This window comes from Pavona decussata, unplaced genomic scaffold (genome assembly GCF_977016875.1).
Source record: "Pavona decussata unplaced genomic scaffold, jaPavDecu1.1 SCAFFOLD_602, whole genome shotgun sequence".
In the NCBI taxonomy this organism is placed as follows: Eukaryota; Metazoa; Cnidaria; class Anthozoa; order Scleractinia; family Agariciidae; genus Pavona; species Pavona decussata.
The window spans coordinates 1,821,804-1,934,673 of NW_028145860.1; the positions used below are offsets into that span (position 1 = coordinate 1,821,804).

At 38.4% G+C, this 112,870-nt stretch overlaps 8 protein-coding genes across 13 annotated transcripts in view; 5 read left to right on the top strand and 3 right to left on the bottom strand.

Moving 5' to 3' along the window:
- LOC146449313 (glycine receptor subunit alphaZ1-like) overlaps positions 1 to 10,353 on the top strand; it is a 20,774-nt gene extending 10,421 nt beyond the window's left edge. For 5 of the 6 annotated variants that reach the window (XM_085101125.1, XM_085101128.1, XM_085101126.1 and 2 more), the window contains 7 exons: positions 1,810 to 1,901; positions 3,148 to 3,215; positions 3,796 to 4,013; positions 5,122 to 5,204; positions 6,209 to 6,364; positions 7,132 to 7,565; positions 8,423 to 10,353. In XM_085101125.1, the coding sequence (XP_084957251.1) occupies positions 1,810 to 1,901; positions 3,148 to 3,215; positions 3,796 to 4,013; positions 5,122 to 5,204; positions 6,209 to 6,364; positions 7,132 to 7,565; positions 8,423 to 8,704 (1,333 nt within the window). In that variant the 3' untranslated portion in view covers positions 8,705 to 10,353. The remainder of the gene's footprint in view (positions 1 to 1,809; positions 1,902 to 3,147; positions 3,216 to 3,795; positions 4,014 to 5,121; positions 5,205 to 6,208; positions 6,365 to 7,131; positions 7,566 to 8,422) is intronic. The other variant, XR_014860555.1, reaches the window with a different exon arrangement.
- A 189-nt stretch (positions 10,354 to 10,542) lies between these two features.
- LOC146449314 (uncharacterized protein CXorf65 homolog) lies at positions 10,543 to 15,183 on the bottom strand. Its single transcript, XM_085101143.1, has 5 exons — positions 14,173 to 15,183; positions 13,960 to 14,046; positions 13,756 to 13,872; positions 11,961 to 12,035; positions 10,543 to 11,506 (listed from the first exon to the last, which is right to left on the bottom strand). The coding sequence occupies exons 1-5, from the start codon at positions 14,195 to 14,197 to the stop codon at positions 11,307 to 11,309; spliced, it is 504 nt and encodes a 167-aa protein (XP_084957269.1). The 5' UTR covers positions 14,198 to 15,183; the 3' UTR covers positions 10,543 to 11,306.
- Positions 15,184 to 16,426: 1,243 nt separating this feature from the next.
- LOC146449315 (uncharacterized) lies at positions 16,427 to 30,129 on the bottom strand. The gene is made up of 16 exons (XM_085101821.1): positions 29,795 to 30,129; positions 29,634 to 29,670; positions 29,418 to 29,489; positions 28,562 to 28,670; positions 28,398 to 28,461; positions 28,073 to 28,166; positions 27,876 to 27,932; positions 26,473 to 26,515; positions 26,233 to 26,309; positions 25,218 to 25,445; positions 24,737 to 24,924; positions 23,271 to 24,070; positions 20,584 to 20,847; positions 19,557 to 19,744; positions 17,984 to 18,192; positions 16,427 to 17,290 (listed from the first exon to the last, which is right to left on the bottom strand). The coding sequence occupies exons 1-16, from the start codon at positions 29,923 to 29,925 to the stop codon at positions 16,810 to 16,812; spliced, it is 3,042 nt and encodes a 1,013-aa protein (XP_084957947.1). The 5' UTR covers positions 29,926 to 30,129; the 3' UTR covers positions 16,427 to 16,809.
- Positions 30,130 to 35,264: 5,135 nt separating this feature from the next.
- Positions 35,265 to 36,432, top strand: LOC146449316 (uncharacterized). Its single transcript, XM_085101912.1, has 2 exons — positions 35,265 to 35,447; positions 36,262 to 36,432. Exons 1-2 carry the CDS (start codon positions 35,265 to 35,267, stop codon positions 36,430 to 36,432), a joined length of 354 nt encoding a protein of 117 aa, XP_084958038.1.
- A 4,684-nt stretch (positions 36,433 to 41,116) lies between these two features.
- Positions 41,117 to 47,900, top strand: LOC146449317 (activating signal cointegrator 1 complex subunit 1-like). The gene is made up of 8 exons (XM_085101639.1): positions 41,117 to 41,323; positions 42,933 to 43,133; positions 44,081 to 44,259; positions 45,347 to 45,436; positions 45,537 to 45,583; positions 46,218 to 46,337; positions 46,885 to 47,095; positions 47,715 to 47,900. Exons 1-8 carry the CDS (start codon positions 41,203 to 41,205, stop codon positions 47,829 to 47,831), a joined length of 1,086 nt encoding a protein of 361 aa, XP_084957765.1. The 5' UTR covers positions 41,117 to 41,202; the 3' UTR covers positions 47,832 to 47,900.
- Positions 47,901 to 52,249: 4,349 nt separating this feature from the next.
- Positions 52,250 to 55,818, top strand: LOC146449318 (uncharacterized). The gene has a single exon (XM_085101823.1). It carries the CDS (start codon positions 52,628 to 52,630, stop codon positions 53,432 to 53,434), a length of 807 nt encoding a protein of 268 aa, XP_084957949.1. The 5' UTR covers positions 52,250 to 52,627; the 3' UTR covers positions 53,435 to 55,818.
- Positions 55,819 to 55,912: 94 nt separating this feature from the next.
- Positions 55,913 to 66,696, bottom strand: LOC146449319 (retinoic acid receptor RXR-alpha-B-like). Its single transcript, XM_085101822.1, has 3 exons — positions 66,224 to 66,696; positions 62,147 to 62,767; positions 55,913 to 59,880 (listed from the first exon to the last, which is right to left on the bottom strand). The coding sequence occupies exons 1-3, from the start codon at positions 66,690 to 66,692 to the stop codon at positions 59,645 to 59,647; spliced, it is 1,326 nt and encodes a 441-aa protein (XP_084957948.1). The 5' UTR covers positions 66,693 to 66,696; the 3' UTR covers positions 55,913 to 59,644.
- Positions 66,697 to 92,330: 25,634 nt separating this feature from the next.
- LOC146449320 (putative ATP-dependent RNA helicase ddx6) lies at positions 92,331 to 110,697 on the top strand. The gene is made up of 10 exons (XM_085101145.1): positions 92,331 to 92,595; positions 92,697 to 92,763; positions 95,296 to 95,530; positions 96,530 to 96,673; positions 99,834 to 99,928; positions 100,577 to 100,699; positions 100,838 to 100,906; positions 101,310 to 101,369; positions 102,012 to 102,192; positions 102,778 to 110,697. Exons 1-10 carry the CDS (start codon positions 92,543 to 92,545, stop codon positions 103,044 to 103,046), a joined length of 1,296 nt encoding a protein of 431 aa, XP_084957271.1. The 5' UTR covers positions 92,331 to 92,542; the 3' UTR covers positions 103,047 to 110,697.
- The last annotated feature ends 2,173 nt before the right edge of the window (positions 110,698 to 112,870 follow it).

Here is a 112,870-nt window from a genome sequence, read left to right on the forward strand (position 1 = left end):
TACGTAACCGAGCTCTCGTTTCGCCCACGCACAAACCCTCTTTTGCCAAGAAAACAGTATAAAGGCAAATATCTTGTTTATATAAAATATACTACAATGAAAAAAAATCGCTATTTCTACTACATTTGCGCGTGTATCTATTTAAATGCAACAGAGATCTATTTTTCAGACGTGGCCTAGTAATGTTGAATATCACTCGGTTTGCAAACTTGTGGTTTGCGTATCATATTGAGCAACATCGTAAAACCTCACCAACTGGGAGCCCTTGCATCAAAGACCACCTTACGACCTCATCTGTAATATGGGTGGTTTATTGAACTGACCTCATCAAATTTTCATGTCACTCCCTGCGGGACATGTTTACTTCACCGAGCGCCTACGTTTGAACATGAGGTGTTTCGGTTGAGCATGTTCTCAGAATGATACAAAACCTAACATTTGGAGTTTACCAATGGAGTTTTCTCCATAAAATTCTTTAAATATGAAATTAAAATAAGGTCAAGTAGCGAAAAAAACTATTTAAGAAAAGAAATTTCTGGCATCATTTTAGAATTTTTGTGACGTATTTACCCTTTCTGGCACTAAACTATGTTGATGTAATGAGCTGTACGTCAACATGGCAAACGCTCGCAAAGTTCTCTACTAAGCTAAGTAAAAAAAAAGTTTATTTCCATTTCGCCAAGAACGTTGCCATGAGCGATTATCTGGTTCTCCAAATTTTGCCAACTTATTTTATTTGACTTATCCTCTGATCTCCACTAATTAGTTTGAACCAAAGGTGCTTTTAATACAAATAAAACTTTTCATTACGTCTTTGAAACCATGCACCTGCGCTGCGCAGAGTCGCTCGTCATTAATTTAAGCCGGGTGTAACCAGTACTGACATTCGTTGAACAAAATTGGCAAACGGCACATGTATAGTAGCTATTTAGTGCACTAGTTTAGTATAGCACAATTTATAGTGTAATTTAAGTTTAGTATAGTACAATTTAACACTAGCACGTTATTTCAAAGTTTTCGCTTATACAAATTTGAAAGTGATACTTGCTCTATAGAGCCTAACAAAATCATTGTTACAAGTCTGCACATCCAAAAAAGTCGTGAATAATCTAATTAAGTCAATAACCAGAGATCTAAATGTTGTCAAATAGAGCAATCTTCATACTGAAACCAATTTCGCGAACGTATTGGTTTTCTTCATAACACGCTGTAATTGGTAAAAAAAAAATCGTGCCATTTTCTTAACCAGTTAGAAGTGACCAAAACCAATCGTGACATGCGCGCTTTTACTCGTCATTTCATGTACTCAGTCGTCGAGTTTTGATTGGTTCATTAGGATGTTTGCGTTTGCTGAGATCCATTAGTGAGTGGTCACTTTGGTTTTGTTTTTATTATATTGAACTAATTAAACTCTAAACTGACTGTAATGATGATTTTCACTCAGGTTATCGAACCGTCAGCATTTTTCATGGCACTCTTACCAGGAAAGACCATTTAGACAGTCTACTAATACCCCTGGGTTCAAACAATTCACTAAACAACAACCTTCTTTAATGCGCGTTCTGCAAAACAAAAGAGTTGTCTTTGAGAAGTTGATGAGGAATATGAACAACTGTTGTGAGTTCACAGAAACCAACACTAAGTTTGTATCAGCCAATACGAGTCCCTCGAGTCGAGAAATCGGTCACTTTAGCCAGTTCCCACTTCTATCAGGGACATCGAATGATCTTTGCTAGTATTTACCAGCATGCGCGCACCAGTTGCTATAATTAAAACCCTTTACTGAGTCATCGCTCTCATTTGTCCAAGTTATCCGTGGAGTGGCAGGAATGCGTCGGAGGTATTGCGCATGCTTCTTGACGGAAAGCACTATGACAAACGCTTCAGACCAGAATTTGAAGGTAAGCTGTTGTTCCAAGACATTTGTTGTTGTTGTTGTTGTTTTTTATTGAACAAATGAACTGAAAATGCTAGCTGCAGAATATTTAATTAGAACACAACCCAAAATCTTGGTTATAAGCCCTCCGCTGAGGGGTGTTACTCCGAGTGCATTCACTGCTGTCGTTAACTTAATTTCTCTCCCTAAATTTACGTTAAAATATTGTAATAAGATTTCTTTAGAACAGCCAGGTTACCAACGAATTATAGCTCAGTACTAAGTTTGTTATGGTCATTAGTATGTTGCACTCTGTTGTTGTTTTTTTTTATAAGAACGTCTAATTTTGGAGCTGAGGCTGAACGTTCTTATATTTTTTTGCGATTTGAGGCTGAAAACGTTGTTAAGATGTTCTTAAATTACATGGTATACACTACATATATTTCAGTAAATCATTGAGGACGTGAACAGTAAACCTATCAAAGTGCATTGTCTGCTGAGATATGGTATCAAGAACTGCTGATTATGACAAACTGAGATGTGTGTCACCATTGTTAATGTTATACAAAACATGCCCTTGAGTATTTTGGTTAATTTTTATTTGTTACATTGATTTTAAACACAGATTAACAAAATAAAAACGTTCTTAATCGTCTCTCAGCCTGAGGAATGTTCTTAATACGTTCTTAAAATTTTGGTTAATCTCAGCCTCGACGTTCTTATAAAAAATGTTCTTATTAAAAAAACAGAGTGTACCCAGATCATCTGACCGGATAGAGTGGTTTTCATTTGAGTGTCGAAAGTAATTTCGCGTTTGATTTGGCTTTGCATTACTACGCTCTGTGATTGGTTAACAAAATTCGCGCCACTTTCTCAACCAATGGGAATCCAAACCAAAACCAATCGTGTTTTCGCCGCACGCGTTATTTCCCGCGCTTGGCGCCAGTTACAAGTATTTGCTTCGAATTCTGATTGGCTCGTCGTTGTGTTATTTAGATCTGTTGCCATTGGCCGGAGTAATTACTTTGGTTTTGGTTTTACGACGCTCAATTGGAAACCGCTTTAAAACCGCCCCTAATCATAAGCACCCTCTTCCCCATTTCTTACCTTATTGAGGGGGGGGAGGAGGTGATTGTCTAGCTTCTCTTTATTGATGTTTAATGAAATGCTGCGCACAACTCAGTCGTGAGTAGCCAAAACTCAACAAATTTAGTTGGCGTTTTGCCTTCTCTTAGTTTAAATCAGTGAACGCATTCATTTTGTTTTCACAGGAAAAGCTGCTAAAGTTTTAGTCACCTTGTTTATTACATCATTGGGTGGACTCGATGAAAGAGAAATGGTACGAAAGCAATTGTCTTTACATAACTTTAGAATTTCATCTACAGATTCAAAAGCTGAAAAAAAAAAAGCACCTCGGGGAAGTGCTGCTCTGTAGCTTTCATTTGAATGGTCACACGTTATAATTTAATCCACAGACTCAAAAGTTAGAACTACCTTGTACAGCATAATAAACAGCACCACAGGAAAGTACTGCTCAGTAACTTTCACTTGAATAATCACACTGGGACTACCTTGTATGGTGTAAGCATAGACTAGTCATTTATATTAAAATTTGCATCTTCTATAACATTTGCATTGAAGAAAGCAGAACTTGCTGCCGAAACATGTCTGTAAAATTGAAAAATCGTCGCTTTATATCTAAAGCTTCTTTTAGTATTTAATTATGCATCCACTATAATTGGTTAAGCTGTTGTGCTCTCCCTGTCTACAAGCCAGTTGTTATTTTCTTTTTTCCTGTGTCTGTAGGCGAAGCAACTAAAATAAAATAATTCGGCCAAATAAAACCAGATTGAGCCAGAGCAAGAATGTTGCTGGATGGTGAGCAAATAACTGCGTTCTTTTTCTTCCTTTCGTTAAAGCAATTTGAAAGTACATTCTTTATGCGACAAACGTGGTATGATGAACGTCTTCGGTTTGGAGAATATTACTCCGAGAGAAACCTGACGCTGAATGGAGATATCATGCAACAAATATGGATACCAGACACGTATATAAACAATGAAAAATCCAAAATGGAGCCCAAAGCGGAATTCCTTCTCACCATTAATACAGATGGCAAAGTTGTCTACAGTAAACGGTAATATTCCCATTCAGCTAATTATGTTATAATTAAAAATATTTTCCGTTTCTACGCGATGGCAATAAGAAATCACTTCTTGCATGAATCCCAATGTGACCGACCGTTGTGGGTGTTGTTCATCCTGGATAACATTTGGTCTCAGTTGTTCAAAGCCTGATTAAGCTAATGCTGTGTTAACGTGAACTTTGATTCGAGTATATTTACTAATCCATAAGGATTCATCCAAAAGATTTTTGTCCCTAAGTTTTGCCTTAGACTTTTCTTTACCATTAGCTTAAAATGGGCCTTCAAAATCAAAATCAATCGGTGTGAAGCTGTGGAATGAGTTACCAACAAAGCTCCGGATATTACCCAAATCGCTATTCAAAAAGAAAATCAAAATTGTACTATTTAACATCCTAGAATGTGAAGACTTGTTTGACGATTTTGAATCTGTATAACAAAATTCAAATCACAACTGACATAGTTGTATATTACCGTTTTGTCATTCCTTTCCTTCCTACCTGGCTATTTCATGTTTTCCTTGTCTTTTCTCTTGTGTTGCCTTTAAAGAAGCTCAAAAAAGGCTGTTCATTATTTTAGTCCTCCCAAAAACCTTTCCTTATTCTTGTATCTTTGATATTATAGCTCAGTCTGCCTTCTTACTTAGCAGTTAAAGTCATATTTTCTTTTTGTCATCCTGGCCCGCCTAGATTAACTTTGCTACCCGCGGTGCCAAAAAATCGTACGCGTAAATTTATGCAAACACCTAATAAAGTTGAAAGTTGAAGTTTTTAATGAGCGATACGAATACCTCGGTTAACTTTTAATCGTGGATTAGCCTTAATCGCCTTTCGAACAACCCGGCCTTGAAGAACACTAGAAACTAGCTAGCACCTACTAAAAGACCGTCGACCGGCATCGGTATGCGATACCAAATACTCGATACCATTGACACTTAGTTTGGAATGCAGTCGATACTCAGTATTTGTTGTTTCGATACCCGTGCCACACTAGCCACGTGACTTCGCCTTTGCTCGCATCGCGTGCCTATATTTCTGCACACACTTATCTAAGTACCCTGGTTATTTGTCAGATATTAAACTTTCTTTTAAATTTCTTTTAGAATGACTGTGATCGCAGCTTGTAAAATGGATCTGCGAAACTATCCCATGGATAAACAAAACTGCAGTCTACTTCTTGAGAGCTGTAAGTAGATTGTAATGCGGTAAAAATATCTCTCGTTAGTACGTTATTTTACTGCCTTCAAATCAGGTATGAACCTGCATAGGAAGTGCTTGAGCCTTGACTAATTATATAGTGTAATTTCCTTGCCACCTCCCTCTTGCCTCGCGTAGCGTCTCACGCAGGCGCTCCGAAGTACACAGTGTTAGGAAAGGTTATCGCTTACGAGCAATCGTGATGGTTGCTTATGGCAAGATTCATATGGAGACTGAGTACAATTAAAATGAAATATATAAATCGTGTAAAAATGGGGTTGACAGACCTGCACGACTCCCACTGTGTGTCCGTTGTGTTGATAAAAGCCTTTTCAGTTTAGCTCTTACAAGCATGTCTTAAAGCGATTTTCCTTTTGGATAGGAGATTCTAGTTTCTTCCCTTTTGATCAACATGTGATGCGCCCGCTCTGCTTAATGGTATTTATCTTGATCGTGAGGGGGGAATTCTCAAATATACTAAATGGAGGGTTCAGTACAACTGATCATTCTGAGCCGTTTGGATTAATTTTTGATATGCCATTAACCAGGGCAGATATAAAAGCTGCTGGCAATAAAATACAGTGCAATGTTAGGTGAAAAACAGCGACATTGAAATGACATATACATGGACTCTGAATCGAATTGAAATTTAGCTGATCCATATTTGGCATGAAGGAACCAGTGTTCAGAAGAATCCCTGCATCACCAATAAAAATTGCTTTGTTTATTAAGTGTCAATGAATTTAGCGCAGAGCACTAAATGGGTACACTCTCTAGATCGAACTGAATTTAGAAGTGTTGGTTTTTGAGGGGAGGGAAGAACCGGAGCACTCGGGGAAAAACCTCTCGGAGCAAGGACGAGAACCAACAACAAACTCAACCCACATTTGACGCCGAGTCTGGGAATTGAACCCGGACCACATTGGTGGGAAGTGAGTGCTCTCACCACTGCGCCATCCCTGCTCCCTGAAAAATTATTGATGTCTGTTTCAGATGGTATGACCGCCGACGATTTGTACTTCAAGTGGGATCACAAAGGTGATCCGGACAATCTTAAATCTGCGGTGGCTATAGGAGATGAGCTGATCATGTCACAGTTTGCAGTTGATGATTTTACTGTCGACGAAATTACTGCTTCTTATGTTACAGGTATTTAGTCAAAGTTCATTTTTCTTACACTCAATAAACACACATTATACACTTCTCGATTTTGTACACATCGGTCTATTTCACAAGCTCATTCTGGGTATTACCTCCCCCGCATGCGCAGTCAAGCAATTCCTAGCCTTCCCTCATCGATCCTTTCTCGGCTGGGGGCTACTAAAGCTATTTTTTCTCAAACTCATTAATAATTCATCAAGCCAAAACAAAGCAAATCACTACCGTGAAGGAGGTTTAGAAATGTGATCTTAATTATCATAAAATTTTGTGAACTTTTGCTTCGAATTTCTCCAAGAATTATCAATAGTTTGAGAAGCTACATCAAACACTCGAAAGAGTGTTTCCTCCTATTTCCAAACACCTCGAAGTTGGTTGAAAAAAACTCGGCTGCCCCTCGTTTTTCCAACCTACTTGTCGGTGTTTCGAAATCGGAGGAAACACTCTTCCTCGTGTTTGATCTGTTACTTGCAAAACTTTGCAAGCTAACAGAGAAATCGTTTTAAAATAATGAGCCGATTTTCTTTGAAATTGCTATAATAATAAATTGTTCCTGCTCATAGCCAGGTTGGAAATGAGTTGCAACTTGATACGTTGTGCCAACGTTACATTTTCAAATTCTTGCCTTGTGTCTTGGTAAAAAAGTAAAAATTATTATATTTTGTTGTATCTTAAGGAATTCGCTTGATATTTTCTGCTTGAATTTTCCATGTAATTTAAAGGATATCAAATGCTCAATACGCTCTCTCCTCTTTCAGGGACATTCTCTATGCTAAGGCTAACCTTTCATATCAGACGAAAGAAATTCTACTATGTCGTTTCCATTTACATTCCAACAATCCTTATCACCATTCTCAGCTGGGTGTCGTTTTGGATTCCACGAAGCTCGCCACCTGCTCGGGTCGCGCTCGGAATCACGACGGTCCTCGCACTCACGACTTTAATCTTCGGAATACAAGCTTCGATGCCGAAGGTCAGCTATGTGAAAGCCATTGACTGGTTTCTCTGTGTTTCGTTTCTGTACGTGTTCGCTGCCTTGGTGGAATATCCGAGTTCTACTTTCGTGAAGTCACAAGCGAAGAAGCTGACACGAAAGGGAACAGACATCTTGCGAAAGGTCAAAGGACTGAAGGATGATCCTGAAGATTTTCCGCTCTCTGGGGCCAGATATGGTAGCACAGACAAACCAAGGGTAAGTAAAACATAATCATGAACTGAAATGTTTAACAGATGAAAGATCATCGCAGTTACGTACGCAACTTCTTATTTCTTCTTCCCCCTTCTCGATTAGTGAGCTACATGCAAGTGGAAGAATTTCTGTATAAATTTATTTGCTTGTGATGTAATAAGTGTTGTTGTTGTTGTTAACTTAAACAGTTTGCAAAAAGAAAGCCTCAAAAAAATTCAGGTTTGAACGGGATTCAGACCATGACCCCCACCTATTGGACGTTCCACCCAGTGAGCTACAGAGAAACTCGTAGCCAACTGGCTGATTTACTACATAAGTCCTGTTTACTGTTGAAAGAGTCTAGTGCGAATAAGGAGGTATGGGCGAGTGATGTAACAAGTAAAAGATTAGTAAATGGTATCCAGTTTGTCACATGCCTGGGAATACAAAGGAAAAAATTCGAAAGCCTCTGAGTCCACGACGAAAATCAAGCCACACATCAGTTGTATGTTTAGCCACTGAGCTTCAGCGAGACTAATCGCATTGTGATTGGTCGTTAAAAAGGCTCGAAAACAGGGGCGCGGGGCGTTATGGAAAAAAAACGCGTCTACAATCCCACAACTCCATGCGCACCGCGTTCAATCAAATAGCGACGCTTGAAGACGAGGCCAGTCATGCAGTCCCTATCCCAACAGGCGCCGCGGGCTAAATGGAACAAAAGTAGGGCAAGTTGCAATGGGACGAGAATGCTGATAAGTAAGCATCCAAACTCGTCCCAGGACCATCTCTGCTTTTACATAGAATGTCGAGAGGATCCTGGGTACAAGTTTGTTAAATTTAAAAAATAAATCCTGAGAAGAATATTATATCTGTTTCCCTAGGAGGAAAATTCCGATCTTCGAAAACTTGCCAGGAGTAGAAATGGAGAAACAAACAACAGCTACGAGCATTCAATGGTGGAAAACAGCATGGATAGCGACAATGGACACCAGAACCCGAGACGAGCACACTTTCAGCAGCTTTCAGTCGACGAAGACGGAGATTTTGTGAATAATTTTCGCGATGTAGGCGTTAATGCTGTAGATAAATACGCAAGAATCGGATTTCCTTTGTCTTATTTACTATTCAATATCTGTTACTGGATTATTTATTTATCAACGTGATAAAATGACTTACAGTAACAGTAATCAAAATAATCGTATAGCTCGTTTTAAATTAAGCTCTCAACGGTTACCAACTTGCACGGAAGGCCATTTCCGAGTCGGTTTCAACCTCATTATGAAAACGAGGCTTCGTGCGCAGGTTTTTTATATGAAAATTAGTTCTCATTCGTGTGTAAACAAAACAAGTTTTCACATTAAAAGCTTTGCACTTAGCCTCGCTTTCGTAACGAGGCTCACAGCAACTCAGATGAAACATTAACTGTGGAATCAAAAAAATGTGTAAATTGCGAAAACGAAACCATGTTATTATTTCACGGATTTTCTGCTAATTGCAAGCAAAACCAACAGCTTATGAGCGTTTGCCCTCGCTTTACACCGTCATTAACTCGCGAGCTCCAATTGTTTTATTGCTTTGTGTCTGCTGTTATTGGCGAGACACATATTCGCACATAGATTCAAATTTTACACAGTTTTACTGTTCAACTAATTCACGAACTTTTCTTTTTCTTTTACATTTAATATAAACGACCCCCACAAGCTTTGTAGCTTTGAAACTTACCCTGTCAGTATAAAAGTAATCTATCTCGTTCGATTTCTATAGTTTTAGTATTTAAGACAGTGATAAGGAAGTAGTTTAGCCTGCATGTTCATCAACTCCAGTAACAATCTCACAAATCTTCCTGTTGTTGTTGTATTGGTTGTCCTGGCGACCATCTACTGACCATATAGGGAGTCATTAATCTCGTACCCAGATCTCATTCGGTTCGGGAATGTCGACCGTGGGAGATCTGGGTACGAGATTAGGGAGTCATATTCGACTCGTTTCGGTGCTTGTCAGTGGGTTTATCTTACTACGTTCAGAATTAATGGCAATGTGAAGTTGAGAAAAATTAATAATAAAACAGTTATTAGCAAACAAATAAAATTGACCGAAAACTCTACTTTGAACTGGCCGAAGTTGTTTAAAATTTTCAAAATTCTCCGCTTTCACTAGGATGGTGTTCCTTTTTCGAAGGTGTACTTTTCAATGAACCGAGGCATTTCAAGAAGTACATGTTTTCACATTAAAAACGACAAGTGTAGATAGGGCTATAGGCCGGCTTGTCACAGTGTTCCGTTTACCCTGCATTAATGCCGTTTGTAAATAAACGGTGCTATCATTTTGACGTAACGAAACTGTTTCTAGGGGAAATCCGCAGTTACCCAAAAGCAGGTCATTGCATTGCAGTGTTAAAGTTATTTATTTATTTATTTACCCGATAGAGCTGTTTTCAATTGAGTATGTGAAAGTATTTTCATGTTTGCTTTGGTTTTGCATTGCTACGCTCTGTGATAGGTTAACAAAACTTGCACCACTCTCTCAACCAATGGGAATCCAAACCAAAACCAATCGTGTTTTCGCCGCACGCATTTTCCCGCGCTTGACGCCAGTTACATGTATTTGCTTCGAATTCTGATTGGCTCGTTGTGTTATTTACAGCTGTTGTGATTGGCCAGGGTAATTACTTTGGTTTTGGTTTTACGACACTCAATTGGAAACCGCTCTAAGTCCCATATTCTAGGAGTATTATCGACCATTAACTCACAAACTCCCATAAAATGGATGAAAAAAGCCCAAGATAATAAACTATTCTGACGCCACAATGTAACACGTCTGTAACGCGTCATAATGTAACGCCTGCTGTTCATAAAGTAAAATAAATTATCACAAATAAACGTGAAACGCTATTGCAACAGCGAAAGGAACATTCTAAATTATCACCATTTTCACGCACGTTTTGACGAGAGTGCATCCTACGTCAGTGGTTCGAGTCAGGTATCCTCCATTTGGTTTTCCTTACACAAGAAACTTATCATGGCTAGTCTTCATCGTCCCTCTCCACCCAGGTGCATGAATAGGTACCAGTCGTTTGGGACAAACGTGTTGCCAGGGCCTCTCCTGTTCCCGTCCCCTGGAGGGTCCCCGTCCCGCTCGCAGTCGTTCCAGGGGACGGGAACAAGAGAGAAAATTGACGTTTGAGAAAGTTGAAAACTATAATGCTGGAGAAAACTTGAGATGCACTGGCTGAACTTCAGTTCGTTTCTTGTTATTTCGTTTGGAGGCGATGTAGTCAGGCGGTTATCACTTGGATCGTACTCTGGATCTAAAATGGTCCGTACCGTCGCGTTTCGTAAGAGAGAAACTTTGTTCTACAATTTCTCTTAGTAGCCAGTTGTATTAGCACCTAACGGCAACTCGTTAGGGAAACTTGAGGAAAAATTATCGGGGTAACCTTTGGGATGGACCAGCATAGGAGAAGTAACAATGATAATTCCTTAAAGCCATAGAAACCAGGTTATGCTCTTGCCTTGCAGGTATCCTGTGGCCTAAGTGTCCACGGTTCGACCCAATTCGTACAAAATGCATCGTTTGTGGTATGGGCTTCTTGTATCCAAGTGCGTCCTTTGCCAGCAGCGATGCATTCCCTACAAGACGCATGCGCACTATGTGGCATTTACTGATCCACTAAAGTAGAACAATAGCCTAACATTTTCGTTCTTCTAATTTGTTAAAACTAACATCTGGAAATCTCTTAAATATTCTTCTTCTTTGTTCCAATAATCATCTGCTTTCTCTGTTTCGCTTCTGTCCAGGTGTTTTTTCTCGGGAAATTTTATTCCTGGCTGAGGTTGACCCCAGACCGGAGTTCTTGGCTTTTAATCCGGTCTGTTTCCTTTGCAGGGAACCACTGTTCACTCTAACAGGTTTCACAGCAGAGTGCTTAGCGTTTAAACTGTCGCTCTCGCATCTAGAAAGACGCTCTGTAAAGAAAACAAATGGGGGATGTTCAGAAGATTATAGACTTTAGTGGTAGTCCTGTACAATCAGTCCCTTCTGGGGTTGAGTCATTAGACTGGGGTGTATTGGATTGTTTGGTAATCTCTCACATCCCCACTACCCTATCTCTCACTTAACAAGATTCCACAAAAACATCCACAATATCTATAAATCCTGTTCAGTCACAAACACAAGTGCAAGCATAAGAGTGCTTATCTCCCCTTGAAAACTTCCTCGACCCAAGCATAAGCACAAGCACAAGGATCAAAAATTTTCCTTTTCTTGTGCTGGCGCTTGTGCTTGCGTCGTGTTCGTTTTCACTTGACATAAATAGAACGAAAAAGCAAGACAACTCCAAACGTTTTTCACACCATGTTTTAACTGTGTGACAGTAAGTTTCGTTGACGTTTAACACCAATAAAACCTTTATCTCCTTACCTAAAAACTCTGGAGTTACTGTTATCCCATCATTTAGCATCGGTGTGTAGCTGTCACCCTCGGTTTCACCTCGTTCTATAAATCATCGGATACAAAATAATTAATGGCGGTAGTTAGGGGCTGGTTTAGAACTTCTTTCAAATGAATGTTGTTCACCGAACATAAGTCAACAAATCTGACCAATGATTAACCAATCAGAACTCTATACAAAAAACATGCAACAAGTGCCAAGTGCGGGAAAACACGTAACACGTGCCAGGCGCGGGAAACACAAAGCCGTTATCAAGCGCGGGAAAACACCTGACGTATGCTAGACGCAGAAAAGCGCGCGCAAAATCAGGCCACGTTTGTTTTTATTTTGATTTGGCTCCTGATTGGTTAAAATGTTCAGCAAATTTGTTCTGATTGGTCAAAGCAAATAAGGCAATGTTCTTTTCCTGAACACATAGAGGAGAAACTTTTTTCCGATTGGTTTAGTAAGGAAGAAGTTTGCTTTAGTCAACACAGCAGTTTGTTGGAACAATGATTACTAACACATTCAAATATCAAGAAAAATGGTGACAAGACAGACAGACATTACTGGGTAAAAGGTTTTCCGTAGTAGACAGATTATTCATTGTGATAAAAACAGTTGAACTTGCGTTGTCTCCAAAAACTAATAATAAGAATTTTTGTAAGTTATCCATATGAAAATTATTTACATAATGCCTAAAACTTGCACCAAATAAATATGTAAAGTTCAATTCTGTAACATTCTATCTGACACTCTATGAAAAAAAATCTTTTGTAATCAAGTTTCGTAGTCGAAAGACAAGGAGCAAGTTAGAGAAAGCGAGTACCTTAACTGAAAAAGGAAATTAAATTCTACTGCTTTCTTGTATTGTTTTCGGGCCTGAAAGATATATTTGAGAAAATATCAATACTTGATCTGTTTAGATACTTCAGCTTAACTTTTAAATGGAGGAGAATACTAAGAACATATTTATTCGACCACGACAAAAAGCATCAGTTTGGTTTCTATGTTACGAACGTTTGAGGTGAGATTTCACCCCGGCGCTAAAAAAAACTCTATTTTCCAGTATGAAAAAATAATTAAAAAAACTTAATTATCCTCTCCCCTTAAAGGGCTCTTTAGAAATATTGACACAAACACAACAAGAAACAAATATTGCAGAGAGAACATATTAAATTAAAATACCCAACTGGCGGAAATCTAACCAGTTGGCTCTTTACAAGCGTATCCCAGGATTTGAATATGATCCTACCATGAAACAAATCCAGCAGATCAGAGAAGAGCTCCCGGGACCTCGTATTAAGGATTTTTAGATAGATGTTGCAGCGAAAGGATCCACTGAATTCGAGTTGGGCGCACATATTTTTGTATGTTATTGATTTTCAAGCAACATGAAAAAAATTGTGAAAATTTAAAACCATCAAATCGAAGACTCTGCCGAAATATTCCGGCAGAGACCAACGAAATAGCGCTGAAGTTTGTTTTCGAAATTAACAGTTGAGAATTTAATGTAGTTCATGGAATGGCAAGTAAATTTTGAGAGCCGGACGAACAAGCCAATATTTCAACTGCAAACGGGCGTAAGGAAGCGAGAAGCAGTGTGCTGTTTTTCTTACTCACAGCTACGCTTTTCTATAATAATTTTCGTGCTTTGTCGCCAAAACCACCTGCCACAACACAAGCTGTAAACCTCTAGAATCCTCCAAATTTTCAATGCAAAGAATATAAAACAGCGGGAGGGCATAACATCAGTACAATATTTTAAAATAAACTTAAGCTTACTTTCAACCCTTATCAGCACGAAAGATTCTCGCGCCTTCAGAAGTTCTGTGGCGTATCTCAGGGGGTGGTTCACCAGATATTTAAGGTTTCCTGCTTCATCTGATAAATCTACAGTGGCTACAGACAAAGGAATATTGATTTGAAGTGAGTTCAGACAATAACACTGAAAGTGAGAGATCGAAGAAAACTTCTCAAAGAATGTACCGTCTTTGGTGCAGTTGCATCGCCTCTTGATGTCATCCAACAGTATGTCAGTGCGACAGTTTGGGTTAAAAATCGATTCTTCGCCGTCTGAAAGACACAGAACATACCACCACAATTAAATTCTTTCATTTTACAGGTCGTGAAATTCAAAACAAGGCTGATAATCAATGCTTTAAGCCACTTCGAAGTACATACAAATCAGCCTCGACTTACCCCCAAACCGCACCGTAATAAACATCCTCCAAAATGCGTCTTTTGAGTGGTTGTAGAATTTAGCTTCACTCTGTTCTCGAAGTTATCATGCATACATAAATTTGACTAACTCGATGACGGCGAAACTGAAATTGGAAGTTTGACCCGAAAACCAAACACAATAGCGTCTCTGTAGATACCATTAAAAACAAGTGGAGCGCGGAGTCCAATCAAATGGCAGATGTACTTCACAAAAGCGAAAACTAATTATCGTGGATTTACACCTCTTGCTAATTGTTTGCATTACGATTTAGCGTCTCAGACAAACTAATTTGTGGATGTATAGAGCTAATTTTTAGACCCTCATAAAAGATTCTCAAATTAAAAATTTGACCATCGAAGTATCTTCTTCGTATTCCCCCTTTGGGGAATTTGAAAACTATCTGCACAATAGTAATGTTCAGTGAGCAGCTTTCTACCGAGGTATAATTATTATTTAAATCAGTTTATTAACTCCAAACAAGGAGTTTAAGTTCCTTTCGAGAGATTCAGTTTTAACTTCTTGTACACTGACTCCAGATTGGGGGTTGAAAAAATTCCAATCGTTAGTCAGCTTTCTTACTATTCATGTAGTCACCGGTACAAAGTCAAGGCCAATTAGCTATTTTAAGAGTTTGAGTTTATAATAACTCTAAACATAGTAACAGCATCGTAAGCACTCCAGGAGCTATTTAACATTTTTAATGTTACTTCACAGTTATGTGGTGTAACCTCTTCGGTAAGGAGATGCTCACTAGGCTTTTAAATCGCAAAGAAGAAGGCGTGATATATTGAGCTTTTACAAGATGGATGCGAGGGCTGCCATTCCAATCCTAGCAGTATGCAGGATGTTTGTCCTATGAACCTAGTTTAATGGCCTTAGCTCCCACGAGTCTCCTGTAGCTCAGTGGTAGAGCATCCGAACTAGTAATCAGAAGGTCTTTGGGTCGACTCCTGATAGGAGCACTCGGATTTTTTCCGAGTATGCCTGTGTCATTTACTGATTTCTCAGACATTGAGACATTTACGTAAGCTTTTTACATAATTTTTAAATTACTTGGTTATCTCGTAGTCACTTAATTGTTAGTTAGGCATCCCCTATTAGCGCAGGGATCTCTCTCTGCTAGATACTTTTAGACACGTTAAAAATGTTCATTCATTTTCATTTTTAAATGGGATTTCATCAGTAGCAATGCACACTTAGAAGATAGAGGTATCTTGTACATAATAGCTCTAAAGGCAAGTACTGCTCAGTCGCTTTCAATTCGATTTTGAGAGGTCAGAGTTTAGGACTGTTACTCAAAGATTCAAACATTATAACGACTGTTTGACTCTGGAGGAAAACTGGTTAAGAATCATTAATGTACATTGAAGCCCCGCTCCAAAATAGTTAAAAGTTTCCCGTGCAAGACTTTACAGTCACTTTAAGATGAACAGTTTGAAAATGACACAACTGAGAGTAAACAGTGTTTACAAAGGGTGAAGTAGCGTTGACAGAGGTGACAGCTGTTTACTTAATGTGGCATTAAGAATTTAATCAAGCGAACAAGGGAGACACAACAAACGATCTACAAAGTTGTAAAAAGCATTCCGAAGTCGTCAAAATCAACAGATTTTCTCCGTGCGTAGAATAACCAACCGGAGAGCAATATTATGAACTTTTATTGTAGTTCCTTGCAAAACCGTTGTGATAAAGACGTAGGTTGTTGTGTGGGTGTTGTAGTGACGTACTAAATGCCTTATCCAGCATTCAGACACGGAACAAAACAGTTAAACACAAGTACTGTCGCCACCGTGCCAGCCCTGTTCCCCATAGTCTCCTAACGCAGCCCTTGTTAGGGTCGTCACGCAAGCATCTTCCCACCAATGGGGAGAAACGTTGCGTGACGACCCTAATGACGGCTGCGCTAGGAGACTATGTTCCCCACCGAAGTCGAATTTTTTTGACATTTTCTAATAAAATTTTGAGGTAAAGACACAGTGTGTCAGTCTAAAGTGTTAGCCATTTGCCAGTTAATCTTCAGCTTCAATACCAACATGTAAATTCTCCCCACCGATTGCTCTTCATATACCTCCTAATTGTTGGGAGAATTTGTTTAAAATCAGTACATTTTATCTTTGGTGATCACTTCCTTTATTCCCAAGTGGTGAAAATGAGAGAAGAATTTTTCAAGCTGGTCACTGTTGAGGCCAAAGAGGTTGGCCAGAAAAAAAACATTAATCGTTTACTAAGGGATTAAACGTAGAAAAATATTTATTCTATTTATATTTTTGTCCAAGAGACATTTATATACAAAAGCTCACCACACGTTACGATTTACAAGTACATTAGCTTAGTGGTTCTGTACATTCAGTTATCCATCCGTGTTCTTCCCTTACTGTTTTTTTTTTTTTTTTCTATCCGTTCTTCTCGTTTCCCCCATTTGAACACAAAAGCTTCTAAACGCTTTATTCCTTCATTTATCACTAAAAGCTCTTGCTTCCCTTCCCACCCTTCCCTCTTCATGACATTATCATTCATCGTCAAGTTAATCTGACATTCGTTTTCAAAATCCTCTTTTCCTTCGTTCTCCCCTCCTTTAATTCTCTAGTTTCCAACATCATATCCACCTCATTTTCTTAGTCCACCGTCTGCTTTCTACCACTTCTTCTCTCCATCCTCCCCTCTGTTCTTTCAGCCTTTCCACAATCTGCAGACCCCTTCTGTCCAATCCGTTGTCCCTCTTTACCCACCTCAATCCCATCTGCACCCATCTCCTGACTACTCCGTCCTCCCTCCTTTCTTCCCATCCTACCTACCTCACCTTGACCATCTACAGTTACCTCCTGCCTACTGCTCCTTCCATCGGTCTCCCCCTTAGCTTCCTCCATCCCCTTCCAATTTGTCTCCTTCCCCTGCCTACTCCTTCTCCCCTCCTTCGCCACTATATTCTCAACCCTGGCAGCCTCCTCCTTCCTTCTCTCTGCCTCCTCCTCCTCCTGTTCCTCGTGAAGCTGCTTCCTCCATTGATCCTCAATCACCAGCATCAGGTCGTGGTTCGTCCGGCTGCGGTAGTCAGGTTGAGGTTCCCTGGCAGCCGTGGCTAGGAGTATCTCTTGCCTAGGAGAGACATTGAAACGAGACGGGTTAGCTTCCCTCCAACCTTCAAGGCATGGACACAGTGCGACATTATGCTGAAATTCTAAATTCAGTTTCACCGTTTGTCCACCCTACACAGCGCTGTTGCACGAGGCATTTTTTCTATAATTTGCAACGCAGTGTGTACGAGAACATTGCATTACAAGTTGCAGGAAACTCGTTTAATCCTGCAACGTGTCTCGCAACGTTGTACGCTGCGTACAGGGTACGCAACTTGTCTCACAACGGTGTTGCGTTGCATGTTAAAGGAAAAATTCCCCGGTGCAAACAGCACCTTAAACTTGGGGGGCACAAGAATTTGAAATTGCAATTATGGAGCAGTATCTTCGTCGAAAAGAGTGTGCCCGCAAGTATGCCTTTTCGTTAGAAAACGCATATTTTGTTTCCATATGTGTTTCCAACTGCCTACCATAAAAGTAAACGCACGAAAACGCTAATGAAGATGGAGACTTTCAAAACACGTCCAAGCAGAGGAAAATCGCATCGCTTTGAAGTGTGACAGAGTAAAATAGGATTTTGAAAATACTGACAGTGTTATCAATCATTTGAAGGTAAACAATCGGTGAGAACTTATAACGAAGTATGCATAAAAGCAGACGAAATCAAAACGATAGGGAAAGGCTAGCCTGGTCGAAAATATTTTGCTTCGTTTACCTCAAGGATGGACGCTTGGGTCCCTTCTTGACTGCAGGCGCAGGCTTGGACTGCGGAGTCGCACGTGCTCGGGGCCTGGAACGACTACTGAGTGGTACGACAGGAGGAAGTGGAGGTAGTAATACCGCTGACAATTTGCTTGCAGCCCAAGAAGGAAACGAGATTACATCATCGAGCAATGAATGCTTGTTCTCGAGATCTGACTCAATCTAAAGCAAAAAGGAGAAATGGGACGATGAATGAAGACGAATTTGCTTTGCAGGTGCAATTACTGGAGTGGGACACCCTCAAAGAGAGAAGGAAAAGGAACAGGCTGTCCATTTTTTACAAAATCCACAATAGACAAACTGGGATTAAAATTATAAAACATCTAACCCTCCTGGGGCGTATTAGTCGCCATATAAATGAGAAAGCTTACGAGGTCCCGTTTGCACATACAGACTACTTCAAATTCTCATATTTTCCTAGGACAATTAGACAGTGGAATGTCTTATCATCTGAAGCGGTTAATGCCCTCTCCCTCATGGCATTTGTAAACTACCTTTAAATTGATGGTTCTTACTTATCTGTGGTTCACTACCGCTGACCGATTTGCAAGAATCATCGTTTTTGATGGAGGTAAATTAATGGCAGATAGAGTGATCATCATGATCCTAAGAGATCTGCACTGTTCGACTTTTTAGTCGCCAAGGTTCTTCATGGAATAAGGGGGTTAGTTCTAAAGAAACTGCGGTGTACTGAGGAGTAGAAACGAGTGGAGTCGCTCTGACGAAGGGCTAACGCTCAAATGGTCAGCGCTTGAATCTCTTTACCCCAGCGATGGCCACTTTACCTTAAGTAATCAACTCTGTTGATAAACCAAACGTTCCTGATGGACTACCTTTAGCTAATTGTATTTCCTCGACAAGGGGACTATGTCAACTATTTGGTGTAACACTTTGGAAATCCAAACATCACATCTAAACTAATCGAAACCTAAAAACATAGTTCAGTTTTGTTAAACGTTTTTCCTATACATAAACCGACCAATGTTTTGACCATAAGTATTTCTTTTATGTTTTCAAACGTGGGAAAGAGAGGAAAGGAAAACTGAAGGGGGGGTGCTTAAGGACGGTGCCTACTATTGTTACTGCGCATACGTTCTGCGCATGATACTCGCGTTTCCTGTGGGTGGTGCCTACTAATACAGGGATATTTTTGCGCCGTTCAAAACCATGCGTGGAAAGCAGAACTTAGCAAGTGCTCTTGGTATTTTAAAAGAAAATTGGCGGTAACCATGTATTTTTCAGAGATAATAAAGCTTCAATTTAGAAAAAAAACGCCACACATTCCTTTATATTTTACAGCTTTTTAGAACAATGGCTGCTTAATTATCTCTAAAATATTCGTGGTTACCCCAATTTTCTTTTTTGATTCCAATACCCCTTGCTAAGATTGGCTTTTCCTGCATAGTCATAAACCGCGCAAAAATACTTCGGTATTAGTAGGCACCGTCCTTAATAGAGCTTTTACGGTACATGTGTGACCAACATACTCTCTTATCCTGTGCATGCGCAAAGAAAAGAAGACCCACCTGGGCTAGTTTCCAGGCCTCTAAGACACGAACATCTCTCTCTAACGAGTGATGTCTCATGAGTTGGTTCCAGGCCACTCCGCACATTCCATCTCTTGTGTTGTCACTGCTGCAGTGACGACAAATTCGCACCAGTCCCTGCACGGCCGCAAACCTGACTCTCCAACTCCAGTCTTTCTGCTCTTTGCCTTTAAAAAGAGTTGACAGAGCGAAGTCAAATGCCAAAATTGAGAGTGAAAAGAGAAGCTATCAACCGATCAACCTATAATTCATTCATTCATTCATTCATTCAATCAATCATTTATACCATGCAGTTTCCATAAAATTCTTCGACTGGGAAAGTTTTCAAAAACTCGAAAATCGACAGTATGGTAATTAAAATTTGACAATATTACAACATGAACAACATAAGAAAAGTAAAGTAACTACATTGTACTACTCTCAAGAACTTAAAGGTGAAGTATCACGACAATTTGATGTCATTTCAAAAACCAAAAATGTTTGTCTGACAACAGAAACAAAAAATATAATTGTCTTGTTTTGTTATAAATTATCACCCCAGTACAATAAAACTGTCGATTGGTGCCCCTGGCCAGAGGCAGAGTAGGTCGGAATGGATTGTAACTTGAAAATGATATGCTAATGTTTATCAAGATTTCGTATTTTTGTTTCCAAAATGCGATAGAACAGAGTACGAGTTGTTCCCATCAAGAATTGAGTTGATTTCTCTCCTCTCGTTGACTAGAGTTATTTTGTAGCAACATGAAGGTCTTATTTCACCATTTTTAACAAAAGAGGTCAAAAACCCCATGATACTTCCCTTTTTATAAAACAGGGGACTTTTCTTTACTGTTATATTACTTTATTAATTACATCTTAAAATTGAAACTGAAGACTACCAAAACCTTAGAAACACTCTAATCACTATTACTTATGACTGATACTGCGATTTTTAGCTACAATATTAAACTGGCGACTATCTAGTCTTATGAGCGCCGCCTTTCGACCGTAATTCTTACATTCATACCTTCCTCTAAGGGAAACTTGATTTTTAACAAGTCCAAAAGTCCCAGGCCCTCACTTGACATGGCATTCCTCTTCCCAAATATGGTAACCTTGCGGTTGGCCTCGCTCCCAAGCAGAGCAGTTTTCTGGATTGCTGATGTCTGTCCGTTCATACACACTGACGTCATACAGTCGGTGTAGAGGTATGCTAGTTCCCAGCGCCAACCGGTCAGCCCGGCTACATTCGAGAACTGGGAAGTCCCTGTTTTAACGCTGCATTTGTCATCTGCAAAGAACGATTTCAACTATAAACTTATGACCATCTCGAAAACTTTTTAACTGTAACTGTCGCTATTCTTTACAGTGCGACTCGCCTTACCGTGGCCTCCAACAAACTTTTTTTTCCAAGTTAGCCATAAAATACAAAACGACATGTTTTCAATAATTCATTGTTGCGTCACTTGCCTGTTGGACTTTGCAAGGAGGCGTGACCGTTAATCAAATTCGCGTATCCTGATTGGCTAACTTCTAAAAAAAGTTTGTTGGGTGGCCACGGTAAGGCGCGTCGCACTGTAATGTGCCAAAGATTATAAGGCCCGGTTCATACGTCGAACTTTACATGAGCCGAACCTAATCATTTGGTTCGGCGCATGTAAAGATCGACGTATGAATCAGTTAGGATCGACAGATTTGTATTTGGGTCGACCCGCCGTTCTATTCGACTGCGCCAGTCGAATAGAACGGCAAAAGATCGACTTCGATTCATACGTCGAACTTTACATGTGCCGAACCAAATGCATACATTACGTATAAATTATATAAATTATATCTATCCCAGAGGTCTGCGCGTTCCATCGACTTGGCATGCGCAAAGGACTTCATTCTGAACAAGATGGCGGGAAAAGAGGAACGTGCTTGTTCTTTTTGTTTAGAAACAACTAAATATACTTGTCTGAGATGCGAAAGATTTTAAAAAAAGAATATATTTTTTATGTGCACACGCACTTCAAACCGACAGAAACTTTCCAATACAGGCTATATCAAAGGCGAAGCGTCAAGACTTCTCAGAACAAAATCTTCAAAAACAATATTTGAAGAAAACATTACTCTATTCAAACAGAGATTACGCTACAGAGGTTAACTCGATAACCTTATAGATAAAACTCTCTCAGAAGTCAATTTCAGCGAGAGAATGTCAGCACTGCAAAACAAACAAAAAACGCGCAAAAACATTTTGTCGTTTGTTACGGAATATCGCCCTTCTGCGCCTAACCTAAAACCATTCAGATGAGTAAACGGTACTTGATAGAAAATCAGCCTCTACTAAGAGAGATCTATAAAGACCCTTCCCTACTTTCGTACAGAAAAGGGAGACGTACTCGTAAGAGCAAATTAGTATTGAAGGTCATATTCTTCCTGTCTCGACCAATAGAAGCCGTGTTTGGCCTGTCTTCATTATTTTAATGATGATGATAATAATAATAATAATAATAATAATAATAATAATAATAATAATAATAATAATAATCTATAATTTTAACATTAACTCAAAAGCGCTTTACATGAATTTAAAAATTTTATATAAAAATAAAATAACTATAAAGAATTATAAGAAATATCAATAAAAACTAATACTAAAATAAACTATTGACCACCCCCAATTCAATTTTACCAAACAAGCTTTTCCATGTCAGAACTCATCTTTCCCGCCATTTTGAATCTTGTTGAGAAAAAACAACAGCCGCTGACCACGAAAATCTACTTTCTCACTTGAGCTTTAATTAAGTTCGACTTCAGTTAGGTTCGACGTCTGAATCAACTGCCGAACTTAATTATTTGGGTCGACCTTAATAGGTATTAGGTTCGGCTCATGTAAAGTTCGACGTATGAACCGGGCCTTAGAGAAACGTTGCTTTGACTTACAAGCGCAAAACCTGAGGAAAAGACTTTACCTAGTAAAATGCAAAACACGGGAAAACTGGAAAGTGAAGCAAACAATAGACTAAGCGATTTAGAATCGCGTTTAAGGCAAACGGCAAACGTGAGATTCGCGTTTATGTTTTCGTGAAAAAATAAGTACATAGATGAGAATAGTGCAAAATAATTCTAGCCTTTGATGCTAAAGAAAAACCACTCAATTTTACTGAGAAACTGAAAACAGCGAGCGGTAAATGTAAGATGAAGATGGTCACGTGGTCATTTCTACCGTTTGCCGTAAAAGTGACTGTAAATCTCTCTAATGTTTTCTAAAAATATAAAACTGAAAACGAAATGTTCAAAAACGGGTCAAATTGAAAACTGTACTGACGATACCAAAGCTAAAGGAAAACTACAAATGTTAAGTGACATTTGACATTTATTTGCCTTTTTCCCCAATATATTGACAATTTATCCATAGTTTAATGTATGGCGAGGTGACCTCTGGAAACCACCAGGTTTATAGTTGAGGCAACCTCGTACGTAACAATACATGCTTACATAGATAGTGCTACAAGTGTGCGGCTTTGCCAATTCAGTAATAATTTTACTAAAAACTCTAGCAGTTTTTTCTTAAAGTTGGGAAAACTTGACAGAGAAGTGATTGTAACAGGAAGGGAATTCCAGATCTTTGGACCTGGTAAAGAATTGTAAATTTTTTCAGATTAGTTCGGCAATGATGCACGCGATAATTTGTGCACTGACCGAAGACTAGTTTAGCGTTTAGCTTACCTTCATCTCCTAGTGGGATAGTGACAGAGCTACCCCGAGTATGAGCACTGTTAAGACTATCTTTTGTTAGTGATCTTTCCATCTGTGCCCTGGGGACTCCACCCTCGGCATTCACATCGTCGGGTTCTTGAACGTTAAATCGCACTCCTGTTCCAGCGCGACCGCGAACAGATTTCTCAACGTCCTTCTTTACCGTATCTGTTTGTTTTAAGGGTTTTGTTTCCGTCTTAGATGGTTTTTCTATTTCGTCTTCCGAATCGGAAGATAGTTCGTCTTTCCTGGCGACGGTTCTTCGCGTTTTCTTGTACGTTTTTGACACGCTGCTCCCGGACCTCTCGTTCACGTCACCTGACCTTCCGCGGCGCCCGCTTTCCACGCTACTTACATCAGCAAAACTAGCTTCAGAAGACGCGTCACTGCCTGTATCGCGTGACGCCACGCTCTCTGCGTCATCCTCGGGGTATCTAACCTCATTATCTTTAAGGCCAAGGTCAGCGAAGTCACGCAATCCTCGAACAAAGCTTGGCGTCTGACCCATGGATATAAGACCTGAGGCCGTTGCAATTTTCTCTTGGTTGAAGTTCAAATCATCATCGGGAAAGCCTTTAACGTTGTACGACTGGTGTCCAGTTATAGTTGAGAGACAGTTATTGCACAGGTGAATATGACGCGCATGCGCTTCTGATATTTCCGCTGGCCTGGTGAACATACCGGCGGCTAGGGCTTGAAAAGTGCGCAGAACGCCTATCTCCTGCTTAGACACCTCAGTAAGTACTTGAAAAGCACAGCACACATCTAACCTGGACCATGAAAGGGGGAAAACGTGTGAGGTTATATAAACTCACTACTCGCTTCACGGAAAATCACGGTTCATGGCTACACTCAGGGGGGTGAGGGAGGGGTAGTGGGAGTACACCTCGGAGCTTTTGTTGGGGAGGAGGGGGGGGTGGCTCGGTTCTCCAAACCCTGACACAATTTGTGACCAAAACATGTCATTTTCCAGTACCGTTTTTCAGACCAGGGCCAAGTTCTTCAAAGCCCGATTAAGCTAATCCTGGATTAACGCAAACTTTGACTCGAGTTTAATTGCTAATCAACAAAGATTCTTCCAAAAGATTTTTGACCCTCAGCTTTTACTTAGACTTTTCTTTACCTTTAGCTCGAAGGCAGCCTCTAAAACCATTTTTAACGAGGGACGATGAAAGCCTCGATTATCTTCTAATCGTGGATTAGCATTAACCGGCTTTCGAACAACCGGCCCAGGCCTGTAAAATTCATACCCATTTTCAAAGTCCGATTAAGCTAATCCTGGATTAATGTGAACTTTAATTCGAGTTTAATTACTATTCAATGACGGATTCTTCTAAAATTTACTACCTTTACTGACAAATTAAAGAGAGCTAGATGGCTTTCAGGGTTATAACATTCTAAATTAAGCCTATCTATAGCACAAGCTGGGTCCTTACCATAACTCAGTCATCAAGCCTGTTCCACACGTGCTCAGTCCCTCCAGAGCGTGTCTCAGCCCAGTCCCCCTGTGCATGACACTCCGCCACACATCTAGAGAATGCCAGAGAGTTGGTGACAAGTCATGAATACTGCTGGCAGCAGCAGGGCTGTGAGGTAAACTCAGGCTGATAGCTTCATTGAAACCCTAAAAACAATGCAAATTCATGTATAGTGGAGTCATTCTCTCAAACCTCAAACATTTTAGGTACTAGCATTATGCTTTGCTGTTTAGAGGCGCAGACTGTGGTGTAGTGGTAAGCGTGTTGCACTCTGTAGTTCTCCCCCAATCCCCCACCTCTCCCCCCATCCCATACACACTTTTCCTAGTCCCCAAAAGGTTTACGAGAAAGGCAAGGGAAACTTCCCTCTATAAGCTGTAGTGACCAAGAGATTTTCATTTACAGAGATTCATCTGTAGGTATAAACAGTCATCCATACCAGATCTCCACTTTCTTGAACATGCTCTTCTTCCTCTTCTTCCTCTTCAAGTAACAGTGGTAACCCCATCCTCCCTGCCTCAGTAGCATCCACAACTGGTGCCCCTTCCACTGGTTGGTCCTGGGCTACTGGCTCTGGTACCTTGTCAGCAGCTGTCTCAGTTGGAGGCTCTGTGAGGGCAGAGTCTTCCTGGTTTAGTTCACCACACCCAGTACAGATAAGATGGCCCTAGACAGTCAAAAAAGAAGAAAGAGATAACAAGATTTTCAAGCTGAAGAGAGGGAACTAACAACATTCTGTAACTTCAATTTGATCTTAAATTAGGGTACCAAATGATCCCTTAAACATTTTAGAGTCTCGTAAAATTCAGGCAAAGTCTTTGAATCTGGAACAAATGTAGACTGGGTCTTGACTTTATTTAAGTGTCAAGGTATTTAGCGCAGTGCACTAACTGGGGACACTATCCAGATAGAATTGGAATTTTCCAAGCTTGCTAGCTACATTTACAGCAAATGACATCTATTAGGCTGCTGTTTAAATAGTCTTGGTCTTGGCTTTTGAAACCCAGCTCTCAGCATTTTGGCAAGTCTTGAATTTGCAGTTTGACACTCCCTTAATTGGCAGTTCCAGAAAAAATCCATACCCACCCCATGGAAAGTCATTGGAAATTCCGAGGGGGAGAGGGGTCTAAAAAGTCAAAATTTTAGAAGCAAAGAATGAAGCTAAACTGGAATTTCCTGGGGGGAGGGGGGTAGAAAAAAACCTTCTGTAGGGGGAGTATGGATATTTTCTGGAGCTGCACAATGTTAACTCCTAAAGACGTCTTTGTTATTATTATCATTACTTTATGTAGTGCTGTGACTGACTGATGTTAACAATATGCAGTCACATCTCTTTTTCGTGACCAGATCAAGTGACTGAGTTTCTGATCCAGTTGCCAAATATAATTCTAACATACATTAATTTTTTTTTTTTTTATCACAATAAAGATGTTAGTTAGCTGACAGTCACTCACCACTTCTTTAATGTATCTGACTGCCAATAACGCCCCTGGAAAGCACTTGTAGGCCTCTTCTTGTTCATCTGGAAGCCCTGAAAATTGAAGGAAATAGAACACCTTTGTACTGTACCTTATAATATATTTTCTTGTTACTGAGAACTGTGGGACATTCCATGAAAGGCTACACAGTGTACTGTACTAAAAATAACTCAAGCAAATAGTACCAAAATTTTATAATGAATTTAACTTTATTACCTGCAAGGTACTGCAGCAGTGAACGCTTTTCATCTAGATAACCCTGAAGAATCAACAGTGGCATATGTTACAGACAATGCAAATTTTGACAATAACTTCTCCCCAGTACTTTTATAAGAAAAGTATGGGTATATGCTGGGCTCCTGGTATATGATAAAAAAATTTGTTCTTTCATATTAGGGGTTAAAGGGTTAATTAAATGTTTTCTAACTAAAGAAAACAATAACTTTAGTTCACTGGATTTAAAAGGTCTCTCAAGGGAGTTCTGTGTGAGTGGTATAATTTTAATTATAATCCCTAATTTTTATTACTGTAAATATTGTTTCTGGCTTTTAGACATTCATTGGTCTTCGTTGTAACATACATGCTATTATTAAATATATTAATTACTGAACAGCTCAAGGAAAAATGGCACAAGTCATGATTTGGCCTTAGAACAATAATTAATTAATTATTATTATTATTATTATTATTATTATTATTTATTATTATTATTATTATTATTATTATTATTTATTTATTTTTTATTAACTTTTCGACGCTTTTTAAACTATTGAAAGTGAGAAATGATAGAGCAGAAGAGGAGTGAAGAAGAATATCGCGTTGTATTTTTATAAGCTTTGTATTTTTAGGCTGGATAATGTAATGTAAACTGAGAATGTCTTGAGTTGTTATCCATTTCATGATATAAATAGCGTGCAAAAATTGATTTCCAATTATGTTATTGAATTTTATTGCATGCAACCATACTTGTACATTACGCTTAGAGTAATGTTGATTGTAAAATTTATTTTATTATTCATTATTCAATAAAATAGATCATTATTATTATTACTATTATTATTACTATTATTACTATTATTAAGGACGGTGCCTACTATTGTTACTGCGCATACGTTCTGCGCATCTAGAGATAGTCGGGTTTCCTATGGGTAGTGCGCACTTATACAGGGATATTTTTGCGCGGTTTAAAACTATGCGGAGAAAGCAGAACTTATTAAATGCTTTTGGTATCTCAAAAGAAAATTGGGGGTAACCATGCATTTTTCAGAGGTAATTAAGCTTCAATTTAGGAAAAAATCCCATACATTGCTTTATATTTTGGCGTTTTTTAGAGATATTATTGCTTAATTATCTCTGAAAAATGCGTGGTTACCCCCAATTTTCTTTTTGGATTCCAATAGGCCTTGCTGAGATCTGCTTTTCCCGCATAGTCATAAACCGCACAAAAATACTTCGGTATTAGTAGGCACCGTCCTTAATATTATTATTATTATCATTATTAATATTAGATCTATGTGGCATACAGAGTGCTTATCATTAATGATTATTTAAGAAACATAGTTGCCTATTGATACACTTTTACTTTTGAGGCTTTCTTATAGGTAATTAATGTATTGTACCTTAAGATCTTGTGTCATGTTGTGGTAATATAATCTTGAAAATGCCAAGTGACCCATCTGAAAAATGACACACAGCAAAGACAACAGTTAATGTGGCAACAATTCAATGTAAAGACTTTTTAAACATTGAACCAAAACTTTCCACCATGCTTGCATACAGGTGCTTGTTAGCCTTGGGCCAGTTTCATAATGCATACCTTGATGAGCTTCAGTTCAGCTGTACGGAGGCAGGTTGGACTCAACACACACTTTCTCAACCAGTGAAGACAACTTTTGGCAAGATAAAACAAACTGCAAAGCAAGAAGAAAACTAGTAAAATTGAGTTTAGAAGAGTAACATATTTCTGTTAAAGATACGGAGTTGAGAGGTTTGATACAGTTGGTGTTTAGTGATACAACAAATCAGATGTTTTAAGTGGGCAGTCACAAAATCACATTTACATAAAAATCATTCAAGACTGACAATACAAAAATGTTCACATTTTTTTAAGTAAATTAATTTTATAATAGTTATTCTTTTACCTGGGAAGTTGATCAACACTGGGAGGAGCATGTCCAAGGGAAGTGATAAGCAATTCCAAAGATTCTGAAGTAAAATAAATTTCATTTTTTAATTTTTAATTTTTTAATAAATTATTTGAGAAGTTATCACAAAAGTAGACTAAATAATTTGTGTCCTTTCTAACCTTCTTGTATTGCTCTACTTGTACACTGAGCCAAAAGTCCAAGCTCTGTCCAAGATTTCCCCAGATCCACATGGTTTCCTTTTCCTCCTGCCAAAATACCAGCTCTTCTCTGTAAACAAAAATAAATATATTTTTTCATAGTGTGAAGTGTGTGAAGTGTTTTTGTTTTTCTACTTGCAGCTTACATGTAGATCAGGTCTGATCTCTCGTTGAGACCAAACTGATCTCTTCCACTAGGAGAGATCTGTGCAGAAGGGTATACACCGGTAGGCTCAATTTCCTGTACAACTGTACATGATGTGGTCTGTTATACCTGCAAAGCTGACTACATTTTTATTTTACTTGCACCCTGTTAGTTTTGCTGTTGGCCTAAGCTTAAGTAGCCTATATAGACAGTTTCTGCAGCATTAAGTAACTATGAGTGTTGCTACTCCTCCCTGGATGGGATGCTAGTCCATCGCAGGGTTACCCCTAGCAGTATGTTGCCGGTACCCATTTATACACCTGGGTCAAGAGAGACAATGAGGAGCAAAGTTTCTTGTTTAAGGAAACAACATGACATTGTAGGGACAAACGTATCCTCAAACCACTGACCCCGGCTCTAAACTCCCGACTGAAAATCTGATTCAAACTCTTATATGCTAACCGCTTATACCCAGGCACCTAATCATAGTTTAATTATAGCAATTAATTATTTAATTTGAAGGAGAATAAGATTGAGTCATTGTGAAGTTTTCAAATTTGAATTGTTTTAAATGTCAGTTGACAGCAAGCCTTTGAAGAAATCGTGACATGTTTACATGTGCCAGAAATGTACCATTATAATTCATCCATTCCAAACCAATGTACAACGTACCTTAGCTCGGGAGATCATTTTAAGTGCAAATCCTTCAAGTTCCTGCTTATCTTCTTCATTGCTATCATTAAACTAAAAATAACAAGAATTAGATTGCAAGAATCATAAAAAGACAGCTTCGTGCACTGTACGTACGTGTGGCAAAAGTGTACCAGGTGGGATTTAAATTAAGACTGCTAGGTCAGTTTATAAAAACATTAATATTAAGACAGGTACCTTAGCAATGAAATCCTCTGTAACTTCGTATGGTAGTCTAATAAGAAAAAATGAGATACTCAAGATTTAGAAAACCTTACAACTGGATTTTTCATCACTGCAGTTTGCCTCAGAGAAGGAAAATCATTACTATACTCAAACTATACCAATAATTTTCTCACCTTGTCCTTGAGAATGTCCGCGAAGCTTCAGGGGCTAAAGACTTCTTAGCAAGCCTATCTTCTAAAGCTAGCCTCTGGGTATGAGAGATAATCCCAAATTTGTGCACAACTGGAACACGTTCTACCGGCATTTTTCAGGTAATTTCGGCCCTTCTCCTATCTTATTTCTCCTCAAAGGCCCTTTAGCTTTCCGTTCACTAGGTGATTGTCTAAAGTACTTTAGATATGACTCATTTTGTACATTTTTCACGCGATAAAAGTAAAAACTTTCATTTCGCCAGTTTGAACGTCTCAGGCCGCCATATTGCTTTTAGTGGTTGCCTCAGCAACAACACCAAAGTTTACTTGGAACCCTGGGAAGGAACCCCAACGTAAACAGTCTCGCGCTCGCGCGTAAGGCGCGCGCAAAACACACGAACTTTTGGTCAATACGTTTAAAGTTTAGAGGTTCGCTGTATATCTGAACAGGAAAAAAAATTTCTGCCAATTCGAAGGTCCCCTTTAATTAGTCAGCACCTTCAGAAAAACTGTTTTCGACAAAAGAATTGCCACCGGAACATAAATGGGTCTGCGAAGAATGCGAGTTGTGGAGTTGCGAGTTGCGAGTTGCGAGTTGCGAGTTGCGAGTTGCGAGTTGCGAGTTGCGAGTTGCAGTTGCGAGTTGCGAGTTGCAGTTGCGAGTTGCGAGTTGCGAGTTGCGAGTTGCGAGTTGCGAGTTGCGAGTTGCGAGTTGCAAGTTGCGAGTTGCGAGTTGCGAGTTGCGAGTTGCAGTTGCAAGTTGCGAGTTACAAACCGACAAAATAAAGATATTTGTAATCAGGCTTGTCAGGGTAAGATAATAAGTTAGGGATCGCAAAGACTTTAAAAAGAACATTTCGGGAAAAATAAGCAATAACCCATGGGTGGCAACTCTTTTTCTGGAGTTCAGTTTTAATATCTGCCTAGTTACACCCAGAGGGTTACATGTTTGGGTAAAAGAAGTGCTGGGGACCTATGCCATTGCTTTATAAAGCTCAGACAATGGTAAAAAATGGGTTGTTTTCAAAATTTCACACGAGCTTTTGCGTCACTTTTATGCATGGGAGTATCCAAGGCTCCAAATTTATTTAGCAAAGAAATCCACCACAAAACACTATACCACCTGATAAATAAAAGAAACATCGTGCCGAGAGACTAAACAAAAACGGGGTGGCAATGAAGTTTGGGGGTATTCTCCGAGTTGCTAACAACAAAACCTGAATGTAACGGAACTACCCGCTATCCATAAAATTATTATCTATATTATTATGAACAAAACTATACTACTTCATTTTAAGTTTTCTTTAATCGAAATATGTCATTTTGCTCTTCGTAAAACCAAGTATTACAGACCTGACAGCGTAAATCAAGTTTTGTAACATGTCCGAGGTGATGAACTGTTATGTTTACACGTATTACACATACCTTGAACTGTTATATTGCCTTACAAGCCGAGCTAAATTGTTGATTTTTGGTGCCTGGAAAAGAATGAGCTTATAAGCTAACAAAAGTTATTGTGTTTTGAAACCCGTTCGTTTATTCCATGAGTATTTTCATAACATAATTAATGAACTATTTTTTTGATAAACATTGAGTTTTCGCAGTAGTGCTATATATAAGTATAGAATTAGTAATTTTTATTGATTGCCTATACTGGCCTGGCATAACATTACAGGGGAAGAGAAGTTCTGATAATTCATGACGGGTTTTGTCAGAAAAGTGTAACTAAATTATATAGTATGGTAGAATTTACATACGTTTTCGTTTCCTTGTTATCGGCGCTCACATGAACATACAATTTTCATCATTTACAGGACAATTACCCGTTTTCATTTTCTCCTCCTATCTCGTTTAGAGTCGATTGTCTACCAGTTCAATTGTTGAGTTATTAAAGTTGACTATCATATACCGTTAAACGTGTTGGTCTGAATTAGTATTTGTTCTCAGAAATCCTTAGTGAATCGCCTTTCAATTCAAACCGAAGATGTGTTGGTGATCCTGAAAAACATCTATTGAACTAGCAGTTTTTTGTTCACCAAAAAAAGAGGCCCCATTGGGGGTTATAGGGTTACTCGATTTTCAGGTAAAATATAAATTACTGAGTATTGCGCGGGAGGGATAATGTCAATATTAATGATATACAGGATATTGGGAAATGCATTCGGGGATGCGGAGGCATCAAAGTTGCAGTTTTTGTAAAAAATAAAATGGCTCTTTCATCAATATTACAGATAGAGAGGGTCAGAGAAAGGAGACTTCCTGTGTATTATCGGCCCTTTCAGGCACTGCTTGCCTTTGTACAAGAAAAACCGTCTTTTCCCTGGCCTGGCCTCAGCGCTAGATCGATGATTTGGCACTGCTATTCTTGGGCGAAACTTGCTTGAATCTCGTTCCTAGCTTGCCATTCCAACATGTCCAAAAAAGTAAAAATGTGTTAGTAGGCTTAGCGAATTAAACTTATTTGGCATCTTATCTTCATTTTCGCTAATAACTGAAATTAGATCCTTCATCGCCATCACAAAATAACACAGACTTCGGGGGTACTCCAATATCTAAATGTGACGGATTTAATGCTTGTTTGAAGTTTTCAAAAGAACCCCTAATGGTACGAGAACCCAAATTTGTGGCCTTGTGGGTTTTACTAAATTTACGTGCAAGAGGTGCAAAAAGAAAGCTAGTTGGATTCTTCCAATCTGAGATTTATAAACCAGTGGCATCAATCCCTGACACTTCCTTTGCTCAAAAAGGTTATTCTCTGGTTGTAGCCTTGGTTTATATTAAAACTGAACTCAACAAAAGATTTAAGTATCCTTGCGATCCCTAACTTTTATATAACGTTATATTCACTAGAAATTTTCATTTTCTAGTTTTGGCAATTCGCAACTGCAACTCGCAACTCGCAACTCGCAACTCGCAACTCGCAACTCGCAACTCGCAACTCGCAACTCGCAACTGCAACTCGCAACTGCAACTCGCAACTCGCATCTGCAACTCGCAACTCGCAACTGCAACTCGCAACTAGCAACTCCACAACTCGCAAATTACCCAGTCCCAACATAAATGATGTTATGGGAAAAGATGCTATTAGTTAGAATTTTAATTTAATTCCTTATTGAATTGCTATCGTTCTGATATAGGTCGAGGGTTAAGAAAACTTTTAGTCGGGAGTCGTAAGGTCGTAAGATGATAAACAGCCTGCGTAAAGTCTTGAAAGAATACAGGGATTTATCTGTGAATGATGGTTTTGGAAACATCTTTAGTACATGATGCCTTGATGTAATCCTCATCACTCGATCAATTAGCAGTTTTCGATAAACACATGAAAGCCCTTGAGCATACACAATGGTAGTGTCAAGCCATATCTGCTAAGTGAATATGGTAATTACTTAGCCATGTCACGTAACATTGATAACGATACGACGAGGGATGAAACGAAAAAGGTTCAGTTATCAAGGTAAGCAATGTCACCGCATGTAGTAAAGAAACTTAAGCTCTCGTGGCAATATGTATGTCGTTGCAAATTTTAATTTAAGCCCATCAACGTCCAGCTGTACTTATTTAAATTCGTCTCTCTTTATTTACATTCTTACATTTGTTTACTCTGATAGCAACAAAGCTTGATGCAAGAGCGAATGTTCATGATTTTAGGTATTAACTGTTGACCAAGTGAGTTTGCAGGAAGTATTTCTGTTACACCAATCAAGAATAAATACATGTACTTCGAAACTTCCAAAACCAGATTCTCGCGACAATTATCCGTTATCAAGAGTTAAGAGTTAGGACTGACATTTAAAAGGTTTCAAATAACATGTTTGGAACTGCCAATCGGAAACTGTTAAAATAAATGGTTAGGCCTATTTTTTAACGGCACAAGTATGCCCATTTTCTACAAAAAAAACAATATTTATATAAGTAATTCGATTGCTGCAGTGGTCCACAGCCAATGACCCAATATCCGATAGAGTTCCTATTTCCCATCATCCCTTTCTTTGCCTGAGCGATAAAATCTAAGATCAATCAATATATAATAACCGATAAGGATTTGCAATCGATAATCAATCGGCATACCCATTGTCAATTGTAATCGATAGCAATTTTCGTAGCCTTCAATTGATCAGCGATAAGTCAACACCAATCAATTTCAATCAATTTTGTTTTATTTTTCACACGTACAACGAGATTCAGTACAATACATAAAAAACAATAAACATTTATATTACAAAGGAGGATTAAAAAGAATTAGGATAAATTTGTCTGGTTTAGTGTGAGCAGTGCCCAAAGGAGCATGCTGCTTTCGAGTTGGGCACTGCTTACGATGGAAGAGAAAATTATTTCGGTGGAAGAGAAAATTATTTGGAAAGGTTTGAAAAAGAAAAAGAAAAAGAGCGTGTTTAGCGAACGGATGACGGTGAAGAACTCTACATTACTTTTGGTTTATAAGCGAATTTTTCCTGTATTTGGTTTTAAACGAAGAAGCGGAGTTTGATTGCTTAATGCTACAGTCTATTGTTTCCCAAATTTGTGATGCTGCGAATTTAAAAGGAAAGTATTAATAAAACTATTATTAACATTGACAAATATGCGAACAAAAGAGCCTTTCAACCGTTGTTGATCATTGGCTCGTGCAAACTTCGAACCGTTGTTGTGGCAGAAGGCCTAAATGTAATATACTTTGGATCCTTTCGATCCGCACCATTCCCAATACCCACCCCAACTTCGTTCCTAGAACGAGGTTGCAACCATCGCCCACTCCCCACCCCCCACCTCTCGTATCTTTTTTCCCCCAAGCACCCTTTTTTTTTAATACTCATTTTTATTTCAATTCTACGTCATGTTAACATTCCTTTCATTTAAGTATTATTTTTTACATTTATATTTGATGAGTGATAACACATACGTATATATGCAAAGTAAAATAAACATACAAACAGTATTATATGTACAGCCAAGGAAAATTAAAAGATTACAATTTCCATGCACTGTCAAAACACTCTCTCTCTCTCTCTCTCTCTCTCTCTCTCTCTCTCTCTCTCTCTCTCTCTCTCTCTCTCTCTCTCTCTCTCTCTCTCTCTCTCTCTCTCTCTCTCTCTCTCTCTCTCTCTCTCTCTCTCGCCGCCGAAATACCATGCCGTCTAGAAAAGACACAGCTACTACTCCTTAACGGATGCCTCAAGGGAACTGGTCAAAACAAGTTTGTTCGAAGAGGACCCACATTGTCTTGGGTAGGGGGGTTTTCGAAGAAACCATCTCATGAATATTACCGACAAAATTGTTATTGTTTTTTACTGTCGGATAGAGGGTTGGCTGTGCAATAAAGGCATCATCTTGAGAAAGAGACGACCATCTATATTGTGGTTTGGCGGATCTTTTCGAGTATAGTAATTTTGACCACTTCCCCAAATCCTATCTTTAAACTTCTTTTAACTCAGCGTTCTTTTACTTTACTTTTAAGATGTGGGACACAACGTCAACTGGAGAAGGAGAACAGTCCTTACATGGAGGAGACACAAAGGCCATGGAGATTGCTGCCTTGGAATTTTCGCGCGATGGAAGCAAACTAGCTGCGGTCATAAATAACTGTGACTTTGTTCAAGTTTTAGAAACAGAGAGCGGAAAACTTCTTACCAGCATAAAGGTTTGTTGACTGAAATTTATAAATTGTATGCAAATTAAAATGTCGTACAAAAAAGGAGCTGACGATTGATAATATACAGCTATTTCAATTAACGTTGTCGGATCAAAGCTAAAAGCTTAAAGACAAGACCGAAAGTTTACGTGGGATTTTTATGAATAAATTCATCAAAATCAGTCATGCCTGAAGAAAACAATAGGTTGTAATTAGCAGTACAATGACCTGCACGTGCAGGGATGATTTTGATGAAATTATTCATAAAAAATAATCCCACAAAACATTGCAGTCTTGTCTTTTAGCTTTATTTTGATCCGACAACGTTAATTGAAATAGCTGTAAATCGAAGACAATTCAAGTTTAAAGGTTCTGTGAATTAGTTGACGGATCTACAAGTTGACGAATGGGGAGGGGTGGCCGGGTATTTGTAATTGCAAACGTCAAAGAGTGGAAGTTTCTAATAAATTCAAGGGTTATTAAAGAAATGCTCTGCTAGAAAGCTGGGGAAAAAAGGATTGCAAAGCCGGGTATCGTGTAGTCGAATCCCGCTACATTGGCGCCTCTTTATACGAACAATTTTCTCTGTCTCCACCCATGTAATTTCCCTAAAATTAACTGGCTCAACAGTGACATCCAGAGTGAGTCAATTCAAGCAGCTGGCAGAGATAACGGGGTTGATTGTATCTTTTACATTTTCAGTCTCTCTTAGGGAGAGGAGGGCGTTGTCTCTCTTTATCTTCCCTCTCTGTCTCCACCTCGCAAATCAATTAATTAAAACCTTCATATACACTTATGTTTTCTTCTGTTTTCGTCTTCCTAGTTCTACACAAGCAGCGATAATTGCTGTTTTTCGCCTGATGATACACAACTGTTCGTCTCCAAGGATAAGAACCTGGTTGTGTTTGATGTGGAGAACGATAAAGAAGTCGACAGATTCAAATCTGTTTACCGCTACGAGACTGGCAGGGCGTGTTTCAGCCCGCAAGGTTAGACCATGAGTTTTTTAGTTTAGACGTTGCACCAATCGACTGATTCGTAGGAGCTGATAAAAATGTGTTTAACCATTGCGAAGCATACTCTGAGAGACTACTACATTCCGATCCGCTGCGGCAATATTTCGGCCATCTTAAATGTATGTTAAATTAAGCGTGTTCAGAAGAGACTTGAGTTGTAATCCGAAGTGTAACTGAAGCTTTTTGTTTTAATTAAGCGTCCGTTCAATACTACAGAATCTTTACGATTGATAATATAAATCGAAGACAATTCAAATACAAGAGGTAGTCTAGATAGGCCTAGTTGTGTTTATGCTTGGCACCTTCTAACATGACTCTTCGGTATAATTGAACTCTAATGCGCATAACGTTTTAATCTGCATTTAATATTTTTCCTTTTCTCACAACTGCTTTGTACTTTAATGCGTGTATTTGTCTTACAATTAGACATAGGAAAGTTATGTAAACTAAAGTTGCAACACAGAATACCACAGACTCTCTTTTTACCCAAGGGTTGTTCGACAATAGAATGCTTTACCTGAATCTGTATTTTTGGAGGCTTCAAATAACGTAGATTTGTTTAGAACCCAAATTTCAAATAATTAAAAAACTGTTGATCACCCGGCCGATTATCCTCATCATTAAGGGGTGGCCATATTGGAAAATAAGCAAATAAATAAATAAATAAATAAATAAATAAATAACAACTGTCTTACTACAAATGCTGAATCGATCAGGGGACAGTAGTGGGGGTTGGTGGGGGGAGGGGAGGGCAGGGGACGCGAAAAAAAAGTTAGAGAAATGAACCGAACGCGTCGAAACGACAGAGGTGGGGTATGGACGGGATTAATGAACCAATCCGCAGTCGGCTCTCTCCGTTAAGGAGCCTGTTAGCGGGCTGAACTAAAAAGATTAACGTACAAATTACGGACCTATTTTCATACAGGACAACTGGCAGTGCAGAGTTCAGAACAGAGGTATACTAAGAGTAAAATCAAGATCTTCACATATCCTCAGAAGCAGCTTGTCCAACAGTTTTATAACCTCAGTGACAACAGTACCTTTATTCCTTGCGTGAGTATCGACCTTTTTCAACTTCAAAATTCCTATCCGGTCAGAAAAATATAATGAATCTCGGAAGGAGTTGACGTCCTGGCGAAGAAAAATCACTGAAAGTAGCTCCTGTTATTACAGACTCTCTCCGTTATGGATAATTCCAATCACTTGCAAGAAATTTCATTGGTTATGTCCCAGGTTTTCTAGGGGTACATTGTATCACGTGACACATTTTGACCTATAGCAGATAAAACATGTCACCAAAAGATTTGACGGATTATGAAACATGTCACCCTTTCGGCAGTCGTGGGATAACCATTTTGGTTCATAACTCGTTTTGCCCTCATTTTGCGTGTGTAACGTGTGAAGATTTATTAATTTTATTATCCACAGATATCATTCTCACAAGATGACTCCAAACTCTTTTCCGCTGGTAGCGAAGAAGGGCACGGCAATTTTGTAGCCGTCTTGCGCATGAAAACTGGGAACGTTTTGCAGACTATCAAGCCTAAGAAAGTGGTGTACCGCTTTTGTCTTGACGTAGGCCACACCAAATGCATCATTGGTAAGTCCACTATAATAGATTCTCTAAAACTAACAGAGGATCCATATAGCCGGCTATGATTCATTGCTGTGCCTTAAATCCTCCTAGAGCAGGTTTTTTCTTTCCGTTAGCGAAGTCCATTAGTTTATCTGGTAAATTTCAAATATCAGGTATCATTTGTTCTTTTATTTTGTTCTTTTAGCCATGTTCTTTTCTGATTGAAATCATAGTAAGTTGTCTGCTACTTACGATCTGAATTTCAAGTTGATTAAGTGTTTTTGTTCATTTTTCGTCTTAATTGTGGGTTTTTTGTTAACTCTTGTAGGATCCGCGGATGAGGATGTTTGTGTTGTCGACCTGGAATCTGGGCACACACTAATGGAGACAAAGCCACAAAGCTGGAGAATTACTGGTTAGAGCGAACACAACGAACATAACAAACATAACACTGATAACGGACGATAAATTAACTGATCCTAGAAGGTTCCTGAAATGTTCATAGTATTGTTGATAGGTGTTTTTCTCTGCAACCAAAGGACTGATTGGTCTTCCTATAATTCCCTTTTATTTTTCTTTCATATATTGCTTTAGGTATCAGTAGTTTTCGGCTTATATAGTCAGTGGATGCGAGGATCGAAGTTTTAAAACACTGGACGTGAACACTGGTGAGGTACTATCGATTTTCTTTTACTTGCCCTCAAAATACAGGACTCCCAAGCTTTCCACGCCTTTTCAGTTTATGAACTAATGTTGTCATATATATGCGTTATTGACCAAGCGTGAGGTCAAGATGGCTGGATATTGGCCAAGTTCTTTTTTTGCGTTTTTATGGACCGAGACGAAGTCGAGGTCCATAAAAACGCAAAAAAAGAACGAGGCCAATATCCAGCCATCTTGACCGAACAAGCTTGGTCAATAAAGGATTTATTATATGGCTTTACCATCAAGTTAAAACTACAATAACAAAACAAAACACGACATGAAACTGCTCTACTCGGAAAGAAATTCTTCATAGCCGGCCGGTGCAAGATTTATTTTCAGTGCACCTTTGGATTAGCATGTAATCGTGGAAAACAAGGAATCCTAAATTATCTTAGGGCTCTAACTTTATAATGGCTTAAAGGAAGTGTACAATTATCGAGAACGAAAAATTTAGATTTTCGCAAGAGCGGGAAGATTTGAATAGAATCCGGCAAACTCGCCATTTTCAGGCGATCGCGCGGTGGCGTAATTTTTTTTACACAGTTTTCGGCTTCCAATCATTAATTCTTGAATGAAACAATAGATTTTGAGATTATATGCAAACATAAGCCGAAAAAAAGAGCAGGTAAATCAGAAAACTGGGCGAAACTTTGACAAGATTTTGTTGTTTACAACAAGCAAGACGCGGCTGAATTAAAAACGTGAGCTTCTTCGACGAACTAAAAAAAAATACTTTTCTGAACTGCTCTAAACACTAACCGCAACTTCCACTACGCTATGATTTAAATTCAGTCATTGCAAACCTAGAGAACTTATCAATTTGGCACTCGACTTGAGACAATAAGTTTTTCAAAATCAATTCTATCTAAAATACTACACGCAGAGCAACTCACCGGTTCAACTCACATTCATTGTAACTGAAACGAAGTTTTCACTACACCAGGACGATTCCATTCTCTTTCCTTTCCTTTAGGTAAATGTTGAGAGTTTACCGAACTTTGTAGTGAGCGTTTTCCCCCCAAACAACGAGAAAATCGAAGAAAACCCGCATTGTTGTTGGGATTAAACTTTCGATGCCAAGCGGACGGGCAACGGGTAATCTCGAGCGGGCAAGATAGCTCCATCTTGCCCGCTCGGGTAGCCAATCACAGCGCAGAATTTGACTCATCTTGCCCGCTCGCGGAGCCAGCCATATAATAATTGTATTTAATTGCAGGGTTACAATTAGGACACATGACGAGCCCTCAAGGTGTCTCAACAGCTGCAGCAACAACGATACCAGGAACAAATCGGGCTTACGTTGCCCTTGGGGACCAAGGAGCGTTTGTCCGTATACTTCGGTGGATGTGAATGTCACGCAGGATGAATGGGATGGCTCACAAAAAGATCAACTTCAGGCTGGAACGTGGACAATTGCTCCTCGGTCTCGCTGGAGAAAGAAGCTTTTAGACTTATTTTCCTATCTCTGAATGAGAATTCATGCGAACCGAATGCCCCTATTGACATAGAAGGTGTCGAGATCGATCGCAATAATTCGGTGAGATCACGAGAAGATGGGCCCAAGCCGATGCCATGTAACGTTTGTTTGTGTAGCTTGTTTGCTGTCCGATAATGGGGGCTTAGGAGGGAGATAACCTGGAAATCCCCCGGATATGAGCAAGCATGTGCCCTCAGTTGTCCCCTTACTGTCAGGCCGTCAGCTATATCCATAGTAATCGAAATGGTTAAAATAAATGCTTTTTTTAATCCAGTAATTCGTACATTTGACAAGCCCTACGTGAAAGGAACTAGAATGCATGAACCCATTTGCTTAGAAAATCCGCGAGCATAAGTTTTATGTGGGGGTCCCAGACACCCAACCCTTCCAAGCTGGGTCTCAGTTGATCGGAAGGTTTGTGAAGTTGACCTTGAGCATCAAAGAGTGGATCAAGGATTTTATGGGAGGTGTGGTTGAATTAAAAGGTATAAGTGCTCAATTAGATGTCAAAGTAGTGCCAGATTCTGGATAGACCCTTCGCTCGTTGATCCCTTTGCTTATATGGCATAAAATAAACCTGAATTAGTATATACCAACTCAGTGACCTTGTCATTTTACGCAATCTAATTGTTCCTCTATTTCTGAATATTTGACATTGTCCACCTTAGAACTCAGAAGTTGTTTCTGTCAACAACCGTCCCTAATCTGTTCACGAAGGAGCTACTCCTAAAACACAAAGGAGCCACTCTCTTCTACCAGCTTTTGCCTGAAAGATCTTACTCTTTTCTCAAGTAAATCGGTCATTTGTAAAGTATAAAACGAACTAAAAGCAGAAAATAATTGTTGAGTATCAGGTTGCTTTTTTGACAAACCGGCCCTCAAACAAAAAACTCGTTCCAGTCTACAGACGGCCATGTGTCCAAGATGGCGGCAACTTTTTCAAAAGAAGAAGATACGGAACACTGAAGTTTTTTATTGTAGTTTTTAACGATGGATGTAATGAAGCCAACGCTGATAAATATAGGGGGACGATGCTACCGAAAGATGCCGTTTGAGCAAAAAATTGAACATCGGGAGCCTCCTGAACAGCGTTCAAGTCACCACGATGAAGGTAAGCTTAGTAAGTTAAGATTAGTTAAGCGTACCCTTACATTGTATTAAGCGAGCTGGGATGTTAGATCTATATGAAGCACAACTTGGCTGTAAAAAAGGTTCTTCGTCGAATGATATTGCACCGTTTCGTTATTTAGGACGTTTTCCCCAACCCACCAGCCCCAAATAGTTCTTAGGTGTCAGAATGACAATTTTCATTTCAATTACAGTCATGTTGTCTTCAAAATGAGAGGTGACTATTCCAAGAAGTCACGTTGTCTCGAAAATGCAAAATGACTTTTCCAAGAAGATACAGAGTCATGTAAAAATGACTGCGTGGGAGGCTAGAGTAAGGGGGTTGGGAGGGGGGGGGGGGCATCCCATATTGTTATCCACAACCCTTCTCCTTCTCTTCTTCTTTGGGGTTAAAGAGCAGCAAAGCTGCAAGAGGAATGGGGAGGAGGCAGCTGAACATTTGACCCTGGGCGGGGGGGATTCCATTTTGTTATCCGCAACCCTTCTCCTTCTCTTCTTCTTTGGTGGTGGAGAGGGACAAAGCCGCGAGAGGAATGGGGAGGAGGCCACTGAACATTTGACCCTGTGCAAACAAAACTCCCAGCTACGCAGGCTATCTGTAAGTAAGAAATGACCAGCATTCTTTGAAAAGACTTCACAGGGTGAATCCATAGACACAAAAGTGGCCATCACATTTGAGGGAGCAAGGGGTTTTCCTAATAATATTGGTGAGAAAATGAAACATTGGGTGGTCAACATTATAAATATATTGCTGGGGGAGAATTATGTCACCTGAGGAGGTGGGAGTGGGTTGGAGGGGGGTGGGTTGTACGACAGCACAGTTGGTATCCCCCTTAAACTATTCCATGTATTCATTGATTGGAATCCTAATAAACTAATTCAATTTATCAAGCATCAAAATGGTGAGAACTCCTACTGCAGAAATGGGCATCAATTTTGTACGCATTTCATGCCTATGGTTTTATTAAGAATGTTACCCTCCCTCCCCTCCCCCAGTAGTACTCAGATGTCAGAATAACAAGGTCAATTCATTTTAAGAGAAATGAAGTAAGTCATGTCATCTCCTAATGCAAGATAACGTTTCCAAGAAAATGTTGGTGTTGAAATCTCAGTTTTATTTAGTAGCCCTAGTCTGCTATTCTTTATGCATATTGAGTGATATCATAACAACTTACCATGTATTAACACCAGAAATGGTCACCAATTTTGCACACATTTGTGCGTCTGTTTTTATTTAGGACGTTTTCCCCATCACACCCAAATAGTTCTTAGGTGTCAGAATGACAATTTTCATTTCAATAAAAGTCAAATAAAAGTCATGCACCGTTTCGTTATTTAGGACGTTTTCCCCAGCCCACCAGCCCCAAATAGTTCTTAGGTGTCAGAATGACAATTTTCTTTTCAATAAAAGTCATGCTGTCTTAAAAATGAAAGAAACTTTTCCAAGAAGTCATGTTGTCTCTAAAATGCAAGATGACTTTTCCAAGAAGATGCAGATGCTGAAATTTCAGTTTCTTTGATGCAACAAGGGAAGTTTAATTTGTGAGGTGAACTGAAAAAGAAATATGAAAATTATTATTATGCAATTGCAGAAGCATTAGCATGGGACGATGAAGCTTGTGATGCATTTGGTTTAGTGGAAAAGACTGCAGCAGGTTACAGGTTGTGTATGGAAGTACCAAGTTTGTTGTACAGATTTATCATTGGAAAGAGAGGAGATACAAAGAGGAAAATAGAGAAAGAAACAGGCACACAAATTATGATTCCTAGACAGGGCGAGGAAGGTGAAGTAGGTGAGTTTTGCTGGGCATGGCTGAGCATTTTCAAGTCTTTAAGTACTTATCTGAGATGTACAGCCATGTTATCTTTTAGCATCTTTAGCCACGGGATGCTCCATGGTCTTTTTAATTTGGTCAGTTACCATACAAATGCTGTCAGTGATAAATTTGTACAATGTACACTCCTTGGCTCATTTTTTAGTTCATTCTGAGAGTATTGAAGGGTGAATCATGTAACAAACAAACAACTAAAACAAAGGAAGAAAATAAAAGAAATCCAAACAAGGCCAAAATATAACGCTTTAGGAACAAAATAAAATGTATTGCAGAGAGATCCATCGATTATACCATCCGGTAACTGAGTTAAATATTTACATTTAATTCCTCTGTTTGCTCCCTTTGAATAGCCATCAGGGCCAAGTTGTTCAAAGCCTGATTAAACTACCGGTAATCCTGGAATAACGTGAACTTTGATTTTAGTTTAATTACCAATCAATAGAGATTCTTCCAAAAGAGTTTTAGCCCTCAGTTTTGACCAAGACTTTTCTTTACCTTTAGCTTGAAATTAGCTTTTACAACCATTTTTAATGAGCGAGATGAAAACCTCGATTAACTTTTAATTGTTGATTAGCATTAATCAGCTTTCAAACAACCCAGCCCAGAAGTCCTTATGTAAGAGGGGCGTAAGTGCTATTTTGGCCAAAACCTTGGTAACATTCTTTGCAGTTAAAAATTTTCAGTGGATGCAAAAACTGACAAGTTTGGGTGTTGTCTATTAACGACACTAACAGACTGTTCCTTTTTTGACAAAAAAATGTAAGATAAATAATTATTGTACTATTTCAAGCTTGTGACATGATATTACTGCACATTTAATAAATTATGGTTTTAGAGAGCCTTTACAGGAGAAAGAGATAACTTTCTCATTGTTTGAAAATTAACCTGATATCTTGTCTTCTCAGTAATAACAGGACCTCAAAGGAGTGGTGTTGTGGGGGCAAGAAGCCGCATTGAAGTGATAACCGAATCGTCAAGGCAAAAGATTCCATTCACACATTTTTTGTGTTTTCCTTTGTACAAGAGCAACTTGGAAAAGAAAGTTGATGAATTTAAAGTGAGAGTGCTTAAAGATTGCTTTGAGGTAACATTACTGAAGTTATTGAGTAGATGAAATCCCCCCCATCCCTTCTGGGTCCCAGAATGCTGGGCTAAATTCTGTGATAAGCCTCTGTCTCTATCATTATATAATACTAGTATACTGGAATGGCAGTAAATGCTACCATGGGGGGGGGGGGGGGGGAATAGTGAGAATAGGAAGGGATGGTTGAAAGTGGCCCATTGTGCCTATGTGAAGCAAGAAAACTTGGTATAATGGACAAATAACATGTATAACAATGTAAAATGTATCTATTGGCTATTGGCATATTGAAAGTTGCATAATGAAAAATCTGAAATAAAATAAAAGGTTTTCATGTCAAGCTTGTCGTTTGAAAACAAGTAAATATCCAGCAAAACATTTGTAGTGTCATTCAAATATTTAGCGAACCAGCCAACCACCCAACACTATGAAAATGAAATAGATAATAATTACACGATGAAAATTCTCGGAAATTTTTTTCCGAGAATTTCCTCATGTACTTATTATCTGTTTCGATTTTATAGCATTCAAAAATTCGGTGTTTAAGCTCAGCGGAGATGCAGCAGAGCATAGAAGCGTGTTGCATTGTGCTGGCCACAAAATTAACCGCAATGACTTGTTCCTTTGATCTTTGCACGACCACAATCCTTTGAATTTTTCAAGAAAGCTGAATGAATGGCTCTATATGTATAAATTTGTGCCAATTAGAGTGCTGCCTTGCTCGGTCGCTTCAGGCTCCCTCACTGCAGCAGCAATAATTATTAATATATTTCTCAGGCATGGTACAATGGCTGATATCACATGGCAGCTAAGCCAATCAAACTCTGTCTGGAATTTGAATTATCCAGTGAACCATTTTTGTTACAAAGTCTTAATTTTATGAAGTCTCCATTGTGCAAGAGTGGGATGTAATGGTCGATTTAGTTGAATAAAATAATATATTTTAATGCAGTTAAATGAATATTTAACCAAACTGAGTTTAAAACCACTAGCTTAGCAGTTCTATCTTGTTAGTAGTCTCTTTCACCAAATTCCCGGGATACTTCCCCTTTAAGTAAGACAGTTGGTTAATAAATAAAAATGTTTTCAGAGCCGAGGAATAGATGCCAGCATATTCCAGTTACCAAGCAAGATTCACTTGACAGTTGGTATGCTGACCTTGTTAAGTGACAAAGACGTGGTGAGTAGTCAAATGTTGAAGGCAGGATTTTGTCTACTTGAATTCAACTGTGTCCCTGCAGTATAGTGTTAATTTTTATTTTGAAACCATTTTCTTGCAGAAAAATGCAGCAGATTTATTGTCACAGTGCTACAAAGAACTTGTGAGGTAATGCCCCCACAATGAAACCTATCTATCTGGTTCTAATTTCTACACAGTTCAAAACCACTTCTCTCAAAGTGGTTTGTGGTAACAACCAGAATAGCTAGAAATGTACATGTAGGCAGCAATGGCCTGATCCCCTTGCTTGCTAGGTACATGTGATGGGAAGAAAAGTGAATAAAAGGGAAATAATTAACTAAAGGTGGTCTTGTCTCCTATATGGAAGTGATTGGTCAGAGAGACTCAAAGCTGTATACATTTTTTTTTGGAGAAGTACTGTGTTTATTTTGGGCAAAAAATTTATCAGATTTGGCTTTATTTATACTGGTTTGCTGGATTGAGAAGCTGTTCCCCGTATTAGCCAAATCTGATTAATGTTCTATCCGAAATAAATGCAGTGTTTCTATTTCCATTTCATTGGACCTGACTAAATCTATTCCCAAAAGCTGTATACATATCTATTTTGTATCATTTATGAGAAGTGCTAGAAATCCGTACCCAGAAGGCTGGGATCTTGCCCTTTTATTGTTTTCTTGGTCAAGGCACTTGTCTGTCTTGCCATGGCCTTGCATGAAGTGTAGTTCCCTTCTTTGACATAGAAATGTTAATTAAAAGCAAAATTGTGTATTGTTGTCTTCAGCGAGTACTTGCAGGATTCTCCAGTGGTAGTGGAACTGAAAGGTGTGGAGTACATGAATGACGATCCAGCAGAAGTTGATGTTTTGTATGCAAATGTTATCTCCCAAGATGGCTCAGATCGGTAAATTATACACTATGTTAAGTCACATGACCATTTATCAGGAACAGTTGGTAGTCCGGGTGGGTAGTTAAGGGGGTGGGGCAGGCCCCAGTCTGGACTGTAGGTGGCATTGCTACCTCTTCCCATCCCATTTCCAGAGAGACAGGTGAACGTTTTTCTCTGGCAATATGTAAGAGGAGCTTATTCGCTAGAAAGAGGTGACTCATTCTTTTAATGAGTGGGATTTATTTTTGAGCCTTTAGGATCTGTTTCTTAATGGTTTACATGTATTTCACGTCATTTACAATTCACCAAATCCATCCTTTTACATGTAACAGTGTTTTTCAAATATTCTAATATTCTTTTATTTTCACTTGTTGTTTGTACTAAAGAATGCAAATATGTATTAAATTATAAAATAATTAATATTCCTTTTTCTTTCTAATGCTGAGAACTTAAGCATTGTTCTAAATGTTGAGAGCATTTAGCAGCCTTATTTTTTATATAATTTTATTATAATAATGAAACAGAAATTGTTTTTTATATCATTATACTTTACTTATTTTAGGCTCCAAAGGTTGGCTGATGCTCTGGTTGAGAGATTTGTGTCCAAAGGTCTGATGAAAAAGCTATATGACAGAGTAAAGCTCCATGCAACTGTAATGAATACAAAGCTGCGCAGTGATTCTGAAGGACAAACCCCTGCCAAGAAAAGCCGAAGTGATCTGCCTCCCAGATTTTCTAAAAGAATGACATTTGATGCAAGAAAGATAATTTCGGTGAGAATTCATGATGTCTTTTTAAGTGATTTTTAAAAAACGAGCAGGAGTGTTTTATCGGGTTTAAAAGTTTTAGATCCAATGAAACATGTGCTGGGAGTTTTTTTGACGGCTTCAAAAACATTCCTGGAAAAGCATGTGTCAATAGAGTTCATAACAGTTATGCTTTTGTGAACGTTGGAAATTAGCATACGAGAAAAACACCGCATACTAATGAGGAGTGTTTTATCAGCTGATAAAACACCGCATACTATTAAGGAGGAGGTTTATCGATATGAAGTCACTGCACGTGATGTATTATCGACCATTTGATAGGTCAATGGGCTTACAAATTATTAATGAGTTTTTGAACATCTTTTCAATAAATTAGGAAGGTGCACTTGACTGAAGTGCTGCGTAAGAACTGAGATCTGGGTACGGCATTATGGACAACCTTAAGGGGTGGAGCCGGGCAAGTTTTGTTGGTTTGTTTGTTCTGTGAGGTGGGTGGGGTTAGGGCATGGTTGGTAGAGGTTGGGCCTTCCTCTAGGTTTCTCCGTGTACCTCTGCACATAAAATGGGAATCGGAATGTTAAGTCTTCATGCATGTCTTACTTAATATCATAATATTGGTTTGCAGTTATTTCAAGACTTCAGCTTTGGTGAGTACCACCTGGACACGATTCATCTCTCCACTAGAGCATGTTATGATGCAGAGGGACGTTATGTTTGTGCGGCATCAGTACCGTTACCATGAAACGAGGAAGAAAGACTTTTAACACCTTAAAGGCCCCTTTAAACGGTTTCAACATTTGCTCAACATTTGTTCAACAAATTTGAACAGATGTTGGGCAAATGTTGTATGAATGGAGTGTTAAAACGGTTTCAACGCAATTCAACATTTTTTACGCTTTCAACAATGATGAACGACCTGTTCAAATGCCCCAGACATTTGGTCCAACAACTGTGTTGAACGCATGTTGAAGCTAATGTTGAAACCGTTTAAACAGGCCTTTTAAGTCATAGGAGAACATAACGTCATACTTGGCTTAGACAAAGAACACATCTTTTTTCATGCTCATGATAAAAATCATGTTCCAGTGGAACCTCGATTTAACGAAGTGTCAAGGGACCAGGGAAATTGTTTCGTTTTATCGAGGTTGTGTTCCATACATTTTAAAAAGCCGGGCTGGAGAATATCGTTCGTTATACCGAGGACTTTGTTATATAGAGGTTCGTTAAAGGGGAAGTATCACGCGAATTTGATGTCATTTCAAAACCCAAAAATGTTTGTCTGTCAACAGAAACTGAAAATAATTGTCTAGTTGTTTTTTTTTTTTTTTTTTATAAATTAACACCCTAGTGCAATAAAACTGTCGATTAGTGCATCTGGCTAGGTTGGAATGAATTGAAACTTGAAAAATGTTAGGCTAACGTTTTTCAAGCTCTCGCATTCTTGTTTTTAAAATGCGCTAGAACAAATCACGAGTTGTTCTTTTCAAGAATTGAGTTACATCTCTTTCCTCTCGCTGTTCTAAAATTGTTTTGTAGCTGTGTGAAGGTCTTATTTCACCATTTTTAACCAAACAGGTCAAAAACCCCATGAGACTTCCCTTTAAATCGAGGTTCGACTGTAAAAGTAAAAATTATTTTTAAAACTTTCAAAGAAGGATTTGATATCCACAACCAATCTCGGTAAAATAATTGAGAGAGAGGTCAAATTTTGCTTAAGGTATTTTCCATTTACCAGAACTGGTTGGCTTGATGAGGTTAGTTCGCAAACGGAATGGACAAGTTTATAGGACTGGATGTAGTGACGTGACTAGCCTTCAGCTTTTCATATGTCTACAGTGAAACGTTCCATTTAAAACAAGTGTAGGACTAGCAGCAAAGATTTCAGATTTTTGACGTGCTTTTCTGAATGTGCACAGCATCAATCATTTCATGCCATGCTTTCTCTTAAGAGAATTCGTTGTAACTGTCTTGTCAGACTGGTCAAATGGAATCACATTAAAATGCTATTTTTAAGTAAAGCGTTTACTTCAAAATGTAAGCATTAAGTAGCAAAGCCTATAAAAATTATAGCCCTCAAAATTGACAAATTCAACATTAAAATGCAATTTATAATTAATGTATTGTTAGCCTTGTTAGGAATACAGAATTTAATAAAAGACTTCATTCAAACACTAAAACTGTTTAAAAATGTTTCCTCGTTTCCACGTACGTGAAATATTTCGGGACACCCAACAACAGGTTTCTCTCAGATCCTTTGAAACGCCATTTTAGGCTATCTGGAGTGCCTTTAAAGCTCTGTAGATTCATTTCAGGCCGCGCTATAATATTTTAACTGTTTCGTCATTCTAGGGGAACTTGAGTCTTTTCGAAATTACTAGGGCATTTTTGTCCATTTCGCGGAAACCTTAGGTCTTATTTCGCCGAAAATCTTAGCGGACCTTTTTTCGGTATCCAAAACGACATTTTTATCAATCCGAAAACACTAGGCCTTAAATTTCCCATATCACGAAAGTTCGAGGTGAAAATTCCCTTCAGAAAATTATAGGAGATTAAGGGCCTTCCGAACAGATAATTTACCCGAAACGATCCGTTGGTGCCCCTGATATTTGTTGCAAAGGTAAACCGCTTCCGAGAAGCTCAAGCATAACTTCAGTGTTTCTGAGAAGCACTTTACTGTCGACAAAGCAAATGTTGGAGGCGCACATGCACAGCAACAACAAAAGGTTTCTTCAATAGCCTGGGCGTTTTGAGTTCAGGAAAAACCAGCCTGGGCTCAGAGTGGAATGAGTAATGACCATCATTTTCCCTGATGTATAAAGACTGTTCTGAATGCTTTCCAGCGACTTCTTCAAAACTGAAACCAAGGTATCTTTAAACAGACTGATAGCGGAATGACACATTGACACTCGAAACCAAACTATATGGGTCAGTTATTAAAGACAGTTTAGACGGTGTTTAACAAAACCACGTTCTAAGCCATTTTCAGTTTTGCCAACAGTCATATCTAAACATAGTCTGCTGCTGACGGTAACAAGAAGGCTTGCATCCCAGATTAGAAAACTATTTATCTACTTTAATTAAAATGAACCACTTATGAACAGATTTGGAGGTCCACTGATTGCCTTAAAATGCTACTATGACGAAATTCGCGTCATCAGTCCTCTCATTTACATATTTTACACATTTTTCAAACTTAAATATCTCCGGAACCAATGCAGATACTTAGAAACGGTAAACGGCGTTTTTAATCTTTCCTAGAATTCTATGTGATTAACCTTAAAATTCAAGAGGTAAAAATTTGATGATAGTAGCATTTTAAGCCTGGCCGTGGCCTAAGTTACACTCTGTTTAAATAACTGGCCCTGTGCTTTGTCGAGCACTGGAAAAGGCCTGATGAAGTTTGTGATTTGTTTTTGCCGCGGACTCAGTTACCGAGCCAAAATTTCCGGAATAACAAGGAAATATTGGCTTAGTAATATTCAGCCTATCCATTATACGGCATTACTATATTTGAAGCAATCTAAATTAAACGCAGTTACTTTTAAGCGTTTGTTGGTTTGGTTACCAATGTCCCACCTCTGATTGGTTGTGTGTTATGTAAATTACTGAACGTTTCGTTTAAATAATGAAACCAGTGAAATGAGATTTATTTAGAGAGGAGTTCCGTCAGCTCGAAAAACACTGAAAAACCTGAAAAACGTCATGAGAACAATTCAGTTTCGCTCGGTTTGAAATTTGATAACCTTGATAACAAGAACATTACGGTTTACTTTCATTGGCTGAACTTAGGTAACGTGACAGATATAACAGGCACCTTACTTCGTTTCTTTTATATCCCCCAAGGTGAGATTTGAGTCACAGGCGTAAGCATGCACAAACCGCTTCCCACATGTTCTGCCATTTTGTTGATGGTCAATTCGTGAAGGACGCGTAGCATTGCGTGGGAACGGCTCAGCTGTCCACGTGGGTAAAATTCATGACATGTGATTGGCTATCACTTAGCCCTCTTGGGAATATCGGATTGCGCAGAAGATTCTAAAAATAACTTAAGAGGGATTACGATGGGGAAAGGGCCTATATATATGGGGGATTAACTCTTTTCGTTTCGTCCTCTCTTGGCGTAAGACATTCATGCTGCTTAGAACATTTTTTTTTCTTTTCTTCAGAACAGAAATTGGTTCGCAGAATTATAAACTTTTCCCTTAAGTCGCGTATTGCAATGAATGACATCGTAAAGTATCTAAGAACTAAAGCTTTGTAAAATTTCGTTTTTAAACGTTATAATGTCTTTTCTTGAGCGAGATCGGCATCAGTGAAAATATGCCAAATCTGTGATACCATCAACAATCACAAGTGCTAAGTCGGCAAACGTAACTTGATGGTGAATCTGAATTAAAAATAGCTAAAACCGCGTCTGGTATTTCAAATTCAACTCCTGTACTTTTCCACTCAGTAATCTCATCACCTTGGCCGAAGATTAATGGTCTTTCAAGATTCTTAACGCTAAAAATACATCTGATGAATACTCAGTATTGATGCCAATTTTATCCATTAAGGAGTTTTTACAATGAAGTCAGTCCAAGATTACGAAAGATTTTCACTGATAACAGTGTTTTTGTTTACTTCTATATGTCAGCGTTTGTGGTCAAACGAAAATCTTCTTTTCAAAAATCACATGGTGGTTTTCTCACGGACGATTTTAATCTCAGAAAACCGCGTGAAAAATTATCTTAATTTCATGGTAAATAAGATTTCTAAACTTAACATTAAAAATATTTTTTGCAAATTGTATAGACAAGCATTTTTGAGACATATGCGATCAACTGTCAATTTTGACCACTTTTGCATAAAATCTTGTTACAGTTTCTTCGTGTGTCGGCTTGTGTGGGCAAGGAAACTTGCTAGTAAATTTAAAGTTTGAGTATTTGACTACTGACGTCAGTGAGCTCTTTCCTGGTCAGAGCGCAGATGTCCTTTTGTCCGCTAAAGTAAGATAACAATCGCTACCTACACCCTTAATCCCGCAATTCACTGAGTTAATGTCAGTTTTGAAATGTAAAAACTGGCTTCGATTGCTCATTAAACTTTAAGCATCCAAGCTAATATAAGTTGGGCACAAGCCAGTGAAAGACTTTGAAGGAGATTATTTAAATTGCTTCTATGCACTTTACTTTGTTTTTTCCGCTGCGATTTTCTTTTCCAAAACTTTTTATTGATTGGATTTCTCCAGTGTTGCAAAATTACTTTCTTATGTGAACACCTGTTTCTATGACCGATTAACTTAAAAAAATATGTAATGCGTGGGGAGAATTTTTCGCACCTCTGTCAAACGCCAGCAGCAGGAATCGATGTTATATAAACCGCGCGCCCGGAGACTCAGCCCATATCATTGAAGAACCTCCACTAAGTACATGCAAACAAAGTGAAAGAACTCTCCAGTTTATAGAAAGAACAAGAAGAGGAAACACAACTTTCTCGGCAAAGTCCTCAAGTTTTAACAAAGTGGTTTTAAACGATTGATTTCGGATTGTTAACAAGATGTCAAAAAATCGTATTCTTCTTTGGACGGCACCCAGATGCGTCTCGACGGCCTTTGAGAGATCATTCATGACTCTCAAGAACTCAAAAATATTACACGAGCCTTACTCCGCAGCTTTCTACTTCGGTCCAGAAAAACAAAGCCCGAGATACGCAGCCCAAGAGACCAACCACCAAGCGACATATCGCTCCATCAGTAAACTGCTTCAAAAGGAGTACGATGGAAGAGATTTTCTCTTCTCAAAGGAGATGGCGTACTGCGTGGAAAACAAGTTCGACATTTTCAAAGAAGAGGGTTTCAAGAACTTTCAGCACACATTTCTGATCCGACATCCCCTTAAGGCGGTTTACTCTCTGTACAAAGCTTCCACGAACCCGAAGCTCACGGGATGGGACTACTTTGATCCCGCGGAAGCGGGATTTCGACAGATGGTCGAGCTGTACGAGTTCGTCGAGAGAAACATCCACAGGGATCCCATTGTCGTTGACGCAGACGATCTCCTGGATTACCCCAATGAAATACTTGAGAGCTACTGTGAGGCGGTGGGATTGGAGTATGAGGAGAGCATGACTTCTTGGGAACCAGGGCCAGTACCGGAGTGGGATGCCTGGGCAGGGTGGCATGAAGACGCCTTGAAGAGTTCCGGATTTAAGGCGAGGGTAAAGAAGAACAAGAATCGTGCATGCCTTGCCTTTGATGTAGAAGACCTCCCCCCAGAGGTTGCTGGTGTCGTAGAAGAGTGTATGCCTTATTATGAAGCATTGTCGGCGAAAAAGATCTCACCAAAAAACACTGAACAATATTAAGTTTAAAAACCAGTACTTTGTAAGGGTTGGCAAAATTTTTCAATTTTTTCACTTATCCTTAAAATAACTGAGAGCGCTACAGTAGGGTATTTCGTCAACAGTTTTTAAGATCACAGTTAAGAATTTTTCATCTCAAGACTCAGAGGTTATAACCATTTTGTACAGCATAATAACTGCGGGAAGATAGAGCGGTTTCCAATTGAGTGTCGTAAAACCAAAACCAAAGTAATTACTCTGGCCAATCGCAACAGATGTAAACAACACAACGAGCCAATCAGAGTTCGAAGCAAATACATGTAACTGGCGCCAAGCGCGGGAAAACGCGTGCGGCCAAACACGATTGGTTTTGGTTTGGATTCCCATTGGTTGAGAAAGTGGCAAGAGTTCTGTTAACCAATCACAGAGCGTAGTAATGCAAAACCAAAGCAAACGCAAAATTACTTTCGGCACTACTGCGTAAGTATTAGTTTTTCATTTCAATGGTTGTACTACAATATCATCAACTGTTAAAACCACCTTGTACAAAATAATAGGCAGCACCAATAGTAGCTTTAATTTAATTGGTGACAATTTAGGCTCGTATCCACAGACTCAAAAATTACAGCCACCTTGTACAGCATAATAAACAGCACCACAGGAAAGTACTGCTCAGTAGCTTTCATTTGAATCGTCACACTGTTCAGTTTAGGATTTCATCCACAGGGCCAAGAGCCAAGTGAGAGCCATATTGATATGGGTGCTTAATTAAAGGGTAACCTAGGAGTTTTTAAAGTACTAGAAGGAAAAACCCTAGATTTTCGAATGGAAAACACACTGGATAGTTAGTCTGGTACTGAACAAGTTCTCCACCAGTGTGTGTTTTGTTTTTAAAGACCGGAATAGTTGTTTTCTAAAAACAGATTATATTCAATCCCTGGTGGATTAATCGCCAAACGTATATAGAGTAATAAATAATGGTTCTCTTCAGTTTCTTCTCTACCTTGTCGTCTTAAAGTATTTAGAAGCATATCATACTCCCGAGAGAGCCTCAGCTAATCAAGAAGGGTTTCCCTTCTTTCTTGTTGCAGACAATCACCATCTGAGGATGTAAAAACCGAAAACATTCCAAAGAAACGTGTACCAAACCAAAGCAGCTAAGAAACATCTCTCTTGCGCTTCCTCGTGATTTCTATTTGTACGAGACGTGAGCGTTTAACACTTCAAGCGCCGATGCCAAAATACAAATTCGCCCGACCGGTCTTAATATATTCCTACGTATGTCCTTAATTAAGGACGGTGCCTCGTTTTACTACTGCGCATACGTTCTGCGCATCTCGACCCTAGAGTCGCTCGGCTTTTTCTACGTCATACAGGGAAGAGCTCTGGGCTGAGTTGCTCGAAGCATGGTTAGCGCTAACCATTGGGTAAGAGGTATTAAAACCTATAGGTTGTCACGGTATTTAACCCGAGATACTTCGAGCAACTGGGCCCTGGAGTGGAGAATGGTGTAAGATTTTGTTTCTTCAAATTCAAAAGTATGTTTGTGTGGTTTATGCCCATGCGGGAAAAGAAGATATCAGCAAACGTTATTGAAATCCAAAATGAAAATTGAGGGTAACCACGCGTAAGTTTCAATTTGAAAAAAAAAAACCAAAAATCCCCTATATTGCTTTTTCGAATTATGGCTGCTTAATTATCTCAAGCGAAGCCAGAACCTGGAACATTCAGTTTCTAAGAGTCTTCGATTACCCCACGTTTACTTAAAAGTAGGTGGTGATCAACTAGAAAGCCTTTGCTACTTTGACCACCAAACACATTTTATAATTTGTACTGTATTTATTTTTTCTTGTAATGAAATCATCTGTTGTAATACTTTTTTTTCTATGTCAATGTTGTGTAAATAGTGTGAAATAAATGAACCATGAACCACGCGTAATAATTGTTGTTAAGACTGTAAAAATAGCTCTGCAAAGCACCAGAGCGGGCTGACAAATAACAGCGGTTATTTTAAAAAGGAAACTTCAAAATATTTTATAAAGATGCTTACTTTGCAACAAGGAAAAGCCAGATAAATTAAAAATGGAGGAAAAAATAGACTAAATATGTCAAAATTTTTATGAACAGGAAAGGTAGAGGGGATGGGGGGGGGGGGGGGGGGAAGTAGGGACGTATCGTTTACCATGCTTGAATTTGTATGGGGGCAAATGCATTCCTTTAATCCTAGCCTCCCACACAGTCGTATTCAGTAAGAGGATTCAAGATTCACACATATAAATAGAATTGTCAGAAACCTATGTAGCCCTCAGTTTCCTATCTTTTTTCTACTTTTCTCCACAATAACTAAGAATAAACGGACTGGTTTATATTAATCAGTAACTTAATGTATATTTGTGACATCCGGTTCCGGTTATGACATATGGTACTTATCAGCCGATATGCTTAGAAGACAAATGTCGGCTTTCTGTCGTAGGTAACAACTTATTGAGGAAGTGATTTACATCTAGTTTTAGTCATCTTTATGTAACGTTTCTAACTCTTCTGTAAACTTATCTATAACGTGGCACATTCTCTACCAACTATCTGCTACAGGCTATGTTCTAAAATACATTAACGATTCTATTTTAATAGAATAACTTCAATAATGATAAAACTCTTAGAGAGAATCTTTCTTTTCATCGATAGGTTTTCGGCCGCCATGTTGAATGTACTCTTCCTTACTTTGGAGCTGTAACGCGGGTCGTCACACAACGCTTGTTCGTCACCTTTCGCGTTGTCACGCAATTTTTGCTCGTTACTTCCGTCAAGAATAGTGTATAAGCCAAACGAAGCTGATACGGAATTAAATGTTGGATATAACTAAAACCGTTTTACAGGAGACCGCTACAGGCTGACTTGTGTAAAAAGTCAGTTTTTGAGTTTTTATACAAAGAAGCAGACTCACACGACAGCTATACACTTCAACTTCAAAAACTTTTTGGACAAAAACCAAACATAATGCAGAAAAATCCGGAAAAAATACCCACACTGAAATTAAAATGTCCAGGAAGTTTTTCTCATCTGTTACTCTTTTGGCTACCACTGATCTAGTCTTTTTTAAAATCGCCCAAAAATAACTAGGACAGAAGAAAAAAAATTGTCCGATGCTCCAATTGTGAAGGAAACAAGGGCGCGGAAATAATCAAAGTGTACTTGTGTAACAATCCAACATGGCGTCCGAATTGACTAAAACTATTTTACAACTAAACTATGAATTAAATTAGGTCAGAAATCTACAACTGAACCAGGGGCACCCAGCGATAAAATTGAAACAAAATATTTTAAATGCCTTGTACTTCCTTAAAGAATTCACCAGAAATCCCCCTCTTGATGATACAGTATGCGAGTGTTTTGTTCGTGAGGAAGGGTACGTATTAACAATTCTTGAATACTTTTGACAAAACGGAGCCACCTGCACCATGTGCAACGTCTTACATGGTTGGTCGAGAGTACAAAAGAACGAAGAACAGAACAATGCTCCCAACCCTAAGAAACAATGCAGCTGCAGGTTATCAGGGTCCAGTGAAAATAGAGCTTTTGAAGGGTACAGGTCTACTCAACTAAATACCAGCATTACTAGAGGCATAGACCCTTAACAGAAATTCACCGAAACGAACCGCTGGGTGCACCTGAAGGGAAATATATATTTATTACACCTTGTACGACTCTGGTCATCCTTTTGACAATCGCTAACGCTGTGACTAGCTTTGGTAACTTCTCAAGTCACATTTAAATCGGTTTTGCTGACGTAAAAAAAGACGATCAATTTCGCATGTAGTTGTTGGGTCTTTGATTTGCTGCAAAGTTAGACAGCCACTGCAAAGTATTACTCAAACCGGCAAGACAGCACAGCCAAAACGTTCCTCAAGAGCTTTAGCGAGGGTTAGTGTAAAGATAAAGTCGCACTAGGAACTAAGAGGCCCACACGGCCGGCGATTAAGAGGGTTTCTGCAGCATGAAGCAAATAGCAGTATTGCTACTCCCCCTGGATGGGATGCTAGTCCGCTCACTTATGTCCAGAAATGCCCTAATCCTGATTTTGGGTACTTTATATCAGACAGACCTTTTTGTCGTTTTCATATGACTTCACGTTTGACAGAATTATTTGAGCCAGTCATTTAAACATGGTCTAACTTAGGCCGTGGTTTAAGACAATCAGTGGGCCTCCAAATCTGTTTAGAAGTGTTTTATTTAAGTAGATAAATCGTTTTCTAGTCTGCAATGCAAGCCTTCTTGCTACCGTCAGCGGCAGACAATGTTTAGACATGATTGGTGACAAAATTGGAAATGGTTTAGAACGTGGTTTTGTTAAACACCGTCTAAACTGTCTTTTAATAACTGACCCTTTGTGTTTTAGTAAGAATTTAGGGTAGGGGACACTTGTGATGTCTCTCATACAATTCATGCATCTCATTAGCTACATCGCCGCGCCTCCATTGGGCCAGTGCAATCTTATATTTGTTTCTCACAAAACATTATTTTCAAATGACTTCTTCTGTTCTGTTTAGAGATGGTATGGGTTTAAAACAGTTTTGGCTGAAGTGGGTATATACTTTGACCGTTTTGGCTGAAATATAATTTACGTCTTGATGCGAAAAGGAGTAAATAAAATGCTAGGAGTTAGGTGTGACATTGAATTAAAAAAATGCTCATAATTTTGTCTGTCTTAGGCCGGTTGTGGTTCCGAGTTCTGCGCTACACGCCCCCCACCCCTCTCCCCCCAAAATTAAGTAATACATCCTGGGGGTAGGGTGATAAGAATGGAAAACGCGAATTTTACCGACTTTAAATGGATATGATCGACTAAAGTTCTGTTAAAATACTTAGGTCGTTACGAATTAAGAATAAGTGATCGACTGTTAAACACTCAACATTCAATCGACTATATGAGACTGCCATAACAGGGCAGTCTACGTTTCCAGTTTAACTGGCTTTAAACCTTTGTTTAACGACTACTTAGTCTGGGGAGAGCTCGGTGAACATGAAGGCGCACTATCGAAGAGGCAAGGTTAGTTCCTGCTGTATTTGATTCTATTTTCTACTTTTCAGGGATGTGCTTGGGCTTTTTTGAAAAATCTTGCACAATACTTAAACCATTTTTGCTTTACTGCAAACAATATAATTTTTTTAAAACTTTACAAATAGCTTTAAAGCCAACTGATTTAAATTAACGCCATAAGCAAGCGCTTGTTTTTAGATTGAATTTTGGACAACTCTACTATGGAACAAAACTGAAATAGACGCATCTTCCCCCACCTGCTTTACTGGGAGGGAAAAGCTTTTTTTTTTCATATTTCACAGCCTTCAGGGAGTCATTTAGTTGGAATACGTTGCTGTTGCGGTTACAGTAACCATGCACGCTAACTTTGGAACTGTAAATCGAAATCTTATTTTGCCAGTGATTGCAGGGAATTCTCCAAATAGGTTGATAGCGGGTATTGCCACTCTTATCCTTGATGCCATGCTAGTCCATCACAGGATACCCAGCAGGAAGTGACTGGGAGTATTACTACTCTCCTTGGATGGGATGCCAGTCCATCACAGGACACCCAGCAGGAAGTGCTACTACCCCGGGATGCGTTGCCAGTCCATCACAGAATACCCAGCATGAAGCGACCTGGCCTAATGACTACCCATCTCCATCACCCAGGGATGGGATACTAGTCCATTGGAGTGTACTCTGTATGAAGTTACTGGCGGCATTCAAATCCCCACCCCTTCCCACGGCGAGATAGGATGAAGTCCATCTTAAAGTTCCCCCTTCCTTCCCCCGCTTAAGACGCGTTTGGTTAGGTTTGAGAGTACTCACTAACAGAAATGTCAGTGTGGAGTACAGTTTCATGTCCATGGAAACGACACGAGGTAGAGTCGGACGGGCTAACCATTTCACCACCGCGCCTCAGCACAATGAAAACTTTGCGTGTTTTCATAATGACTACCTTTGCTTCCCATTGTTCTGTGGCATGATCATGTAAATGACAATCTCTTCTCGGAAGACCTCTTGCATAGTGCGCCTTCAATCATTATGACAAACATTAACCGAGCAGTCCCTCGATATAACGTATTAGATATAATATTTTTTAAAACTTTCCAGATAAGATCGTTTACTTCTGTCTCAGTCACGCAAGACTGCGAGAATCTCTTGTCACGCCATCCACTCTTACTTGAGTCACTAGTCACGCTGTTACGCTAACCTTACTCCAAGAGCTCCGCTACCAATGGCGGCATGTCTAACTTGCCGAAGAACTCGAGTGCGACATAGTTTTCCAGCGCTTTCTCGCTGTACAAGCGGAGAGTCGGAAGGCAAAGCAGCAGCTTTCCGAGGCGGTTTTTTTTCTGAGGGTAACGAATGGTTGCATAATCACGCAAATGGCTGTTTACCTTGGATTGTAGCTGCTCGACTTTCGCTTTGTTTTTGAGCTCGGGCGTATCTGTGGAGAAACCATTAATTCCGATCGATATCATGGCCTTTTTACGTTATTTGTTTTATTAAAGGGAAAGTCTCATGGGGTTTTTGACCTGTTTGGTTAAAGATGGTGAAATAAGACCTTCAAATAGCTACAAAACAATTTTAGAAAAACGTGAGGAAAGAGATCAACTCTTGAAAAGAACAACTCGTGAGCTGTTCTAGCGCATTTTGAAAACAAAAATGCGAGAACTTGAAAAACGCTAGCCTAACATTTTTCAAGTTTCAATCCATTCCGACCAACTCCGGGATGTCTTTGACCAGAGGCACTAATCGACAGTTTTATTGCACTGGGAGATAATTTGTAACAAAACTAGACGATTATTTTATGTTTCTGTTGACAGACAAACATTTTTGGGTTTTGAAATGACGGCAAATTCGCGTGATACTTCCCCTTTAAATAATAATAAAAAACAGTAACCAGTAATCATAGTGCAGAATTTTTAAGGGATGTTAGCATAGGGGATTCCTGATGAGATTTCTAAGTTAACTATTGGCGATTGACCGTGGAGATCTGACTGCCACTTTCAGCAGTTCAGCAGCGCTGGCAAAAAAGCACACACTGCCCTTTTTACGCTTTTAACCCTTTAAGCCCTAACTGTGATCAGCATCAAATTTCTCCTTGTAATATCAATGCGCATTCAGCCCCTGAAGTCATGAGAACTAGGATATGATCAGTCACGGTGAATTTTCTTGATACTTTAATAACTTCTCCCGAGTACTTTTATAATAAAAGTTTGGGGACGAGATAGGAGAATTTGTTCTTTGATACTAGGGGATAAAGGGCAACTTTCACGATCAGATCAGATCTTTACTTTTCCTTCATTAAATGTCACAAACTGGTTTTCGCCCTGCATAACCTTGCTTCAGTCGACGAATATTTTAAACTAGCTTGAGGTGGCCGAATACAGTTTTTTAGTGTGTGTACAGGTGCTAGAAGACGTTATTTGGAAACTATGTATTTCTGGACGCCCAAACTTGGTATGGTGTAAGACTAACTAAGCAAGAATGTATTTTCGTACGTCTTGTTGAGCTAAGTACCGTTTCCATGGCAACGCAGCGAACTATTAAAAGTCCATAAATAGTAGGTTTCCTTTATTTTTAGAAAATGTACTCATCAGATTTTTTCCATTTTTTGTATCCAGAAAAACTCACAAAACACTGACACAGTTGCACTATTTTCATGTAATTTTAACAGAGAGATCTCCTGTAAATATTGATTTTGCATTTTAATGTTTTGTGAAGATACCCTCTGTTAGATTTAGGTTTCTCTTTGTAGGCGAGTTACGCTTTTAAGGAACTATTTCATGCCAAATTTCACGAAATTCTAATGAGCGGTTCCTTAGAAAACAGTTCATTTCCAAGAAAACAACCAGTCGTGATTTTTTGGTCAAATGCGCATGCGTGGCTTTAATTGGGTATCATGGCAAAGATGAAAAGCATGCAAAAGGTCTTGGCGAATGACTTTTTTGCTCGGGAAGAAAAGAAAAAGAGTCCAGAAACGAGAAACTTAGTTATTTAGGATCAAAACTTAACGTTATTATCCATTTCATGTGAAATTGAGGGATGACTTTATCGACCGCCGTATTTGCGTACCACAACCCTAGCGCGCGCTTAATAGCATCACTAACAGAATCTATAAAGCGCGCGTAAACTGTGTTCGGCCACCTTAAAACGTACCAGGTCTAATTACAATTACAAACTGCAGCTAAAGCCTTCAAACCGCACCTGTTTTAATATTCATTTTTCGTTAAAATTGCACGCGAGTGGAATGACTAACCAGCAAACGTTGCTAGTGGCCGACAACCTAAGTCGGTTCAAAAAAACGCTAAGATCGTTCTTGCGTATCTCATAATATTTTCTGATTTCTTGATTGCATGTGCATGAACTAATCTCTTCCTCGTTTTTTTTCTTTTTTGGTTTTGTTGTTCTTTGCTTTTATTCCTCTATTTGAAGGGGGGGGGGGGTGCCTCTCAAGGCATTTTTATTGTAATTTTAACGTTTTCAACGCTCTGAATTAACTTCCATGTGTTCACCCTTTAACCCCTAATATCAAAGAACAAATTCTCCTATCTAGTCCCCATACTGTTCTTATAAAAGTACTGAGGAGAATTTATTAAAACGTCAAGAAAATTCATCTTCGGTGATTATATCCTAACTTCTCATGACCTCAGGGGTTGAATAATAATTAATATTACAAGGAGAAATTTGATGCTGATCACTCCACCAACCTGGACAAAGTAAAACAAGCGCAGACAAACAGGCGAACTCGTTGGGATCCACATTCAAACTGCGCAACTTGTCGGTGAATTCCAAGGTGGTGTCCACCAGGTCTTCCGTCCACCCCATCGACACAACCTCATTTCGCTCTAAGATCAGATGTTCGCCAAATCTCAGCGACATCGGATCACAAGGGACGGACCTGTACGCCATGCGGAACACGTTCAAATCCATGAAACACGCTTTGAGCAGACACACTTGGTCTTCCAGGTCGATCTCCTTGAAACCCGGGACGTCCTTGGCCCACTGGATGACCTTGTAGAGCTCTTGATAAGCCAGATCCATCAGTTTCGTCACATCCTTTGCTCCAGTGGCAGAGTCAATCGAATGACCGGGTATGTCTGGAATCTGGGTCACGTTCTCTCGGATCTTTTTTATAAACGCCAGGGATTCGTCTTTATTAGTGGGTATCTCTGGCTGTTTGATCACGCTGCTATCGACACTGTCGTCTTCATTAACGGCCCCGTTTGTGGTCGCTTCTTCTCGAGGTCGCTGCTGTTGCTTTTTAGGTCGATGATCCTGCAGGGAGCGATGCCGGTGTCTTCCCCCAGGGGTGCGGTCCTCTCGCACAGCTAAAAGGAAACGACATTCCTAAATGAATGGCACATCGTAAATTGTACCGACTTTCCCAAACCATCAATGAGTTAATGACTAACTTTGTATTTGTATTTTTTATTTACTCCACATGATCGTATTACATATAGACTGCAAGCAGTCGCTTTCTGGATAGTCGAATCTCTTCTCGTTTATTTCTCCTCGCTCCAGTCTCGCTGTGCTGTGAGCGCACCCTACTCGACTTACCAGGAAGGGACTGCTTGCAGTCTATATTACATAAGGTCACAGTGCGTTAGAAAGGAGTGGAGAAGGGCATGATATAGTCAACTAATTGTATGCCCTTTAAAATTACGATACGGTACACGATTTGATAACAAAAAAAAAAAAGAAAAGAAAAAGGAAAACTAATTATAAATAGAGGAGAAGAAAGACAGAAAACGTTTTACAAGGTCGTGTGGCAGTGATTAATACTGAGCAAAATAATACTGGAAGAGAGCTCGTTTAAATAATTGTTTTGTTGGTTTTTTAGATATAGATATAGGAATATCATTCCAGTAATAGCATCCAATAATTGTTGGGCAAAATTTTTAAAATTTATTCTGAAAGGACAAGGATTCATATGCTGTAGGGAACAATTCGAGTGGCGTAATTGAGTCAATAATTGCTGTACATTTTCTGTTATTGGAGAAGTATCTCTGTGGCAAGTCGTGGCCAATTGTCTCGAGGAGGGTGGGGAGGGGTACTCCTCGGAATTCTTGGCGGGGGGAGGGGGGGGGGGGTGCGGCACGGTTCTCCAATCCCTGACCCAATTTAAGACAAAGATACGTCATCATTTTTGCGGTACCTTTTTCACACCTGGCCTCCAAAACTCATACCCATTTCATTCTCAATATTTTTAAAACAGTCCCTGCTACAGATCTTTAAGTTATTGAATGTTAGATGGAGTTATGCCTCAACGTTTTTCTGTGTACGTGCACTGCAAAATGTAAATTGCTACGAAAATTTTACACAAGCTGTTGTTTTTTTAAGGTGTTCAAACAAAGCAATCCAATCCTAGCAGTATGCAGGATGTTTGTCCCATGAACCTAGTTTAATGGCCTTGGCTCCCACGAGTCTCCTGTAGCTCAGTGGTAGAGCATCTGAATTAGTAATTGGAAGGTCTTAGGTTCTACTCCTGATAGGAGCACTCGGAATTTCTTTTTTCCGAGTTTGCCTGTGTCATTCCTAAATAATAAATCATTCTCAAAGCAATCTCTTTACACTCCTTTGTTCCACAGTGCTATCGCCGACGTGTCGAACTGGACGCCATCATGGCGATCAATTCAGCTGTCAAGTTCGTGTTTGCACAATGTCCTACCGTTGGTTGCTTAGAAACGGAAACTCCCATGTACCTTGGGCTAGAGGCGTCTTTCTCTCTTACGGAGAGTGCAGCGAAAGGCGAGTGACTCGCGCGCAATTCGCTGTTGGCACGACTAATGCTGAAACGCTGAGAGAGTTTGACTGAAGGTAACGTTGCATTTGACTAACAAGTACTTGGTTCTAGAGATCACTTGTGCAAACTGATATTAAAGAGGAAGTGCTATCCAGTACGTTACGCCCCCCCCCCCCCCTTTCCTCGACTATGCACATTAATATTTACATCAATCCCTTCGGACTAACATGGACAAAATCTATACCCCTTTTCAATCCCCAAACAACTCAGTAACCACACCCTTTGTTGCCGTACAACGACTTATGTAGCTTACATAAAGGAGTACCTCGTCCAAGCTTCACTATAATAGAGACCTTTGATTAGATTGTAGCACGTGTGCGAATACGAGTTTTCCCAATAGAGGGAGAGTGCGCACGCGTGAACCAGTGTCATTTTGGCGGGAAAACGAGATAGCCGTCGTCATTTTACGACGAGTTTTGCGAGAACGGCGGGGTGGCGAAAACAAGTCCTCGAAACGTAGGTGATCACGTCTTTTTGAAAGCACGAAAGGGCTTAGCCATTATCATTCAAAGCAACTGCGTCAAGTTAGTCGCTCACAAAGAATATCAAAGGCTCCCGTGAGCCAACTCGTGAATGCAGAAGTAAATAGTGGCAAGATATAAAACATTGTTCGCATTGTGTTTGGTTGGCCCAGAAATCGGAACACAAGCCACAAAGGCTTAATAAGGGGTCTCACGTTCCCCTCAGCAAGATTGAGCTCCTTATAGTTTCGTATTTTTACGAAAGCTTTAATTTTGAAAATTGTTTGGAGCCTTCGGAGTGGCTGGATTTTAAAGACGAAAAAGAAAAAAGGAAAAAAATTTCTCCGTTATCTCGGGAATCGAACCCCGGCTCCTTTACTTCTAATTCAACGCACTATTCCACTAGGCAACTTGTCCAAGACTTCTAAAGGAGAGATTAATTTTTGTATTTATAAGTTGTTGACGGTGTTGAACTATTTCGTAACTGTGGCGCTACGATTTTAACGGTCAAATTACTTCGGACCGCCAAAAAAGAATACGCGCATGAGCAGGGAACACAGTCTGACGTTTCCCCATCGCATTTTCTCCTTCCGTTTTGCGTGAAATCCCTGTTGACTTGGACGACAATCTCGGCCTTGGGCTGCTTTCAACGCGGCGCTTTCAGTCACCAAAATAAAAAGTTGTCCCTTTAGTTCCGGTAAATGGAAGAAGTTAACAGACAACACACCTGCTAGCTGTTTTCTTTTAAGAACACGTTATTCGTTGCATTGATTTTACGTCCTTGTTTTTTGTCACGTATTAAATGGCGGTTGATGGTGAATACATGCACTTTTCGTAGGCTAAAGAATAATTTATGATTTTGATTAAATTCCGATTAAATAGACCATTTCCGAGTTGCTTTGAACCTCATTATGAAAGCGAGGCTAAGTGCAAAGTTTTTGTTATGAAAATTAGTTTTCATTCATATGCAAACAAAACTAATTTTCATATGAAAAGTTTTGCACTTAGCCTAGCTTTCATGGTGAGATTCACAGCAACTCGGAAATGGCCTATTGATATAAAGTTTACGACTAGTGAGTGACAATTTTCCCACGTTACGATAACTTGTTCATTGCGCATGAGCGCATTCACGAGTTAAAAATGAATCACCCAGGGATACATCTCTTCTTAGTACTTCGCTAAAAGCTTGAAGTTTAATCTCGTAGTCTTAAGCCGCCGCACCAGTTTCACGAAGTGGTGTTAAACGGTGAAACTATTGTTTTTTTCACCACTGCGACCGTTGCGAGCCGTTGCAGAAGCAGAAGCGGTTCTACTTTTCGTGAAACTTGTCTCGTAATGGAAGTTCGAAACATGTTTCAGCTAAAAGTTTCAACGTGTAACGGCTCCTTTATTCGTACTGGGATCCAAAGATCCAAAAATTAAAGAACATTTCTGAAACGACAAATGGACGCACTGACACCTCTTACGTTCACACAGCTTCAAGTAACCTTGGATGAAAATCAACTAAAAGTCAAACTCACCTTCCTTGAGCATTCCTTGGGCCACGCACTTCTGAAAGCGGCAGTATTGGCATCGGTTTCGATTAATCTGATTCACTTCGCAGCTACCGTCCCCCTTACACGTGTACTCCAACTGCTTCTGTACCGTGCGTTTAAAAAATCCTTTACAACCCTCGCAAGTAAACACGCCATAATGATACCCCGTGGCTTTATCATTGCAGACCACGCACTCAGTAGAGGCACTACTGGCGTGGGAGTGGTTTACCCCCGCGCTGGTATCACCCTCCTCGCTGTCGATGGACGAGCGTGGTTTTGGCGCGTCTGTTGCTGAAGAGGAAGTGGAGCTGGTCGAGGGTTTTCGAGAGTATTCGCAAGCGGACAAATCTTCTGCATCGTTGTCATCTGGTTCGGGCTTGGAGAGATTAAAATCCATAAAAACGTCTGCCAAGTCGCTCGAACTTGTGTCGAAGGTACCAGAGTGACCCTCCATGAAACTGAGGAAACAAAAAAAACAAAACAAAACAAATGAAACCAACTTTTAACCCTGATGAAAACGCCAAAATACAGTAGTGTTCACGTGGATCGTCACACATGCGAATTCAAACGCTTCTTCAAACTGAGCAAAGTGACTTGACAATGTTCCAAGGCAAGGTTGAGTGACAGCGTTCAATTACAACCCGTCATTAATGTATGCAAACGCTTTGCCCATACACACTGGCGACAAAAAGCTAAGCGCTCAATATTAATTGTCAAAGGTCTTTAAAACATCTTAGTCACGCTATCTTAAAATGATATTTTGAATTCAAAATATGACTGAGAAAACCCTCGTTATATTAGTTAAACGAGGGAGAAAAGCAGAAAACGAGGTTTTACAATAAAGTGTGACCATTCAAATGAAAGCTACTGAGCAGTACTTCCCTGTGATGCTGTTTATTATGCTGTACAAGGTGATTCTAACTTTTGAGTCTGTGGATGAAATCCTAAAGTGTGACCATTCAAATGAAAGTTACTGAGCAGTACTTCCCTGTGGCGCTGTTTATTATGCTGTACAAGGTGGTTCTAACGTTTGAGTCTGTGTATGAAATCCTAAAGTGTGACCATTCAAATGAAAGCTACTGAGCAGTACTTTCCTGTGGTGTTGTTTATTATGCTGTACAAGGTGGTTCTAACTTTTGAGTCTGTGTATGAAATCCTAAAGTGTGACCATTTAAATGAAAGCTACTGAGCAGTACTTTCCTGTGATGCTGTTTATTATGCTGTACAAGGTGGTTCTAACTTTTGAGTCTGTGTATGAAATCCTAAAGTGTGACCATTTAAATGAAAGCTACTGAGCAGTACTTTCCTGTGATGCTGTTTATTATGCTGTCAGGGTGGTTCTAACTTTTGAGTCTGTGGATGAAATCCTAAAGTGTGACCATTCAAATGAAAGCTACTGAGCAGTACTTCCCTGTGGCGCTGTTTATTATGCTGTACAAGGTGGTTCTAACGTTTGAGTCTGTGTATGAAATCCTAAAGTGTGACCATTCAAATGAAAGCTACTGAGCAGTACTTTCCTGTGGTGTTGTTTATTATGCTGTACAAGGTGGTTCTAACTTTTGAGTCTGTGTATGAAATCCTAAAGTGTGACCATTTAAATGAAAGCTACTGAGCAGTACTCTCCTGTGGTGCTGTTTATTATGTTGTACAAGGTGGTTCTAACTTTTGAGTCTGTGTATGAAATCCTAAAGTGTGACCATTTAAATGAAAGCTACTGAGCAGTACTTTCCTGTGGTGCTGTTTATTATGTTGTACAAGGTGGTTCTAACTTTTGAGTCTGTGGATGAAATCCTAAAGTGTGACCATTCAAATGAAAGCTACTGAGCGGTACTTTCCTGTGGTGCTGTTTATTATGCTGTACAAGGTGGTTGTAACTTTTGAGTCTGTGTATGAAATCCTAAAGTGTGACCATTCAAATGAAAGCTACTGAGCAGTACTTTCCTGTGGTTCTGTTCGTTTTCCTTTCACGTGGAGTCGCTGTTAAAGCACGCGGGAGGAAAACATGAAATGATTTCTCCGAGGAAGAATAAACTAAAATCTGCTTTTAGCAATTTCTCCAAAATTTTCAAGATGCAATCCATTTCCATCCTAGTCATCCGCAGACAGAAATAATTGCTACATGTACTAGTTTCTGCGCACTAGTAGGGTTGTTTTTAACAAAAGTGTACCATTATTTCAACGTTTCCATCGATACAAATACGTCCTTTCGCTATTCAAAGTGAAACCGGCTAAAAATAGGTCGCAGAGCTCCTTCAAGCTTACCTACAATATAACAATACGTGAACTGACAGGCAAATGGGCAGAAATGACATGGAACACTTATGAGCAGAAACGTATTAACCTTTTTTGACCAGTGTCAATTACAGTTTTGTCACCTGCAGACCGTTCGTGCACGCAACCAACCCTTGTATAGTTTTCCTTCACAGACCACGTGGAATAACTTGAATCAGTCACGCTATGTTTGTAGTTTTATCCTTTAAGTGTTACAGCTACAAAGGAATCGCCATTTGAATGAAAGCTATGGAGCACTGCTTTCTTGTGGTACTGTTCATTATACTAACCACTCTGCTAACTTTTGAATCTGTGAATGGAATCTGCGAGTTTGATCATTAAAATGAAAGCTACTGAGCAGTTCTTGCCACAGGCCTGCAGCCCAAATATATTATCAAGGGTCGCAGCGAATTTTTCTAGAGTAATTCAAAATAAAATATATTTTGCTTTACTTTTTGGTTTCCTCAATAGTCCTGCGCACTAAGAGGCGAATTTCGGGGCATTTCTTACCAAAGGTATTATCCACTTGCTCGGGTGAAAAAATAAAATCGACGAAATGGCGTTTAAAGCGGACAACAGACACCAAGGGACAATGAAGTACAGGTACTGAAGAAGGCTTTATATTTCGTATTATTTTCAGTTTTTCTCCAGCGACTCAGTCCGACAAGAATCTCAATAATATGGCTTTATCGAGGCACTACAATTCCCCTCAATCATCAGTTAATCATCTGAAAATTTCACGCGTAAATGCCGCGAAATTTGGCTCTTATGTACGCAGGACAATTAGGAAACCATGAAGTAAACAAAAATGCATTTAATTTTGAATTACTCTAGATATATACTACTACGATCCTACAACTTTAAATCTGCAAATAACCTTGTCTCAGATACTTGGACTGCTCGTGTTCTTGCAACTGATGTTGCTTGTCAGTCGATAATATTTTTAACGAGTAGATTTGGTACTTTTTGCCTTGATTCGCATCTGAGCTCTTCGGGGATGAAAGGGGCCAAACGAAAAAAGAAAACAAGAAAAACAAAACGTCTGGTTCAAAAGAATGATGCAGATTCATGCGTAACGTATCAAAACCCGAAATATCATCTGCACTTTTCAATTTGACTTCACCATGTTTAGCCCTTCCACTCCGACTAAGTGAGAAGTTAAATTTTGCAAAACACCGATAAACAGCCGGCACCATAGGAACACACTTAAGACTTACGCGTTTACATACTTAAAAGATAGAAACAACTTGTACAGCCAGCAATAGCAAACAGACAAACCGAAAAGCACTGCAGGGTGATAGCTTTCATTTGAATGATGTTGCTTTTGGACTCACAACGTATAACCATCTTGCTCAGGATCAGATTTAGACTGCATATAAAAAGAAACAAAAAGCAGACCAAGACCTAGTCAGATTGGCTTTGATAAAAAATTCTGTTTTAGTAAATTGCCTTACCGTGTTCAAGCCGCCAGCAATGCTTGTAAAAACGCCTAATCTAATCGCAATTCTACTCAGACATACCAGTCTCCTGATAAAATGTTAATTTTATTCACCCAGGTTTAACTGCAAATTTCCATGTCAGGCGACATGTTTTTGGACAGCTGGCAGAACGCTTGTTAGTGCTGTCAGCTTGGCATTCTAGTCAAACAACTGTTATGCAAAATAGGATCACTGGCTCTTTCTACTACGAGTACAAGATGAGCTCGTGTTATATTGATTGGACAACAAGAATAGTCATGAAATAAATGTGATGGTATAATTAGAGCCTGGTGAATGAATGAGAAAGATGTAATATTCTAGAAAGTGACGCAGGCATACTCGGAATAAAGAAATCCGAGTGCTCCTATCAGGAGTCGAACTTTCCTTCCGATTACTAGTTCGGATGCTCTACCACTGAGCTACAAGAGACTCGTGGGAGCTAAGGCTATTAAACTAGGTTCATGGGACAAATATCCTGCATACTGCTAGGATTTGAATGTCGAACGTGTGGTATATGAAATAAACGTGATGGTATATTTCCAGCCTGGTGAATGAATGAGAATGATGTATTATTCTAGAAAGTGACACAGGCATACTAGAATCATTATTGTCATCTTACGGCTGAGCCAGACTCGGAAACACACATAATAAGGGGAACTGTAAACTCCTCTGATAGTAATAATGATGAAGATCTGAAGATAATAATCGGAAAATCGTAAACACTTCCGTCACTAACGGTGTAGCATTCTTTTGGGACAATTCTCTGGGCCCAGTTGTTCAAAGCCCGATTAAGCAAATCCTGGGTTAACGTCAACTCTGATTCGAGTTTAATTACTAATCAAAATTCATTTTTCCAAAAGACTTTTGCCCTTCACTTTTGACTTAAACCTTTCTTTACCTTAAGCTTAAAATCAGCTTTGAGAAACATTTTTATCGAGCGACATATAAACCTCGATTAAATTTTAATCGGGGATTAACGCTAATCGGCTTTGATCAACCGGGCCCAGTATTCATATCCCGGTTTAGGAATAACAGAATACACAAAATATCAGTTCCCCAAAAGAACACAATTCCGCCTATATTTGTGATAAAAACAAAACTCCTCTAATTCTGAATAAACTGTGTTCCGTTCATTCTGCCAATCTGTTCACTCCAAAGACAGAATTGCTCCCAAAACAACTAGAGTACCGGAATAGCTCCAAAAGAATGCGCCCTAAGAGTCGAAAACTTTTCGTTTGATAACAGGATCGATAACTCTTCGTACAATGGGATCGTAAACTTTTCTGACACTGAGAAGAGATAAATCTTCGGACAATGTGATCGTTAACTCTACGCTTGATACGAAATCTCTTTGGTCGACAAGAATCGTTTAACATAATAAATCTTCGGACCGTGCGAATCAGAGATTAGAAATTCTCTCTCGACTCCACCTTTCTTCTGAGCTCGCAAGACAGATACCTTCACCGTGGATATTTTTAGCAAAATACGAGGTTAACTTTGCTAACACTCCAGCAAAGGACTATTGTAACATCATAAGGCAAATTTTTGGCAGATGGATTAATGAATATTTACTGGGAGAAAGAGACAGAAAGAAAGAAATGAGAAAGGAAGGAAGGAAGGAAGGAAGGAAGGAAGGAAGGAAGGAAGGAAGGAAGGAAGGAAGGAAGGAAGGAAGGAAGGAAGGAAGGAAGGAAGGAAGGAAGGAAGGAAGGAAGGAAGGAAGGAAGGAAGGAAGGAAGGAAGGAAGGAAGGAAGGAAGGAAGGAAGGAAGGAAGGAAGGAAGACAGACAGACAGACAATAAGAAAGAATGACAGAAAGAAAGAAATAGAACAACAAAGAAAGAAAAGCAAAGGAAAAAACAAGTGGCCAATCCACTTATAAACATGGTTCATAATTAGAAACACTTGGTGCATTCCAGTCACTATGGTTCTCCCTTGAGCATGAAGTAGTGCTCAATCACGTTTACGAGTGGTGGAGGTCAATTCTCAAATGAAAGTTCTTTTTTTTCCCTTTTCTCGAATGAAAGCTGGTCAACAGTAAGTAACAGTTAGCTGGAATACGTTTGTCAACATATTGTTTACCACTTCAGACATTTGGTCGAGAGCAAACTGCATAAATTTGAAAATGGCATCAGTGAAGTGTGAGTGAAGTAGCAGTTCCTATATTGGCTGGCATATGTCTTGGTGAACAAATTTACATGTACTGACGGTCTAGGGCTGCCATCAGTAGCTGGCAACCACCTACAGTAGGACAGTCACCAACCACATGTACAATGAATCATACATGACCAACTTCTCAGAGTTTGCAGATGACTAACAAACAACAGGAATTTGCAGGATACAAGCATCTATTCCCACCATGCAGTACAGTTCATAAAGCACCCCCGTGGTATGGTGCCATGGTGGCAACATCCCTCATCCCCCACCGGGTTGGTTGTTCCTATCCTACCTAAACCTTTGCCAGTAAATTCCTTGCCCAACTTACACTCACAAGAATGTGTTTTTCATGTCTGTTTGCGCACCATAACATTAAGTAATGGACACAATCTAACCCGGGCATTTCTCACAAACAACTTGCACACACTCCTGCATGTCTGTGGACTCAACAGTAGTCAATATTAAAGCTTCACACAGTTTCAGAATCGGTGCAACCACCACTGCCGGAGTTGCTGGTATCCCCGTCTGGCTCATTAAAGTCCTGCGTCATATAACTGGCTTCTTTTCTAGTAGAACCAACTTCTTCAACACCTTATGACAGCCCTGCTAAGACCAGTACATGGAATGACAACGGGAAAAGCTGTCATTGGGCCGTAGCCCATAACAGCTGTAACAATTGAATTCTCTTGATGGGACCTTGATGTTCACAGGTGTAGGTTCATTTGACTCAAAAAGTAAGAAGATTGTTATGGGTATGAAGTTCAATACAACATGTGTCTCAAAACTAAATGACACAGCAACAGCCCAAGCAATTGATTTGTCAACCAATTCGACAAGTTTCAACTTCATTTTCACATTACCATGTTTCCACCTATAGCGTAGCTCCACTACTCACTATAAAAACCACATACAACCCAGAACTCCTTGATTCACTCTGACGAGGGCTAACGCTTCAAAGGTCAGCACTCAAATTTCTTTACGATAGCCAATTTACGTTGAGTTATCAACTCTGTTGAGAAACCAATCATTCGAATCTATAGACATATTCATTTGATTTCTACTTTTGATCACAAACACCTACAGTACCAAGAAGTAAGATTAATCCCATCCCAAATGGATAAATATGGGATGTAATACCTAGTTTCCATAGCTTGAGAGTATAGGAGGTGATTAGTTTATACATTTGCTACAGTTACTGATCAAACATACCTTGCTAAGCAGTCTAAGTTCTGGCTCAAAATATCAAATTCCATATAAAATTTTTGAAGGATTGACGTAGCAACCAGCCAAGAGCACAACTGAGGCCTTTTTAAACTTCTGATAACGTTGGCAACGAGCTACATGTATCGACGTGTATGCAGGCAACACAGCAGCACATGCACAATGCAGCTCAAATTCACAATAGCATACTCTTATGTTTATTCATTAAGTGGTGGCAAAATGTTTAATTGTTTCAAGTTTCAATTTGAGTGTTGACAGATAAATGAAACACTGTTTTGAGATAAAGTGCCTTTCAAAAACATCAATAAGGTGTTTTTTTGCAAGCAAAGAATAAAACTACATGTACACAGCCAATCAACTTTGCAAGGTTTGTACAACCCACATATTCTGAATTTAGAAATTACGCAAACTGACGCTGTTATTATTTCAAGTCAGAACACACTCCAAAATGTTGCAGTTACATCATTGGTCAAAATCAGTCACATGGTACTCGTCAAATGGATTACATGATCATGTCTTGAGCCAAACAACTTAAAACTCTATCAAAAGGATCAGCCAACCGAAAATACAATTATTTGTTATTATCAATGCCAAGGTAAAGCCATGCATGACTGCCCTTTGTCGATACTGTTGGGAAATAAATGCTTACAAATAATTATTCGAAAAGCACCAAAAAAAGTAATTTATATTAGTGTGACTATTGTTAGATGCTAAATTACAAAATTACTCAATGAAAATCATACAATAAACAGCACCACAGTAAAGTACTGACTGTCATATGAAAGCTTTCATTTCAATGGTCACTCTTATGTTTCACCCAGACTTGAATGATATACAGATCAGTAGATAACCCTCTTGTGTTTTTTCTTACACCATTCTGACAGATGCTTTATAAAACAAGCTTTATGGTGGCATTTAAAGTTCATACAATCATGCGACATACTGCTCTATGAAGTTTTCCTTTTGTACCCATCGTTTACATTTTTCATTCAAGGATAATTACCAGACCACATTGAATAAGATTACTGTTGTATGACCAATTCTATTTTGAGTTTTTCCTTTTGCATTTGTTAAATTTAAGAGGTCAGGCCTTTGTTAACAACAGCTTTAAATTAACTAAATTATCTCATTTGTGGTTACAACTTAATTAAATTGTTTGTGTTAAGAAACTCTGAGAGTCAACCCACAAACCAAAACTATAAATAATAATGTCTAAATAAATACATGTTCTACTTTCACTCTGTGAATGAAATCCCTAAAGTATGATATACACACACTGTCACTGTACGTGTACGTATGAACTATTACAAGTGTGATATTCCTTTCATTTGTTTAATTTTTCTCAACTGGAAATATGTACTACTAAACAAAAACTTACCTCATTCCAGAACTAACTTACAATTAATTGCTCTTTTATGCATGATTGAGCTACACAATTTATACACTATCAGCTAATAAGAATTGTTGAATGATATATTGTCCATATATACTGCTACAGTTTTCAATCTGTCTTGATGTAACAACTTTAATATAAGCTGTAACAATGACTCAGTCTTTGCAGGCCTGTTGTTCTCGGCCAAGTTGTTTCAGGCTAGACACTAACTACATGTGTATAGAGAATATAGTGACAACACATAATTTTCACAGTTCAACCTCTCTGTCACAAATTTAAAAAATTGGCCGTATGATGTGGTTCAAAATTTCGTGCCTGCATGGTGATGAAATCCTAGTGTGTCACCATTCGAACAAAAGCTACTGATGAGCAGGTTACTGTATTTTCCAGTAGTAAGTACTACCTATTATGCTGTACTAGGTAGTTCTAAATTATGTAACTTTGAGTCTGTGCTGTAAAATACTCGCTCAGAGCAGTACTCATCAGTGGTATCTGTGGTAACGTTCAGTATTTTAAAAAAGTTTGAATTTTTTTTGTTAATTAATTTGAAATGGAATGCTTTTGGAAGGAAAAAGATAATTGAATTACAAACAGGTGCTATATCAGAGGTACAACATTGAAATGTGAGTGAAAACTTTGGAATCAAGATATGTGGTTCAGAAATATTTTAAGCTGCTACAGACTTTAGTGTATAACCCAAATTAATAAAAATTTAATGCAGCTATGAATTTAGCTAAAGACTGAAATAATACCTGAATGATACATATTTTTTTTACATAAATTATTTTGTTCTGTACATAAATAAATTCCATACCCACCACAAATTGCTAGAAGATATTAAGCCATGATTTGCCAGATAAGATATAAAAAGATCTGCCTAAATCTAATGGTTTATTTTCATTTCACAGATAATAATTCCGATTTATGCCACACCCAATAATCATTTCAACCTTAAAATAAGCTAAATTTTCACGTGCAGCCCTGGATAATAGTAACTTTAAAATTTTTGTTCAAAATCTGAATAAATTGGCATTGAAACTACATTGACTAAACAACAATGCTCTCAACCGTAATAAGAATATTCATGTTTGATTTTGTTTGCATTGAAAACATGTCAAGTAACTACAAAAGGAAGCAAAGGAAAACATATAAAAGCCTGGGCACTGCAGACGTCCTTGCATAACCTTAACACTGAGACAAATTACTTTGCCTCTGTCACTGACTCAGCTAAATCATGTCAATGTTTTTACCTAAGGCTCATTAGACTTCCTAATTACTGCTAGAAAGTTCTGGTTCACTTACTATTTACCGCGATGACACAGTGCTACTTATCGTTGATATATCCAAGGCAAAGTTCAGAGTTCCACTGAAGGTTGTCGACAATGCATTATTAATTTTATTCCCTTAGACGCACTGAGAAATCAACAGAAAACCATGTCTGAAAAGCTCTTTGAGCCCTGCTGTGATCAACAGACATATGTGCTTGTAGGATATTGAAAGTTATTTCATAACAAAAGCATTGTGAAGAGCTATTGGTCACACTCGAGCAGTTAAAAGGAACAAAATTGTTTTGATTAAACCTGTGAATAATACCTCAGCAGGACATCCACTCACTCAATTCAAAATCCAAAAATGGAGGACAAAAAGGTGGAGTGAAACATGTGGCTCTGTGAAAAATATTCCTGCATTCATTTTCCCCTAATTAACTCAAAATCTAAGAAAGAACTTAAGTACAATGATAGGATTAGTTCCAAGGAAAAAATGCCATGTGCAACTAATAGGAAGTAAGACATTTTATGAGTTTAATAACAAAATGAACTGAGGGAAGGTTTTGTTCCGGTTGACCATGATTAGAGAAAACAAAGATTGTAATAGATGATGAATCATTCAGACCTTGTATTTTGGAAAGATGACACAAATAGAACACTTTACTGATAACTTTGCCGTCAGATAGGATGCAAACAACTTATTTAATGCTTTCGAAAAAAAAAATAAGACTCCCCAAAATTAAGTTATTGATGTGAAATATGAGAACAGTGAAGAAATACAACCATCAAATGACATTTATGGAAATTAAACAGCACAAGCTGCAAAAATAATAATACAACAGTTTGAAGTAAAAATACATACAGGTGATGTCCAAAGGATTTCCTTTACTATGTTAGATTGTTTTCATAATATGACTATTTCCTTTGAAAATGTTATCAATCAATGTCAAATATAATATTTAATAAACACCTGCATGTCACTGAAGACAACAGGGTTCTTTATCTTCCATAACAAAAATTACTTTATACCTAATGTTGCTTGTAAAACTGACAGTGAGTTGTACATAGGAAATGAAGATAAGTAAACTTGTGGTACAGGATGATCAACTTTTCAACTGGTTTAAAACATTAAATTTTTTATCAACAATTAGGGAAATAAACAGCATTATACTATTCAGCACTTTTCAAAAAACCTGTGCTGTATCGTATTTGAAATGGTTGGCAAGAAATGAAGCATGCTCAACAAACAAAGGACTTGGTTGAAGCATCAAAGAGTAAGGAGCTATAGGTCACAACGCATACCCTTCATAAAAACAATTTATAAGACAACATCTGATGAAAAATAATAACCCCATGTGCCTGTTTCTTCACTGATTATTGCACTATAATTTTTCCAAACTTCCTAATGTTTTTTAGTTAATTTTCTTTGTAAGCAACTACAGCCTTCTGGTAGGGGTTTTAAACACTAACTTATTTCAAGTAGACAACCACGTATTAGGTGACTTATATACATGTATACAGTATTGAGTAAGCAGTTTTGCATTTGATCGGCATTCAAGTGAAAATCAAAGAAAAGGTAAATGCATTAAGATATATGGCTTCTTGAGTTCAAGCTGCTTTCCAGTAAGCCAACCTCAATTCTCAAAATGTTGATGTGGAAACTAGGTACAGAAGGGGTCACCATATCAGGCTTTTGATAGTCACAAGATTGGAGCTCAGGTAAAAAACAAGAGAAAGCCACCTTCCTGACCCGGCGCAATGAATGGTAAAGAAGAATTAAGAACATTTGGAGAGAGACATCTACCAACCCCACCCCCGCCTAAAACTCCCTGACTTTGAAAGTTATCCGGAACACTGGCCAATGGTTCAAGGCTAGGTTGCTTCCGCATAATTGTTCCATTATTTCCTTTGCAAACAAACATTAATCCTCATCTTCTCTTTCTACCCATGTGTATATTAAATTCGTTAAGTTCTGGCAACAAATAGACTGCAAAAAAGTCGTATTTTTTGCGAACGCGAGCAACGGTCAATATTAGAACGGAAAACGTCTGAAAACGACTATTTTGCAGTCTAGGCAACAAAAAGCAGGGGCTAGCCCTGCAACATACCAGCATCCCAGGAGAACGTGGTAATACTCGTTCATAAAATCCCTTCATGCTCAGTATCCTGTGATGGTCTAGCAGAAAGGTAGATGGCCACTTACAAGATATTATGAATAAAGTGTTTGACTGAGGTCTGATTCGGATAGGATTCCGCAAAGGTGTGGTTGCAGAAAGACAGTTGGTGTGCAGTGCTAACTATAGCAAATATAAACTAACGTTCAAGCACCAGGAGGGCATTCACTGCCGACTTGAAGCACTAGCTCCCTCAATTCCAACTGTATAATCTCAGGTGGCACATGCAGATTTTTACAGTCAATGATGGGCCTCACCCACAAACTACAGTACTTGTATTCATTGCATGACAGTTGGATGGGGACAAATTCTATAGAGGGGTGAGTTCAAATGAAGGAAACCTTGTGTGAAATGTAAGTTGGGATGGTTACTGCTGCTTAGATATGCAGCACTTTGTAGAACAGGCACTGCCTTAATTGCCACCCAACTTTTGTGCTGTGAGAAATACTGACAGGAACTTGAAAAAAAAATTTTTTCTCCACATGTCATGTACTTCCAAAGGTACACATTGCAATTTTCTTTTTAAGGAGAGACTTGCCTAAAATTTGTCCCAAAAATTGACCTGACAATCTTGATATGCCTACAAAGGAACTCTGAACTCTTTATCTAATGTTACCAGCAACAAAATAAATCATTACATTTTGGAAAAAATAAAACAAATTTAGTTCTATTCAAGATATAAGTATGAGTGATTTTTGTGTTTAGCACACTAAAAGTAATGAAAAACAAACAATACCATGTACTAAATGTTCATTACAAAGTTACCTCAAATAGGATCAGGAGACGAAACTGTAGTAAACTGAAAAAACGCTGTGTGGAAATTACCCCCGCATGTACACTGCACTGTGCAAGATGGGAGGTTTCTGGCAAAAATTGATTCAATGGCACTTTAGAAAGTCTGTTGGTTCCCATAGATTTCCTCCATTTTAAATTGTTCAGTGCTACATTATGGTTAAAAATAAATTTCATATGAACATTATTTTGATCAATCAATCAATGTCAAAGATGATGTTGCAGACACCTGCAGGTCAATAAAAGCAAAGAGATTCCTTATCTCATGTAATTGGAGAATTACTGCTAATGTGGCCTGTTAAACTGACAGTGATCTATTGAGGACAGAGATAGAAAAGTACAGTTGATTGACTTGCAATTAAAGTTCACAACATTTGTATATTTTGCATAATTGACTGAGGTTCTGTTTCAAAAATAAATACAACTATGACATTGTATTGATTCAGTTTTCCATTTCATGTCAGATGTGAAGGTTCTACCAGCCTAAAGCAAGATACAGTCATGAAATATCTAGTCTGTAGGGTTGAAGGGGTATTGCCCGGGGGGGGGGGGGGGTACTCCCTTATATGGGCTATATAGGTATGTGCGGCGCCAAAGGGTATGGTTTTTCAGCTGTTTTGGTCATAAATAGGGTATCGATTTTAGCCACTTTGCCGCCATTTTGGTAATAAATAGGGTATAGATTTTTGCACTGTAGTCCTGGGTTCGTTTTTTTTTTTAGAAGAAGCTACTTCAGGTCATAAATAGGGTAGGGAAAATCGCAGATTTTGGTCATAAATAGGGTAAGGGTTTTGGGAAGCGGGCCGCACACCCCTACCCAATTTTTTTTGGAGTACCCCCCCCCCCGGGGGGGTATTGTCACCTATTTTTGGTGTCATTTTGAATAATCAGAACACATATCTGTATGGATGTAAACATTTAGAAATAATGGTTCAGTTTAGTTTACAATAACCCTACATTAGTGCAAAGAAACTAGCATCATTCGTCTTTGGCTGCAGATGGTTAGGATGGAAACAGATTGCAACTTGAAATAATTGGCCATTTTTTTAAAGTTCTTCTTAGTACTTTGGAAAAATTACAAAAAACTGTTTATTCTTCCTCAGATAAATCATTTCACATTTTCCTCCCCATACTCTAAGAGTAATTCCATGCTAGAAAATTGGAGGTTGTTAGTCAAGTATTTGAGCGGTTTTGACTGACATAGAGCCACATCTCACTGACAGACTGCCCCTTTAACCCCTTCCCGACCAAGAGTGCCATATGGCACAAGATGCAATTATGAGCTCAGTATTTGATCAATTTGTGTGAAATTTGCACAACCAAAAGGTCTTTCAAAGATCTATAAATTGAAGGCTTAAAATCATGCCCCCCTCCTGTATGAGACTTGATTTACCACCCCTCAAACTTTTGGATTTTTTTTTCCTTGTACGTTAAGGGTCCAGTTGATATCTTACAACAAGCAATGCACTGAGAGCTGTACATTAAGCTATGGTTTAGGGGGATACCCAGTATGTACAACGAATGAGAAAATTTTCAATGTTTTTCTTCTTTCGTTTTGGACTTTTTTCACTCTAATATGTGACCTCCTCCATCTCTGTTGGTGTGATTTATAGCACACCCCAGAGAATACCTTTTAAATGGTATATCACATGTGGTCTCCCAGTTTATAGTTAGCGATTTAGAAAAATTCACCATTTCCCTCGGACGGGAAAGGGTTAAGGAAACTTTGAAGGTTTCTCAACCTTACAACACATGTATGATGTTGGGCATACACCTACAACTGAAGAAGAGATGCCATTAGAACCAACATAGCAGCCATATTGAATAATATGAGTGCAATTCCTTTTTCTGTTATAGATAAATGGGAATGGTCACCCAGTGATGGTCAAATCTGAGCAGTGAAGAGCAACTACAGTAAAACCTTGGAGAAAATATGTACATTTTTGCCTGAAAATTTCAAATTATCGAAATTGGGGTGTGGCTGATCTGCAAAAACATCCAGTAAACAAATTCATAAATTTTCATCCAAATAAGTCCAGTCCAGTTCCTTCCCTTCCAAACAAAAGCTTCAGGCTTATTAGCTATTCTTTGCAATTAATAATCAAAACATGTCATGTGCTGTCTTGTACATGTATATGTTGTAGTTAATTTTTTATCTCAGTTAATTTTTAGTTTTCCTTTGTTGTTAATTGGATAGTAATGAGTTAAGGAAAATATCCATAATAACAAAGGCAAACTAAAAATTAACTGAGATAAACAATTAACTACAACATATAAACTACCTTTCATTAAGTATACAAACTAAGATTTAATTGAAAGTTTTCCTTAAATTTGGTATAGATCATGGTTTTCGCTGCATAACTTGTTCACTGTTTTGTTCTATAGTCACAGATGGCCATATAGCATCTATTTGGGACAATCTTACATCAAAAATAATTTACAAGTCTATCTTGTTATGCTATGAGTCTAATACATAACTGTAGTTTGTCTATACAAAGATCAATACAAGAGTATACGTCAATCAGGTAAAATGTCTTTGAAAAACTAAGGGTGACATTATTCATCCAGGGACATCATCTCTGAACTGCTCTCCAAAGACATGAACAGACAGACAAGATGGGTTATTCCTTTGCCTAAAGGCAGAAAACACAGTGTATACATTGTAGAGACAAAAACAAGTCAATACATATTATACCTTATTCCATCTTAAGATGCACTATAGCTGATAATGTGTCTGGTCGAATAATCCATTGTATTGTATTATTTTACAACCACTAAAACTTGCTTGACGAAATTTGTCCGAAATGCTTAATTTTAATTTCTAGCATGTGTAAGTCAATTAATTTGAGTCTGTTCAGTAGCAGACAAGACTGCAAATCTTTAATTCTGCACCCTTATTCCCACAAACAATATTGCCCACTCTTGTTTTCAACGTATCATGATTTTCCAAGAGGGCAGTTGGGATCGTGCCAAAATCACACTTGTCTGGAACAATTTTCCCATGGTTGTGCTCCTATCAAATTTTGATAATTTGGTCAGCTACCTTTAAATCAGACATTTTTCAACAAAAAAATATAATTATATAAAGTTGGAGAGTTGGAACCTTAACAATACTATAATTATGGTAAAAATCACTCCAAACAAATGGAAAACTAAAAAGCTCTCAGTAATAGCTGGTGATCGGTGAAATTTTTCCCAGTTTGCTGATGGCTTTCATTAAAACTGACAACTGATTCTGAGTATTTATCTATTATTGACTTGTAAAATTTCAACTGTGTCAACTGCCTCTTTCACAGTTTTTACTCAATTAACCTGCTTTTAAGCACTGAAAACCATGCGTGAAATGTTTTCTCATTGTTGTGACAGATATAACAATATTACTGTTCAGATACATAAGCAGGAGAAAAATACAAGAAAAATCTCTGCAACTTGATCTTTGTGCATTCTTTAGTACCAATGTGGAGCACATCAGCAAAATATCAAAACTCGTGTAAATGAAAAGAAAACCTGTTATATTATTATTTTTAAGTTGCATGCAGGTTAGGGATATATATTATATATTACACATGAATGTACACTCATTCTCAACTAACACCCTTTAATTAAGATAATAATAATTCAATACTATTCAAGTCCTTGTACCAATTTCCCTTTAACTATTTACAAATCATTTTCATTCCTCATAGAACAGATTATGCCTTAGGGATATTATCTACACATGAATGTACACTCATTCTCAACTAACACCCTTAATTAATTAAGACAATTACCTTGCTTTCAAATAATTCAATACTATTCAAGTCCTTGTACCAATTTCCCTTTAACTATTTACAAATCATTTTCATTCCTCATAGAACAGATTATGCCTTAGGGATATATATACATGTACACATGAATGTACACTCATTCTCAACTAACACCCTTAATTAATAAAGACAATTACCTTGCTTCAAAAAATTCAATTCTTTTCAAGCCCTTGTACCAATTTCCCTTTAACTATTTTACAAATTGTTTTCATTCATCATAGAACAGATTAATTATGGCCTTAGAAACAAGAAAAACAAACTAGCCTTATCAAATTTGGTATTGAATGTCTAAAGTGCAGTTTTAGCCATAACAAGGTGAGAGCTATATCAATTCCATTGGGACATTACGAATAACAAGGACAAAAGATTTACATGAGAAAAAAGTATGAACCATTAATGTGCTCAACAATACTATTATTAGCATAAAAGAAGAGAGATTAAATCCTTACTGTCCGGTTGTCAGATTCCCACCAGGCAAACATGTAAAACAGTTATAATTTACTGATATGCCCAAAATCCAATGTATTCCTTATAAGTTATACCGCAGTTTTTGCTATGTGTTGTAACAAAACAAACTTCAAGTTCAAACTGAATATTTGTCTTTCAACTTGGATTGACATTTCAAGCCAGGTCCTGCCTTCAAACAAACACTTGACAAAGTCACAATAGCATAGACGCCAGTTAGACAACGTATTGAGTTGTCATAGCAAACCAGTCCAAACAAGTTTGTAGCATTTAACAATCCTTCAAACCTTCAAACAAACTTCTTAAAGTTTCAACCATTTTATTTGGCAAGAACTGGGTAGCAAATTTCCGGCACTGTGTCAACACACTCATAATGTTAGCTTTCATGTAATGGAATGTTCTAGTGTTCCTTTCTTAACAACCAAACCAAAGAACACATGTTTACTTAATCAGAATTTAGCTGGCTTAACACCTTACCCCTCAAAATTGAGTGAGTTTAGCCTCCTTACAATATCACTACTTACAATACAATACAACACTATAACTTTATTAAGCAGTCCTGTTAGGCAATTCCATCCTTTCAAAAAGAAATTACAAACTTTATAACAGCTAAAATATTTATAAACATGTTTTCTGACAAATCTACTTAATTAATTTGTCCTAAATTGTAAAAAGTTCACTTCCAGCTAATCCATCCTACAAACCTTTGGAACAAAGAATGAAAAAAAAACCCAAAGATAAAATCTTGATACTGAAAGAAATTCTCCCAAGTAATACTCTTAGAAATATGGGCAGAGAAGTGAGGAGAATATACAGGTTGATACCAGGGCTTAAAGCAATAATGGAACAACAGCCACTTTGTTGTCAAATTAGACAGATGTGGAAGGAAAAGATTTTGTTTGAAAATAACACATTTTGGCACCCACTTATCAGCCAGACAAGTTTCTATGGCAAACGATTTACATGCCTATTATATTACTAACACTTATTCCATGCTGTTGCATGTAAAACAAAACTTACACCCTCACAAGCTGTTCCCACTCACCACGAGGAAGAAAGCACTTAATATTCAAAATTTATCTTCAAATTGCTTTTGTTTGCTGAACGTATTATTAATAGCGTCACGAAATAACAACAATAGTCACGCGCAATCAGCGATTTCCTGATTTCAATTTCATAGCACTGAAGTTTAGCCTTACCTGAAAAACGCGAGAAAATAGTTTGAAACAGTACGCGATCACATTTTTCGCATGTGTACAACATCGATCAAGATGCACTTTTACATGAACACACAAGCTCTAAGTCTAATATACATTCGTCAGATGGATGAATGCAAATAGTTTTTCGAGATATTTCACATGATAGCAAAAACATTGCACGGGACCTGTTTTTGCAGGTTAGAAAAATCGTCCTCTTCTATTAATTCAAGAATTGTACAGTGAAACAGAACAGAATCGCGATATTTTCAACTTCGAATGTCACTGTATCATATCATTTCACTAGTCGACTTAATAATATAAGACTCAGAGTGCCCCGCAAATGACACGAAATAACACTTTCCAAACCTTTCTTATCGATTTAGGCCTGATATTGACATGCGACGTCTTTGAATTTCAATACCACAATGAAATATCAAACTAAAAGCAATTAAAGCTCCAAAAATCGAAAAGGATAAAAGATTTACTGGCTGGCACGCAAACAAAAGTCCAAACTCACGCGAGCTATTCGAATTTATTAAACACCTAAACAAAAGTGTTAACCATTAAATTTTCAACGACAACATCATCACCTTTTGGTTTATGAATGCAAAGAAAACGTTAAAACAAACACCAGCAGATAGAGAGAGAGAGATAGAACAATGCGAAGGCACTGCACCAACTTAACACGAGCTTGTTGTCGATGGCTCGTGTTTGGTGCTACTAGTAAAGCTCCAAGTTATGCAATCCTTGTTCTCGGTTTAGCAACATTTTACATCACTTTCTCCCTTTTTTTCAACCTAGTAAGAAAAACTAAAAGATGTAATAGCTTACCTTTTAAAACGCAAACACCCAGATGAAGAAAGTCCTTTTTCAAACACGAACGACAAACACTCTGAACATGAGATAGGGAAAGAACATGAGCCGAGGGAGCCTGGAGTATGGGTCACCTGACCTAGTTACGGGAAATGTCTACGGGACTACGGGATTACGGGAACACTGGCGCGTCAGCTGCTGAACAAAACTCTGATAGTGGTTGTCACCTTTCCCAGCCCAATTACTCCCTAGAAAAAGATATATCTTATAAGTACTATATTGAGCATAACTGTATCACTGAAAAAAGCGCCAAAAATTGATAATGCTACAGAAACAAACTGCTCGGATTAGCCCGTGAGTGACCTGTCTGCTTTGTCAGACGTCTAGGCGCAGGCAGGTTAATTTAAGACCTCGCACCAGGAGCTACACACCAACTATGCAGGCCTTCATGAAGTATTTAACAAGGCAAATGATACACCTATCATATTCACTCTACAGCATATCGCAATTTGGAGATGAACTTTTGAAATACCAAAAAACGAATACCATCCAAAGAATTTTCTCCCATAAGCTCCGGCGCTGTTTTCCAATAATCGTCTACGCTTAAAAATCGCCCCTCCCCCGCACCTCCCCACCATGATTCCAAACTTCAAACTTTTGATCACATTGTCCAACTTGAGTGTAGCTTTGACTTGCAGTAGTCACAAGCACGTATAATGTCCGCATTTTTGTATAATCTCATTATAGGTTATGAAGTGTCCCTTTGAACTCATTCCTCAGGAATCAGGAACATTCAGCACGCCGGCCTACTATAAACCTGTAGCCAACCACCCTGAGGCCAGGAAATGCCTCAGTGTATCATCAATCAGCACCTTGTAAACGAGTCAAGATTTTGGCATGGATTAATTACTGCCTGACTACAATGGTTATTCCGTTGGAGTTTTACTAGGCCTTACTATGGTCCCTCGACCAATTCTCTACGTACCATTGGGCCGATTTCGCACAACAAAACGGCTGGAAATCGAGCCTAGACATACAAAAGTAACTGCAAAGTTTTCCGGCAAATAGTTGAAGGGAAACTCTAAGTCCGCTGAAGGAAAACTCTAATTCTAAAGCGTACACACTGACACCGTTGAGAGAGGTCTTGGAATCAGCACTGAAGCCTCGAAAGCTTAGCTATGGACAGTTTTCCTGGGCCTTTCAGCCAACCATACTTTAACGATAGCAGTATTATAGTGTTATAACAGTATGCGGTTTGTGTCTATAGTGGATATGGTATGCTTATGTCTGATACTGTTTTGTTCGATTTGGAGTCGACTTGCTCAAATAGGTGGCAAGGCCACAAAAATGGGCGTTCAAAGTTTGCCCCAGGGCTCCATGTGTTCTTAATCCGCTCCTGTGTTTGTTTGCAAACCGCACAATTTTTTTTTAAAGATAAGGAACCTTAGAAATAATAGTTCCTTCGCATAATCACCCTATTTTCGTCTCAAGAAAAATAATCGCCCGGAGGGAATATTCAAGTATATAAGGTAGGTTTACGCAGTCTATAGTGTTAGAATTGAACTCTTCACCGGCTAACTCATGTGATTGAGTTCAGTCAAAGCTAGCCGTTCTTATTTCCCCTGTTTGTTTGAAAACTGCACATTTTTTTTAATAAGGAACCTTGGAAATAATAGTTCCTTTGCATAATCGCCCTATTTTTGTCTCAAGAAAAATAATCGCCTAGAGGGAATATTCAAGTATTAGTATAAATCTACTAGTGTTCTATCACGAATGCCGTTCTCTGATTGGCTACGCTACTCGCTATCTATTCTGTGATAGATAGTGAGTAGCGATTTTCAACAAAATGGCGCCCGCTTCTTCGCGTTTTCGAAGTGTCTGCGATGAGGAAATGGATAATTTACTTGTTTAGTTTTGAGCGACTAGTAGATTTATACTAAAACAATTAGATTATTCGCTCTCGATTTCTATGCGTGATAGTTGATTCGGGCTTCGCCCTCTCATCAACTATCACGCGATAGAAATCTCGAGCTCATAATCTAATTGTTAATTATAAGGTAGGTTTACGCAGTCTATAGTGATAGATGAACTAAATGTTCCTAACAAGAACCATAATTGAACTCTTTACCGACTAACTCATGTAATTGGGTTCAGTCAAAGACATTCTCGCTTCCTAATTATTCCACACGTTTATAATGATTTCCCTACCATACGCAACTTCGACTCTTTTAATATTTATTTTATGTTTGTCACTTTTGTTCACCTACAAACCAGATAGTCAAAATCGGCACCAACGCGCGCTGCAGATTATTCAGATATTGGAAAATTTCAGTATTCTGCTCTTTTACTGGACTTATATTTTCTTTCGGCTCTGTACCCGGCTTTGCATGTCAGTTTCTGCCCCTGTCAAACAAACAACACGGTTTTCCTATTTTGTTGAGGGTCTAAATCTATTGGCTGACAATTTTCCGCCTAAATTCGATGCCTTCCAGAGAGTCTGACTTGCTAGTTTTAAGAGCATCAAACTTCCAAAAGAAACTATACTTTCAGGATGAGGCCGAAATAAACGATGTTCAAAAATATGGATGGGGTTTTATAAAGATGCAATCAAGTAAGATTAAAAGTTACCTGCCAGAGCACAGTATAGCAGACGTTTCTGGTCAATTGAAATGCCGTTTCGGCTTTTTTCCCTTTTCGATGGATTATACATCGAAAAACAGGCTTGTAGCTTATATTTCGTATTAATGTCTCTTGTAATGTATACGCCCAAGTCGACTGAGAGCCGATCACTGACTCTAATCGACAGAAATGTTTACTTCTCCTGTTTAAGCAGAGCTTTTTTTTTGCCAGTTTTAAGTTGCAGCGTGAGAACTGATAAACCTTAATCCCAAGAATTTCTTAAATCCCTTTTTCACTGTTTGTTTAACCTTTTTTCTCCGACCCCAGCTTGACAGAGTTATGAATTGAGGTGCCAGTCTCGAACGAACCCACAAACCTAGCATTCAAATCAGAGCTTGCTGAGCAGTACCTGTCCGGGCCGCCCATACTGTTTATTATGTTTTGTACTCAAATCAGAGCTACCGAGCAGTACCTAAGGTCCACCCAGACTGTTTATTATGCTTTGTACGTGGTAAGGTGATTAAACCTTGGGGTTGATCATGACTTTTGAGTTTGTTAATGAAACACTAAGAGTGATTTCCATTTGCCAGAACATGATTGCCGGTGAGAAATCGAATGCGTTATTTTTTGAGGACGGTGCTGCAAACATCTTTAAAAATAATCGCTCCGAATCGATCTGATAAGTGTTATTTTGAAGAATTTCGAAGGACTGGAATAAAACTTATCATTCAAATTGGTACAGTCCGTTTAGGAACTGACCAGCAGGGCTGGCCCGGGCCATTTCTGACAAGTGGAAAGCACCCTACGACGGCGCAATTCACAGCTGAAAGCTCGTGTTCCAAGCAGTAATTTTCCGTGTTTCTTTTCATTATGATGTACCAGGTGGCTTTAACGTATCAAGAAATGGTCCATTGTAGTGAGTCAAATTCGTCTTCACAAGTCCAAACAAAAGCCTTTTGTTGTTTATTGCGCTTAGGGAATTGTTCCGAGACTCGGCGAAGATGAATTTCAAATCGTCACAAAATTGTCGGCGTGTCAAATTAGCGGCACTAGGGGAAAGGGGTTTGGAAAGTTGCGTAAGGTTTACTATTATTGTTATTGACCCCAAGCAAGAAACCTGGAAATGCTAAATTTTTTTATACGATTTTGGATCAGTTGATAATAGCGCGTAGCACAACGCCGCAAAACAGCGAAGCTTTTATCGATGGTTTCACTTGGTCAAGAGTTGTGAATTTCAAAAGTAACTTGCCTTACTCGTAAAAAAAAGAAAGGAAAGAAAAGGCTTCGTTTATGAAAACTCGCGCTTTCGATCGGAAAAATCGCCCGATTAGACCGTTTGATTTAAAAGGATCAATGTGGTCGTTGTCATTTAGTCTTAAAACAAAAGCATCGGTTGCTAGCGCGGCTCTTAAAGAAGAGGTGTTAGTTTAAAAACTAACACGCTTTCACTCGCGACGCGACGCTTTCGCCAAATATGCAAATTTCGAACTCGTGCAGTCATCGGCAAGTTTTGAATTTCCCTCGTGAATTTCGCTATTGTAATAACAGCGAGTTTGAATTTCCCTCCTGAATTAATAAGCCTTTGTTTAGCGCTAAAGCTATTGTTTCAAAATCTCCTTTTATGGCCATATTTGTGACGCTAAACAAAAAGCATTGTCTTTGAATTTGATCAGCTTTTCTTGATACGAACTCTTCAGTCTGCGAATGAAATCTCTGTATGGAAGTGTGACCATTCGGCACATGGTGTTGTTTCCCGAAGTATGAATCAAACCCAACTCCTGATCAAATCCTCAAAGCAAGACTGTTCAAATAAAATCTAGTGACCTACTCTGCTCGATACTGTACACCACAAGGAAATGCTTGCTTTTTTGTGTGTCATAATTTGGAAAGTGTTTGAAATTTTTTTGAGGTTTTGAACTTGGCTCTGGTTTTAAGGTTGAGACGCAGCCTCGCCCCCAGGTCGAGGCGGGTTTTTGAACGCGCCTGTTGCAGTATGGTAATGAACAGATGGAGTAGTTCATGTTGGCCACCTCTACAGAACTGCTAGATTTAATTTGTCTGTTTGTTTGTTATTAGACTTTTGCTGTGTGTTTGGCATCCATGAGTTGACGCTTCAGCAACTGCAACAACGTGCTGCAACAACTTTCAAAACTAATAATAAACTTAACGTTTTTACAACGGAGAGCATATAACCGCATGGAAACAGCCGGATGAAATCTTTTCAGTTCCAAAACATGTGGAAGACCAAGATAAAACATATCGGAGCCCGGTTGTTCGAAAGCCGATTAACGCTAATCCCCGATTAAAGTAGTAGTGCCTGTGTAGTATTAAAATAAATGAATTGAAAGGCCTTTCAAAGTGTTACGTGACATTTTTCAGTAAAAGTAGATTTCACTCAGTTTAGGAAATATCGGAGCTTTTGTAGCCGTCAAATAAAGCGCACAGATGTCGAACACCCCCTGTTCTTTCGAATAAGAAATGAGCTTCAGTTTGTATAGGCGCGAAAAGTAATTTCTTTAGAATTTCCTTCATTTGTAAGCTTACGCAAGTGAAATTGAGTTGTCGAAATGCTATTGGCTATGACAAATATTCTTCAGTAAAAGCTCTTGAGGTCTACCTGTAAGAGAATGAGTAAAGATCTGCAATAAACGCTATATTCCTGTGAAGAAGACCTCGTCCACTTGATGTAAAAGACTCCGGTAGGTAGCAGGGCACCTCTCGCTCAGCCACGGAGCCAAATTCCCCAAAAGCGGCTGTTCCAAAAGTGACGAATAATGGCGTTTTAGTCTGAAATGTCAGCCGTCTCCTCCCCCTAACCCACAGGGGGCGCGCGAGAGAGAGACTCTCCCGCGCCCCCTGTGGGTTAGGGGGAGGAGACGGCTGACATTTCAGACTAATGGCGTTTTCGATTCCGTAAATTGTCTTCCCTCGTTCCAGAGATACTCAAGTTTTTGTTCAAAAACTGATAACATCACAAATTGTCTCAGTGCAAAGATAGATCACAAAGTTAAGAATATCTCGGGAAATATTGGAGTGATGCTTCTCAACGCCTTGACACCAGTAATGTAGTACTGAACTAACAAAATGACGCCTACAGTGCTGTTGCCATGGCAAAAGTTTTGCTTTTGGTCTATTTCATGCTGAATTGACGTTCTCATTTTTTATCTTAATCAAACCGAGTTTACTCCCAATGAACTGGTGAGGAGACGTGGGGCAATATGAGCACTTCTTGCATTTCAAATAGGACTGTCTGCCTCTCCTTATCTAGTCGAAAATAGAGATATTTGGCTCATAGCAGATAAGGACTCGGGCTAAGAGCAGTGCCATGGCAACGCCTAAATGAGTGTCATTTTGTTTCTAACCTGGTGTACAATACTGGTGTCAAGTTTGAGCAGCATCAGAACTAAAAAAATTTTGTTTGGCACTGACTATTGTTAACGTTAGAAACAACGTTAATTAAGTATCAAAGACGTTTCGGCCAAACAACTTCGGCCTTCATCGGAATCACGGCTTTGTAACGGTTCACAGTTCTTCGCGTGCTACGCCAGCAAAATGAACGCAACGAACGGCAGCCGCGCGTGTTTACATGAGGGTTTTGTACACATACAGGATAGCAATATATTCGTTTCCCGCGTGGTTGAGCAGCATCATTCCAATATTTCCCAAGATATTCTTGATTTTGTGATTTTTTTGCACTGGGATGATTTGTGACGTCATCAGTTTTTGAACAAACACTTGAATATCTCTTGAACGAGACAAGATATTTAAAAAAAGAAACACCGTTCTCGTTCTCTTTCAAAGGCCTTTCAAATAGGCATAAATTAAAACACTTCGCATGCACTTTAAAAGTTAACCGACGGTTTTCATTTCGCTTGTTCAAAATGTTTTTAAAAGCTGATTTTAAGCAATGGTAAAGAAAAATCTTAGTCAGAATAAAACTAAGGGACAAAAATCTTTTGGAAGAATATTTGCTGATTGATTGATCGAACAACAGGGTCCAGGGCGCGTTTCTCGAAAGTCCTGGTAACTTACCGGGCCCGCCATAAGTGTCTGTCGGTGATAAATGTTTCTAAGCAAAAGTCAATTTTTGTTAGCTTTGAATACTAAATTTTAAAATCTTATAATTTTAAGAAAACATTGGCCAAGTACCATGTCTGTAATCACTATGTAATCGGTGAAAAAACATTTTAAAAAGTACTTATCGGGCACGGTAAGTTACCGGGACTTTCGAGAAACGGGCTAGTCTGAAATGTCAGCCGTCTCCTCCCCCTAACCCACAGGGGCCGCGCCCAATGTGGGCTAGGAGGAGGAGACGGCTGACATTTCAGACTAGAAACGGGCCCCAGGAGCCCTCATGGAGAGGAATCAACGGCCGCGGCCACGCCTTACTCGTGACTCGCGAGACCTAAAGGGACTGGGACAGAGTTTGTCACGAAGTTTCGATAATTTGAAAGCGAAAGGAGAACCGGAAAATTACGGTAGTCGGATTCGCGAAAATAATCTTCATCCATCTTACGTACAGTTTCAGTCTTACAAATATAACATAATCAGAGGTATATCACATAGGTTCATTTACGTTTAGAGACGATTCTTTCCCCATATTTCGGCAGAAGAAAATCGCAATTTTCAACTTGTCGTCTCGTCAGCAATGGCAGCAGCGAAAACGGAAGCGGTGCCATCCGCTTTGCGAAATGCGGGCAAGTAAGTGCTTAAACCAGCATATGGCCAGTGTAAAACCAGTTCCGTAACCTCTACAATGTTTTCTTTAATTATTTCTTGTTTTTGAATTGTTTTTTTGTTAGGGAAGGACCTGATTCATGGAAGGCCAATTTGAAAGCTCCCGCGAAGGATAATCGCATTCAAACTACTGTACGTAAACTTTCATGTTAATTATTTGTTCGTTTCTTTCTTCTTCGTGTAGATTAGCGGAAGTTATTCAGAACGTCTTGAAATTCTCTCAGTAGTTTGTATTGTTCAATTTTTTTGTAGTCTTTATAATACAAACAAGGAGTCAATTGTATGTATGCGATGGCGAAAGCCTAAACTTAACCGGTCAAGCTAGCCGGACATTATTTTTAAATTTTCCTTTGTTAGATGCACCACAGTTGGCCATTATATCATATTGTTTGCGGAAGGAATATGTTTTCTTTCGTTAGCTTACTCCTCTTTCGATTTTAGCTACAATAGGTCGCTCAATTCTCTTTAATTTGGCTTTGTAAACGTCACGAAATATAAAGTTTACAATGTATCTCCATGCATGTATACAGGTTTACACTTGTAAACAAATATTTTATCATTATGTCCCTTCTTCTGCTCTCAATTACTTCAACTAATCATTTCTGTTTTGTGTATTTTAAATTTTTACGAATTTAGTAGTAAAGAAGTTGTTTTTGTTTGCCTAAATAATTTGTCCTGTGAGGTTTATTCCAGTCCTGCATGTATCCTCTTTCAATTAATGCTATAATATTATGAACTTTCTATTTTGGTACTTGAAGCTCAAATTATGTGAAATGCTACTGTTTCTGTGCTGTGCATATGCTGGTTTTGAATGTCAGTTGTTGTTACAATGGAAAGTTCCTTGCTAATATATTTTGGCAACCCTAACTTTCACAGATAAGCTGTTTGCCCATCCATGTACTGTTTGTTCCAATCCATAGAAGAATTTTTCAAGGTTTTTGACTTGCAATGATATTTGACAGGTTGCATGACCAGAAATAGCCTAAAACTAAAATAATGTGCACTTTCGGATATTGAAAACAGTGCCGAAAGGTAATAATCATCAAGATGCAGAACACGCACATAACAATTTCTTGAAAAGGAAATAATGATGTCCTGAACGCAGATTTACACATTTTTGTAAATTTACAATTCAAATTTCAAATTGGCCTGAACATGAAAAGCTGTAACTTTATGCATGCAGTACAAAAGGTGTCCGAATGTAGGTCTTGTTCTCTTGATTTTCTTTTGTGATTATTAAATAATTTTCGTCTTCCTTTCTGTCCAGTACTCCAGGGCCCAGTTGTTCAAAGCCCGATTAAGCTAATCATGGATTAACAAAAATTTTGATTCGAGGTTAATTACTAAACAATAAAGAATCTTGAAAAAGATCATCTCTCCCTCAGTTTTGAATTTGACTTATTTTTACCATCGGCTTAAAATTGGATTTTAAAAACATTTTACACGAGTGGGCTGAAAACCTCAGTTAACTTTTAATCATGGATTAGCATTAATCGGCCTTCGAACAACTGGGCCCAGTGCTTTATAACTTTTGCTTGCCAAAATGGTTAGTGAAAGCACAAAACCCACTAGCCAAAACTGAATGTGGCTAGTTGGTTAACTTTAGTCTCAAGCCCTGTATTACCAACCCTGAAGTCTAAAAATCAACATATACATTCTCCTTACCCTTCTCTATTTATTTCTTAGAGTACTAGTTGGGAGAATATCTTTAAAGTTTGTCTTCGTGGTTTTTATTGTTATAACGTGGGTGTTTGATTAAGAAGTGAAATTTTAAGGAGAAAATAGATGCTTGCTAGCTGAGTTTAATCGTTTGTCTCACAATTGAGTCACATAGATGTGGATCGAGACGTTTCTACCGCGATGCTACTGGTCTTTGTCAGGCAATGGTGTCGACTGATTGCGTAACAGTGTAAATAGCACCTTGGTTGGTGTTGATTGGTGCTGTTTTTGATTAGAGGATTTCAATCCTTGTCATTCAGACTAGAAATTAGGGAACTTAAGCACAGACGTTTTTGAGCCGCAGGCGGCAACCGGAAATTGAATGTTTCCCTTTTTGGAGCCTTTTCACGCCATCGCTTTTGTGACGTCAAGCCACAGTCATCAACAAGAGCTTTTCCAATCCGTGGTAAGGAGCAAAGCGATGCCAAAAAAACCAACATTCGGCTTCCGGTTACCGTTCGTGGCTCACGAACGTCTGTACTTAAGCTCCCTATTGTTCCCTTGGCCGTCCACCTTAAGGACGGTGCCTACTAATACCGAAGTATTTTTGTGCGGTTCATGACTATGTGGGGTAAGTAGACCTTAGCAAGGGCTATTGGAATCCAAAAAGGAAGTTGGCGGTAACCACGCATTTTTCAGAGATAATTAAGTAATAATATCTCAAAAAGCGCCAAAATATAAAGCAATGTATGGGATTTTTTCCTAAATTGAAGCTTAATTATCTTTGAAAAATGCATGGTTACCCCCAATTTTCTTTTGAGATACCAAAAGCATTTGCTAAGTTCTGCTTTCTCCGCATAGTTTTAAACTGCGCAAAAATATTCCTGTGTTAGTAGGCACCACCCATAGGAAATCCGAGTATCTCGCGATGTGCAGAACGTATGCGCAGTACCAATAGTAGGCACGGTCCTTAAGGGTTAACAGTCTCCTGTGTTGTCGTTTTAGGATGTCACAGCAACGAAAGGAAACGAGTTTGAAGACTATCTTCTCAAAAGAGAATTGCTCATGGGAATATTTGAGAAAGGTTATGAGAAGCCTTCCCCTATACAAGAAGAAAGCATACCCATGGCGCTAGCTGGGAAAAACATTTTAGCCCGAGCAAAAAATGGCACTGGCAAAACAGCTGCTTATCTGATACCTCTTCTGGAAAAGTTTGACCCTCAAAAGTCACACATTCAAGGTTGGTAACAATGATAAACTATTAGTTGAGTACAGTCGAACCTCGATTATCCGGACTTTTTTCTATGGTCCCAATTTTGTCATGAATATTAATTAGTTGCGATTTTGAAAACTAAAAGTCGCGAAAAGCCCAATAATCCTTTCAAAAGACTGTTGAAACAGCGTATTATCCTGTGCGCTTTTCAAAATTCGCAAGTGTGATGAGACAATACGTACAGGCTGTGTAGAATTCACAATTAAAATGATGTTTTCTTTGCTGTAACCTTTTGTTTACATTTCTATCTCATTAATATTCATATTTTCGATTATCCGGACTCTCGATTATCCGGACTATTTACCGAGGTCCCGACAAGTCTGGATAATCGAGGTTCAATTGTATTGCAAAGTCGTAATAATGATAACAAGTGAAAGAAAAGTGATGGATAGAGCCCCTTTTCAAAGAGTTATTGGGAAAAATATTTGGACCAATATTTGATATCAAATGTCAAGGGCATAATTAAGGACAGTGCGTGCTAATAAAGAAGTATTTTTGTGTGGTTTATGACTATTCGGAGAAAACAGATCTTAGCAAGGGCTATTGAAATCCAAAAAGAAAGGGTAGGGTAGCCAGGGTAGAGGGTAGCCACGCATTTTTTTTTAGAGATAATAAAGCAACAATAATTGTTGAATAATAATTATTCTAAAAACCAGTCAAATACAGAGCAACGTTTGGCGTTTTTTTTCCAAATTGAAGCTTTTTTATCTCTGAAAAATGCATGGTTACCCCAAATTTCCTTTTTGGATATCAAGAGCACTTGCTAAGTTCTGCTTTCTCTGCATAGTTTTAAACTGCACAAAAAAATCCCTGTATTAGTAGGCACCACCAATAGGAAACCCGAGTTTCTGGAGATGGGCAGAATGTATGCGCAGTAACAAAAGCAGGCACCGTCCTTAATTATGTGATTGGTTATCTGTTGTTATGGTTGTTTATTTAAGCACTTATTGTGATATTTTTTGTTAGCCCTTGTCCTTGTACCTACACGTGAACTGGCTCTTCAGACATCACAGATATGTAAGGAACTCGGCAAGCACCTTGGAGTTCAAGTTATGGTGACCACTGGAGGGACAAGTCTGAAAGATGACATTATGAGACTTTATAATGATGGTAATAATATAAGAGTTGGCTATTTAATTTCCTCAATAATGTGTCGTTCCAGAAAATATCCATACCCCCACCACGGAGGGAATTTCACATAGGACCCCCCCACCCCCCAGGATTTTCCATTTTCAAGGTATTTTCTTAACCCCCCCACCCCTTCGGAAATTCCTCAAATACAGAATACACCCCCACCCCCCTCTGGAAAAGTTTTATTTCAAAAGAACGCCTCAAAAAACAGTTTGATGTGAACATTTCAGAAATATCAAGAACTACCTACACGAGGAGAAAATATGCGTTATTGAAGAGTGCGCGCGCTGTTCAATTACACCGGTACAGTTTGCCAAAAAGCTCTTGGTACTGAAATAATTGTTGTGTTTTATATTTACCTGTGGTCATTGACATCAAACTTTACCATTAGCTTCGCTGAAGATTTTAAATCTAAATTGTTGGAATAAGTCCGGCAATGCAAAAATGTGTTTTTTATTTAATTTGCATATGTCATGTTTACGTTCCTATGCAAATTTTAGGAGATCAGAAAGATTATCGCTTTAGTTCTACTCAATTGATGATTTTTCTCCTGGTAATTCAGTCTAGTTATTTTAGTCAATAGTTTTCCTATTGAATCGGAAAAGCATGGACAAAATAAGCATTAGCAGGGCAGGGAGACAAATAGAGCTTTCAGATCGTAACTTGACCACAGACGAAATGGAGCCGCAAAACGAAATTAGCATGTTCACGTTCTTATGCAAATTTTGTATGAGATCAATAACGCATTAAAAGAATGTTGAATTGGCTCTATTTTGTTGAATTTTGGCATAGAAATTAAGTTAATAGTTTTGGACTTTAAGTTGAAATACTTTGGACAAAATAAGTTTTAACACGGGTCAGTTTTGACAAACCGGTTATGATTGACCCCGGGAATTGACCTTTGCCCGTAACTCTACACAGCATACAAAAATAACAAACAAATATTTCAATGTTTTATGTAAAATTGTGGCTTTCACTTTATAGCCATACAAAATTTTCCCTTTTAAACATTGATACAAATTCAATTGTTTCCAGTAAACAATATTTTCTACGCAAGAAAGTTTCACAAACAACAGTTTTATAATAACTGAGTCACGCAACGCAGACATAGATTTCTTGTCTCAGTTGGAGTACTTCGCTTACAAAGGCTTTTCGGAGAAGGGAAACATGTTTTTAATGTAACAAGGGTTTCGTTAAAACAGTTAAACAAAGTAATGTCTTCAAGAACGATCTACAAAGTTGCAAAGTTGGTAAGTTACAATTTTGAACATTTATGTCTGACATGAACGTGAAGTTGACCCTCTGGAAACTTATCCAACCATTCACCCCTCCTCCCCTCTGGAATTTCCTGGGCCATTGACCCCCCCACCCCTCTGGAATTTCCAATTCCCTCCGTGGTGGGGGTATGGATATTTTCTGGAACCACACAATAAATTGATAGTATACGTACATGTAACAAAACTCCCCAAATCTGAATTGTCCAGAACATTACAATTAGTTTGTGAGCACCTTCAAATTCGGCATTTTTGAACATCAACAGAAAAATGGCCAACAGCTGTTTTGCAGCTTCCAGTGAAGTTGTGCTTCAGAACTTAAATTACTTTCTATTTGCTTTGTCTCCACGTCAATCCAGCTGGGTTGGTTCATTTGTTATGTTCCATTTGAATTATTTGTTTCTTTACAGCACTGTATCTCTGAAAAGTTCCTCATAAGGAGAAGATAATTCTCCTCCTCCTCCTCCTCCTCCTCTTCCTTCTTCTTCTTCTTCTTCTTCTTCTTCTTCTTCTTCTTCTTCTTTATTAACCCATTGCAGCCCACGTGTTTTTGACATTTTCACAAATTAGCATATTGTTAATAATTAACTCAATGTGCAGTAAAAATTGACAACTTACTGGGTCAAAGAACCAGCACTCCTTTGGTCTAGAATAGCTAGAATTTCTAATTGTCGAATAAAATACCCTACCTGCGAATTAAAGATTACCCAAAAAACAAAGCTGAAGGTAAAAATTTCGAAAATTTGATGAAATTTGATCCTCGCGTCACATGGCAGTAATTTGATCCGCTCTCGAGGAGACGTGTTTGTTTACGCAAGATTAGGCAGTTATCACGTTTCATCAATGAAAATAGAGAGAAAAACAGGCAATAAAGCTTTCCTAATTAAAACATTTATTCAAATAAGTCTTTGTATAGGTCTTAGAAGAAAACGCGTATAATTTTTGCCGCGAGGCGACCGACTCCCAAGCAATTTGAAGCAATTGCGAGTCAATTTTGAAGCGAATTTATCGACCCGTGCGGAGCACGTTTTTCAAAACTTTTGCGAAAACTGTTCGGAATACGAAGAATCGATCAATTAGAAGTATTTCAGTACAAATCCACAATCAAACCTGTAATTCTTTGTGAGTTGTATTGCGAGAAACGCTCTAACATCACCAAGAAAGTCCATGGCGAAAATAATGATTTGAGATGTCCGCCAGCTCGTCACCTCGGTAAAACTACAAATTTTCCTCGAAGCATAATTTCTTCGCCGTTAATGCTTGGATTTCCGCTGTTGAAACTGTCGAGTATTCCTTAGAAGTTCCTCTTTCGATTTACCGTTTCGAAAAGGTGTGTTTTCCTTTGGAAAATGCGAAATTGGCGTCTTGAATATTTAAGCGTAAAGCGCGTGGCCCGCCATTATCGATGAAATCTGATATTTTCGGAAGACAAAAACCTTTTTGTGTCTAGACCCCCCTAAGACCTAAAAATATATGCGCAGACGATAGATTCTGATTGGTCAGTCTTTTCTAAAGACAATAAGAACAATAAAGGACAAAATTATCCCTTCTAGGGGAGGCAGGAACCTAGCGCGGACGTGCGAATTTTATCGGCCGGTTTTGGGCGCCTCGGCCGTTAATGGGTTAAAGTAATATTTTCAGTCCATCTAATCTCAAATTTTGTAAGTGGACTTTTTTTATTTGAAAAAATTCAGGTGTTAGTCCTGCTCAAATCTCATGCTATGCATTCAGCCAGATTTCAAAGTTACTTTCCTGATTTGTCTGTAAACTGTTTTTTGCTCAGACCACACAGTGAAAATTAATAATTATTGCAATAGCAGGAATCATGCAGGGAAATAAAACTTCTTAATCTGATCCTCTTGCAGTCCATGTCATCGTTGCCACCCCTGGTCGCATACAAGATTTAATGAGAAAAGGAGTGGCTAAAATGGAAAATTGTCAAATTCTTGTCATGGATGAGGTTAGTATTAGAGTTAGGTAGATAAATTAATATCATCCTGTAGAGTAAAGTGGATTTCATGTGGAGGGAAAGTCATGAAAAGCTTCAATGAGAGAATGGTGAACAAGTTTCGTGCTCTGTACATTCAAACCAACTGCATTTTTATGCTCTAACCAGTGAGCTACAGAATTTGTTAGTGTCCTTAACTATCATGCTCGTGAAAGAAAATTTAAGGATGGTGCCTACTAATTAATTAATACAGAAGTATTTTTGGGCAGTTTATGACTATGCGGGAAAAGCAGATCTTAGCAAGGGCTATTGGAATCCAAAAAAGAAAATTGGGGGTAACCATGCATTTTTTAGAGATAATTAATCAACAATAATTCTAAAAAGCTGTAAATATTAAGGCATGTATGGCATTTTTTTCTCCAAATTGAAGCTTTATCATCTCTGAAAAATGCATGGTTACCCCCAATTTTCGTTTTGGATACCAAGAGCACTTGCTAAGTTCTGCTTTCTCTGCATAGTTTATGTCCCTCTGTTAGTGTGCACCACCCATAGGAAACCCAAGTATCTCGAGATGTGCAGTAACAAAAGTTTTTTTTTTTTTTACAACTGTATTTTTTTAAATATGTTTCTCTAAGCTAGGGGCTGGTACTTTTTCAACAGGCCGATAAGTTGTTATCCATGGACTTCAAGGGAATGTTAGAAGACATAATCAGTTACCTCCCTCTCAGCCGACAGATCCTTCTTTACTCTGCTACATTTCCGATCTCTGTGAAAGAATTCAAGGTAAAGTATCTACAGGTTTTTGACACCTGGCTCATCAATAAAGGGGTTATTTTGCAATGACTGGTCAGTTACTGTTGATCTTTTTATATTAATATGTATTACAGTTTGTCAGAAGTCTAATTGTTTTCAATCTTGCAGGAGCAATATTTGGAAAAAGCCTATGAAATTAATCTTATGGATGAGCTGACCTTAAAAGGAGTCACTCAGGTAATTTTTGTTTTTTGAGTCTTTCTTGTTAGTTTGTCACAGAATACCCATTGTAGTGAATTTGATTTTGCAGCTTGCTTATAACATTATTTTGCATTGCAAGATGAGTCACGGCAAGGAGTGTAGTTCTTTTTAACTTTTCTTACATTGGTATTGCATTGCAAATCATAAAGAAATGTCTTGTACAACATCTATTTGACTGTTGCTTAAACAAAGGTTTAGCTTGCACCTCTACCAAGTTACACTGTACACCCATTTTCAAAGTAGCAGGGTTGCTTCTTAAAATAACCAGGAAATACATAATAAATAAGTAACCTCCCAGGTTGAAGGCATAATGCTCTGTTTAGATATTCATGTGTAGACAATTCATAATTCATAATTTTTTTCTCTTGTTCATTTGCAGTATTATGTCTTCCTAGAAGAGAAACAGAAAGTGCACTGCCTGAACACATTGTTTTCCAAGGTATTGCTCATGAAATCAATTCTTAAGCTGTGCAGGCTTTGTAATGAATGCTATATTTATTTATCAGTTGTGCCACTGTTTGTTTAAGTTGAAATGCTGTCTCCATTCTCATTATGGTGCCCTGTCTCATAGCACCGTCACACAGAAAATATGCATCCCTTCACCAAGGTTTTAGCCAAAAGGGTGTTGAGGGATGCCCTCTTGAAAAAAAATTGAAAATTCACCCATTCTTTTAACAGTTTTGTACAACAAATGCCTTGTTGAGGCCTCATTTTCAATTTCTGGCGAAAAAGTTGCCCCCATGGAAAATCATTGGAAATTCCGAGGGGCGTGGAGTCACATTATCCAGTTTTTAGAGGAAAATGTGAAGCTAAATAATATTGGAATGGGTGGTTGGGGGTCTAAAATTAATCGCCCTTCTGGGGCTGGGGTGTGGATAACCTTTCGTCACTTTTTTGACAAGCTTCTGCTGTCTTTCATGAACTCTTTGAATGATTTTTGCTTTCATTTCTATATTGATTATTTACTCTTATTGTTTTATACAAATCTCCATTTAAACCAGCTATGCTGAACTGGAATTTCTGTTTAAATAATGTATATAAATAAAACTAACATTTTACTGTGGCCTTTATTGACTTTCAGCTTCAAGTGAATCAGGCCATAATTTTTTGCAACTCAGTCCAGCGTGTGGAATTGTTGGCCAAAAAGATTACTGAGCTTGGTTACTCCTGCTACTTCATTCATGCTAGGATGGACCAGAGTCACCGAAATAAAGTGTTCCATGACTTCAGGCAAGGAGAAACAAGAACTCTGGTCTCCTCAGGTGGGTTGAGTGCCTCATTAGGGAAACTTAGCAAGGACGACTCTGACGGCAGTCACTATTAAAACGAATTCACGTTTTTCAAAGGTCATTGCAATTATTCCAACTTGCTTTAAATGTCAAATGTAGGTGAAATTTTCTGGAGATGAATTCTTGGAGACTGCACCCAAGTTTAGAAAGAGAAAGAAAGTTCTTTGTTGTGTGTTTACGTCCTCCATAAAACGTGTCATCAGGAAATTTCATGTCCTAGTCGTGCAGTGACGGTAAAGAAATGACCAAAAAGTGTAATGCGGGTGCAGAATTGTTGTTTTGGTTACAAAACATATTGCTTTTTTGACGTTCTAGTTGTTGTTGCTGTCACTTTGTTAAAACTCCTTAATAATAACCATTAGGCCCCCAAGAGTGTGTCATGTCAAACTTCATGTAAAATACACTTTAGGATTTCATCCACAGACTTGAATATTATAATCACCTTGCACAGTGTCATACACAGCACCACGGGAAAGCTCTGCTCAGTAGCTTTCATTTGAATGGTCACACCTTAGGATTTCATCTACAGACTCAACTCATTATTTATTTTCTTGTTAGATTTATTCACTCGTGGAATCGACATACAATCCGTCAATGTTGTCATCAACTTTGACTTTCCCAAAAATTCCGAGACCTATTTGCATCGCATTGGTCGCTCAGGCCGCTTTGGACATCTTGGTCTCGCTATCAATCTTATCACTCAAGAAAACAGATTTGATTTATTCAAGATTGAAAAGGAACTGGGGACGGACATAAAGCCATTCCCAGCGGTTGTGGACAAGAAACTCTATGTGGCAGAGTTCCAGCAACAACAAGAAGAAGACTAAGTGCAGACTAATTCTGGTAGAGAAATTTAAAACAGGTCTGTAAATACAAGAGGCAAGATAATTGGTTAATGTTAGTTTTTTTTGTGATACATGTTCATTCAAGTTTGTTCCCAGTGTTAGAGTAAGAGGAAAGCTACTTTCTTCAGGCAATTTGGATGAAGGTTGGTATTAAAGCTCACACGAGGGCAGCCTTTGTTCTCAAATTTCAGAAAGCTTTTGTTCGGGATGTTCGTCTTTGTGAGCCACTAAACCTTGTTTCAGATAACTTGTGGAACGATAGAGTATTCTTGTACCATTTCCACAGCTTGGAACATTTTCTTGAAGTATTACAAAGAACATTTTCGTGAAGTTGTAAGAGGAAAGGCAGAACATTTATAAAGTTGGAATCTTTTGCAAAGGTTCTCTCAAGGCAAAGAGAACCTTAAGACATTTCTCTATTTGCTGATAATTTGCTAAGCAGAATGGCCTAGTTTTCCTCTGACAGTTATCCCTCTTAAAGGCGATTTAGACGGTACGATTTTGCCTACGATTTGTCGCATGTGACACGCTTACGCCATGCCTTCAACACGAATCGCGTCATGTAAATCAACCTACAACATCCTAACGACAGACACACGCAACACGAAAAATGTCGTAGGAAATCTTACGACAATCGTAGGTAAAGGCAATGTTGAGTGGCGAGAGTTGTGTACGATTTTTACATGACACAAGCAGCGTGCGCTCTAGAAATCGTATGCAACAGTCGTGAGAGAAAAATGTACCGTCTAAATCGCCCTTAAGGAATCGTTTAGTTACAACCGGTAATTGTCAGGTTATGAAATGAGCCTGCCATATGTACTCCTGTATTGTAGTAATACCTCTTTAGTTTTCCTACCAGAGTTACAAAGGAACATTGGACTCCATAGAGACATTCAGTATTTATGTCTTTCTGATATTCAGAAAGACAATAGTGTGTGTTTGTATGTTTTTGTACTTTGTGTTGTGTTGTATGTATGGTGTATAGATCAAGCCTGTTCACTGTCATCCTGCTACTAGGAACTGTTGTTGATGTTTTCATCAAGGTTGCCGCAAATTAGAATAATCAAATGCAGAGTGACATTTATGCAGCATTTTAGCCAGGCCAAAATGACAGAACAGAGTGCAAATTTACATTATTCCTATAGAAGTTTATGGATTTTAAGCCCTGTTCTTTTTTCAACCAGGCTAGATCACTGTTTCATTTACACAGACATCCGTTATTGATCTTAGACTCTCAAAATGTTATTGCTAGTTTTTACCTCACAGACTTCTTTCCTAGTGTTTTCTTGTTGTTGTCATATTCATCATGAAGTTTATAGTCATCGTCATCATTGTAAGGATATCCTGGTCCTGAATCATTCAGTCTTGCATCAGCTTTGGACTTGCTCATCTGATTCATTTTCTTCCTTTCCTCCAACTTCCAGAAGAGAGCCCAATCTGTTACTGTATTTTGTGGGTTTCTTACGGTACGACTTTGTCACATGCGACAAGCTTACGACAGGCCTACAACACGAATTGTCCCGTGTAAATCAAACCTACAACTCGCTTACGATTGTTGTGTACATCACAAAAAATGCCGTGTTTTAAAATCCTATAACAATCGTAGGTATAGGTAATGTTGAATGGCAAGAGTTGTGTGATTTTTTGCCTGACCAGGCAGCACATGCTCTACGAATCGCATGCGACGGTCGTAAGCAAAAGTTTTACTGTCTAAATCGGCCTTTAGATTGTGGCCAATCCACTTCCACTTCTTGTTTGTGATAGGTATCCTCTCTTGATGCATCAAAGACCTTAATTTGTGATGACAGTGGGCCAAAAAAACCCACTGTATTTGTATTGAGTGTTTATCTTTTGTAGAGGGTGACAGGGAAAGGCAAATAGGACTAGCATGATCTGTTACCTGTAGAAATTTCTGCATGCAATAGAAAATCTCCAAACTTGTAGGGTGATTCGACAGGGATGTGGAAGGTTAATCTGATAGCTGCTGAGGTGTTAAGCAGTGAGAATATCTTAGTAAAAAGTCTGGATTTACATCGTTTGGGACAAGTCTTTCCAGTTATACCTTGAAAGGTGTTCTTATATATAGGGATTAGTTTAGTAGTTTAGGTACTGTACAGTGTAGGAAGGTTTGGGAAATGGTTTGGGAAATGGTAATTAATCTAGTGACAAGAGAGTCCTTGGTAATTGACAAATATGAACTGCTTCTTACTGTATAGATATAAGCAGCACATCTGTTAGTCATTACCAGCATATTGTACCGTTGTTAGTTTTGTAGGGAAGGGAAGGCACTGATTTAACCCTTTAAGCTCAAACAGTGATCAGCATCAAATTTCTCCTTGTAATATCAATGCTTATTCAACCCCTCAGGTAATGAGAATTGAGGATATCACCCAAGGTGAACTTAAGTGATATTTTAATAACTTCTCTCAGTTTTTTTATAAGAAAAGTATGATGACAATACAGGAGAATTTGTTCTTTGATATTAGGGTTCAAGGTTAAAGGAGATTATAAGAAGGATCATGTAATGTGGCCCTAAGGAAAATTCACTGGCTACTATAAATGTTAAGCTAAGTTGAGAGTGGTTACTATGAGCTATTTATTGATTCCGACATCACTTACAGTGTCTTAATTCTCCAAACTGGTGCTTCAAAAATAATTATTGATGTGTTCTTTAAGGAGAATTTTCATTGGAAGTCAGGGCTTTCAGATTGAAGAAAGGATTAGCAAAATTTAGAGACCGAAAGAAAGTAGAATGTAGAAGTTTGGAGATTCCTTTTTGTTATTGTTCATGTAAAGTGTAAGTGATTATTTATTTGTTATAAGCTTGTAAATATGTACATAGTACAAAATTATAAATTGAGTTGCAGGAGTTTATTTTCAGATGGTTGGTTATGGTCAGGACATACAAGTAGGTTACTTGTATTGTAGAGATAAGAACGTTGCGTTATGAAGAGAGATTATTATCAAACCACAAAAGACAGAATGTGTTTCAAAACAATTTGAGGCTTAACCCTTTAAGCTCCAAATATTTATCACTACTTTCAAGATCAAACATACAGCTTGTGAGGAAAAAGCAAGTGACCACCAACAATAAAATGTCTTGGCATTCAAACAATTTTATTTCTCTCTACTAGTAATAGAAAGACATAAGGAAAATAGTGAGGAGTATCTGTGAAGTAGAAGTGTGTGGATGCTTTGATTTTGACTCGGCAAATTACACGTAACAATGTTTTGAGACCAATCAGAGGGAAGAAAAAAACAGAGAAAAGCACAAGCCAGGTGGGCGTTTTTCAAACTCCCGAAAAGATCGAAAACTATTTTTATTACAAACACAAACTTCATTACCAAAAATTCAATTTTTGATAATTTTGAAAGCAAAAACATTTTAAGTTTTCCAAGATTAATAAACACATTGTGTTAGTTTGTATGAAAAATAACCGTCAATCTGTAGAAAAAGGATAAGAAAATGTCCTTTGAGGTAACACACCAGTATGCCATTTACTGTTGCCATAATGTGGTTTTGATGTTTTTCATCTTAGCGGTTTTCCCTAGTAACTCTTGTAATTCTTACTAGTGTTCAAGCTTTTCTCCTAAATTTTGTATATACTTAGCTCAAGCTTGTTTTTATACAGTCTGGCCTTCTGGGTTGAAAAAATCCCCTGAATTATTTGAAAAGACATGATTAGCATAATAAAAATGCAAGGAAATGACAAGGATTGCAGATTGTTTAAACTGAGAAACCAGAACTGTCTAAAAGATGAAAACTTCATTTCCTTTAAGCTGAAACTTGGAAAACTGGACTTGAAGTCAGGTTTTTTCGAGTACATTGTCTGTTTGTCTAACAAATCTTTGTTTGCTTGATTCTTGAAAGTCTGTGGAATATATTTTCAGAGCTTCTTAGTTTTGTCTTTTGTGGTTTGTATTTTCTCATAAAATTGTTCTCTGGGAACAAAAATTTATTTTCAGCCTTCCATGTTTCAAAAGCAGTAACCCTTGACATTGGAAGTTGTTTCTAATTGCCTTTTGCTTTGACCTCTTTATTTAGGGTAACAAGTGAAGGCTGAAAATAAAATGCCTAGAGGAGTTTTCAATGTTTTTTGTGGAGTTAACAACAGTCTCATTCGTTTGCCATTAATGTTGTGTTCTCCACAGAAAACATCATCTTTAAAATAAAGTTATAAAGACAGTGGCCAATAGCAAACTTTATTTTTATATCAACAACTTGGCCTTGCATAAAATGAGATTTTATGCAGTCAAGGACAAAGCAAAGTCAAATTCAGTGGAACAAGCCATTGTGCAGCTTTCAAGTTTTGTGTTTCTACCCATAATTTTTGGTCAATCTTCTTGTTAAAAATCAGTCAAATGGGGGGCCTTTTATGTGGCTTTTGCTGCAGCAATACATGATGACATTGAATTGCTTTTGATGGGACAAAATTATGTAAGTTTTAAACTCCCCACATGGATTGTACAAGAGAAGTGGTTTTCAAATTGACAAAAACACTAAAGAAATAGATTGATGAAACTGTTTCAGAGCGAATCAGTGTTACAGAAAGAAAACCGAACAGGGAACAGGGAATAGGGAAAGATAGGCACCACTGAATGTCTCATGAACAGTCACCCTTGCAATCAGAAAAGGTTGTTGAGTATGAGCATGAAAGGTAATTTAATGGTTACAAGAGAATTCTAAAGACATTGTTTGACTGGTAACTGACTCGAACAAGAATTCACGAGGGCAGTCGCTTAAGAGATTGAACTCTGTGAGAGTGGTCTCAGAGATTGAACTAAAATATAAATTGCGTTGTTCAGTCTCTCAAAGATTGGTTGAAAGTATCTTTAGTTTAACTTTATTTGACCAATCTAGATTCCATCACACCAGGAGAAAGCTGCACAATGGCCTTGTTTCGTCAAAGTTGGGAAGCAGAAGGCTGTCAACAAGTACGGAAACCATTGTTAGTAAAAGTAATGAGATAGGTGTGGTTAACTAGGTTGAAGATGTTTCCGTGAACTTGTTTTTATGGTGAGAATGAGCAATATAAAAGTTGAGTAATGTTTAGTTCTCAGTGTATCATTAATTTTTGTATTGGTTATTCTCACTAAAAGGTTTCGCTTAAAAACTTCTTGTAGTTCTTTGTCTTTAAAATGAGACATTAACTTTAAAAAATACAACAGATGTGTTTGTTCATCTTGAATAGTGTTTTTCATTGGCTCTTGTAGTCAAGTCAGTTACTTGTATAGCTGAGATTTAAGTTTAAAATGTTCTGGAAAGATTCCCAGAATTTTATGACATTAAATCTCAGTATCTAGTCCAAGCAGAAAAGTTTAAAGTAGTGGCAGAGATATCTTAATTAAGAGAGGAAATTTTTTTTTACTACTAAGACCGTTCTCTTCTCTGCTTTCTAAATGTCCAAACTTATTTCTGCTGGTAAAAATACTCAATAGACATCTGTGAAGTTCTCAGTTAAGAAATAAACAACATTATGTCGTAGTTCTAGTTAAGATCTACCTAGTAATACTAACAGCAATCAAGACTACATTCTACTTAAATATGTGGTACTTTTGACATTGTACGTGCATGGTTAAAAAACATAAGGAAATGATCCATGCTTGGTGCTACACTGGCATGTCCATTATTTTTTTACATTTAGATTATTGCGTGCTTCTGTCAGTTAATTTCAGTTTGTTCAATTGGTTTGTTCAAACCAATTTCTTGCCTTCAAAATGCCAGTGTAGCCAGTAGTTCTAATATTGATTTAATTTGAAGTGTCAAGTTTAGTTTCATTTTGGCACTTAAGTGTTTTTTTAGATTTTGTTCTGTTATTGTGACTTAATAGTCAATAGACTTTACCTTTCAGAACGCAATAACTTTAGTTATTTTTTGAGATAGTGCTCTATCTCAGGTAGCAGAACAACTCCCTTGGGAAGTTGTGACAGCGTAGGAGAATCAAATTTTTTTATGAAATGTTTTGCCTCATAATCAGTTTTCAGTTGGTTTCAAACCTAACAAAAAAATTGTGTGTCTTTGTAAGTGCAATTTTTCCTTGAAAGTTCAAACTGTTCTGTGTTTTGCTTTCAAAGTGACGTTGAAATTTCTGTTGTGAGTTGACATGTTCGTTAGTAATTTCTTTGTTTCAGCCGTCATGAGGTTTAAGCTGAGATAACAGGGTTCAGCTCCTTGCTTCCTGAACAGTGTGACTAAGGCCAGATTTATGTCACCTTTCAGTTGCATAACAGACAAGTGGAGTCTGCACCCTTTTCAACTTTTAAATCTTTCAGAGTTAAGTGTACTGCTAGTTGTGTGGTTATAGGGCCTATTTGCTGCACATTTTTCCAGTTTTCCCTAGGGCTAGAATCACATTCTGGGCAACTGAAACGTGACATACACTTATTGGGCCTAAACTCCCAGTGCTCAAGCACTTGAGACAGACTTAAGATTATGGCGAACAGCAGCAAAAGTACCTAGGTTTACAGACTGTTGTTTTTCTTTGTCACATTGTTCAGTAAGCAATGATTTAACGACAAGCAAACTAATCTTCCACCAAAGTCAATTAACATGCCCCTCTGACAAAAGCTTCTTTTTTGTCTTTTGAAAACCAAATACAAAACAGCATTGCATTCTGTGCAGTATTGCCAGATGTCTACTTTAGCAATACTTCACTGGTATTTCTTGATTTTGGTGGAAGATTACTTGCTGTAGTAAATTAAAACATAAAAAAAAGAAAAAGAAACGTTTTACACTTGGTTTGGTTTCACACATAATTTAGATATTTATGAATTACAGAGAAACCAAACTATCAAGGCTGTTTAACCCTCTGTAAGTTTTAGAGGATGTATTAGATAAAAAAAAAATTATTTTAACTGTGCATTGATGTATGTTCAACCTTTTTCTCCTAGAAGCAAAGTTGATTTGTCTACTGAAATTTTCACTTGGGGAGTGCCAAGAAAGTGCACAACCCCCAAAAAGTAATGCTTAATTGCATTTAAAGGATTTCATTGACAGGCTCCAAAGTTGAACCACCTTTTGAAGGCTAGTGTTAAAAATTGAACCTCAGGAAAGTACTGCTTAGTAGCTTTTACCAGAGTGGTCACACTTACGTATTCCACCCACAGACTCAAAATGTAGGACAACCTTGTACAGCATAACCAACAGCACCACAGGAAAGCACTGCTGAGTAGCTGACATAAAATGGTTACACTCGAGGATTTCATCCACAGACTCAAGTTAAAACCACCTTGTACAGGATATTAACAGTACCATAGGGAATTAAGACTAAACAGCTTTCCTTTGGATGGTAGCACTTTGTAAAGTGAAAACCACACTGCCTGACTTTTCAGGGGCTCTAGGAGAAAGGGTTAACTACTTACCATGGGGGTTAACTGTATGACGACTTTATACAGCATAGAATAAGAAATTAAAGTATCTTAATCAGTTTTGTATTGAGAATAGCTCATTCTAGGAATATAGATTTTCAGCAATTCCATTACTTTGAACTACTTAGTATTACTATTAGTGAAGAAATATCTGGTTTAATTATGATTTTGATTAGGATAACAGGGAAACTCTACAATTAACACAGGTTAAATTGTCAAACAACTGGAAACGTGCTGTCAATAAAGTCTGAGAAAGTGTACACAATGTTTTAGTTCTTGTGTAAAGTAACTAGTGGCTATCGACTCCAGGGTGGGTAGCCCCCCTCACAGACTCTCTTTTGGCTTGTCACGCGATCTTACGTCTCGTTGGGGAGGAAAGACTGCGTGACGAACCAAAAGAATGTCTGCAGGGGAGGCTACATGGTGGGATGATTGTTTTTACACAGTCGTTTTATTATAACATGTGGTCCCAAACAAACCAGCAAGAGCAGACACCCTGCACTAGCCTCCTTCGGAGCCGTTCTGTCTAGTCACGCAACGCTCCTCCTAGTGACAAGACACAGAAGGGCCGCAAGGGAGACTACAAATGCCATACGTGCCCCCAGTTTGTTTGTTTGTTTTTTTCAAGACTTCTGACTAATTTTTGTGCTTTTACTTTTTTCATAAACTCTAAAGCAACTGTCTTAAAGTATAGTTGAGCAGATGCAAAAGGAATCTAGCAAGTCGTTATGGGCTCTCTTTTGTTTAGTTGCTGGAGTTTGTAGAAAAATTCAATAGGTAAATATTAAAAAAAAACAAAACAGTAAAATAATGCATAATGCAAACCTCGCCAATATCAAGAGTGAAGTCCTCTTTTTATACAAAAGAATCCCGCTACACTGGTTTTTGTTGGTTTTTCTGTAGGATGTTTTTGGCTTGATGAAAGTTGTAACAAGCAACTTTAATTACATAGATTTACTTGTTTTGCCATACTTTAGAATACAAAATCCACAAGGCTTATTAACACTTGGGTTCCCTCATAAATTACTAGTCGGATTGAATGTACTAATAAAATGCAAGTCTCAAATAGAAGAAAGATCCTCGTAGTTAGGACGCAATTAAAGCAGTTGCAAAAGGAAAGCCTGAAAAATATTCAGGCTTGAAAGGAGATTTGAACCCATGACCTCTGCGATGCCGGTGCAGTGCTCTACCAACTGAGCTATCAAGCCAACTGGGAGCTGGTCATATTGTGAGTTGGTAATATACCCATGAAGGATGAATAAAAAAATGTAAATATATGAAACATATATTTTGAACTGCGGATGAAAGATCAAATAGAAAGAAAGATCCTCGCAGTTAGGATGCAACTTAAGCAGTTGTGTCCTTATGCCAAAATGAGTTATACCAAAACGAGAAAAAATATATCATACAGAGAAAACTTTAATTAGATAATGACTGGAAAAGAAAAAAAGCACGCAGAGAAAGCGTTTGATAACCATAAAAGGAAAAACCCATAGAACTGTTGCTACACTTTAAAAAATGAGCAGTGTTTTATTGCGTTTAAAACCTCGAGGTGCAGCCGAGTGGTTTTAGACCCGATAAAACATGTGCTGCGAGTTTTTTGAATGGCTTCAAAAACATTCCTGGAAAAGCGTGTGTCAATAGAGTTCATAACAATTATGCTTAATTTGTGAACATTGGAAATTAGCATACAAGAAAAACACCGCATGCTAATGAGGAGTGTTTTATCAGCTGTGCTAATAAGGAGGTTTATCGATATAAAGTCACTGCACGTGATGTATTATCGACCATTTGATAGGTCAATGGGCTTATAAATTATTAATGAGTTTTTGAACAGTGACCAAACCACTGACAAGTATGGTTGGTATAGGTGTTGTGTTGTTAGGGTGGTGGTGGTGGTGGGCATGATTCCTACTTGTAACTTCACTCTCCAAACATTTTATTCTTACATTTTTATTAGTAAGGTTAAATGTCATTACAAAGCTACCACAAACCTTACTTAAATCAGTTTTTATACACTTGAATATCATTAGGTGTATTCTTTGTGATGGAGACATTGAGCTTAACCCAATAATACTTTTGTTTGTTTTCAAATTAGCCCATCCTACCTCATTCTTAAGCTCAAAAATCAAAAGAATGTTAACATCGAATGGGGCAAGAAGGGCTAATTTGAAAGCAAACAAAAGAATATTCGAACAGGAGTCATTTTGGCATAAGGAAAATAACATGAAAACTAAGTCACTCAATAGGCCATTTACATGATGGCGTCAGTTTACTACAACTACCAGAATTCATTTCGTTTTCCTTTTCAAATTCAAATTTTGTAATCCCAGTGGACAGCAAAGAACAACAGCTCTAATTAGCATGAGAAAACAAAAACTAGAAGGATTCTGGTAGTTATAGTAAAATGACGCCATAGTTAAAATGTCCTATTCATT

What these genes read in the sequence shown, in the direction of transcription:
- LOC146449314 (XM_085101143.1), bottom strand. Translation starts at nt 14,197, where the DNA reads ATGTTTATTACGGTGCGGTTTGGGG. An exon ending in TATTACGGTGCGGTTTGGGG is followed by an intron (nt 14,047 to 14,172) that starts GTAAGTCGAGGC and finishes TGTGTCTTTCAG; the next exon opens with ACGGCGAAGAATCGATTTTT. An exon ending in CGTGCTGATAAGGGTTGAAA is followed by an intron (nt 12,036 to 13,755) that starts GTAAGCTTAAGT and finishes GATGATTTATAG; the next exon opens with AACGAGGTGAAACCGAGGGT.
- LOC146449315 (XM_085101821.1), bottom strand. Translation starts at nt 29,925, where the DNA reads ATGCCGGTAGAACGTGTTCCAGTTGTGCACAAATTTGGGATTATCTCT. An exon ending in TCAGATACATTAAAGAAGTG is followed by an intron (nt 25,446 to 26,232) that starts GTGAGTGACTGT and finishes TTGACTGTCTAG; the next exon opens with GGCCATCTTATCTGTACTGG. An exon ending in CAAGTTTCCCTTAGAGGAAG is followed by an intron (nt 19,745 to 20,583) that starts GTATGAATGTAA and finishes CTCTTTTTAAAG; the next exon opens with GCAAAGAGCAGAAAGACTGG.
- LOC146449316 (XM_085101912.1), top strand. Translation starts at nt 35,265, where the DNA reads ATGTGGGACACAACGTCAACTGGAGAAGGAGAACAGTCCTTACATGGA. An exon ending in AACTTCTTACCAGCATAAAG is followed by an intron (nt 35,448 to 36,261) that starts GTTTGTTGACTG and finishes TCGTCTTCCTAG; the next exon opens with TTCTACACAAGCAGCGATAA.
- LOC146449317 (XM_085101639.1), top strand. Translation starts at nt 41,203, where the DNA reads ATGGATGTAATGAAGCCAACGCTGATAAATATAGGGGGACGATGCTAC. An exon ending in GGGCGAGGAAGGTGAAGTAG is followed by an intron (nt 43,134 to 44,080) that starts GTGAGTTTTGCT and finishes TTGTCTTCTCAG; the next exon opens with TAATAACAGGACCTCAAAGG. An exon ending in ATGCAAGAAAGATAATTTCG is followed by an intron (nt 47,096 to 47,714) that starts GTGAGAATTCAT and finishes ATTGGTTTGCAG; the next exon opens with TTATTTCAAGACTTCAGCTT.
- LOC146449318 (XM_085101823.1), top strand. Translation starts at nt 52,628, where the DNA reads ATGTCAAAAAATCGTATTCTTCTTTGGACGGCACCCAGATGCGTCTCG.
- LOC146449319 (XM_085101822.1), bottom strand. Translation starts at nt 66,692, where the DNA reads ATGGAGGGTCACTCTGGTACCTTCGACACAAGTTCGAGCGACTTGGCA. An exon ending in CCAAGGAATGCTCAAGGAAG is followed by an intron (nt 62,768 to 66,223) that starts GTGAGTTTGACT and finishes GTTTCCTTTTAG; the next exon opens with CTGTGCGAGAGGACCGCACC. An exon ending in GCTTGTTTTACTTTGTCCAG is followed by an intron (nt 59,881 to 62,146) that starts GTTGGTGGAGTG and finishes GTTTCTCCACAG; the next exon opens with ATACGCCCGAGCTCAAAAAC.
- LOC146449320 (XM_085101145.1), top strand. Translation starts at nt 92,543, where the DNA reads ATGGCAGCAGCGAAAACGGAAGCGGTGCCATCCGCTTTGCGAAATGCG. An exon ending in GCTTTGCGAAATGCGGGCAA is followed by an intron (nt 92,596 to 92,696) that starts GTAAGTGCTTAA and finishes TTTTTTTGTTAG; the next exon opens with GGAAGGACCTGATTCATGGA. An exon ending in AAGAACTCTGGTCTCCTCAG is followed by an intron (nt 102,193 to 102,777) that starts GTGGGTTGAGTG and finishes TTTTCTTGTTAG; the next exon opens with ATTTATTCACTCGTGGAATC.